Raw genomic sequence first — 138,859 nt, 5'->3', positions numbered from 1 at the left:
AGGTGGTGAGGGGGTAGTTACATCTCTCAAGGCAGGCAGCCTGGACTCAGAGCTGCTCCGCCACCGACCTGGCACTCAGCCTCGGGTGACCCGCCAGATGTCCCCAGACTTTCTCGCCCATCAGATGACCTTGGGTGCCTGTGCAGAGCACCTGGCAGGGTCCTCGGCTCACGGTGGACAGCCGTGTTCATGTCCCCTCTGGTTCCTAAATACTGGGCTCTGAAGCCCTCAGTGGGGCTGCTCATTTCAGCACCATGTGAGACCCAGTGACCAGAGCAGGACGGGGACCTTCTGGAAGCCAGCACCATGTCCCATGTCCTCTCCCCCGCTCAGGGCAGGGCTCTGTTGACCTGATGGAGCCCTCAGGCCTGCCTAGGCCCTTCCCCCTCCCCCTGCCCCCCATAGTCTCCCCACAGCTCTTTCAGGAAACAAATACCACTGTGGAGTCACAAATACTTTCAATTACATCCTCCTGTAAGCCATGGGCAGGCACAGCTTCCATCCCCAGTTGGAGGAAGATGAGACGCAGAGAGGGGAAGCAATCTGCCCGACATGAAAGGTGGGGGTGGCCGAGCTGAGGTCCGGCCCAGGCTGTGACTCCAGGATCCACCTCTGTGCCCCCTCTATTCACGGGGCAATCCTCTGTAATTGGTGTTAAAGACGTGTGTGTAGGTGCTCATCCACCAGGGCCACATGTCTCAGGGTCAGTGGCATAGAGCCAGGCCAATGACCTCATTCCCAGAGACACCCCATCCACTCAGCGCCCCGCTAATAACACCCTGTGTCAGGCCACTACTGCTTCCTCCTCACTAAGGCCTGTCTCAGCGGCTCGGGCTGCCATAACAGAACAGCACAGATGGGGCCACTTAAACAGAAAGCATGTATAGCTTACGGTTCTGGGGGCTGGAAGTCCAAGATCAGGCTGCCATCGGGGTTGGGTTCTAATGAAAACTTCCCTCTTAGTTCACAGACGGTGCCCCAGGCTGTGTCCTCACATGGCAGAGACAGATCTTTCATGTGTCTTCTTATAAAGGCACTGATCCCACTTGTGGGCTCTCCACCCTCATGACCTAATCACCCCAATGCCTGCTGCCACTCTTGACACCATCCCACTGGAGATAAGGGTTTCCATGCATTAATTTTGGGGGCACAAACATTCAGCCCATAGCAGAGCCTTCCAGCCCTGCTGTGCAAAGCTCAAGCCTGTTCTGCCTCTTTCAGGAAGCCTTCCATGACTACCTCCATCTCCCTCCCTCTAATGCATGAGCACCAATCACCATTATGTGATAAAATGCATCATTTAATCTCTGAACTGCAGCGATCACCAAGCACAGTTCCCTGTCTTAAAAAAACAGGGGAGTTAAGACTCTTTAGCTTCTCAAAGTCTGTAATAACTTTCCTAGATTATGTCATGTGTATGCGTCTTGTCCAAATATTAATCTCCTTCAGGCCACACTTTTTCCTTTATCTCATACAAACACTGGCATAGCTCTGGGAAAACACAGGGCTTATGCTTTTGGGTCTGAGCCATCAGAGTTCTCTGCTCCTGGCCTGGGGTCCCACCAGCCCCCTCAGCTACTGGTAAGCAAGCAGCAAGCTCTGCACCAGGACTTGAGCCTCACACAACCTCAATTAATCCCCTAATGGAACACCAGCATCTCAGGACCACAGTGCCACATGCGGGGGAGGGCGGGGGAATGGTGATGTCTGCCCCCCATCTCTGTCACTCACCAGCCATAGATTCAGGGCGCATTTTAATGACAAAACAGAAGCTATCTTTTGAAATGTCTCAGGAGGCAAATCTCACTTTTCCAGGCACACTGGGAACAGGTGGGGAACAGGCGAATTATTACTAACTGACCTGATTGGTGAGGTGAGGTCACTGGACAAGATCATGTGCAGGCAGGTGTGTGGGGAAAGGTAGGAAGAGATGAGCTGAGGGCTGAGGAGGAGAGGGTGGGTTACGAACACCCCCCAGGGGTTGTGAGCAGGTAGGTCAGCCGCCTGTGCATCTGGGACTGTCCTGTGTTAACACTGAACACTCAGAAAAACTGGGGTGGCCTGTCACCCTGGTTCAGGTGACTCGTAAATGGTGGGGAGGGCTCAGCTGGTCTTTATTATCTGTATCATGGGTTGAAAATTCCCTGGACAATCAATGAGAAAAATTAAGAAAATAAAACCCAAAGTCCCACATCTTCCTATATGGTTATACATATCCACACATGAACCTTCATGTGTGTCTGTGTCCACCTATTGCAATGACACCAGGGAGGGTGTTTTAGGGCATCTCTAAGAGACAGGTTCAATCCCTGGGTTGAGAAGATCCCTTGGAGGAGGGCATGGCAGCCCACTCCAGTATCCTTGCCTGGAGAATCCCATGGACAGAGGAGGCTGGCAGGCTACATACAGTCCACAGGGTCACAAAGAGTCAGACATGACTGAAGTGACTTCACACACATGCTCTGTTCCCGCTCGACTCAGTCAGAACCTTCCAGGGCCTCCTAGACCCACCAGGAGCCACAGGACCATGACATGGCATCTGACAGGAGCTGAGCCTGAAGCTGAGGGTGGGGAAGGGTGGCAGAGAGGCTCTGGCTCTCTGATATCACAAGGCAGGTCTGGCACCCAAGGACACACTTGTCTTAAAGACAGATGTGGTGGCAATGGCTTTGGGAGCCCAGCCTAAGGCACTCGGTGCTCTGCCTGGTTCTGAAGGGGCCGCACCAGCTAGGGCCTCCTACCCATCTGTGGAGGCTGGCTCTGCTGAACCAGGACATGGTAGAGCCCAGCAGGGAGCATGTGGTGGGACAGTTTAATATGCAGCCGGTCTTGTGTGCTGAGCTTGGTAATTAGCACTTCTGGAAAATCAGTGCACTCTAAAACGTTAGCAAAATGAAATTGTTAATTAATAAAGCAAAATTTCAATGTCCTTAGAATTTCAGGAGACATTTAAGCTGCAAACTCTCACTTGGAATTATGGAAATGTGACTTGGAGAAGACTTAAAGGAACCATCGTCAGACGGGTCCTCCTTGAGGGTGCTCCACACTTGCTTTCCTTTAATGGGAACCAGGGCACCATCATAACCACAAGGGGACCAGGGGACCGCTGTGCAGACAGCCCCTGACTCATGATGCTGTGACTGTAGTAGAAGCTGTACTTGGAAGTTTGAAATCTGCTCTTTTCTGGGCAGTGCTGTGTGGTCCGATTCTCGTGATGCTGGGCAGGGCAACTCCCAGTCAGCCTCATGACTACAGGGGAAACCACAATACACTGACAACCACTCTGGACCCAGACGGCCGTTCTGCTTTTTACCTTCAATACACTGTCCAGTAAATTACATGAGATATCCAACACTTGATTATAAAATAGGCTTTGTGCTAGAGGATTTTTCCCAAACCACCAAAGGCAGTTCCAAAGGAGGAAGGGAAGCAGTGGTCATCCCCTAACCTGGACCACAACAGGAGCTGTCATTTAGTGCCTGCTGCACGGGGGAGCCTGGTGGGCTGCCGTCTATGGGATCACACAGAGTCGGACATGACTGAAGTGACGCAGCAGCAGCAGCAGCACACTCTATGTGGATTTTACTACTATGTGATTTGAGTATCTAGATTAACCCAGGTTCTCCCAATAAACATGCAAACTTGGCATCTTAACCACCCTCATTTTATGGATGAGGAAACTGACTCAGAAGGCTCAAAGTCAAAAAAGCTAATAGGGTCGCCTGGCTCAAAAGTCTACATTTTTCCATTTTGTAATTTTCTCATCATTTGGGCAAAAATTATTTCTTTGGGTCAGATTCAAGATATTATTAGGTTTCTCCTTCCACATCAGTGGCCAAGAAAGGGAACTAACATTGGCCATATCAAAGAAGGCTGCTCATGAGTTGTTCCAATAAACTTCACGGCATGCCTGAAGGTCTTTCTACCCTGTTTACAGATGAGGAAACTGAGGTTCTGAGGAGTCTTTAAAGTCATACAGTCCTATGAGTGGCAGGGCTGGGTTTCAATCCAGCTCAGCTGTTGTTGTTATTGAGTTGCTAAGTCGTGTCTGACTTTTTTTGCGACTCCATGGACTGCAGCATGCCAGGCTTCCCTGTCCTTCACTGTCTCCTGGAGTTTGCCCAAGTTCATGTTAATCCAGTTCGGGCTGCTTCTAAACTCTATTCTTTCCACCAGGGGAGTGCTTCCCAAAGTTTGGTTCACCATCAACCGCCTCCGTGATGTTTTTGGATTTTGATTTGACTAGTACTTAGTACTATTATTTGGGGCTTCCCAGGTGGCTCAGTGGTAAAGAATCGGCCTGCCAACCAGGAGATGTGGATTTGATCCCTGGGTCAGGAAGATTCCCCTGGAGGAGGAAACAGCAACCCACTCTAGTATTCTTGCCTGGAGAATTCCTTGGACAGAGAAGCCTGATGGGCTACAGTCCATGGGGTCACAAAGATTCAGACATGACTGAGCAACTCTGCACAGTACTATTATTTACTAGTTATTTTTCAATCATTTCCCTTTCAATGTAAGCAAGTTTCATTTAAAAGGGATATTTTGCCTCACTAGCGTGAAGGGAACACCAGTATTCTCAGTAGTGAAGAGGTGGTAGGCATAAACAAACACTAACAAAACCAAACATTATTTCTAATTCTGTCCAGGTCTACCTAAAGACCTGTTTAAGATCTACTTAAAGGTCTCTTGGTTAAAAAACAGTGTTAGCAGGCATCAGGGCCTGTCAAAGACTTTCTCCTGATCTATATGCCAAAGTCTGGAAGAGAACTGAAAATGGAATAATTTCCTTGCTATGTACTGCCACCTTCCTTAGCTCTCCACATTGTACCTACAGTTCTCGCCTCTTTATTCCATAACATTAAGGAACTCCACCTAGGAGTGTGGAGGAAAACAACCTTCAGAAAATATCTGGGTTGCATCAAAACACTTTAAAGCTGCTTCTCATGGGTTGTTTCCACCTAAGATGGTGTATTAGGAAGCAGAACTCAGAAAGATGCTCCTGGCTTTACCAGCCTTGTGTAAATAAATACCGGCCTATTTGTTTCATATGAACAGGATGGTGGAGCCATCAGGGAACACATAGCAGCTGGTGGTCCTTAAGGCTGGGGGATTCCTGGCAAATGGAAGGCGATCAAACACGGTTGAAAGAACAGGGCTTACAACCATTATCATGAGAGAAAAGAGGTCAGAGAAAATGAAACCAGGGTTTTTTTTTTCCTGTCCTCGACATTTTCACTTATTGTAGATCAGGTAAACATGAGAATACAGGCAGCTGTAAGGGGGAGTCACCAAGTGGGCTGTCTGTAAGGGAAGTGCTGGAGCTGTTGGGGAAAAACCAGCCCCTTCTAGTGCCTTGGGATGGGGGACGGGCCCGGCAGAAGTAACTGGTCCTGGTGGACTGGACCATTTCTCCTCTCCCCTTAGGCTAACATGGATGCATGTGGAAAGAGCACAGCAGATCCATGGACACAGTTCACTTTTCTTTGCTATTCACAATGGAGAAGCTACTGAAAGTCAGTGTGAAAGCTGTGGTGTCTACATGTCAGGTCTTGGAGGAGGCCCCACCCAGGGTATGAAGATTTATCTACAACACTGCTCACTGTTCAGGGAAGTTTTACTGCTGTGTTGATCTGTACTCTTTCCAGCCAGAACACAATGTAGGGAGGGTGGTCCCTTCTGGACGGAGTGGCAATAACCTAATAGTCTGAGCTCACAGATGCTTTTAAAAGACTTCTAAGCTTCACATGTTCATTTTTGGCTTCACAGGTGCTGCAGTGGTAAAGAATCTGCCTGCCAATGTAGAAGGTGCAAGAGATGTGGGTTCGATCCCTGGGTGAGGAAGAGTCCCTGGAGTAGGAAGTGGAAACCCACTCCAGTATTCCTGTGTGGAAAATTCCATGGACAGCAGAGCCTGGTGGGCTACAGTTCATGGGGTCACAAAGAGCTGGACACAACCAAGCACACAAACACATGACATGTTCTTTTTGATGGGAATCTCAGTAATATTTTTAATATAAATTTATTTATTTTCATTGGAGGCTAATTACTTTACAATATTGTATTGGTTTTGCCATACATTGACATGAATGTACATGTGTTCCCCATCCTGAACCCCTCCCCACCTCCCTCCCCATCCCATCCCATCCCTCTGGGTCATCCCAGTGCACCAGCCCCGAGCACCCTGTCTCATGCATCGAACCTAGACTGGCGATTCATTTCACATATGATAATATACATGTTGCAATGCCATTCTCCCAAATCATCCCACCCTCGCCCTCTCCCACAGAGTCCAAAGACTGTTCTATACATCTGTGTCTCCTTTGCTGTCTCCCATACAGGGTTATCATTACCGTCTTTCTAAATTCCATATATGTTAGTATACTGTATTGGTGGTTTTCTTCTGGCTTACTTCACTCTGTATAGTGGGCTCCAGTTTCATCCACCTCATTAGAACTGATTCAAATGTATTCTTTTTAATGGTGGAGTAATATTCCACTGTGTATATGTACCACTGTTTCTTATCCATTCATTTGTTGATGGACATCTAGGTTACTTCCATGTCCTGGCTATTATAAACAGTGCTGCAATCAACATTTGGGTATACATGTCTCTTTCAATTCTGGTTTCCTTGGTGTGTATGCCCAGCAGTGGGATTGCTGGGTCATATGGCAGTTCTGTTTCCAGTTTTTTAAGGAATCTCCACACTGTTCTCCATAGTGGCTGTACCAGTTTGCATTCCCACCAACAGTGTAAGAGGGTTCCCTTTTCTCCACATCCTCTCCAGCATTTATTGCTTGTAGACTTTTGGATAGCAGCCATTCTGACTGGCATGAAATGGTACCTCATTGTGGTTTTGATTTGCATTTCTCTGATAATGAGTGATGTTGAGCATCTTTTCATGTATTTGTTAGCCATCTGTATGTCTTCTTTGGAGAAATGTCTGTTTAGTTCTTTGGTCCACTTTTTGATTGGGTCGTTTATTTTTCTGGAATTGAGCTGCAGGAGTTCCTTGTATATTTTTGAGATTAATTTTTTGTCAGATGCTTCATTTGCTATTATTTCCTCCCATTCTGAAGGCTATCTTTCCACCATGCTTATACTTTCCTTTGTTGTGCAAAAGCTTTTAATTTTAATTAGGTCCCATTTGTTTTTGTTTTGTTTTATTTTTTGCTTTTATTTCCAATATTCAGGGAGGTGGGTCATAGAGGATCCTGCCGTGGTTTATGTCAGAGAGTGTTTTGCTTATGTTTTCCTCAAAGAGTTTAAAAGTTCCTGGTCTTAACGTTTAGATCTTTAATCCATTTTGAGTTTATTTTTGTGTAAGGTGTTAGAAAGTGTTCTAGTTTCATTCTTTTACAAATGGTTGACCAGTTTTCCCAGCACCACCTGTTAAAGAGATTGTCTTTTCTCCATTGTATATTCTTGCCTTCTTTGTCAAAGATAAGGTGTCCATTGCTGCTAAGTCACTTCAGTTGTGTCCAGCTCTGTGCGATCCCATAGATGGCAGCCCACCAGACTCCTGTCCCTGGGATTCTCAGGCAAGAACACTGGAATGGGTTGCCATTTCCTTCTCCAATGCATGAAAGTGAAAAGTGAAAGTGAGGTTGCTCAGTCGTGTTCGACTCTTCGTGACCCCATGGACTGCAGCCCACCAGGCTCCTCCATCCTTGGGACTTTCTAGGCAAGAGTACTAGAGTGGGTTGCCATTGCCTTTTCCAAAGGTGTCCGTAGGTGTGTGGATTTATCTCTGGGCTTTCTATTTTGTTCCATTGATCTATATTTCTGTCTTTGTGCCAGTACCATACTGTATTGATGACTGTGGCTTTGTAATAGAGCCTGAAGTCAGATAGGTTGATTCCTCCAGTTCCATTCTTCTTTCTCAAGATTTCATTGGCTATTTGAGGTTTTTTGTATTTCCATACAAATTGTGAAATTATTTGTTCTAGTTATGTGAAAAATACCGTTGGTAGTTTGATAGGGATTGAATTGAATCTATAGATTGCTTTGGGTAGTATCCTCATTTTCACTATATTGTTTCTTCTGATCCATGAACACGGTATATTTATCCATCTATTTGTGTCCTCTTTGATTTCTTTCACCAGTGTTTTATACTTTTCTATAGAAAACTACAAAGGACTATAAGTCTTTTGTTTCTTTAGGTAGATATATCCCTAAGTATTTTATTCTTTTCATTGCAATGGTGAATGAAATTGTTTCCTAGTTTTGGAAAGTTGTACTTTTTTCAACTAAGCAGAAAACTAACAAGGAAACACAAACTTTCAATGATACAACAGACCAGTTAGACCTAATTGATATCTACAGGACATTTCACCCCAAAACAATGAATTTCACCTTTTTCTCAAGCACACACGGAACCTTCTCCAGGATAGATCACATCCTGAGCCATAAATCTAGGCTTGGTAAATTCAAAAAAACTGAAATCATTCCAAGCATCTTTTCTGACCACAATGCAGTAAGATTAGATGTCAATTACAGGAGAAAAACTATTAAAAATCCCAACATATGGAGGCTGAACAACACGCTGCTGAATAACCAGCAAATCACAGAGGAAATCAAAAAAGAAATCAAAATATGCATAGAAACGAATGAAAATGAAAACACAACAACCCAAAGCCTATGGGACACTGTAGGAGCAGTACTAACAGGAAGGTTCATAGCAATACAGGCTTACCTAAAGAAACAAGAAAAAAGTCAAATAAATAACCAAGCTCTACACCTAAAGCAACTTGAAAAGGAATAAATTATGAACCCCAGGGTTAGTAGAAGGAAGTAAGTCTTTAAAATTAGGGCAGAAATAAATGCAAAAGAAACCATAGCAAAAATAAACAAAACCAAAAGCTGGTTATTTGAGAAGATAGATAAAATTGAGAAACCAAAGCCAGACTCATCAAGAAACAAAGGGAGAAGAATAAAAACAACAAAATTAGAAATGAAAATGGAGAGATCACAACACAGAAATACAAAGGATCATAAGAGACTATTATCAGCAACTATATGCAAATAAAATGGACAACGTGGAAGAAATGGACAAATTCTTAGAAAAGTACAACTTTCCAAACTGAACCAGGAAGAAATAGAAAATCTTAATAGACCCATCACAAGCACAGAAATCGAAAATGTAATCACAAATCTTCCAGCAAACAAAAGCCCAGGTCCAGACAGCTCTGCAGCTGAATTCTACCAAAAGTTTAGAGAAGAACTAACACCTATCCTATTCAAACTCTTCCAGAAAATTGCAGAGGAAGGTAAACTTCCAAACTCATTCTATGAGGCCACCATCACCCTAATACCAAAACCTCACAAAGATGCCACAAAAAAAGAAAACTACAGGCCAATATCACTGATGAACATAGATGCAAAAATCCTTAACAAAATTCTAGCAAACAGAATCCAGCAACATATTAAAAAGATCATACATCATGACCAAGTGGGCTTTATCCCAGGGATGCAAGGATTTTTCAATATCCACAAATCAATCAATATAATACACCAGATTAACAAATTGAAAAATAAAAACCATATGATTATCTCAATAGATGCAGAGAAAGCCTTTGACAAAATTCAACATCCATTTATGATAAAAACCCTCCAGAAAGCAAGAATAGAAGGAACATACCTCAACATAATAAAAGCTATATATGACAAACCCACAGCAAACATTATCCTCAATGGTGAAAAATTGAAATCATTTCCCCTAAAGTCAGGAACAATACAAGGGTGCCCACTCTCAACACTACTATTCAACATAGTTTTGGAAGTTTTGGCCACAGCAATCAGAGAAGAAAAAGAAATAAAAGGAATCCAGATTGGAAAAGAAGAAGGAAAACTCTCACTGTTTGCAGATGACATGATCCTCTACATAAGGAACCCTAAAGACTCCACCAGAAAATTACTAGAACTAATCAATGAATATAGTAAAGTTGCAGAATATTAAAATGACACATAGAAATCACTTGCATTCTTCTACACTTATAATGAGAAAACAGAAAGAGAAATTAAGGAAACAATTCCATTCACCATTGCAATGAAAACAATAAAAGAGTTAGGAATAAATCTACCTAAAGAAACAAAAGACCTATATATAGAAAACCATAAAACACTGATGAAAGTAATCAAAGAGGACACAAATAGATGGAGAAAGATACCATGTTCACGGATCAGAAGAGACAATAGAGTGAAAATGATATAGTACCAAAAGCAATCTATAGATTCAATGTAATCCCTATAAAGCTACCAAAGGTATTTTTCAGAGAACTAGAACAAATAATTTCACAATTTGTATGGAAATACAAAAAACCTCAAATAGCCAAAGGCATCTTGAGAAAGAAAAATGGAACTGGAGGAATCAACCTGCCTGACTTCAGACTATACTACAAAGCCACAGTCATCAAGACAGTATGGTACTGGCACAAAGACAGAAATATAGATCAATGGAACAAAATAGAAAGCCCATAGATAAACCCACACACATATGGACACCTTATCTTTGACAAAGGAAGCAAGAATACACAATGGAGAAAAGACAATCTCTTTAACAAGTGGTGCTGGGAAACCTGTCAACCACTTACAAAAGAATGAAACTAGAACACTTTCTAACACTATACACAAAAATTAACTCAAAATGGATTAAAGATCTAAACATAAGACCAGAAACTATAAAACTCCTAGAGGAAGACAGGCAAAACACTGTCTGAAATAAATCACAGCATCCTCTATGACCCACTCCCAAGAGCAATGGAAATGAAAGCAAAAATAAACAAATGGGACCTAAATAAACTTAAAGGCTTTTGCACAACGAAGGAAACTATAAGCAAGGTGAAAAGACAGCCTTCAGAATGGGAAAAATAATAGCAAACAAAGCAACTGACAAAGAATTAATCTCAAAAATATACAAACAGCTCATGCAGCTCAATCCCAGAAGAATAAGTGACCCAATAAAAAATGGGCCAAAGAACTAAACATTTTTCCAAAGAAGATATAGAGATGGCTAGCAAACACATGAAAAGATGCTCAACATCACTCATTATCAGAGAAATACAAATCAAAACCACAATGAGGTACCATCTCATGCCAGTCAGAATGGCTGCTATCAAAAAAGCTTCAGACAGTAAATGCTGTAGAAGGTGCAGAGAAAAGGGAACCCTCCTACACTGTTGGTGGGAATACAAACTAATACAGCCACTATGTAGAATGGTGTGGAGATTCCTTAAAAAACTGGAAATAGAACTACCATATGACCCAGCAATCCCACTGCTGGGCATACACATTTGAGGAAACCAGAATTGAAGGAGACATGTGTACCCCAATGTTCATCGCAGCACTGTTTATAATAGCTAGGACATGCAAGCAACCTGGATATCAGTAGGCAGATGAATGGATAAGAAAGCTGTGGTACATATACACAATGGAATATGACTCAGCTATTAAAATGAATACATTTGAATCAGTTTGAATGAGGTGGATGAAGCTGGAGCCTATTATACAGAGTGAAGTAAGCCAGAAAGAAAAACACCAATACAGTCTATTAATGCATATACATGGAATTTATAAAGATGGGAATGATGACCCTATATGTGAGACAGCAAAAGAGACCCAGAGATAAAGAACAGACTTTTGGACTCTGTGGGAGAAGGCGAGGGTGGAATGATTTGAGAGAATAGCATTGAAACATGTATATTACCACATGTGAAATAGATCACCAGTCCAGGTTCGATGCATGAGACAGGGCACTCAGGGCCAGTGCACTGGGATGACCCTGAAAGATGGGATGGGGAGGGAAGTGGGAGGGGGATTCAGGATTGGGGACATATGTACACCCCTGGCTGATTCATGTCAATGTATGGCAAAAGGCACTACAATGTTGTAAAGTAATTAGCCTCCAATTAAAATAAATTTTAAAAAAAAGAAAAGCAAGAAAAAAATTTTGCCAATTTAGATGAAATTAAGAAATTCCTTGAATGACACAAATTCTCAAAACTAATTCAAGAAGAAAGTGAAAACCTTAAATATCCCTAAATCTATCAAAGATATGGAATAAATCTATCAAAGATATGGAATAAATCTATCAAAGATATGGAACAGAAAACTCCAGGCCCATGTGACTTAACTAGTGAATGTTATGAAATATGTAAAGGAGAAATATCACGAATCCCATACAAATTCTTTCAGAAAGTAGAGGACGGGAAACACTTCTCAAATTATTTTATGAGGTCAGCTTTACAAAATACCAAAACCAGATGAAGACACTGCAAGAAAAGAAAACCAAAGACCAATATTCTTCATTAAGTTAAGCACAAAAAATGAAATGTTAGAAAATTTAATCCAGCAATATATAAAGCATTATGGCCAAATGAGATCTATTTCAAGAATGAAAGATTGGTTATGCATTAAAAGATCATCAACCAGTGTTATTCATCATATTAAGAAAACACAGGAGAAAAACTATATGATCATGTCCATAGGTGCCATAAAAGCATTTGACAATATTCAACAACCACTATGATAAAAACTGTCAGAAAACTAGGACTACAAACAGACTTTCTTAATCTGATCAAGGTAAACTAAAAAACTCCTGCAGCTAACATGATAATGGAGGAAAATATAATCCCTCCACTGGGGGTCAGGGAAGGCTGCTGGCCTTGGATTCAGAGGGCTGTGGAGAGGCCTATCCAGCCAGAGGGTGGGGATCAAGCAGCCTGATTGAAGTACCTGTCCCCTCCTCGGGCAGTGGCCCTGATCCAGTCACTTCCTGTGGAACCAGTGGTTCCACCTCCCATGCAGTGTTGCCCCAGCCCCGTCATCAACCCTGGCTGTACTGTGTGGCTTGATTTGACCCCCTTCCAGACCAGAAGTAGACCAGCACCCAGGAGGCCAGCAGACACAGGATCACCTCCCAGTTGAGGGCCCCGGCACCTCCAGCCCTCTGGAGAGCCACAAGACTTTGATCCTGGAGAGGGAAAGCCCATGAGTTTCATGCCAGAAGAGGCCAAGGGACTGGGAGTGTGATGGGGGACATTGCCTTTCCAGCAGCCCTTGAGTGCAGCTGGTCCAGCCTGTGCTTCTGGGGGGCCTGTTCTAAGTTCCCAGCCTGGAGTCCCTGTAGTCTGTGTGCCTGGAGCCCCAGGTGGCCCTGTCCCATGCCGTCCCCAGTGAGTTCAACAGCAGCCCCAGCTTTCCTCCCCAGGCAGGCAAGCACAACACACTCCATATTCCTATTCTCTAGACTCCAGGACTGGGTCCCCATGCACCAGCATGCAAAGGCCACGCACATGAACACAAGCACACACAGATGCCAACATCCATGTGCATGCACCTGACCACATGCTCTCTCTCACACACACACATGTGAATGCCCATTTGCAAGCACCTCCACAAACACACATGCACACACCTATGTGCATGCACCTCTGAACACCCATTTTCTCACACACACATACACGCACATGGACTAGCACCTGTGCACAGGCACTCTCTCTCTCGGGCACACACAGACACAGACATGACATCAGATGCCCATGTGCATGCACCTGCCCACACGCACATGGACACACGTGCACACACATGCACACACACGTGAGCTATGTGTGGGACACCAGAAGGGCAGACGACGTCTGACCCAGGGATGCCCAACTCCCCTCCAGAAGTTGATGACAAGGACCTGCGCTCAGCAGGATGCTCACCTGTGAGTGTGGCCAGGTTGGCAGCAGTGCAGTCTTGGAGGTGCACAGCGACTGGGGCTCACTTGGGGTTTGCAAGCTTGGACTGGAAACAGGCACGTGCCCTGAGGAGAGGGGTAGAGTCTGTTTGAGCAAGCGCACTGAGGAGCTGCAGACACACTAAAGGGTGGAGCGCTACCCAGAGGCCTCCTGGCTAAGCCATTTACCAGGTTTCCGGGGCTGAGGCAGGGCTGACTTAGAGGGACCAGACCACGTGTGTGTGTCTGTGCAGGCTCATTGCAGCGACACACCGTGCGAACGGGTAAAGCTTCTGCAGAGAGCGCCTATTGCCCAAGAGCCTGCAGCCACTGTGGGAGCCAATGGTTGGTGGGAACCAATCGTGAGGCAGGACCAGGGTGTGTTTGTGCAGGCGCTCTGCCGATGCTGAGTTGCAGGTCGCACTACAGGGCTGGGTTCTATAGGGAGGGTTCAGTCTTTCCCAATGCACAGGGAGGGGGAGAGGGGCACACGGTGGAGGAGCCACGAGGGCAGCTGATGAAGATGCAGGTGCCTTAGCATATGTCAGCCAAAGTGTGCCCAGTGGTGATGGTGGTGGTGATGGCCCTAGCAACCCAGCTGGCCCTGGTGACACCATCAGTCCTACAGTCCCTGGCAGCCCCGGCAACCTGGGTGATCCCAGAGGCCCCAGTGCTGCAGGAAAGTCATGAGGCACAGCTGGTGACATTCTGCAGATCCTGGGGTCACTCCACGCACCAGGGTGTGGAAGAGACACTGCACCTGGAGCCGGAGTTCTGAGTGACTGACCCCTTCAGTTGTGTCCTATTCCAGGAGCCTCAGTCACAAGGGTCCGGGTGTGGGCTAGGGGTGGTTTGGGGGATTGCAGGTGGCAGGGCCTAAAGTGTAGGAGGAGGATACTCTGAGGGGCTGGAGGGTATGGGTCAGGGTTGGTCTGGCTGCCAGGGGATGGTGGTGAAGAAAAGCAACCTGAAGGGATCCAGAGGGTCGGGACGGTGCTATCCAAGGTGTCCAGCAGCAGCCTTGTGGGAGATGGTGGGTCACCATGAGCAGGGAGCCTGATGGACAGGCAAAATTAGAAATGTGGATGGTGCCTTAACCATATCTCCACCAGCAGGCTCACCGTACCATTCACATCGCTCACTCAGACAAAAATCGCCCGCAACTTACTGTCTCAAAGTACTCAACTGTGAGCGCCAGTTCAGAAGGAGCTCAATGTTAATGGCCGCCTGTTGGTTCTGTCAGTTCTAAAGGGGGCTGGGGCCGGGCTGGGGCCGGGCTGGGGAGAGGGTGCTGGGCAGTGGCCAGGGCCAGTCTCGGCCCAGGAGGAACCATAATGGAGGGTTAAGCCTAAAGGAGAAGTGTGGTGCCCTGGGCTTGTCAGTGTGTGGGGACGGAGGAAGGACATGCTCCGCTTCCTCCTTCTCATCAGGAGCCTGAATTTCATTTTCCCTCCCTTTTAGCCAATTGAGTGCTGAAGACCATGTCATGCTCCAGACGTCCATTGCCCTCTGTCTGCAGAAGATTTCCCTGGTGATGCGTACCTTGCAGCACTATGTGCCCCCCCTTTTTTTACTAAGCCTCTGCATGAAAGTCGGGGTTAAATCTAGTATATGTGCCCTAGCCTCAAGTGTCCTTCCCGAGGGCATTGATTTCTGCAGTAGATGGATCGGGCTTCATCTTGTGCCTGTGCTTCTGCTTGAGAGGCTCAAGGTCCACATAGTTCGTTTGGTGATTGTTAACTGCAGAAAATAAAACTGAGATACTGTGCTGTCTCTGACTTTAGTTTTAGCTTCTGCACTTCCTAATACTGTATTTGTCTTCTGGTTGGAGGGGAGGTTCTGAGATCCAGATATTCAAGCAGTAACATTAGTGAAGACAATGTAAGAAGTGGGAGAATAAGACAGTAGTGTACTGCCTTTCAGTATTAATTTTGGAGTATTTTCTCATTTTACTAAGTGAAGTGAAAGTCACTCAGTCGTGTCTGACTCTTTGCAACCCCATGGACTACACAGTCCATGGAATTGTCTAGGCCAGAATACTGGAGTGGGTGGCCTTTCCCTTCTCGAGAGGATCTTCCCAACCCAGGGATCGAAGTGAGGTCTCCCGCGTTGCAGGCAGATTCTTTACCAGCTGAGCCACAAAGGAGGCTTGGGCCATGGCAATACTGTATGAAAACTGACATGATGGACTAACACATGAAAGTGCCTGAACTAACGCATGAACCACAGGAAGTGCTGGAGACCACTATGGTCAAAGAGCACAGGTATGATGTGAAGTGGGCAGAGACGTGATGCTGGTGCATCGTGTGGCTTGGCCCCTTGCCCTCGACTCCTACCTTACTCCAGTGAGACCCTTCTGAGGCATACGGTGGAGAAATCAAAGTTGCATTGTGGAACTAGCTTTAGGCCTTGAGACTGGAAAGTCGGCATTTGTGTCTCAGTGGCGTCTCTGTGGACACTTGGCGAGGTCCATTCCACGCCATCTGAGCCAGCACTGGAGGGGCCCGTGTGCGCAGGCGCATAGAGGGGCACCTGAAAGGAACGTGGTGGCATTGTGAGGGAGCTGAGTCCCGCCAGCGTCACGGGGTCTCCATAGCAGCCCGTGGGTGGATGGGGTGTGTGCGCAGGCGCAACTTTTGCGTCCTTGCGCAGAAGGGGAGGGACTTCGTGAGGGGCCCAGTCTCTCCGCCCCTTATTTGCAGTCTGAGGGAGACGCGCAGCAGCCATGCAGGCGTCGGGTGGTGGTGCCGGTGGTGCAGAGGGCCGAGATGACCAGCAGAGCTCCAGAATACCTGCTTGCCAGAGTGGTTCAGGCAGCGCTGAAGGTGAGGCTGTTCGCCGAGCCCCACAAGGCCGGGGTGGGCCTGGCAGAGGAAGAGCGGTGATGGAAGCTGCTGTAGCTCGTCCCCAAGGTGAGCAGGCACCAGGTGGCGTAGGATCTGCTGGAGATGTAGCACCCTTGGCTGTAAGACCTAGACGTGGAGAGGTGGTGCTGTATCCTTTTCATGGAGCCTCCCTGGGCACGGTCAGTGGTATGGTGGCGGGAAACATGCCGGCAGCCTGAGGAAGGGATAGAAGGGAGCACGGGGGCTATCCGGGGCAGCAGGACTGGGCAGCCTGGAAGGAAAGGAGGTTGTCAAGGCCTGAGGAGCCTGGAGGGTGGGGAAGATGGACCCAAGGGTTACGGAGACACCTGAGGGTAGTCTCAGGTTGTCGTCGGGAGCCTGGCATCCTGGGGTAAAAACGGGCCTCTGAGGTGTGAGGAAGCCCGAGATACCAGCAAATTCTGTAATGGATGGTGCCTTAACCGTGTCTCTCCCAGCACACTCAGAGTGCCCTTCCAGTCACCCCTGGAGGCAGACATGGCTCGCAGATCTCTGCTCCCAGATGCCCAACGCCACCAAGGATTGATTCGGAAGGAATTTGCAGTGAATGGCAGTGACCTGCTTGTGTCAGTTCCAGACGAGTTTGCCTTGGGGAGTGGGGGGTGGCAGGTGCTGTGGTCTAGGCTCCCTCTTAAGCATGCTATGATGGAGACACTGAGGGGCTTGGTATAAGGAGGGGGGCTGGTACCCTGGGAAGAGCAATCTTCCCTTTGACCTGATTTTCTTTTCCCTGCTTTTAGTAGATGGACTGCTGACGACCTTGCTTTCATCCGACTTTCCATGAACCCGTTCCTCGATCAGCTTTCCCTGGTGATTCGGAACATTCGGAGCCTCGGGCTCCCACCTCGCCAAAGCCGAAGCTGAGGAAAGGGGCTGAGGCCTAACCTTGTGTCCCCTACTCGGCAGGGCATAGGGAATTCAACCTAAGAGTCATTGCCACTTTGTTATTTGAGTCTAAGTTTTGGCCTGTACTGGCCTTTGGTCTCTTGCGGTTCACTTGCTTTGTTTCCCTGCTGCTTGAGGAGTGGGATGCTTCAGTGCTTATTACAGCAGAAAATAAAACTAAGTCACTTTTTGTGCCCTAGTTTCCTTTCAGCTAATGCGCTTCTGGATTTTAAAAACACTTTTTATCTTTGTTCTCGTGTTAGAGGGAAGGTTCTGAAATTCAGATATTTGAATTCAGTTACAAGGGAATTGGAAATAATTTCGGACAATGAAAACCGAGCCCTATGTTCAGCACTAAATACTGTCAACATTTAAGAATATTTTCTGGTTGTACTTGCATATTAAACGTATAACAGCATGTGATGTAGAACTTATCTAGTTTAAATTTTTTCCTGAACTTTTTTCATTTAATATACTAGCTTTTCCACTTTCTAAAATCTCTTAAGAAATGTGTTATTGAATAGATATAAGATGCATTATAATGTAATTATTGGGACTTCCCAAGCAGTCCAGTGGATAAGACTTGCACTTCCAGTGTAAGGGCTGCAGGTTCAATCCCTGGCAGCAGAACTAAGATCCCACATGTCATGTGGTGTGACCAAAAAATTAAGATTGGGTCTTTAAATAAAAAAAAAAAACCAACAATAATGTAATTATGGAACATTTGTTTCCACTTTTTACATTACTATGGTTAATGATTTAGTGGAATTTATAAGTCTTTCCATTAATAGTTATTTCCTTAAAGTATTAATATATTCCAAGAATTAGAAATACTGACCTAAATGTTTACTTCTTTTGTTTAAATTAATTTATCTTTTAAATTGGAGGCTAATTACAATATCATAGTGGTTTTTGCCATACATTGACATGTCCAGGCTCCCCACTGGGGTCCTCTTGGCCACAGAGCAGGGCACAGACACAGGCAGTAGACCAGGTCTTTGCACACCCTAAAACTGACTGGGAGCCAGAATCAACAGAAACTGGGAAGGTAGGAAGGTGGGACAGGGATGCCCCACACACAGGAAATGGTCAGCCACTGCTGGTGCCTCTTCCCCTCCAGTGGGGGTAGGGGTGGGGGAAGGCTGCTGGCCTTGGATTTGGAGGGCTGAGAGGACTCTCCGGCCAGGGGGTGGGGCTCAGGGGCCGGATTGAAGTACAATCCCTGATGCAGTCACCTCCCGTGGCACCAGTGGTCTGGCAGATGCATCCCACACCCAGGCAGTGCTGCCCCAGCCCCGTGGTCTCCCCCGGCTGTATCTTGCCTGTTGACTTGACTCCCCTTGTAGACAGAAGTAGACCAGCAGGCTATCAGATACAGGGTCACCTCCCAGTTGAGGTCCCCCGGTACCTCCACCCCTCCAGACAACCTCAAGACACTGTTCCTGGGAAGGGAAAGGCCATGAGAGTTGTGCCAGCAGAGAGCAGGAGACTGCAGGTGTCCAGGGCAACATGGCCCTTCCCTCTGCCCTTGAGTCTAGCTGGTTCATCCAGTGCTTCTGAGGAGCCTGGGGCATGCCCACAGCCTGGAGTCCCTGCATTCTGTGTGCCTGGACCCCCAGGCAGCCCTACCCCATGCCTTCCACAGTGGGCCCAACAGTAGTCCCTGCTTCCCTCCCCAGGTGGGCAGGAACAGCCTGGTCTCGCACCCCCATGTGCATGCACCTGCATATGCCCACATGCACAGACAAGGATGCACATGCCCACACGCACAGACAAGGACGCAGACTTGAGCTATGTGTGGAAGACCAATGGGATCCCCCGGGCCTGGCCCTGGTGCTCGACTCTCTTCCAGAGGCTGAAGTCAGCAGGAGGGTCACATGTGAACATGGCAGCAGAGGTCTAAGGGGAAGGAGCTCACTTGATGTTTCCACGTTTGGCGGGAAACACTGACGTGCTCATAACCACCTAAGGGGGACATCCTGGGACTGGCATCAGGGCCTGAGTGTGCAGGCGTTCTCGGCGCCCATAGTGACGTTACCCGCCCAGGGGCGTGGTTTCCTTTGGGTGCCTCAGCCCCTCAGACAGTCCGGCTGGCCTTGGTGGGCTGACCTGCAGCGTGAGTGGTTCTGGAGGCCGCAGACCAGGTGCCAGCGGAGGTGGCGTGGCAGGAGATGCTGAAGGCCAGGGAGGTGTGGAAGAACCTGGTGACCCAAATGGCCTTGAAGGGCACCAGGGCCTGGGAGGCATGGGAGAGGCAGGTGCAGGCATGGCTGGAGCCCCAGAGCCGGCGCATGTACCTCACACTCCAGGACCTGGCGGAGACGCCTTGCCAGGCTTGGGCAGACAGGCCTTGGCAGGGCCTGGTGGACATGCTGTGCCTTGGCCAGGTGGACTAGCCATGCCAGGGCTGGGTGGCAACACTGTCCCAGGACCAGGTGGACATGTGGCGCCAGGGCCTGGTGGTACGCCACCCCGGGGCCAGGAGGACACGTCAGGCCATGACCTGGTGGACATGCTGCATTGGGACTTGGTGGCCATGTGCCGCCCGTGGCCAGAAGACCAAGAAGTCACCTTTTCAATTTGTATCCTATTTGAAGAAAGGCAAGGGATTGGACCAGGGAGGAATGGGCCTACTGTAGACATTGGAATGGAGAGAAAGCAGTCAGCCTGGGGATAGGAAAGGCTGTGGGGAGGGAGACCAAGAAGACGGCTGGGGGGTCTGGCCTCAGGGCTATGAGTCAGTGGCAGCAGGGAGAGATGGAAGGGGCAGATGGCCTGAGGGACTGGAAGGGCAGGGAGCAGACTTGGGGTGGGGATGGAGACAAGTGAGAACGGCCAGAAGGAAACAGGCCTCTAAGTGAAGAGTAGGCCTGAGGCACAGGCAAGGTTGGTGTGAGATGGTCCCTTAACCTCGCCGCCACCAGCTCCATCATAGTGCTCTTCCCGTCACCCATGGAAGCAGAGATGGCCCACCAGTCCCTGAGCCCACATGTCCAGCCCTACCGCAGGGCAGTAGGGAAGGAGCTCACAGTGAAGGGCAGCATCCTAGCAATGTTAGTTTGCAAAGGGGCCTGGGTGGGTGGCAGATGTCTGGGGTCATTCTAACAGTCAATTGGAGACCCCCACAAAGGTGAAGTCTGAGGATGTAGATATATGCAGTGAGCCTGTCACCAGCTGAGGGGGCAGAGAGAATTAGAGGAACAGTTCCCACATTTAATTTGATTTTCTTTTTCCCTCCCTTTTAGCTGGCTGACTGCTAAAAACGGTGGCCACCTCCGAATTTCTATCATCTCCTGTCTCAAGCAGCTTTTCCTGTTGGTTGGGATCAACCGACCGATTACAGGGTACTTTGTGACCCTGGTTATCCCTAATCCTAGGCCAAGAAAGAGCGTCTAAGATTACCCTAGGCAGTGCATCCTTCCCCAGGACATTGATTCCTACACTGGTTGCTGATTTATTATGGGGGCCTAACTATTTGCTTATATTGGCCTTTGGGCACTCTTGGCCCTGTTGTTTTCCTCTGGCTGGAGGAGGAGGGTGTTTCAATATTTCTTGTAGCATAAAATAAAGCTGAACTATCATTCTGTGTCCAAATATATTTGCAAATACTGCGCCTCCACAGTTTCTTGCCTTTGTCCTTGGTTTCAAGGGAAGGTTCTGGGCTTCAGATAGTCTAGTAGTACAGTGTAATTGAAGACAATTTAAGAAATTGAAAAAAAATAAAATGTATTATGTCTTGTTATTCAGCATTAACTGCTGCCCATATTTTGGAATATTTTCTTAGTTTTATAGTGGCATTTATATGGCTCAGCTGGTAAAGAATCTGCTTGCAATGTGGGAGACCTGTGTTCGATCCCTGGGTTGGGAAGATCCCCTGATTAGGGAAAGGCTATGCACTCCAGGATTCTGGACTGGAGAATTCTATGGATTGTATAGTTCATGGGGTCACAGTGTCAGACACAACTGAGAGACTGTCACTTCATATATAACAATAATGTAATTGTTGCATGTTCAGGATTAATTTTTCCTCAAATTATTTTTATTTAACATATAAGCATTTTTTTCCTTCTAAAATTTCTTCAAAAACATGTACTTGGATGCATAAAAGAAGTACTATAATGTAAGTGTTAAGCATTTAATATGTTTCCATTTTTCCCTATTAATGATTCAGCAGAAATCGTCTGTATAAGTCTTTGCCTGACTGGTAATTTCCTCAAGATAGATTCCAAAGGGTAGAAGTATGGACTTAAAAATTCACATTTCTACTTATTTTTAAGGTTATTGGTCTACAGTAGGTGGCTGCTACTCAAAAGTGTGCCCTCCCACCAGAATTCTAGTTTGCCCAACACCTGTTATCAGTAGGTCTGATTCGTCCCAAAGTAAAAAGCTTAGCTTGCAGAAGATCAAACAACTCAGAAACACTAGATCTGTAACTTTATGGCCTACTGACCTTGTTTTAGAGCAATGTAGAAAAGCTTAGGGACAATTAGTTAGGTCTTTGAGGAAGGAGTTAGCGCCCTAAAATGTCTAGTGTTTTCCTGCAACCTCACCAGATTTGCTGATAGTTTCAGTAGTTCTGTGAATTACACTGTATTTTATACATGTATTGTATGATCAGGTTATCTGCAGATAAGGTGTGCTCAGTCACTCAGTTGTGTTCGACTCTCTGTAACCCCATGGATTATAGCCTGCCAGGCTCCTCTGTCCATGGAATTTTCCAGGTAAGAATACTTGAGTGGGTTGCCATTTCTTCCTCCAAGGGATCTTTCTGACCTAGGGATCAAGCCCACGTCCCCTGGATTCTTTACCACTGGCACGGTGTTAAAATCGAAAGAAAGTAAATGCACATCTTCCGGAGAAGGCAATGGCAAGCCACTCCAGTACTCTTGCCTAGAAAATCCCATGGATGGAGGAGCCTGGTAGGCTGCAGTCCATGGGGTCGCTACGAGTCGGACACGACTGAGTGACTTCACTTTCACTTTTCACTTTCACACAATGGAGAAGGCAATGGCGGCCCACTCCAGTGTTCTTGCCTGGAGAATCCCAGGGACGGCAGAGCCTGGTGGGCTGCCGTCTATGGGGTTGCACAGAGTTGGACACAACTGAAGCGACTTAGCAGCAAATGCACATCTTCACTGAGTAAAGATTCAGTAAACCAGAGTAAGCCCATCCCTTGGTGGCTCAGTGGTAAAGAACCCACATGTCAATGCAGGAGACTCGGATTCCATCCGTGATTCAGGAAGATCCCCTAGAGTAGGAAAGCACAACCCATCCAGTATTCTTGCCTGGGAAATCCCACGGACAGAGGATCCTGGTGGGCTACAATCCATAGTGTTGCAGAGTAGAACACAACCGAGTGACTAAACAACAAAACAATAAGAAGTCAGAAGAAGTTGAGAATCTGTGTAAGGACGTGATACATTCCTGTTCTTAACAGTATGCTCCCACCATGTGACTTTGGGTATTACTTGTGACACTTTTTTAATTTGTGTGGGTCTCATTTGCAGCATGTAAGCTTTTATTTAATAATTGCAGTGTGTGGGATCTAGTTAGCTCACCGGGAATTGAACCTCACCCCCCTGCATTGGGAGTGTGGCGTCTTAGCCACTGGGCCACCAGGGAAGTCCCTGACATAAGTATTTTCTTTACTGGGAAAAACACTACTTTTCTCTATTAGATTAATGGGCTTCCCAGGTGGCAAAGTGGTAAAGAATCTGCCTGCTAATGCAGGAGATGCAAGAGATGCACTTTCAATCCCTGGGTCCAGAAGATCCCTTGGAGAACAAAATGGCAACTGACTCCAGTATTCATTCCTGGAAAATTCCATGGAGAGAGGAGCCTGGTGGTCTATAGTCTATGGGGTCGAAAAGAGTCGAACATGACTGAGCGACTGAGGATGCACGTTCTATTAGATAAAGAAATAATCTTTCTCAGTCTTTTTCCTTTAAAACACTGGAAAATAATTTCAAAGTTGATGAAAAGTCTATACCACTGTCGAGGACATGTATGGGTTTTGTAACCCAGTATCCATTTTCCTTCTCTTGGTACTGGTATGCTGTCACTCTGGAAAATTGCCCCTTTCCTTTTCTCTAGGCCAGTATGATTGGGATAGAGTTGACTTTAACTCTGATTCCAGGGATGGACTTGTCTGCCATTGGAGCACTTCTTTCTTCCAGCCGTGGAGATATCATCCAACCAATGACAGTGTGCTGGCTGTAGGGGATGCAGACTGGCAAATGACAGAGGGGGAGTTGGAGCAAGAAGGTAAATCTCAGGGAACAAAATTCTGGATCCAGCCATGCCTGAAAACAGAAACTACCTCTGTATCTTGTACTTACACAGACCTAGAAGTTCTCCCTTTGGCTTAAAAACTAATGTAGATATTTTTGGTTGTTTTTTTTTCCACTTGTTTTTCACTTGCAATAGCAAAGTCTTGAGTATTACTGAATTGAAGAATCATAATTTTCTTTCTTAACTAATGTGGTCTGAGGACTTGGCCCTTCTTTATTACTTCAAGGGAGAAATAGGCCTATTTTCTTATTAAGGGATTAGCTCCTTGCTGATCAACTCACATTATGGTTGAAAAGGAGACAAATGAGTCAAAGGAGGGGAGGGACACTGCAAGGGGCAGCTAGAAGAAGGGGACAAGGAGGAAGACCATTCCTTTCCAGACAGGGCACCCAGAATTGACCCCAAAGTGGGCCATATAGTGGATATGGTAAAGCCTGTGCCATCCACAGTACTTTTAAGAGCCATTTAATATTCCCCAGTCTGGAGGAAGCACAAGCTGGAATCAAGATTGCCAGGAGAAATATCAATAACCTCAGATATGCAGATGACACCACCCTCATGGCAGAAAGCGGAGAAGAACTAAAGAGCCTCTTGATGAAAGTGAAAGAGGAGAGTGGAAAAGTTGGCTTAAAGCTCAACATTCAGAAAACTAAGATGATGGCATCTGGTCCCATCACTTCATGGGAAATAGATGGGGAAACAAGGGAAACAGTGGCTGACTTTATTTTGGGGGGCTCCAAAATCACTGAAGATGGTAATTGCAGCCATGAAATTAAAAGACGCTTACTCCTTGGAAGGAAAGTTATGACCAACCTAGACAGCATATTATAAAGCAGAGACATTACTTTGTCAACAAAGTCCGTCTAGTCAAGGCTATGGTTTTTCCAGTAGTCATGTATGGATGTGAGAGTTGGACTATAAAGAAAGCTAAGTGCTGGAGAATTGATGCTTTTGAACTGTGGTGTTTGAGAAGACTACTGAGAATCCCTTGGACTGCCAGGAGATCCAACCAGTCCATCCTAAAGGAGATCAGTCCTGGGTGTTCGTTGGAAGGACTAATGTTGAAGCTGAAACTCCAATACTTTGGCCACCTGATGCAAAGAGCTGACTCATTTGAAAAGACCCTGATGCTGGGAAAGATTGCGGGCAGGAGGAGAAGGGGACAACAGAGGATGAGATGCTTGGATGGCATCACCGACTCAATGGACATGGGTTTGGGTAGACTCTGGCAGTTGGTGATGGACAGGGAAGCCTGGCGTGCTGCAATTCATGGGGTCACAAAGAGTCAGACATGACTGAGCGACTGAACTGAACTGAACTGAACTTTGCGACCCATGTACTGTAGCCCACAAGGCTCCTCTCTCCACGGAATTTTCCAGGCAAGAATACTGGAGTGGCTTCCCATTTCCATCTCCAGGGGACCTTCCCCACCCAGGGATTGAACCTGTGTTTGTTGCGTCTCTTGCTTTGGCAGGCGGATTCTTTACCACTAGCGCCACCTGTCTTTCAAAAGCCCAAAAGAAAGTGTGTGGCTTTATAAAGTGGACCACCTGAATCATTTCCTCTACAAGGAGTTCACTGACACCATCCACTCACACCTGTTGCCTGTCCTTTCCCACTCCTTTCAAACAGGTGCAGCTTAGCCTCTGCAGCCTTTACACATTCCTGTTGACATGTTTTTCAAGCTAAATATCAGCTTTATTACTGATGAATCTGATTGAGAAGAATGTAGCTTGGGCAGCTTTTGTTGTTGTTCAGTCACCCAGTCCTGTGTGACTCTTTGCGACCCCATGGATTGCAGCACGTCAGGCCTCTCCCTGTCCCTCACCATCTCCTGGAGTTTGCCCAAGTTCATGTTCATTGTATCCCTGATGCCATCCAGCCATCTCATCCTCTGATGCCTTCTTCTCCTTCTGCCCTCAAACTTTCCCAGTATCAGGGATTTTCCAGTGAGTCAACTGTTCCCATAGATGACCAAAATATTGGAGCTTCAGGTTCAGCATCCGTCCTTCCAGTGAATATTCAGGGTTGATTTCCCTTAAGATGGACTGGTTTGATCTTCTTGCTGTCCAAGGGACTTTCAGGAGTCCTCTCCAGCACCATAGTTCAAAGGCACAGATTCTTTGGTGCTCTGACTTCTTTACGGTCCAGCTCTCACAACCGTATGTGATCAATTGGAAGACCATAGCCTTGACTCTATGAACATTTGTCACAGAGTGATGTCTCTGCTTTTCAACACCCTGTCTTGTTTTGTCATAACTTCCCTGCCAAGAAGCAATCGTCTCGTAATTTCATGGGTGCAGTCACCATCCATGGTGAGTTTGAAGTCCAAGAAGAGGAAAATCTGTCACTACTTCCACCTTTTCCCCTTCTATTTGCCATGCAGTAATGGGGCCAGATGCCATGGTCTTAGTTTTTTAAATATTTAGTCTTAAGCCAGCTCTTTCACTCTCCTCCTTCACCCTCATCAAGAGGCTCTTTAGTTCCTCTTTGCTTTCTGCCATAGAGTGGTATAATCTGTGTATCTGAGGTTGTTGATGTTTCTCCCACCTATCTTGATCCTGGCAAGTAACTCATTCAGCCTGGAATTTATCATGATGTGCTCAGCATATAGATTAAACAAATAGGGTGACAGAAGACAGCCCTGTCATCCTCCTTTCTCGATCTTGGCCAATCAGTTTTTCCATACAGGGTTCTGTTTCTTTTTGACCCGCACACAGGATTCTCAGGAGACAAGTAGGATGGTCTACTATTTCCATCTCTCTAAGAGCTTTCCACAGTTTGTCATGATCCACACAGTCAAAGGCTCTAGCTTAGTCAAGGAAACAGTGTGAGATGATTTTCTGAAATTCCCCTGATTTCTATATAAGCCAGTGCCGGGAGCCAGTGTGAGGAACTCCGCCCGTGGCAAAGGTCATGAGGAAGGAGGCTCGGCATACGCAAAGGTGGGATCGAGCCTCAGGAGTCCCCTGGAAATTCTCGAGCATCTACCCCCAAAACCAGAGTCTGCCTACTTTACTGCTTTGTGCTCTCACCTACACCTCTTACTTTACAGGGGGCTGTCCCCCACCACCTCTCTCAGAGAAGGAGTTAACTTAGAGCTCCAGTTAATAAAGTTCCTGGGTGTGACAAGAGTGTTTTAGTTCACAAACTCCTTTGGAATTTCTCTAGCCTGCCTGAACTCTTCCAGCCACATGTGATTGTTCACAGCCTCCCAACCATGAGAGGCACGAGATGTTCTAAACTTTCTAAATACAGATTCCTTTGAGCAGTTAGAAGATTATTAGTATAGTATAGTGGGTTGATTAGAAATTATATTGGTGAAAGGTTTTCATTTATTGGGCCAATGTTTGCTGCTAAGTTTCCATATCCCTTACCTACTGTGTCCCTGAGAGTGTAGTGATTAATATAGTTGGTGTATAGGAATGTAAGTAGTAGCTTTAATGTTTGTAACCTTGGACCCTTGAGTTAATTCTTTTGCCCTATAGGAATGCAACTTTATCTAATGCTTTCGGAGGGTGGCACCTGACTTTAGAATAATCACCTTTAGAGAAAAATAAGTTTTCTGAAGAAAGGGTCATAAAATGTTAACAGGTCTCCTGGCCAGAAGATGATGTAAATCACCTAAATTTTTGCATATGATAAGTTTGCAGGAAGAAAGCCTGGCTTCGATAAGGATCAAGGACTGCTGACATTGCTTGACTCTACCCCTTCCCCCATTATCCTCTATGCACAACTTAAGGTATAAAAACTACTTTGGAAAATAAAGTGCTGGCCTTGCTCACCGAAGCTTGGTCTCCCCATGTCGTTCTTTCTCTCACCTTCTGGCTGAATTCCCATCTGGAGCATGGAGGCTCGCCAAGCCTACTAATTTTGCCTGGGCTTCTAAGATCTGACCAGGGAGGCCTTAGTGTCTCCTCTCCTTCAGGAGAATGGGAGGATGCCTGCGGCCTACATAGGTGGCGCAAATTCCTTGTCTTGGAATTTTATTGGTTTTCCACGTAAACCAAGTTATTCAGCCTCTTTTCTTCACTGAATTTCTTCGCTGAGCTATCCCTATTTAACCACTCTTTATATCTTTAATTAACACTTAATTAAGCTATCCTATCCTGTTCGCCGACGCCGTACCCCCTTCGAATTCCCTGGATCCACCGGGGCTGGACCCCGGCAAGCCAGTGAATGTTGGTTGGCAATTTGATGTCTAGTTCCTCTCCCTTTTCTAAACCCAGCTTGGACATCTGGGAGTTCTTGGTTTGCACAATGCTTCTGAAGCCTAGCATGCAAGATTTTAAGCATGACCTTACTAGCATGGGAGATGAGTGCAATTGTCTGATGGTTAGCACATTCTTTGGTACTACCCTTCTTAGCAATTGGGATGAGGATTGACCTTTTCCAGTCCTGTAGTCTTCCAGATTTTCTGACATAGTGAATTCAAATCCTTGATGGCATCCTCCTTTATGGATTTGCAAAGTTCTGCTTGAATTTCATCACATCCACTAGCTTTTCTAACAGCAGTGCTTCTCAGGCAGCAGAGCAAAGTCAATTTGCTGACCTCCCCCAGATGGATACCTGGGCATGGCCGCCTGTGGGGAAACATGGGCTCTGAGGACTGACCCATTTGCCCAGGCTGCTGCCTCCCACTGTCAGGTTCATTCCCTGTCACACTCTGATATGTGTGACAGACCCATTTTCTTTCACCGATATTGTCTCTCACATTTACTTTCTCATACTGAGTTAGAGTACCATCACACACTCTTTTTCTTTAATAGTCCTGTGTCACTCTATAATTCTTTTTCCGTCACACTTATTCTCTCTCACATCCTATCTCTCTTAGAATGTCTCTCTGACACTCGGACACACACTCCCTCTGTCTTGGTTTCTGCATCTTAGTCTCTTCCCATGACATTCTGTCCCTTTAAATTCCTGTGCCAATCACACATTCACTCTGTCACACTCACTTAAAAGCATTCACCTGTCAGAGTGGTAAACTCTCTGGAAACTCATTCTATCATATACTCTCTTTCCTTCATAGTTCTGTCACTGTCTGTGTCACATACATTATTCGTCATTGTCATTATCATTATCCTTTACAGATCTCACCATTCAGACCCAACTTAAGTCCAGTGCCTGATGGAGCACTACGGTCATCATAGTTTTGAGAAATGCAGAAACCAAAATGCACAAGACTTTGAGCCACTGGTGTTGCTGAATGAGTGGGTGTGTGTGATTTGTTTGGAGGAGATCTGCATCATGGGAGACAAGACACCAACATGGCCATACTGTCTGAAAACTGACATGATGGACGAACACACGGAAAGCAGCTGAAACAGCACATGGATCGTAGGAAGGGCTAGCTATCACTATGGTCAAAGAGCACAGGTATAGATGTGGAGTGGGCAGAGAGGGGATGCTGGTGGATCGTGTGGCTTGGCCCCTTGCCCTGCGGCATATGTTGGAGAAATCAAAGTTGCATTGTGGAACTAGCTTTAGGCCTTGAGACGGAAAGCTGTCATTTGTATCTCAGTGGCGTATCTGAGGACGCTTGGCAGGGTCCATTCCACATGGGCTGGGCCAGCAATGGAGGGGCCCGTGTGCGCAGGTGCATCAGGGCTACCTGAAAGAAGTGTGGCTTTGTGAGGTAGCTGAGTCCCTCCAGCCCCACGGGGTCTCCATAGAGGCCTGTGTGTGGCCAGGCAGGCTGGGTGGTAACCAATCCGGTATGAAGAGCACCCTGAGGCGTGTCTGCGCAGAGGCACTTTTGGCGTCCTTGCGCAGAGCGGGAGGGACTTGGTGAGTGGCTCAGTCTCTCCACCCTTCATGTTGGCTTCAGAGGGAGACGGGCGGTAGCCATGTGAACCTCGGCTGTTAGTGCCAGCTATGCAAGGGGCCGAGATGACCAGCAGAGCTCCAGAACACATCCTTGGCAGCATGGTTCAGGCAGTGCTGACGGTGAGGATGGTCACCGAGCCCAGAAGGTTGGGGTGGGCCTGGCAGAAGAAGAGCGATGATGGAATCTGCTAGAGTTCGTCTCCGGGGTAAGCGGGAACCACATGCCCCAGGACCTGGCGGAGATGTAGCACCCATGGCTGTAAGGCATAGACATGGAAAAGTGGTGCTGTATCCTTTTCATGGAGCCTCCCTGGGCATGGTCAGTGGTGTGGTGGTGGGAAACATGCCCGCAGCCTGAGGAAGGGATAGAAGGGAGCACGTGGGCAATCTGGGGCAGCAGGACTGGGCAACCTGGCCGGAAAGGGGGTTGTCAAGGCCTGAGGAGCCTGGAGGGTCGGGAAGAGGGACCGTAGGGTTAGGGAAGAAGCTCAGGGTGGCCTCAGGTTGTAGTCAGGAACATGGGTATCCTGGGGTAAAAATAGGCCTCTTAGGTGTGAGGAAGCCCGAGATACCAGCAAATTCAGTAATGGATGGGCCTTAACCGTGTCTCTCCCAGCACACTCAGAGTGCCTTTCCAGTCACCACTGGAAGCATCCTTGTCTCTCAGGGGTATGGTCCCAGATGCCCAACGCCTCCAAGGAATGATTCAGAAGGAATATGCAGTGAATGGCTGTGACCTGATTGTGTCAGTTCTAGAAGAGTTTGCTTTGGGGAGTGGCGGGTGGCAGGTGCTGTGGTCTGAGCTCCCTCTTAAGAGTGTTATGATGGAGATACTGAGGGGTTTGGTGTAAAGAGAGGGGCTGGTATCCTGGACCTACAGGAATGATTTCCCCTTTAACCTGATTTTCCTTTCCCCCTGCTTTTAGTAGATGGATTGCTGAAGATCTTGCTTTCATCCGAATTTCCATCAACCCATTCCTCCTTGAGCTTTCCCTGGTGATTCAGAACATTCGGAGCCTTGGGATCCCACCGTTCCTAAGATGAGGAAAGGGGCTGAGGCCTAACCTTGTGTCCCCTACTCGGCAAGGCATAAGGAATTCAAACTAAGAGTAATTGCCACTTTGTTATTTGAGTCTTAAGTTTTTGCTTGTACTGGTCTTTGGTCTCTCTTGGTTTACTTGCTTTGTTTCCCTGCTGCTTGAGTGGGATGCTTCAGCGTTTATTACAGCAGAAAATAAAACTAAGTCACTTTTTGTGCCTCAGTTTCTTTTCAGCTAATGTGCTTCTGGATTTGAAAAAAACTTTAGATGCCATAAAAGCATTTGACAATATTCAACAACGACTATGATAAAAACTGTCAGAAAACTAGGACTACAAACAGACTTTCTTAATCTGATCAAGGTAAACTAAAAAACTCCTGCAGCTAACATAATGGAGGAAAATATAATCCCTCCACTGGGGGTGGGGAAGGCTGCTGGCCTTGGATTTGGAGGGCCGTGGAGAGGCCTATCCAGCCAGGGGGTGGGAATCAAGCAGCCTGATGGAAGTACCTGTCCCCTCCTCGGGCAGTGGCCCTGATCCAGTCACCTCCTGTGGCACCAGTGGTTCCACCTCCCATGCAGTGGTGCCCCAGCCCTGTCATCAACCCTGGCTGTACTGTGTGGGCTGATCTGACCCCCTTCCAGACCAGAAGTAGACCAGCACCCAGCAGGCCAGCAGACACAGGGTCACCTCCCAGTTGAGGGCCCCCGGCACCTCCAGCCCTCCGGAGAGCTGCAAGACTTTGTTCCTATAGAGGGAAAGCCCGTGCGTTTTGTGCCAGCAGAGGCCAAGAGACTTGGGGTGGCCGGGGGGGGGGGGCATTGCCCTTCTGGCAGCCCTTGAGTGCATCTGTTCTAACCGGTGCTTCTGGGGGGGGCTGTTGTAAGTTCCCAGCCTGGGGTCTCTGCAGTCTGTGTGCCCGGAGCCCCAGGTGGCCCTTCCCCATGCCATCCCCAGTTAATTCAACAGCAGTCCCCACTTCCATCCCCAGGTGGGCAAGCACAGCCTGCTCTGCATTCCTAGTCTTAGGACTCCAGGACCAGGTCCCCATGCACCGCCATGTGAAGGCACCTGCACATGAACACAAGTACACACAGATGCCAATGTGCATGCCTCTGACCTATGCTCTCTTTCCCCCACACACACACATGCCCATGTGCATGCACCTGACCACACACTCTCTCTCACACACAGATGCACATGGGAACACTCATTTGCAAGCACCTCCACAAACACACATGCACACACCTATGTGCATGCACCCCTGCACACGCACTCACACACATAAACGGACATGGGCTAGCACCTGTGCACAGCCACTACTCCCTCTCTCTCTCTCAGGCACACACACACACACACACACACACACACACAGACATGCACGTCAGATGCCCATGTGCATGCACTTGCCCACATGCACATGGACACACATGCACACACGCACACACACGTGAGCTACGTGTGGGACACCAGAGGGACAGACCAGGCCTGACCCAGAGGTGCCTGACTCCCTTCTGGAAGTCAATGACAATGACCTGCGCTCAGCAGGATGCTCACCTGTGAGTGTGGCCAAGTTGGCAGCAGTGCAGTCTTGGCGGTGCACAGGGACCGGGGCTCACTTAGGGTTTGCAGGCTTGGACTGGAAACAGGCACGTGCCCTGATGAGTGGGGCAGGGTCTGTTTGAGCATGCGCACTGAGGAGCTGTTGCCATACTAAAGGATGGAGCGCCACCCAAAGGCCTCCTTGCTAAGCCGTTTACCAGGTTTCTGGGCCTGAGGCAGGGCTGACTGAGAGGACGCAGACCACCTGGATGTGTGTCTGTGCAGGCTCATTGGGGTGACACAGCACGCGAACACGTGAAGCTTCAGCAGTGAACGCCCATTGCCCGAGAGCCTGCAGCCACTGTGGAAGCCAATGGTCGGTGGGAACCAATCGTGAGGCAAGACCAGGGTGTGTGTGTGCAGGCGCTCTGCTGATGCTTGATTGAAAGTCGCACTACAGGGCTGGGTTCTGGAGGGAGGGTTCAGTCTTTCCCAACGTGGAGGGAAAGGGAGAGGGGTTCAAGATGGAGTTCAAGGCACATAGTTGAGGAACCACGAGGACAGCAGATGAAGATGCAGGAGCCATGGCCTTTGTAGTGGCACAGCACAAAGCGGCCAAGGTGTGCCAGGTGGTGCTGGTGGCCGCAATGACCCTGGCGACCCAACTGGCCCTGGTGACACCATCAGTCGTGGAGTTCCTGGCGGCCCCAGCGACTTGGCTGATCCAAGAGGCCCCAGCACTGCAAGAGAGTCAGGTGGTGCAGCTGGTGCCATTCCACAGATCCCGGGGGCACCCCAAGCACCAGGGCCTGGTGGAGATGCTGCACCCGGAGTCAAAGTTCTGAGTAACCAAGCCCTCTAGTTGTATCCTATTCCAGGAGCCCTGGTGGGCTGGGCGACCGTGAGGGTTGGGGTGTGGGCTAGGGGTGGTTTGGGGGGTTTCAGGCAGAGGGGCCTAAAGTGTAGGAGGAGGGTACTCTCGGGGGATGGAGGGTGTGGGTCAGGGGTGGTCTGGCTGCCAGGGGAAGATAGTGAGGAAAAGCAACCTGAAGGGAACCAGAGGGGTCCAGTGGTGATATCCAGGGTGTCCTTAGGTTATAGGCTGGGAGGTCCGGACAGCCTAGGCGGCAGCCTCGTGAAAGAAGGCGGGTCTCTGTGAGCAGGGAGCCTAACGTACAGGCAAAATGAGTGTGGATGGTGCCTTAACCATATCTCCACCAGTAGCCTCACCGTGCCTTTCTCTTCCTGTCTCGATGTACTGCACTGCGACGGTCAATTCGGAAGATGCTCGATGTTAATGGCCACCTGTTGGTTCTGTCAGTTCTAAAGGGGGCTGAGGTGGGGGAGGGGTGGTGGGTGGTGACCAGTCTCAGCCCAGGAGGAGCCATAATGGAGGGTTAAGCCTAGAGGAGAAGTGTGGTGCCCTGGGCTTGTCAGTGTGCGGGGACAGAGGGAGGACATGCTCCTCTTCCTCCTCATCTGGAGCCTGAATTTCATTTTCCCTCCCTTTTAGCCAGTTGAGTGCTGAAGACCATGCCATGCTCCAGACGTCCATCACCCTCTGTCTGCAGAAGATTTCCCTGGTATGTGGACCTTGCAGCACTATGTGCCCCCCCATTTTACTAAGCCTCTGTGTGAAAGTCAGGGATAAATCTAGCCTATGTGCCCTAGCCTCATGTGTCCTTTCCCAGGGCATTGATTTCTGCAGTAGGTGGATTGGGCTTCATCTTGTGCATGTGCTGCTGCCTGGGGGCTCAGGTTCCACATAGTTTGGTGATTGTTAACTGCAGAAAATAAAACTGAGATACTGTGCTATCTCTGACTATTTTTAGCTTCTACACGTCTTAATACTGTATTTGTCTTCTGGTTGGAGAGGAGGTTCTGAGATCCAGATAGTCAAGGAGTACAACATAACTGAAGACAATTTAAGAAGCAGGAGAATAAGATAGTAGTGTACTGCCATTCAGTATTAATTTTGGAATATTTTCTCATTTTATGAAGTGTAGTGAAGTGAAAGTCTCTCAGTTGTGTCCAGCTCTTTGTGACCCCATGGACTATACAGTCTGTGGAAATCTCTAGGCCAGAATACTGGAGTGGGTAGCCTTTCCCTTCTCCAGGGGATCTTCCCAACCCAGGAATTGAACCAGAGTCTCCTGCATTGCAGGCAAATTCTTTACCAACTGAGCTATCAAGAAAGCCCTAGTTATATTTATATATTAAGATATAATACCAGAATGTTGTTGTTCTTCAGTCTCTTAAGTTGTGTCTAGTCGTCTCTTTCGGACCCCATGAACTATAGCACATCAGGCTCTCTCTCCCCACTGTCTCCTGGAGTTTGCTCAAATTCATGTCTACTGAGTGAGTTATGCTATCAAACCATTTCAACCTCCATTGTCCTCTTGTTCTTTTGACTTCAATCTTTCCCAGAATCAGGGTCTTTTCCAGTGAGTCAGCTTTTCACATCTTCTGGCCAAAGTTTTGAAGCTTCAGCTTCAGCATCAGTCCTTCCAATGAATATTCAGGAATGATTTCCTTTAGAATTGACTGGTTTGATCTCCTTGCAGTCCAAGGCACTCTCAAGAGTATCCTTGTATCCTGAAACCTTGCTTAACTAATTAATTGTAATAGCTCTTGTAGATCCCGTTGAACTTCCTGCTTAGACAATCATTTTGACTGTAAATAAATATGCATTTATTTCTTCCTTTCCAATTGATGCATTTTAACTGAAATCTCCAACACTTTGGCCAGCTGGTACAAAGAGCCAACTCATTGGCAAAGACCCCGATGCTGGGAAAGATTGAAGGCATGCGGAGAAGGGAACGATAGAGGATGAGATGGTTGGATGGCATCTCGACTCAATGGACATAAGTTTGAGCAAGTTATGGGAGATGGTAAAGGATGGGGAAGCCTAGCATGCTGCAGTCCATGGGGTCAAAAAAAGTTAGATGCTACTGAACAACAACAACACACTGATTTCTGTCATAATGGGTTGGATTTTCCTGCTTCTTTGCCTCCTGGTAATTTTAGATTGGATGCCAAGCATTATCAAATTTCCCTTGCATGCTTGACTTTTTTCTATTCCTAAACTTACTCTTGAGCTTTATTATGGAATCCTGTTAAATTACTTGGAAAAAAAACAGTTTGATCCTTTTGGGTCTTACTTTTTAAGACTGACTCTGTAGGACCAGAGCAGATCTTAGTGTAGGATGAGCTTAATTAACTGAAATCTTCAATGTCCGAGAAGCCTATAGCTGGAAACAAGGACTCTTAAAACCTGTGGCGGATTCATGTTGATATATGGCAAAACCAATACAATATTGTAGAGTAATTAACCTCCAATTAAAATAAATAAATTTATATTAAAAAAACTTTTATTTACCAAAATTATTTGTTAGTTTTTGGCTGTGCTGAATCTTGTTAACTGTGTGCAGGTTTTCTGCACTTGCAGCCAGCAGGGGCTACTCTAATTGCTGTGCTCAGGCTTCTCATTGTGGAGGCTTCCTTGTGGAGGAGCACAGACTCTGATTTTGGGGAGCTCAGTAGTGGTGGCACACGGGTTTAGTTGTCCTGGGCATGTGGGATCTTCCTGGCCCAGGGATCGAACCCATGTGCCCTGCATTGGCAGTCAGATTCTTAACCACTGGACCACCAGGGAAGCAAAAACAAGGACCCTTATACAGCTGGGCAGCTGTAGTTGTTCAGTTTCCCATTTGTGTCCGAATTTCTGCAACCCTATGGACTGCAGCACACCAGGCCTCCCAGTCCCTCACCGTCTCCTGGAGTTTCAAGTTCATGTTCATTGCATCCAGGATGCTGTCCAGCCATCTCATCCTCTGACACCCTCTTCTCCTTCTACCCTTGATCTTTCCCTGCATCAGGGACTTTGCCAATGAGTCATCTGTTCGAATCAGACGACCAAAATACCGGAGCTTCACCTTCAGCATCTGTCCTTCCAGTGAATATTCAGGGTTGATCTCCCTTAAGATTGAATGGTTTGATCTTCTTACTGTCCAATGGACTTTCAGGAGTCTTCTCCAGCACCACAGTTCAAAGGCATCAATTCTCTGGTGCTATGACTTCTTTACAGTCCAGCTCTCACAACCATATGTGATCCTGTGAAGACCATAGCCTTCACTATATGAACCTTTGTCGGCAGAGTGATGTCTCTGCTTTTCAACACTCTGTTTAGGTTTGTCATCCCTGACCTGCCAAGAAGCAATCATCTTCTGATTTCATGTCTGCAGTCACCATCTACAGTGATTTTGGAGCCCAAGAAGAGGAAATCTGTCACTTCTTCCACATTTTCCCTTTCTATTTGCCATGCAGTAATGGGGCCAGATGCCATGATCTTAGTTTTTTGAATGTTGAGTTTTAAGCCAGCTTTCTCATTCTCCTTCTTCACACTCATCAAGAGGCTCTTTAGTTCCTCTTTGCTTTCTGCTCAGATATGCAGATGACACCACCCTTATGGCAGAAAGTGAAGAGGAACTAAAAAGCCTCTTGATGAAAGTGAAAGTGGAGAGTGAAAAAGTGGGCTTAAAGCTCAACATTCAGAAAATGAAGATCATGGCATCCGGTCCCATCACTTTATGGGAAATAGATGGGGAAACAGTGTCAGACTTTATTTTTCTGGGCTCCAAAATCACTGCAAGATGGTGACTGCAGCCATGAAATTAAAAGACGCTTACTCCTTGGAAGGAAAGTTATGACCAACCTAGATAGCATATTGAAAAGCAGAGACATTACTTTGCCAACAAAGGTCCATCTAGTCAAGGCTATGGTTTTTCCTGTGGTCATGTATGGATGTGAGAGTTGGACTGTGAAGAAGGCTGAGCGCTGAAGAATTGATGCTTTTGAACTGTGATGTTGGAGAAGACTCTTGAGAGTCCCTTGGACTGCAAGAGATCCAACCAGTCCATTCTGAAGGAGATCAGCCCTGGGATTTCTTTGGAAGGACTGATGCTAAAGCTGAAACTCCAGTACTTTGTCCACCTCATGCGAAGAGTTGACTCATTGGAAAAGACTCTGATGCTGGGAGGGATTGGGGGCAAGAGGAGAAGAGGACGACAGAGGATGAGATGGCTGGATGGCATCACTGACTCAAAGGACATGAGTCTCAGTGAACTCCAGGAGTTGGTGATGGACAGGGAGGCCTGGCGTGCTGCGATACATGGGGTCGCAAAGAGTCGGACACGACTGAGCGACTGATCTGATCTGATCTGATCTGCATATCTGAGGTAGTTGATGTTTCTCCTGCCTATCTTGATTCCGGCTTGTAAATCATCCAGCCTGGCATTTCTCATGATGTGCTCAGCATATAGATTAAACAAACAGGGTGACAGCAGATAGCCCTGTCATACTCCTTTCTCGATCTTGACCAATCAGTTGTTTCATACTAGGTTCTAACTATTGGTTATTGACCTGCATACAGGATACTCAGGAGACAGGTATAATGGTCTGGTATTCCCATCTCTCTAAGGGCTTTCCACAGTTTGTCATGATCCACACAGTCAAAGGTTTTAGGGTAGTCAAGGAAACAGAGGTAGATGTTTTTCTGAAACTCCCTTGCTTTCTCCATAGTCCAGTGAATGTTGGCAATTTGATCTCTAGTTCCTCTTCCTTTTCTAAACTCAGCTTGGACATCTGGAAGTTCTTGGTTCGCATAATGCTGAAGCTTAGCATGCAAGATTTTAAGCATCACCTTACTAGCATGGGAGATGAGTGCAGTTGTCCAATGGTTAGCCCGTTCTTACTTCCCTTCTTGGGAACTGGGATGAGGATTGATCTTTTCCAGTCCTGTGGTCTTCCAGACTTGTTGACATAATGAATACAAAACCTTGGTGGCATCCTCCTTTAGGGATTTGACTATTTCTTCTGGAATTACATTTCATCCACTAGCTTTATTAACAGCAATGTTTCTTGGACAACTGAACCAAGTCAATTTGCTGACTTCCTCCAGACCGGCAGAGACCTGGGCATGACCGCCCTGGGGGAAACATGGGCTCCAAGGACTGACCCACTTGCCCAGGCTGCTGCCTCCCACTGTCAGGTTCATTCCCTGTCACACTCTGATATGTGTGACAGACCCATTTTCTTTCACCGATATATTGTCTCTCACATTTACTTTCTCATACTGAGTTAGAGTACCATCACACACTCTTTTTCTTTAATAGTCCTGTGTCACTCTATAATTCTTTTTCCATCACACTTATTCTCTCTCACATCCTATCTCTCTTAGAATGTCTCTCTGACACTCGGACACACACTCCCTCTGTCTTGGTTTCTGCATCTTAGTCTCTTCCCATGACATTCTGTCCCTTTAAATTCCTGTCCCAATCACACATTCACTCTGTCACACTCACTCAAAAGCATTCACCTATCAGAGTGGTAAATTCTCTGGAAACTCATTCTATCGTACACTCTCTTTCCTTCATAGTTCTGTCACTGTCTGTGTCACACACATTATTTGTCATTGTTATTATCACTATCCTTTGTAGATCTCACCATTCAGACCTAACCTGAGTCCGGTGCCTGATGGAGCACTGCAGTCATCATAATTTTCAGAAAGGCAATAACAAAAATGCCCAAGACTTTGAGTTGCTGGTGTTGGAGAGAGGGTGGGTGTGTGTGATTAGTTTGCAGGAGAGCTGCATCATGGGAGACAGGAGACTCACATGACAATGTGAAGTAAAGTAAAGTGGCTCAGGGGTATCCAACTCTTTGCGACCCCATGGGCTATACAGTCCATGGAATTTTCCAGGCCAGAGTACTGGAGTGGGTGGCCTTTCCCTTCTCCAGGGGATCTTCCCAATCCAGAGATCAAACCCAGGTCTCCCGCACTGCAGGCGGATTCTTTACCAGCTGAGCCACAAAGGAAGCCTGCGCTATGGCAACACTGTCTGAAAACTGACGTGATGGACTAACACATGAAAGCACCTGAAATAACGCATAGACCATAGGAAGTGCTAGCGATCACTATGGTCAAAGAGCACAGGTATGATGTGGAGTGGGCAGAGACGTGATGCTGGTGCATCGTGTGGCTTGGCCCCTTGCCCTCGACTCCCACCTTACTCCAGTGAGACCCTTCTGCAGTATACGTTGGAGAAATCAAAGTTGCATTGTGGAACTAGCTTTAGGCCTTGAGACTGGAAAGTCGGCATTTGTGTCTCAGTGGCGTCTCTGTGGACACTTGGCGAGGTCCATTCCACGCCATCTGAGCCAGCACTGGAGGGGCCCGTGTGCGCAGGCGCATAGAGGGGCACCTGAAAGGAACGTGGTGGCATTGTGAGGGAGCTGAGTCCCGCCAGCGTCACGGGGTCTCCATAGCAGCCCGTGGGTGGATGGGGTGTGTGCGCAGGCGCAACTTTTGCGTCCTTGCGCAGAAGGGGAGGGACTTCGTGAGGGGCCCAGTCTCTCCGCCCCTTATTTGCAGTCTGAGGGAGACGCACAGCAGCCATGCAGGCGTCGGGTGGTGGTGCCGGTGGTGCAGAGGGCCGAGATGACCAGCAGAGCTCCAGAATACCTGCTTGCCAGAGTGGTTCAGGCAGCGCTGAAGGTGAGGCTGTTCGCCGAGCCCCACAAGGCCGGGGTGGGCCTGGCAGAGGAAGAGCGGTGATGGAAGCTGCTGTAGCTCGTCCCCAAGGTGAGCAGGCACCAGGTGGCGTAGGATCTGCTGGAGATGTAGCACCCTTGGCTGTAAGACCTAGACGTGGAGAGGTGGTGCTGTATCCTTTTCATGGAGCCTCCCTGGGCACGGTCAGTGGTATGGTGGCGGGAAACATGCCGGCAGCCTGAGGAAGGGATAGAAGGGAGCACGGGGGCTATCCGGGGCAGCAGGACTGGGCAGCCTGGAAGGAAAGGAGGTTGTCAAGGCCTGAGGAGCCTGGAGGGTGGGGAAGATGGACCCAAGGGTTACGGAGACACCTGAGGGTAGTCTCAGGTTGTCGTCGGGAGCCTGGCATCCTGGGGTAAAACGGGCCTCTGAGGTGTGAGGAAGCCCGAGATACCAGCAAATTCTGTAATGGATGGTGCCTTAACCGTGTCTCTCCCAGCACACTCAGAGTGCCCTTCCAGTCACCCCTGGAGGCAGACATGGCTCGCAGATCTCTGCTCCCAGATGCCCAACGCCACCAAGGATTGATTCGGAAGGAATTTGCAGTGAATGGCAGTGACCTGCTTGTGTCAGTTCCAGACGAGTTTGCCTTGGGGAGTGGGGGGTGGCAGGAGCTGTGGTCTAGGCTCCCTCTTAAGCATGCTATGATGGAGACACTGAGGGGCTTGGTATAAGGAGGGGGGCTGGTACCCTGGGAAGAGCAATCTTCCCTTTGACCTGATTTTCTTTTCCCTGCTTTTAGTAGATGGACTGCTGACGACCTTGCTTTCATCCGACTTTCCATGAACCCGTTCCTCGATCAGCTTTCCCTGGTGATTCGGAACATTCGGAGCCTCGGGCTCCCACCTCGCCAAAGCCGAAGCTGAGGAAAGGGGCTGAGGCCTAACCTTGTGTCCCCTACTCGGCAGGGCATAGGGAATTCAACCTAAGAGTCATTGCCACTTTGTTATTTGAGTCTAAGTTTTGGCCTGTACTGGCCTTTGGTCTCTTGCGGTTCACTTGCTTTGTTTCCCTGCTGCTTGAGGAGTGGGATGCTTCAGTGCTTATTACAGCAGAAAATAAAACTAAGTCACTTTTTGTGCCCTAGTTTCCTTTCAGCTAATGCGCTTCTGGATTTTAAAAACACTTTTTATCTTTGTTCTCGTGTTAGAGGGAAGGTTCTGAAATTCAGATATTTGAATTCAGTTACAAGGGAATTGGAAATAATTTCGGACAATGAAAACCGAGCCCTATGTTCAGCACTAAATACTGTCAACATTTAAGAATATTTTCTGGTTGTACTTGCATATTAAACGTATAACAGCATGTGATGTAGAACTTACCAAGTTTAATTTTTTTCCTGAACTTTTTTCATTTAATATACTAGCTTTTCCACTTCCTAAAATCTCTTAAGAAATGTGTTATTGTCCAAGATGGCGGCGCCGGGGGCGCTGCCTCCTCGGCCGCCGCCGCCGCCGCTCTGAGGGGTCTGCGGGCCGCCCACCCGCCAGCCGCGCCGGCGCCATGAAGAGGCATAGCGAGTGAGACTCCAGCCCGAACGGGCGCGGCTCCTCATCGTCGGCCAAACGGCCGCGGGAGCGCGAACAGGAGGCGGAGGCGGGCGGGCGGGCGGGCGGCGCACAAGGCCTCGGGCGGCGCCAAGCACCCCGTTCCAACGCGGGCTCGCGACAAACCTCGCGGTAGCGGGGGCAGCGGCGGTGGGCATCGCGACAGCCGAGGCGCCGGGGACGCGAATCACCGTGCGAGCAGCGGCCGCTCCTCGGGCTCGGGCGCCGGCGGCGGGGAGCGCGGCGGCAAGGCCTCAGGGGACCCAGGCGCTTCGGGCGCGCCGTCCTGCGCATCTCCACTACCGCCACCTCCGCCGCCGCCCGCGGCTGAGCCCACGGGTCCCGGCTCCTCAGCGGCTGCACCCGAGTACAAGACGCTGCTCATCAGCAGCCTGAGCCCCGCGCTGCCTGCCGAGCACCTCGAAGATCGGCTCTTCCACCAGTTCAAGAGCTTCGGCGAGATCAGCCTGCGCCTGTCGCACACGCCTGAGCTGGGCCGCGAGGCCTACGTGAACTTCCGGCACCCGCAGTACGCGCGTGAGGCCCGCCAGCACGCCCTGGCCCGCCAGCTACTGCTCTACGACCGTCCGCTCAAGGTGGAGCCCGTGTACGTGCGAGGCGGCGGCGGGAGCAGTAGGCGAAGCAGCAGCAGCAGCGCCGCCGCCTCCACTCCGCCCCCGGGCCCGCCCGTGCCCGCCGACCCGCTCGGCTACCTCCCGCTGCACGGCGGCTACCAGTACAAGCAGGGTTTGCTGTCCCCGGTTGCCGCCCCTCCGCTGCGGGAGCCCCGCCCCCGCCACGCTGCTGCAGCCTTTGCTCTAGATGCGGCCGCGGCCGCCGCCGCTGTAGGCCTGTCCCGGGAGCGGGGCATGGACTACTACGGGTTGTACGACGACCGCGGGCGACCCTACGGCTACCCGGCCGTGTGCGAAGAGGACCTGATGCCCGAGGACGACCAGCGGGCCACGCACAACCTCTTCATTGGGAATTTGGACCACAGCGTGTCAGAGGTGGAGCTGCGACGGGCTTTCGAGAAGTACGGCATCATTGAGGAGGTGGTCATCAAGAGACCCGCCCGTGGGCAGGGCGGTGTGTATGCCTTCCTCAAGTTCCAGAACCTAGACATGGCCCACCGGGCCAAGGTGGGCATGTCGGGTCGTGTGATAGGCCGCAATCCCATTAAGACAGGGTACGACAAGGCCAACCCCACTACACGTCTCTGGGTGGGTGGCTTGGGACCTAACACCTCACTGGCGGCTCTGGCCCGGGAGTTTGACCGTTTTGGGAGCATTCAGACCATTGATCATGTCAAGGGAGATAGCTTTGCCTACATCCAGTACGAGAGCTTGGACGCAGCCCAGGCCGCCTGTGCTAAAATGAGGGGCTGTCCCTTGGGGGGGTCCGGACCGCAGGCTGTGCGTGGATTTTGCCAAAGCAGAGGAGACTCGGTATCCCCAGCAGTACCAGCCCTACCCCCTCCCTGTGCACTATGAGCTACTCCCCGACGGGTATACCCGGCACCAGAACCTGGATGCCGACCTGCGGGTGCGGGACAGGACCCCTCCACACCTCCGCCGAAACAGCCTCGAGGGCTACAGCCACTCAGTGCGCAGCCGGAGTGGTGAGCGCTGGGGAGGAGATGGGGACCGGTGCCTGCCCAAGGCCTGGGAGGACAGGCGGAAGCGCCGGAGCCTCTCCAGTGATCGCGGAAGGGCCAGCCACTCCCCTTACGAGGAACGGAGCAGGACCAAGGGTGGTGGGCAGCCTGCGGACCGAGGCTCCGACCGCACCCTGGAGCGTAGCCGCAAGGAAAACCATTCCAGTGAAGGGACCACGGAATCCGGCAGCAACTCCCTCAGCAACAGCCGACACGGGGCGGAGGAGTGGAGCCACCACCACCACCACGAGGCTCCCGACTCTTCCCACGGGAAGAAGACCCGAGAGAGCGAGCGCAATCATCGGACCACTGAGGCCGAGCCCAAGCCTCTTGAAGAGCCAAAACACGAGACCAAAAAGCTCAAGAATCTTTCAGAGTATGCCCAGACGCTGCAGCTGGGTTGGAACGGGCTTCTAATGTTGAAAAACAGCTGCTTCCCGACATCTTTGCACATCCTAGAGGGGGACCAGGGGGTGATCAGCAGTCTCCTCAAAGACCATACTTCTGGGAGTAAGCTGACCCAGCTGAAGATTGCCCAGCGCCTTCGCCTGGACCAACCCAAGCTCGATGAGGTCACACGACACATCAAGCAGGGGAGCCCCAATGGCTACGCAGGGCTCCTGGCCACCCAGGCGACCCCCAGTGGGCCTGGCTCTGAGGGGATGCCTACGGTGGAGCCTGGCCTACAGAGGGCATCTCAGGAACCTGGTCTCCTACTTGAAACAGAAGCAGGCTGCAGGGGTGATCAGCCTGCCAGTGGGTGGATCCAAGGGCAGAGACAGCACAGGCATGCTCTATGCCTTCCCGCCCTGTGACTTCTCACAGCAGTACCTCCAGTCAGCGCTGAGGACATTGGGCAAGCTAGAGGAGGAGCACATGGTGATAGTTATAGTAAGAGACATAGCGTAGCCCAAGCCTGGCTTTTCCAGCCTGTTTGTCACTAAAGCAGTTATTTTTAAATCTGACCACTGCTGCCCTGCACCCCCGGCCCATCCTACACCCTTGATTTGAATTCTCTGCTGGGTTACTCCATTTCATTTGGCAGGGGACCAAAGTCCTATCTCCCCACCAAAAACTAAGTTCTTGGGTTTGGGGGTTTTTGGTTTTTTTTTTTTTTTTTACCATGATGAGAAGGGATTCCTGTCATGTCGGCTTCTAGTGTATGAAATACTGTCTGTTGTGTTCTGTATTTTTTTATTTTTTGACTAACTGTATGGAAAATTGTCAGTAAAGCCTTTGTCAGAGGATGGATTTAAAAAAAAAATAAAAGAAATGTGTTATTGAATAGATATAAGATGCATCCTAATGTAATTATTGGGACTTCCCAGGCAGCCCAGTGGACTTGCACTTCCAGTGTAAGGGCTGCAGGTTCAATCCCTGGCAGCAGAACTAAGATCCCACGTCATGTGGTGTGGCCAAAAAATTAAGATTGGGTCTTTAAATAAGAAAAAAAAAAATAATAATTATGGAACATTTAAGTTGTTTCCACATTTTACAATACTATGGTTAATGATTTAGTGGAATTTATAAATCTTTCCATTAATAGTTATTTCCTTAAAGTATTAATATATTCCAAGAATTAGAAATACTGACCTAAATGTTTACTTCTTTTGTTTAAATTAATTTATCTTTTAAATTGGAGGCTAATTACAATATCATAGTGGTTTTTGCCATACACTGACATGTCCAGGCTCCCCACTGGGGTCCTCTTGGCCACAGAGCAGGGCACAGACACAGGCAGTAGACCAGGTCTTTGCACACCCTAAAACTGACTGGGAGCCAGAATTAACAGAAACTGGGAAGGTAGGAAGGTGGGACAGGGATGCCCCACACACAGGAAATGGTCAGCCACTGCTGGTGCCTCTTCCCCTCCAGTGGGGGTAGGGGTGGGGGAAGGCTGCTGGCCTTGGATTTGGAGGGCTGAGAGGACTCTCCGGCCAGGGGGTGGGGCTCAGGGGCCGGATTGAAGTACAATCCCTGATGCAGTCACCTCCCGTGGCACCAGTGGTCTGGCAGATGCATCCCACACCCAGGCAGTGCTGCCCCAGCCCCGTGGTCTCCCCCGGCTGTATCTTGCCTGTTGACTTGACTCCCCTTGTAGACAGAAGTAGACCAGCAGGCTATCAGATACAGGGTCACCTCCCAGTTGAGGTCCCCCGGTACCTCCACCCCTCCAGACAGCCTCAAGACACTGTTCCTGGGAAGGGAAAGGCCATAAGAGTTGTGCCAGCAGAGAGCAGGAGACTGCAGGTGTCCAGGGCAACATGGCCCTTCCCTCTGCCCTTGAGTCTAGCTGGTTCATCCAGTGCTTCTGAGGAGCCTGGGGCATGCCCACAGCCTGGAGTCCCTGCATTCTGTGTGCCTGGACCCCCAGGCAGCCCTACCCCATGCCTTCCACAGTGGGCCCAACAGTAGTCCCTGCTTCCCTCCCCAGGTGGGCAGGAACAGCCTGGTCTCGCGCCCCCATGTGCATGCACCTGCATATGCCCACATGCACAGACAAGGATGCACATGCCCACACGCACAGACAAGGACGCAGACTTGAGCTATGTGTGGAAGACCAATGGGATCCCCCGGGCCTGGCCCTGGTGCTCGACTCTCTTCCAGAGGCTGAAGTCAGCAGGAGGGTCACATGTGAACATGGCAGCAGAGGTCTAAGGGGAAGGGGCTCACTTGGTGTTTCCACGTTTGGCGGGAAACACTGACGTGCTCATAACCACCTAAGAGGGACATCCTGGGACTGGCATCAGGGCCTGAGTGCACAGGCGTTCTCGGCACCCATAGTGACATCACCCGCCCAGGGGCGTGGTTTCCTTTGGGTGCCTCGGACTCTCAGACGCTCCAGGTGGCTGTGGTGGGCTGACCTGCAGCGTGAGTGGTCATGGAGGCTGCAGACCCAGGTGCTGGCAGAGGTGGAGTGGTGGGAGATGCTGAAGACCAGAGAGGTCTGGATGGAGCTGGTGACTCAAATGGCCGTGAAGGGCACGAGGGCCTCGGAGGCGCGGGAGAGGCAGGTGCAGCCGCGGCTGGAGCCCCAGAGCTGGTGCAGGCACCTCACGCTCCGGGACCTGGCAGAGATGCCATGCCAGGGCCGGGTGGCCACCCCGCTCCAGGACCAGGTGGACATGCAGCGCCAGGGCCTGGTGTCCACAGTGCCCTGGGGCCAGGACACGTCAGGCCATGGCCTCTTGGACATGCTGCATCAGGAGTTGGTGGGTGTGTGCCACCCATGGCCAGAGGACCAAGAAGCCAACTTCTCAATTTGTATCCTATTTGAAGAGAGGCCAGGGGCGGGGGCTGGAGCAGGGAGGAATGGGCCTCCTGTAGACAGTGGAATGGAGAGAAAGCAGTCAGCCTGGGGATAGGAAGGGCTGTGGGGAGGGAGACCAAGAAGATGGCTAGAGGGTCTGGCCTTGGGGCATGGGTCAGGGGTGGCAGGGAGAGATGGAGGGGGCAGATGGCCTGAAGGGCTGGGAGCAGACTTGGGGTGGGGATGGAGACAAGTGAGAATGGCCAGAAGGAAACAGGCCTCCAAATGAAGAGTAGGCCTGAGGCACAGGCAAGGTTGGTGGAGATAGTCCCTTAACCTCGCCGCCACCAGCTCCATCGTAGTGCTCTTCCCGTCACCCATGGAGGCAGAGATGGCCCGCCAGTCCCTGAGCCCACACATCCAGCCCTATCGCAGGGCAGTAGGGAAGGAGCTCACAGTGAAGGGCAGCATCCTAGCAATGTTAGTTTGCAAAGGGGCCTGGGTGGGTGGCAGATGTCTGGGGTCATTCTAATAGTGAACTGGAGACCACCAAAAGACGAAGTCTAAGGATGTAGACATGTTCAGTGTGCCTGACACCAGCTGAGGGGGCAGAATTAGGAGAACAGTTCCCACATTTAATTTTATTTTCTTTTTCCCTCCCTTTTAGCCGGCTGATTGCTGAAGATGGTGGCCAGCTCCAAATTTCCATCATGTTCTGTCTCAAGCAGCTTTTCCTGTTGGTTGGGATCAACCAACCAATTACAGGGTACTTTGTGCCCCTAGTTATCCCTAAGCCTAGGCCAAGAAAGAGCACCTAATATTAACCTAGGCAGTGCATCCTTCCCCAGGGCATTGATTCCTACACTGGTTTCCTACACAGTTCACTTCAGTTGCTCAGTCATGTCCGACTCTTTGCAACCCCATGGACTGTAGCATGCCAGGCCTCCCTGTCCATCACCAACTCCCAGAGTTTACTCAAACTCATGTCCATTGAGTCAGTGATGCCCTCTAACCATCTCATCCTCTGTCATCCCCTTCTCCTCCCACCTTCAATCTTTGCCAGCATCAGGGTCTTTTCAAATGAGTCAGCTTTTTGCATCAGGTGGCCAAAGTATGGAGTTTCAGCTTCAGCCTCAGTCCTTCCAATGAATATTCAGGACTGATCTCCTTTAGGATGAACTGATTGGATCTCTTTGCAGTCCAAGGGACTCTCAAGAGTCTTCTTCCAACACCACAGTTCAAAAGCATCCATTCTTCGGCACTCAGCTTTCTGTATAGTCCAACTCTCACATCCATACATGACTAGTGGAAAGACCATAGCCTTGACTAGATGGACCTTTGTTGACAAGGTAATGTCTCTGCTTTTTAATATCCTGTCTTGGTTGGTCATAACTTTTCTTCCAAGGAGTAAGTGTGTTTTAATTTCATGGCTGAAGTCACTATCTGCACTGATTTTGGAGCCCCCCAAAATAAAGCCTGTCACTGTTTGGACTGTTGCCCCATCTGTTGGCCATGAATTGAAGGGACCAGATGCCATGATCTTTGTTTTCTGAATGTTGAGCTTTAAGCCAACGTTTTCACTCTCCTCTTTCAGTTTCATCAAGAGATTCTTTAGTTCTTTGCTTTCTGCCATAAGTGTGGTGTCATTTGTGTATCTGAGATTATTGATATTTTCCCCAGAAGTCTTGATTCCAGCTTGTACTTCATCCAGCTCAGCATTTCACAGGATGTATTCTGCTGCTGCTGCTGCTGCTGCTGCTGCTGCTGCTAAGTCACGTCAGTCGTATCTGACTCTGTGTGACCCCATAGACGGCAGCCCACCAGGCTCCTCTGTCCATGGGATTTCCCAGGCAAGAATACTTGAGTGCATTGCCATTTCTTTCTCCACATAATGTATTACACAAAAACAAATGTACCAGGATATCCATTTCAGGTTTGTTTATAATACTGACAAATTTCAAACAGCCTAAAGACCTATATACAAGAGATTGGTTAAAATAACTATGGATTACACATTCTGAGGAATATTATACAGCTCTTAAAGTACTGTGGATGGCACAGGCTTCGCCGTATCCACTATATGGCCCAATTTTGGGTCGATTCTGGGTGCCCTATCTGGCAAGGGATGGTCACCCTCCTTGTCCCCTTCCTCCAGCTGCCCCTTGCAGTGTCCCTCCCCTCCTTTGACTCACTGGGCTCCTTTTCTACCATGATATGGGTTGATCAGCAAGGAACTAATCCCTTAGTAACAAAATAGGCCTATTTCTCCCTTGAAGTATTAAAGAAGGACCAAGTCTTCAGACCACATTGCTATGCTATGCTAAGTCACTTCAGTCGTGTCTGACTCTGTGTGACCCCATAGACGGCAGCCCACCAGGCTCTGCCGTCCCTGGGATTCTCCAGGCAAGAACACTGGAGTGGGTTACCATTTCCTTCTCCAATGCAAGAAAATGAAAAGTGAAAGTGAAGTTGCTCAGTCGTGTCCAACTCTTAGCGACCCCATGGACTGCAGCCTACCAGGCTCCTCTGCCAATGGGATTTTCCAGGCAAGAGTACTGGAGTGGGGTGCCATTGCCTTCTCCATCAGACCACATTGGTTAAGTAAAAAAGAAAATTATGATTCTTCAATTCACTGATAGTCAAGACTTTGCTATTGCAAGTGAAAAACAAGTGGAACAAAAACAACCAAGAATATCCACAGTGGTTTTTCAGCCAAAGGGAGAGTTTCTGGGTCTGTGTAACTACAAGGTACAGAAGTAGTTTGTCTTTAGGCATGGCTAGATCCAGCATTTTGTTCCCTGAGATTTGCCTTCTTGCTCCAACTCTCCCTCTGTCCTTTGACATCCTTTCTCCCCTAGAGACCCAAAGTGTCACTGGTTGGATGATATCACCACAGCTGCAGGAAAGCAGTGCTTCAAGTTGGCAGGCCTGGGCCACATGCCAACCCCTGGAATCAGAGGTGAAGTCAACTCTATCACAGTCACAGTGGCTGAGAGAAAAGGAAAGGGGCAATTTTCCCAGGTGACAGCATATCAGTACCAAGAAAAGGAAAATAGATGCTGGGTTATGAAACTCATACATGTCCTCGACAGTGGTATACACTTTTCATCAAATTCAAAATCAAGTTCCAATGTTTTAAAGGAACAAGACTGGGAAAGATTATTTCTTAATCTAATAGAGCATGCATGCTCAGTCCGACTGTCACATTCAACTCTTTGCAACCCCATAGACAGTAGACTGCCAGTCTCCTCTGTCCCTGGAATTTTCCAGGCAAGAATACTGGAGTGGGTTGCCATTTCCTCTCCAAGGGATCTTCTCAACCCAGGGTTTGAAACTGCATCTCTTGCATCTCCTGCATTAGCAGGTGGATTCTTTACCACTGTGCCACCTGGGAAGCCCATTAATCTACTAGAGCAGACAATTATTTTCCCAAATAAAGAAAATACTGATGTCAGGGACTTCCCTGGTGGTCCAGTGGCTAGGACTCCACAATTCCAATGCAGGTTGCCCAGGTTCAATTCCTTGTGAGCTGACTAGATCCCACATCGCTGCAATTATTAAATAAGAGCTCGCATGCTGCATTGAAGATCCTGCATGCTGCAACTGAGACCCACACAAATTAAAAAAAGGTCAAAAGTAATACCCACAGTCACATAGTGGGAGCATACTATTAAAACAGGAACATATCATCTCCTCACACAGATTCTCAACTTCTTCGGATTTCTTTCTTATTGTTTTGTTGTTTAGTTGCTCAATTGTATTCTACTCCACAACCCTATGGATTGCAGCCCACCAGGATCCTCTGTCCATGGGATTTCCCAGGCAAGAACACCTGATGGGTTGTCCTTTTCTACTCCAGGGGATCTTCCTGAATCAGATGAAATCCGAGTCTCTTGCATTGGCAGGTGGGTTCTTTACCACTGAGCCACCAAGGGATGGGCTTATTCTGATTTACTTAATCTTTATTCAGTGAAGATGCACATTTACTTTCTTTCAATGTTAACACTGTGCCACTTCCCAGGAGGCACAATGGTAAAGAATCTGCCTGCCACTGCAGGGGATGTGGGCTCGATCCCTAGGTCAGAAAGATCCCCTGGAGGAAGAAATGGCAACCCACTTGAGTATTCTTACCTGGAAAATTCCATGGACAGAGGAGCCTGGCAGGCTATAATCCATGGGGTTGCAAAGAGTTGAACACAACTGAGTGACTGAGTACACCTTATCTGCAGATAACCTGATCATACATGTAGAAAATATGGTGTTATTCACAGAACTACTAAAACTATCAGGAAATTTCATGAGGTTGCAGCAAATACTAAACATTGGAGGGAGCTAACTCCTCCCCCAAAGACTTAACTAATTGTCCCCAAACTTTTCTACATTGATCAGAAACAAGGTCAGTAGGCCATAAAGTTACAGTTCTATAGTTTCTGAGTTGTTTGATCTTCTGCAAGCTAAGGTTTTTACTTTGGGAGGAATCAGACCTACTGGTAAAGGTGGTCGGCAAACTAGAATTCTGGGGCGGAGGCACACTTTTGAGTAGCAACCACCTACTGTAGGCCAATAGCCTTAAAAAATCAATAGAAAAGTAAAATTTTATCTCAGTATTTCTACCCTTTGGAACCTATCTTGAGGACATAACCAATCAGGCAAAGACTTATACAGAAGAATTCCACTGAATCATTATTAGGGACAAATAGAAACATATTAAATGTTTAACAAGAGATAGGAATACTGGACCACCTGAACTTCCTCTTGAGAAGTCTGTATGCATGTCAGGAAGCAACAGTTAGAAATGGACATGGAACAACAGACTGGTTCCAATAGGGAAAGGAGTACATCAAGGCTGTATATTGTCACCCTGCTTATTTAACTTATATGCAGAGTACATCATGAGAAACACTGGGCTGGATGAAGCACAAGCTGGAATCAAGATTGCTGGGAGAAATATCAATAACCTCAGATATGCAGATGACAGCACCCTTATGGCAGAAAGTGAAGAGGAACTAAAGAATCTGTTGATGAAAGTGAAAGAGGAGAGTTAAAAAGTTGGCTTAAAGCTCAACATTCATAAAACTAAGATCATGGCATCTGGTCCCATCACTTCATGGGAAATAGATGGGGAAACAGTGGAAACAGTGTCAGACTTTATTTTGGGGGGCTCCAAAATCACACTGCAGATGGTGATTGCAGCCATGAAATTAAAAGACACTTACTCCTAGGAAGGAAAGTTATGACCAACCTAGACAGCAAAGGCAATGCCAAAGAATGCTCAAACTACTGCACAATTGCACTCATCTCACAGGCTAGTAATGCTCAAAGTTCTGTAAGCCAGGCTTCAGCAGTACATGAACCATGAACTTCCAGATGTTCAAGCTGGTTTTAGAAAAGGCAGAGGAACCAGAGATCAAATTGCCAACATCCGCTGGATCATCAAAAAAGCAAGAGAGTTCCAGAAAAACATCTATTTCTGCTTTATTGACTATGCCAAAGCCTTTGACTGTGTGGATCACAATAAACTGTGGAAAATTCTGAAAGAAATGGGAATACCAGACCACCTGACCTGCCTCTTGAGAAACCTATATGAGGTCAGGAAGCAACAGTTAGAAATGGACATGGAACAACAGACTGGTTCCAAATTGGAAAAGGAGTACGTCAAGGCTGTATGCTGTCACCCTGCTTATTTAACTTATATGCCGAGTACATTATGAGAAATGCTGGGCTGGAAGAAGCACGAGCTGGAATCAAGAGTTCTGGGAGAAATATCAATAACCTCAGATATGCAGATGACACCACCCTTATGGCAGAAAGTGAAGAGGAACTAAAGAGCCTTTTGATGAAAGTGAAAGAGGAGAGTTAAAAAGTTGGCTTAAAGCCCAACATTCAGAAAACAAAGATCATGGCATCTGGTCCCATCACTTCATGGGAAATAGATGGGGAAACAGTGGAAACAGTGTCAGACTTTATTTTTGGGGGCTCCAAAATCACACTGCAGATGGTGATTGCAGCCATGAAATTAAAAGATGCTTATTCCTTGGAAGGAAAGTTATGACCAACCTAGATAGCATATTCAAAAGCAGAGACATTACTTTGCCAACAAAGGTCCATCTAGTCAAGGCTATGGTTTTTCCAGTAGTCATGTATGGATGTGAGAGTTGGACTGTGAAGAAAGCTGAGCGCTGAAGAATTGATGCTTTTGAACTGTGGTGTTGGAGAAGACTCTTGAGAGTCCCTTGGACTGCAAGGAAATCCAAGCAGTCCATTCTAAAGGAGATCAGCCCTGGGTGTTCTTTGGAAGGACTGATGCTAAAGCTGAAACTCCAGTACTTTGTCCACCTCATGCGAAGAGTTGACTCATTGGAAAAGACTCTGATGCTGGGAGGGATTGGGGGCAGAAGGAAAAGGGGACGACAGAGGATGAGATGGCTGCATGGCATCAGGGACTCGATGGACGTGAGATTGAGTGAACTCTGGGAGTTGGTGATGGACAGGGAGGCCTGGCGTGCTGCAATTCATTGGGTCACAAAGAGTTGGACACGACTGAGCGATTGAACTGAACTGAACTGAGACAGCACATTAAAAAGCAGAGACATTGCTTTCCCAACAAAGGTCCATCTAGTCAAGGCCATGGTTTTTCCACTAGTCATGTATGGATGTGAGAGTTGGAATATAAAATAAAGCTGAGTGCTGAAAAATTGATGCTTTTGAACTGTAGTGTTGGAGAAGACTCTTGAGAGTCCCTTGGACTATAAGGAGATCCAACCAGTCCATCCTAAAGGAGATCAGTCCTGAATATTCATTGGAAGGACTGATGTTGAAGCTGAAACTCCAGTACTTTGGCCACCTGATGCGAAGAACTGACTCATTTGAAAAGACCCTGATACTGGGAAAGATTGAAGGTGGCAGAAGAGGATGACAGAAGTTGAGATGTTTGAATGGCATCACGGACTCAGTGGATATGTTTAGGTAAACTCTGGGAGTAGGTGATGGACAGGGATGCCTGGCGTGCTGCAGTCCATGGGGTTGCAAAGAATTGGACATGACTGAGAGACTGAACTGAACTGACTGAACACTTACATTATGCTACTTCTTATATGCATCCAAGTACATGTTTTTGAATAAATTTTTGAAAGACAAAATGCTTATATGTTAAATAAAAACAATTCCAGGAAAAAATTAATACTGAATATGCAAAAATTAATTATTGTTATAGATGACGTGACAATCAGTTGTGTCCAACACTTTGACCCCATGGACTATACAATCCATGGAATTCTCCAGGTCAGAATGCTGGAATGCATAGCCTTTCCCTTCTCAGGAGATCTTCCCAACCCAGGGCTCAAACCCAGGTCTCCCTCATTAAAGGCGTATTCTTTACCAGCTGAACCATATAAATGCCAATATAAAACTAAGAAAATATTCCAAAGTACCGACCACAGTTAATGCTGAATGAGAAGCCATAATAGATTTTAATTTTCTTCCATTTCCTAAATTGTCTTCAATTATACTGTACTACTAGACTATCTGAAGCCCAGAACCTTCCCTTGAAACCAAGGAGAAAGGCAAGAAACTGTGGAGGCCCAGTATTTGAAAATATATTCAGACACAGAATGATAGTTCAGCTTTATTTTATGCTACAAGAAATACTGAAACACCCTCCTCCTCCAGCCAGTGGAAAACAACAGGGCCAAGAGTGCCTAAGGCCAATATAAGCAAACAATTAGGCCCTCATAATAAATCCCTCTTCTCCTCCTGGTCACCTCTATCTCCCTCCTCCCTCTTCTCTTCTCCATGTAACTCTGTGAACCTCTTTGGGTGCCACTCACTGTGGAGAATCTTTTCACCATTAACCTAGATGTTTTATCATCTGTGCTATATGGATGGAGAATTCTTGAGGCTACTGTAAGAATAAGACTGAAAGCCAGAGGCAGGAGGCTTAAATCCAAAACTTGAGAACACCAGAAAACTCCTAACTCCAGGGAACATGAATTGACAAGAGCTCATCCAAAAGCCTCCATACCTACACTTAAACCAAGCTCCACCCAAGAGCCAACAAATTCCAGAGCAAGACATACCATGCTGATTCTCCAGCAACACAGGAACACAGCCCTGAGCATTAAAATACAGGCTGCCCAATGTCATGCCAAAGCCACAGACACCCCAAAAATCACACTGGACACTTCATTGCACTCCAGAGAGAAGAGATCCAGCCCCACCCACCAGAACACAGATGCAAGCTTCCCTAACCAGGAAATCTTGACAAGCCACTCGTCCAACCCCACCCACACAGAGCAACCTCCAAAATAAAGAGGAACCACATACTTCCAGCCTACAGAAAGGCCACCCCAAACACAGCAATCTAAACAAATGACACTGGGAAGACCCAGAGGGAGGGGATGGGGAGGGAGGTGGGAGGGGGGTTCAGGATGGAGAACACATGTACACCCATGGCATATTCATGTCAATGTATGGCAAAACCAATACAATATTGTAAAGTAATTAGCCTTCAATTAAAATAAATAAATTTATATTTAAAAAGAAATAAACAAATGAAAAGGCAAAGAAATAGTCAGAGGTAAAGGAACATGATAAATGCTGACCAAACCAAACCAAAGAGGAGGAGATAGGGAGTCTACCTGAAAAAGAATTCAGAATAATGATAGTAAAGAGGATCCAAAATCTTGAAAACGAAATGGAGTTACAGGTAAATAGACTAGAGACAAGGATTGAGAAGATTCAAGAAATGTTTATCAAGGACCGAGAAGAAATAAAAAAGAGTCAATCAATAATGAATAATGCAATAACTGAGATCAAAACCACTCTGGAGGGAACCAACAGTAGAATAACTGAGGCAAAGGATAAGATAAGTGAGGTGGAAGATAGAAAGGTGGAAATAAATGAAGGAGAGAGGAAAAAAGAATTAAAAGAAATGAGGACAGCCTCAGAGACCTCTGGAACAATGTTAAATTCCCCAACATTCAAATCATAGGAGTCCCAGAAGAAGAAGACAAAAAGAAAGGGCATGAGAAAACACTTGAGGAGATAACAGTTGAAAACTTCCCTAAAATGGGGAAGGAAATAGCCACCCAAGTCCAAGAAACCCAGCAAGGATCTCATTCAAATATGAAGGAGAAATCAAAAGCTTTACAGACTAGCAAAACCTGAGAGAATTCAGCACGACCAAACCAGCTCTTCAACAAATGCTAAAGCATTTATTTCATTTACTTAATTTATTTCTCAGGAAACAGAAAAAAGGTTTATAAACTTGAACCCAAAACAACAAAGTAAATGGCAATGGGGTCATACTTATCAATAATTACCTTAAATGTAAATGGGTTGAATGCCCCAAACAAAAGACAAAGACTGGCTGAATGGATACAAAAACAAGACCCCTATATATTCTGTCTACAAGAGACCCACCTTAAAACAAGGGACACATACAGACTGAAAGTGAAGGGCTGGAAAAAGATATTCCATGCAAATGGAGACCAAAAGAAAGCAAGAGTAGCAATACTCATATCAGATAAAATAGACTTTGAAATAAAGGCTGTGAAAAGAGACAAAGAAGGACACTACATAATGATCAAAGGATCGATCCAAGAAGAAGATGTAACTATTATATATATATATATATATAAAACAATTATTTTATATATATATAGGTGTGTGTGTGTATGTATATATATATATATATTTACATATATATATGCACCCAACATAGGAGCAGCACAATATGTAAAGGAAATGCTAACAAGTATGAAAGGGGAAATTAACAGTAACAAAATAATAGTGGGAGACTTTAATACCCCACTTACACCCATGGATAGATCAACTAAACAGAAAATTAACAAGGAAACACAAACTTTAAATGGACCAGTTAGACCTAATTGATATCTGTAGGACATTTCACCCCAAAACAATGAATTTCACCTTTTTCTCAAGTGCACATGGAACATTCTCCAGGATAGATCACATCCTGGGCAATAAATCTAGCCTTGGTAAATTCAAAAAACTGTGTAATCATTTCAAGCATCTTTTCTGATCACAATGCGGTTAAGATTAGATGTCAACTACAGGGGAAAAAAACTATTAAAAATACAAACATATGGAGGCTAAAGAACATGCTTCAGAATAACCAGCAAATCAGAAGAAATCAAAAAAGAAATCAAAATATGCATTGAAACAAATGAAAACGAAAACACAACCCAAAACCTATGGGATTTAGGGAAAGCAGTGCTAAGTGGAAGTTTCATAGCAATACAAGCTTACCTCAAGAAACAAGAGAAAAGTAGAATACATAACCTAACTTTACACCTAAAGCAACAAGAAAAAGAAGAAATGAAAAACTCCAGCGTTAGTAGAAGGAAAGAAATCATAAACATTAGGGCAGAAATAAATGAAAAAGAAACAAAGAAGACTATAGCAAAACTCAACAAAACTAAAAGCTGGTTCTTTGAGCAGATAAATAAAATAGACAAACCAGTAGCCAGACTCATCAAGAAAAAAAGGAAGAAGAATCAATTCAACAAAATTAGAAATAAAAATGGAGAAATCGCAACAGACAACACAGAAATACAAAGGATCATAAGAGACTACTATCAGCAACTATAGGCCAATAAAATGGACAACTTGGAAGAAATGGACAAATTCTTAGAAAAGTATAACTTTCCAAAACTGAACCAGGAAGAAATAGAAAATCTTAACAGACCCATCACAAGCACGGAAATCGAAACAGGAATCAAAAATCTTCCAACAAACAAAAGCCCGGGACCAGATGGCTTCACAGCTGAATTCTACCAAAAATTTAGAGAACTAACACCTATCCTACTCAAACTCTTCCAGAAAATTGCAGAGGAAGGAAAACTGCCAAACTCATTCTATGAGGCCTCCAACACCCTAATACCAAAACCAGACAAAGATGCCACAAAAAAAGAGAACAACAGGCCAATATCTCTGATGAACATAGATGCAAAAATCCTCAACAAAATTCTAGCAAACAGAATCCAACAACATATTAAAATGATCATACGTCATGACCAAGTGGGCTTTATCCTAGGGATGCATGGATTCCTCAATATCCACAAAGCAATCAATGTAATACACCACATTAACAAATTGAAAGATAAAAACCATATGATTATCTCAATAGATGCAGAGAAAGCTCTTGACAAAATTCAACATCCATTTATGATAAAAAAAAAAAAATCCCTCCAGAAAGCAGGTATGGAAGGAACATACCTCAACATAATAAAAGCCATATATGATAAACCCACAGCAAACATTATCCTCAATGGTGAAAAACTGAGAGTATTTCCCCTAAAGTCAGGAATAAGACAAGGGTTCCCACTCTCAGCACTACTATTTAACATAGTTTTGGAAGTTTTACTCACAGCAATCAGGTAAGAAAAAGAAATAAAAGGAATCCAGATTGGAAAAGAAGTAAAACTCTCACTGTTTGCAAATGAGATGATTCTCTGCATAGAAAACCCCAAAGACACCACCAGAAAATTACTAGAGGTAATCAATGAATATAGTAAAGTTGCAGGATATAAAATTAACACACAGAAATCCCTTGCATTCCTATACACTAACAATGAGAAAACAGAAAGAGAAATTAAGGAAACAATTCCATTCACCATTGCAACGAAAAGAATAAAATACTTAGGAATAAATCTACCTAAAGAAACAAAAGACCTACATATAGAAAACTATAAAACACTGATGAAAGAAATCAAAGATGACACAAATAGATGGGGAAATATACCATCTTCATGGATGGGAAGAATCAATATAGTGAAAATGAGTATACTACCCAAAGCAATCTATAGATTCAATGCAATCCTTATCAAGCTACCAACGATATTTTTCAGAGAACTAGAACAAATAATTTCACAATTTGTATGGAAATACAAAAAACCTCGAGTAGCCAAAGCAATCTTGAGAAAAAAGAATGGAACTGGAGGAATCAACCTGCCTGACTTCAGATTATACTATAAAGCTACAGTCATCAAGACAATATGGTACTGGCACAAAGACAGAAATATAGATCAATGGAACAAAATAGAAAGCCCAGAGATAAATCCATGCACATATGGACACCTTATCTTTGACAAAGGTGGCAAGAATATACAATGGAGAAAAGACAATCTCTTTAACAAGTGGTGCTGGGAAAACTTGGAAAAGCATGAAACTAGAACACTTTCTAACACCATACACAAAATTAAACTCAAAATTGGTTAAAGATCTAAATTTAAGACCAGAAACTATAAAAGTCCTAGAGGAAAACGTAGGCAAAACACTCTCCGACATAAATCACAGCAGGATTCTCTATCACCCACCTCCCAGAGTAATGGAAATAAAAGGAAAAATTAACAAATGGCATCTAATTAAACTGAAAAGCATTTGCACAACAAAGGAAACTATAAGTAAGATGAAAAGACAGCCTTCAGAATGGGAGAAAATAATAGCAAATGAAGCAACTGACAAAAAGTCAGTCTCAAGAATATACAAGCAGCTCATGCAGCTCAATTCCAGAAAAATAAACGACCCAATCAAACGTAAGACCAGAAACTATAAAACTCCTAGAGGAGAACATAGGCAAAACACTCTCCGACATACATCACAGCAGGATCCTCTATGACCCACCTCCCAGAATATTGGAAATAAAAACAAAAATAAACAAATGGGACCTAATTAACCTTAAAAGCTTCTGCACATCAAAGGAAACTATTAGCAAGGTGAAAAGACAGCCTTCAGAATGGGAGAAAATAATAGCAAATGAAGCAACCAACAAACAACTAATCTCAAAAATATACAAGCAACTCCTACAGCTCAACTCCAGAAAAATAAACGACCCAATCAAAAAATGGGCCAAAGAACTAAATAGACATTTCTCCAAAAAAGACATACAGATGGCTAACAAACACATGAAAAGATGCTCAACATCACTCATTATCAGAGAAATGCAAATCAAAACCACTATGAGGTACCATTTCACACCAGTCAGAATGGCTGCGATCCAAAAGTCTACAAATAATAAATGCTGGAGAGGGTGTGGAGAAAAGGGAACCCTCTTACACTGTTGGTGGGAATGCAAACTAGTACAGCCACTATGGAGAACAGTGTGGAGATTCCTTAAAAAACTGGAAATAGAACTGCCTTATGATCCAGCAACCCCACTGCTGGGCATACACACTGAGGAAACCAGAAGGGAAAGAGACACGTGTACCCCAATGTTCATCGCAGCACTGTTTATAATAGCCAAGACATGGAAGCAACCTAGATGTCCATCAGCAGATGAATGGATAAGAAAGCTGTGGTACATATACACAATGGAGTATTACTCAGCCATTAAAAAGAATACATTTGAATCGGTTCTAATGAGATGGATGAAACTGGAGCCTATTATACAGAGTGAAGTAAGCCAGAAGGAAAAACATAAATACAGTATTCTAACGCATATATATGGAATTTAGAAAGATGGTAACAATAACCCTGTGTACGAGACAGCAAAAGAGACACTGATGTATAGAACAGTCTTATGGACTCTGTGGGAGAGGGACAGGGTGGGAAGATTTGGGAGAATGACATTGTAACATGTAAAATATCATGTAAGAAACGAGTTGCCAGTCCAGGTTCGATGCACGATACTGGATGCTTGGGGCTAGTGCACTGGGACGACCCAGAGGGATGGTATGGGGAGGGGAGGAGGGAGGAGGGTTCAGGATGGGGAACACATGTATACCTGTGGTGGATTCATTTTGATATTTGGCAAAACTAATACAATTATGTAAAGTTTAAAAATAAAATAAAATTTAAAAAAAAAAAAAAAGTGGGCCAAAGAACTAAACAGACATTTCTCCAAAGAAGACATACAGATAGCTAACAAACACATGAAAAGATGCTCAACATCACTCATTATTAGAGAAATGCAAATCAAAACCACAATGAGATACCATCTCACGGCAGTCAGAATGGTTCCCATCTGAAAGTCTACAAACAATAAATGCTGGAGAGGGTGCAGAGAAAAGGGAACCCTCTTACACTGTTGGTGGGAATGCAAACCAGTACAGCCACTATGGAGAACAGTATGGAGATTCCTTAAAAAACTGAGAACAGAACTCCCATACGACCCAGCAATCCCACTGCTGGGCATACACACCAGGAAACAAGAATTGAAAGAGACACTTGTACCCCAATGTTCATTGCAGCACTGTTTACAATAGCTAGGACATGCAAGCAACCTAGATGTCCATCAGCAGATGAATGGATAAGAAAGCTGTGGTACATATACACAATGGAGTATTACTCAGCTATTAAAAAGAATACATTTGAATCAGTTCTAATGAGGTGGATGAAACTGGAGCCTATTATACAGAGTGAAGTAACTCAGAAAGAAAAACACCAATACAGTATATTAAGGCAGATATATGAAGTTTAGCAAGATGGTAACCATGACCCTATGTGGAAGACAGCAAAAGAGACACAGATATAAAGAACAGACTTTTGGACTCTGTGGGAGAAGGCGAGGGTGGGATGCTTTGAGAGAATATCCTTGAAACATGTATATTACCATATGTAAAACAGATCACCAGTCCAGGTTCAGTGCATGACACAGGGTGCTCAAGGCCGGCAAACTGGGATGACCCTGAGGGATGGGATCGGGAGGTAGGTGGGAGCGGGGTTCAGAATGGGGGATACATGTGCACCCATTGCTGATTCTTGTCAATGTATGGCAAAAACCACTACAATACTGCAAAGTAATTAGCCTCCAATTAAAACAAATAAATTAAAAAAAACTAAAAACAGAACTACCAAATGACCCAGTAATCCCACTACTGAGCATATACCCAGAAAAAAACATAATTCAAAAATGTATATGCACTCCAGTGTTCACAGCAGCACTTTTTATATCCAAGACAGGGAAGAAATCTAAATGTCCATCAATAGATAAATGGATTTTAAAAGACGTGGTACATATATACAATGAAATATCAGCCATAAAAGAGAAAAAAATCATGCCATTTGCAGCCATATGGATGGACATAAAGACTGTGATAGTGAAGTCAGTCAGACAGGGAAACACAAATATCATATGATATCGCTTATATGTGAAATCTAAAAAATGGTAGAAATGAACTTATTTACAAAACAGAAAGAGTCATAGATGTAGAAAACAAACTTATGTTAACAAGGGGGAAAGCATGGTGTGGGTGGGAACAAATTGGGAGATTGGGATTGACATATACACTCTACTATATATAAAATAGATAATAAGCACCTACTGTATAGCACAGGGAACACTATTCAGTACTCTGTAATGGCCTATATGGAAAAGAATCTAAAAAAAGAGTGGATATATGTATATATATAAGTGAATCAACATTCAGAAAATGAAGATCATGGCATCCGGTCCCATCACTTCATGAGAAACAGAAGGGGAAACAGTGTCAGGCTTTATTTTTGGGGGCTCCAAAATCACTGCAGATGGTGACTGCAGCCATGAAATTAAAAGACGCTTACTCCTTGGAAGAAAAGTTATGAGCAACCTAGATAGCATATTCAAAAGCATAGACATTACTTTGCCAACAAAGGTCCGTCTAGTCAAGGCTATGGTTTTTCCAGTGGTCATGTACGGATGTGAGAGTTGGTCTGTGAAGAAAGCTGAGTGCCGAAGAATTGATGCTTTTGAACTGTGGTGTTAGAGAAGACTCTTTGAGAGTCCCTTGGACTGCAAGGAGATCCAACCAGTCCATTCTGAAGGAGATCAGCCCTGGGATTTCTTTGGAGGGAATGATGCTGAAGCTGAAACTCCAGTACTTCGGCCACCTCATGCGAAGAGTTGACTCATTGGAAAAGACTCCGATGCTGGGAGGGATTGGGGGCAGAAGGAGAAGGGGACGACAGAGGATGAGATGGCTGTATGGCATCACTGACTCGATGGACGTGGGTCTGAGTGAACTCTGGGAGTTGGTGATGGACAGGGAGGCCTGACGTGCTGCAATTCATGGGGTCGCAGAGTCGGACACGACTGAGTGACTGAACTGAACTGATAAGTGAATCATTTTGTTGTACACCTGAAACTAACACAGAATTGTAAATCAACCATTGTTGTTCAGTCACTCAGTTGTGTTCGACACTTTGCGACCCCATAGACTTCAGCATGCCAGGTCTCTCTATCCCTCACCATCTCCTGGAGTTTGCCCAAGTTCATGTTCATCTCTGATGCTGTCCAGCCATCTCAACCTCTGACACCCTCTTCTCCTTCTACCCTCAATCTTTCCCAGCATCAGGGACTTTTCCAATGAGTCGTCTGTTCACATCAGGTGACCAAAATACTGGAGCTTTGGCTTCAACATCCGTCCTTCCAGTGAATATTCAGGGTTTTCCTTTAGGATTGACTGGTTTCATCTCCTTTCTGTCCAAGGCACTTTCAGGAGTCTTCTCTAGCACCACTGCTTGAAGGCATCAATTCTTTGGCACTCAGCTTTCTTAACTGTCTAGCTCTCACAACCATATGTGACCACTGAGAAGACCTTAGCCTTGAATATAGGGACCTTTGTCGGCAGAGTAATGTCTCTGATTTTAACAGCCTCTCTAGGTTTGCCATCCTTTTCTTGCCAAGAAGCAATCATCTTCTGATTTCATGGCTGCAGTCACCATCTGTGGTGATTTTGAAGCCCAAGAAGAGGAAATCTGTAACTACTTCCACCTTTTCCCCTTCTATTTGCCATGCAGTAATGAGGCTGGATGCCATGATCTTAGTTTTTTAAATATTTAGTCTTAAGCCAGCTTTTTCATTATCCTCCTTCACCCTCATCAAGAGGCTCTTTAGTTCCTCTTTGCTTTCTACCGTTAGACTGGTATCATCCGCGTATCTGAGTTTGTTGATGTTTCTCCTGCTTATCTTGATTTCAGCTTGTAACTCATCCAGCTTGGTATTTCATGATGTGCTCACCATATAGATCAAACAGACAGCATTTAGAGTAAGCAGACAGCCCTGTAGTTTTCCGTTCTCAATCTTGAACCAATCAGTTGTTCCATACAGGGTTCTAACTGTTGCTTTTTGACCCGCATACAGGTTTCTCAGGAGACAGGTACGATGGGCTGGTATTCCCATCTCTGTAAGAGCTTTCCACAGTTTGTCATGATCCACATAGTCAAAGACCTTACTTAGCACAGTCGAAGAAAGAGAGGTAGATGTTTTTCTGAAACTACCTTGCTTTCTCTATAATCCAGCGAATGTTGACAATTTGACCTCTAGTTCCTCTTCCTTTTCTAAAACGGACTTCCCTGGTGGCTCAGACAGTAAAGCATCTGCCTACAATGCAGGAGATCTGGGTTTGATCCCTGGGTCAAGAAGATCCTCTGGAGAAGGAAATGGAAACCCACTCTAGTACTCTTGCCTGGAAAATCCCATGGATGGAGGAGTGTGATAGGCTACAGTCCATGGAGTCACAAAGAGTTGGACATGACTGAGAGACTTCACTTTCACTTTCTTTCTTGTGGACATCTGGAAGCTCTTGGTTCGCATAATGCTGAAGCCTAGCATGCAAGATTTTAAGCATGACCTTACTAGCATGGGAGATGATTTGGCCCCTTTCATGCATCATAGCCTTGTTGTGGCGAAGGGGCTTGCATAACTCAGTGAAGCTATGAGCCATGACGTGCAGAGCCACCCAAGACAGATGGGCCGTAGCAGAAGAGTTCGGACAAAACGTGATCCACCAGAGGAGGGAATGGCAAACCACCCCAGTATACTTGCTGTGAGAACCTCATGAACTGTAAAAAAGGCCAAATCAATGATACTCCAACATAAATTTTAAAAAAACGTCATTTGCAAATATTTTCTCCCATTCAGTAGGTGGCCTTTTTGTTTTTATCAATAGTTTCATTCACTGTGGAAAATTTCCTGTTTGAATAGGTCCCATTTGTGTATTTCTGCTTGTATTTCTGTTCCCTGGGATGTCTCATGCAAACTGTCCTGTTCAGGGTGCCTTGTGGCATTGAGTGCTTGGTGGTTTAACTGTATACTGTTCACTGTCCAAAAAAAAAAAAAAAAAACTTTTTTTGTGAGGATTCTTTGTTGCCTCCTTTTGCTAGGCATTTAATGGTACTATTATGGGATGGATTGTGCCACAGACTGAATGTTTGTGTCCCCTCAAAATTCATGTGTTGAAATCCTGACCTGAAAAATTATGGACTTTGGAGGTGGGGCCTTTGGGAGATGATCTGGGTCATGAGAGTAGAGCCCTCATGAATGGAATTAGTGCCCTGATAAAAGAGACCCCAAAGAGCTCGCTCACCCGTTCTGCCATGTGAGGACACAAGAAGGTGGCTGCTTATGAAGCACAAGTAGGCCATCTCCAGACACGAGATCCGCTGGTACCATGACCTTGGACTTCCAGCCTGTCTATAGTAGACTGTGCTAGTCTGTGATAGCAGCCCAACCTGACAAGCCATAGTGTCCCCCAAAAAGATGTTTAAGACCTAAGCTCCACTGCCTGTAAATGTGACCGTATTTGGAAATGGGGTCTCTTTAGATGTAATCAAGTTAAGATGTAGTCATACAGGCTTGGGGTGGCCCTAATCCAATGACTGGTGCCCTTATAAGAAAAGAAAGTGAGACATAGAGACACACAGGGAGAAGGCCATATAAAAATGAGGCAGAGACTGAAGTGACACGTCTAAGAGTCAAAGAACACCAAGGACCACAGGCCACCAATGTGAGGCTGGGAGCAAGGTGTGGAACAGGATTGCCCTCAGAGTCTGAAGCATGAGGTGCCCCTGCTCCCAACTGGATTTCAGAAAGAGAATAAATTTTTGTTAAGCCATCCAGTTTGCGGTCATGTGTTACAACAGCCCTGAGAAAGTCACATGGGTGCTATCAGCCCAGGAACACTTGGAACCAAATTTAGGCCTTGAAGTCCCTAAAGCACCCCAGCTACTCAAACCCAAACAGCACAGAGCCAGGCCTACAACCCCAAATTCATGCTTTGGTATCCTGTGTCTGTGAGCACCTCATCAACACTCCCTGCAGCCCCAGCGCTGGGGTGAGTTGGGTTGACTTTCGGCCTCCCTTGTGTTCAGTTCCAGAACCTGCATCCTTGGGGCACAGTAGCCTCAGTGGCCTCCTTCTCAGACTCCCATTTCCTCTCAGCTTTCACTCTCGTTGGTTCTAAACTGCTTTAACAGATTTGAAGAATATTTCATCTGTCATTTGTAGTTATTTTCAACAGAAAATTTTGACTACTACTGCCCACGGTTAGAGAAGCCCAGGCTTGTTCTGTCACACTCCTGGATGCTGACTGAATCCTCATTCTGGTACTGCAGACATCTACGTGATTCTGAGAGATCAATCCCCACCTCAGCCCAGACCCACAACGCTCAGACGCAATGGAACCTGCAGAATTCACAGAACAGCTCCATCCCTGGGTCTCCCTGCTTCCAGACGCATCAGACCTACCACACGCCCTGTGCTCTGCTCCACCCAGGATGCGATAGTATCGGCTGTGCCTGCACCCCGCCCCTGACACGCACACCCCTCCCTATGGGGGGGTTCTCCTCTAAAGAAAGGACAGAGCAGGGGCACCTGCATCGAGAGACCAAGGCAGACAGTCCCCTGTTCTCTTCTGACCTGCGATGAGTGCACACGGGGCTTCTCAGCAAACTCATTGCCTATCCTCGCGCTGGTCCAGGGGTTCCACCCTATAGTGGACAGAGATGGAAAACAAACCAGAAAAGATTGGAGACTCCAACAGGGCAATGGATTTAGGATGGAGACTTTAGATGAAGGTAATGTTTCAACTGCAAGCTGAACAACAAAAAGAAACGAGCCATGCAAAGATTTGGGAAAGGGCATCCTCTGCTATGGCTGAGGGCTGGGGGGGAGGGGGGCAAAAGGGGCAAAAGCCTAAAGATACAGTCAAGGAAGGGGAAGAGGGTGACATTGACTCTTGGTAAGAACATGCCAGTCAACCTCTGGCACTCAGGAATGGCCAACTGTGGCTGACTTCTTTGCAGCCTAAGGTCAGGACCCTGGGCCAACCCAGCTCCCTTTTGAGTCCCCATCTGAGAAAACAGGGCTAGCAAGAGAATGTAATTTGTTCCAGCCAACATTTGACTGAGCACCCCCCCTTCCCCCTTTCTCCAAGTCTTTCCTAAGAAGGCTCCCCACATGTGAACCCCTGCTCTGTCCCTTTGAGATGTCCATGTACCTCCAACAACCCAGGAGAGGCTTTCTAGGGGACCTGAGAGTCATTCCTTTGAAATGGGATCCTCAGGAAGGACAGGGCCTGAGTCTACCCATCTCTGAGTAGGATGGAATCGTAACATCCAAGAACTGACCCCGGGGACGGACACTGCTGACCTCACCACATTGACCCTGACCAACCCACTGTGGGTTTTCACTGGAGACCCTGCTCACTGACCCCACCTCACTCTCCCTTCAAATCCCCAGCACTCCTGTGCCAATCAGAAGGGTGCCTGGCACCCTCGCCTGCTGACCAAACAAAACCAGTTCCTACCCCTTTACCTAAAGGCCAGTTGAGCTGCTCCACAACTGCATATCCTAATGCTGCTGACATGAAACAGATGAGGACCGGGCAGGTAGAGATATGGAGTTAGTATCTAATGGGGATAAGGTTTCCATTAGGGAAGACGAAAAGGTTCTGGGAATGGATGGTGGGGTGGTTGCCCAACCATGTGAATATGCTTCTTGCCACTAAACTGTGCACTTAAAATGGTTAAAATGGTAAATCTTATGTGTATTTTACTACAAGAAAAAACAAAAAAACAAAAACACCTGCATCATTAAAGTGTTTGGAGTCTGTAAGACTGTTCTAACTCTGTTGCAGAGGAAGAGGGTGGGAAGATTTGGGAGAATGGCATTGAAACATGTATAGTATCATGTATGAAACGAGTTGCCAGTCCAGGTTCTATGCACGATATTGGATGCTTGGGGCTGTTGCACTGAGACGGCCCAGAGGGAAGGTATGGGGAGGGAGGAGGGAGGAGGGTTCAGGATGGGGGAACACATGTATACCTGTAGCGGATTCATTTTGATATTTGGCAAAACTAATACAATTTGTGAAGTTTAAAAATAAAATAAAATTTTAAAAAAAGTGTTTGGAGAACACCTTTGAAAATAAACTTTTAACAATCAGCTTTTAAAAACATAATTTGCAGCTTGGAATTATGTGTTCTTAGGTTTAAAGAGTGAGTCACATTATCTTTGAAGTTGCAAGGATTAACAAGCAGTTAGTTAGTTAGCAGTCAGTGTGTGTGTGTGTTTTGTTTTGAGCACCCAATGCAGTCCCTGGGGATGTGCTCAGAGACGTGCAACTGTTAGGAAGTCAGTGCTCACCAATGACTGGGTAACACAAGCACAAAAGCCAGGGGTGGCCACCCCTGTGCTTAGCAGAGCAGTTAATGCAACCGAGAACATGGGCACCTCTGCCATAGAGCACTGTTTATGATGCCTGTGGCAGCCCCACAATGCCACTAGACTCACGAAATCACTTTTGCTTCTTGCTGTATGTTCAGTTGGTTGCACTTAACTGCTCTCAGAGTCAGCAGGGAAGGTCCCATCACAGGTCAGTGTGTGGTCAGCACATTTTCTCATGCCATTTCTGAGTATCCACACAACGGTAACCTCGATGGGGCTAAAGAAGTCTTTACAAAGAAATGAAGAAATGCAGCGAAGGCTTGTGATGGTTCGCCACAAGCGAAACAAATGCAGATAGACTGCAACTGAGTCCCATCAGCTACAGCAGGGCCACCTGGCCCACCTCATGGATGCAATGACAATGTGCTCCAAATTGTACCCACCTGGATTTGGGGGACCACCACCCCCCCACACACAGTGTAGTGTGCAGTTTGACCCTAAGTTGAAATGTCTGTTTTGGAGTCTTGTGGTTTCTATCTTGACTCCAGTTCCAGCCCTGGCCAAGGCTGTTCAAGCACCCCCCTTGCCACAGCTTTGCCACCACGAAGGAAGGAGACACTTGGCTATGTCAGGGCAGAGGTTGCAGAAACCATGAAGCAGCCACACTGCGCACCACCGGCCTGCAAAATGCGGCTGCTGCAGTCCTATTTCCCTTCCTCTGATTCTCCATCCACCCCAGCGGAACAGCATGCAAACAACAGCCTGCTCTCAGCAGTGACTGAAATGAAAGTCAAACCTTGGATGGTCCCATTTTATGGATGGGGAGCCTGAGACTCAGAAAGGTAAAATCACCAATGCAAGCCTCACACCACAGACAGGCCTAGGGAACACACTGCAGGGCTCCAGCTCCTCTCCAAGGAGCCACTGCTGCTCTCTGCACCTCGGCAAAGCCTGCCGAGGGATGTGTCAGGCCTGGCCCTTCCAATGATGTCCTTCTGTGGCCAAGGAACACACTCAGCCCTGCCCCCTTTCTGACCCATCAGCAGGCAGCGGACCATGGAAGGCCTCCAATTCACCACGGAGGTGGAGCAGCTGTTTTCTAACAGCAGACTCCTATATGCTGTCACCTAAATGCTCTCTTCAGCCTCCTATAAAACAGAGCTGGGGACTTCCCTGGTGGTCCAGTGGGTAAGAATCCACCTGCCAGTGCGGGGAACGTGGGTTCAAGCCCTGGGCCAGGAAGACCCCACATGCCAAGGAGCAACTACTGAGCCTGCACACCTAGAGCCCAGGCTCTGCAACAAGAGAAGACACTGCAGGGAGAAGCTGGTGCACCGCAACTAGAGAAAGCCCTCGGAACAACAAAGACCCAGCAGAGCCGAAAAGAAATAAGACACTTTTGGAAAAAACTGTTAGGCATCCCACATTATGGGTGGAAATGTGTCCCCTCCAAGAAGACACCGGGCAGCCCTCACCGCAGGCCCTGAGGATGCCACCCACTGCATGTGGACACTGGGTCTTCTCAGGGGTGATCGAGTTAAAGGGAGGTCACGAGGGTGGCCCTAATCCAATGGGACTGTGTCCTTATAAAAGGGGACACTTGGAGATGCAGACACGCACAGAGGAAAGATAACGTGAAGACACAGGGCGCAGACGGCCTCTCCCATCCCAGGAGAGAGGCCTGGAACACACCCTCTCTCACGGCCATCAGGAGAAACTGACCCTGCCCAGTCCTGGATCGTGGACTTCCGGCCTCCACGACTGGGAAACAATACGTTTCTGTTGTTTGCAGCAACCCCCCTCCAAAGTATACACACACAGCTCAGAAACAAGGAGTCTGCCCTCGTACCACCTGCTGCCAGCCACTCGCAGGCAAATCTCTTGGCTGCTCCCACCCCGGACCAAGTTCACAGTAACATACATTCTCTATCAAAGTAATACATGCAAATGATATGCATCCGGAAAATACATAAAACACATAAGGCAAACTTAATCACTGGTAATCCTACCACCACAGCCATCCAAACGGTAACAGGGCACACACAACAGTTCTCCTTTTATTGGGGTCACACTTCATATATCGCTATGTCTGTTGGCTTTTTCACACCCACGTGCTCCAGAGTGGGTTCCAGGTGATGAGGTAGCCACGGCTCCAGAAGTGCTGCCTCCTACTCCACGGCCTTTGGTGGCTACAGATGGCTGCTGCAGCCAGCACCCTGACAGTGCCGAAGTCGCAGATTTAAGGAGGCTGGGACACTCCCTATGTGCTTGTCCATCCCACCCGACCAGCCCCATGGCAGTGGGTCCCCACGCATTGTCAACAGGGCACTGGAAGTCAGCGTTTGTTGCCATTTTGACATCACTTTTTGTCTAGTTTGAGTCTATGTTGTTCTAGTCATTCATGAGGAAGAAATGCTTTTGTATTGTGCTTATTTGATTGCTCTTAACGTGCATTCTCTTAACCAGGTAATGGAGCAGGGTGTGTGGAAGCAATGGGCAATGCCAACATGGAGGTCCTATCTGTCCATCTCCACCACCCAAACCCACGGTCATGAGGGTCCAGGGGCCACCTGCTTCCCTCACAGGAGGAATCCACCCCCTTGTTTCAGAAGGGTGGTTGAAAACCTTCAGTCTCTCACATCCTGTGGGCCCCATGGGAGGTGGGTGCCCAGCCTGCAGGAAGAGAAGGTTCCAGACAGCAGTGGGTCCTGGCCGGCGCCCAGTCCCCAGCCAGCCCCAAAGCAGCTGCTTTGGGGCAGAGGTGGAACGTGTGTGAAGCTCCCACTACAGCCACTGTGCTGCCTAGGTGGGGGCCTCTGCCCGAGCCGCAGCAATGCTCCTGGGTTGTGGGGGGCAGTGAATGTCCACCTCGCACCACTCTGGGGTCTCCCCTTCCTTCAGCCCCCTTTCAGAGGAGGGAGCTGGTCAGAGAAGCACTCTGGTGTATATGTGTCATCATCTTAGAAGCACTAAACCAATCCCTACCCAGCCAGGAGCCACCACCCAGGATGCAAGTGGTCCAACAGAGCCACCCTTTCTTTTTCCTAGCCATGTGCGTCAGCCCCAGCAGCGGTGTCCAGCTGGAGATGAAGGGTCTGAGGCTCAACAGTCCCCGAGCCTGCAAGCACCTACCCCACTCCCAACTCCATTTTTCCTCACTACAGTTGTTACCTGCCTCTGCAGAGCACAGCAGTCACCATCACCCCAGGGAATAAGCCCTCCATCAGAGCTGCCAATCCCAGAGATGCCTGCCTTCAAACGCATCTGCCCTCATCTGTGGGCACCAGAAGATGACCCTGTGCTGGGCTGAACGGTGACCAACACAGATGCACACGTCCTGACCCCCAGAATGTGTGACTGTGATCTTACTTGGAAAAAGGGTCTTTGTAGATGCGATGAAAGCAAGCATCTGGAGACGAGGTCATCCTGGATGACTCAGGGCAGGGCGGGGGGGAGCTCCAAATCCAGTAAGTGTCCTTGAAAGAGAAGAAAAAGTGGAGGAGACCATGTAGAGACAGAGGCAGATGCTGGAGAGACACGTCCACCTGCCAAGGAACACTGAGGAAGACCACTGAGAGCTGGGAGAGAGGCCTCTAGAAGGAACAAAGCCTGCCCACACCTGGATTTCAGACTTAGGCCTCCTAAGTCACCTGCTCCAGGTCTAAGTCACCTGCTCCAGCAACAACAGGAAACTAATACACTCCCCCAAAATAGCAAGTGCTCTTGTAGAAAAGTTGCAGGATACAGTTTGAAAGAGCATCCATGAGCAGAGAACCTATCTGTGCCTTTAACACGTTCCTGAAGGACCATTTGCAACTGAACACTGGGCTTCAGGAAGTAGATCAGTCTACCCCTGCAGATGACAAGAAAGCCCCCAGCCCAGGCTTGTTTTCAGAACAGGATACTGGCTGGGCCTTCATCTAGCCAGACTGATATCCCAATCCTAGTCCGCCCTGGCACTGCCAGATAGCAGGGGTCCCGCACAAAACCCAGGGACAGGGATCTGTGTCATCCCATTTCCAACCAGGCAGCCCCTGGGGCACAGAGGGATGCTGGGCGCTGAGAAGGAAACCACAATTACAGGGTTGATGCCCACAGCGTTGACATCCTCGGAAATATCCAGATTCTTGCAAAACTGTAAGAGAGTTCTCTGGTGTTGGTACTCTGCCAGAGATGGTGAAGTGGCTTCTGTTGGCCAGGCTGGGGCATCTGGGGCTGGCATAGGGAACAGCATCACAGACTTTGGTGGCAGCGCTCCTGGGGAGGACCAGGGTGCATTGCAGCATCAGACAGCATGGGGCAAGTGTACCTGTGGCATGCACACCTCCTCAGACCAAGAGGTGGTGACAACACTAAATCCGAAGCTGTGCAGGATAAACAAAACAACAAGAGAACAGGCTCCAGTGCAAACACACTGGTACCAAGTCAGGAGGAAGAGATAACCATGGGTTACATCACACACGAAGAGTCCATCCCCCTAATGACCAAAGAGCTCTTGTAAGTCAAGGAATAAAAGACTAACTGCCCAGTAGAAAAATAGGTAAAAAAATCCAAGCAGGCCATTTATACCAGAACTGAAAAGGACCCTTCAAGCTCTGAAGAGATAAGTCAAGCTTACTCTTAACAGAGAGGAGCTCACCTTGTGGGATGGGCACAAGCCCCCCCGCCCCCGCCACTCTTGGACACCATCACCCGTGGCAGAGCTGTCGGGAGAGCAGGAAGCCACACCAGGGTAGGGGCCTCAGTGCTGTCTAGCCCTGGTGGATACTCAATGGTGCCACTTCGAAGGATCCAACCCAAGGTACGTATGAGAGATGCACAAAGATTTTGTACCACAGTGACAACCCCAATGTCCATTAGTAACAGACAGCATCAGTCCAATGTGCTGCAGCCGCCAAGGGAACAGCACCCAGCTTACAAGACCTGTGCCCTGGGCGCTGTGCCAGGTGGCTGGGAGGAAGGCTCTGCCCACCTCAGCCTGGGAAGCTGGTGTCCGGGAGCCCCAGCTGTGGCTCGTGACCTTCCCAGCACAGGTGGAAAAAGTGGGAACCCCAGAGCCAAGCAGCTCAGGCATACAGAACAAAACAAAAGAGCACAGTGGTGGGCCTCGCTGGGGCTCCGTGTTGCCCTAAGAGATGGGAACCCGTGGACGAGGGTGTGGAAGCATGGGGGCCTGCGGCTAGGTCTCGGGGTTCAGAGAGGGCACCCACTCTGTGTCAGCTGCCCCTAGTTCAGGCCCAGGCAGACAGGAGAGGAAAGCAGCAGAGAGCACTGTCCTGGGCTGCCTGGCGGCCTGCAGCCCTACTCGATGCACTCCATGACGTGTATCTGCAGGGTGTCTATGTCAGGAGCCTGATACTGACACTTGGGGCAGCAGAACTTGGGCGGCTCGTCAGGGGGGCTTCTCCTCTGGCTGGACGGGTTCAGGTGAAAGGAGTGATGAGCTGGGGAAAGAGATCAGGCACCAGTCGGGGTGGGCTTCATGTGTGTGTCCCCCTGCACAACTGTGGGGCAAGGCAAGGACCAACACCTGGGCTATAACCACCTGAGTCACCAAGGCTAGCATCTCCCTTTACGGCCCACCCCAGGGGTGGGGGTGTACTGATGGGGAGGAGGGGGCCACGTCCAGTTCCCTCTTCCCCATAGTACTGGGATCCATCGTGCCTCCTCCCACTGCTCGCTCACCTGGGCCAGGGGCTAAGGGGGGCTGGGAGACCTCAACGTGCCGCTTCCTCATGTCTTCAATCCTTTTGAGAAAAGAAAAGAAAGCGTCCAATCAACACATCTGGGTCACGTCTCCAGCATGCGCGAGGCTGGGGGAAGGATGGGGTGCAAGGTGGGGAGGGGGAGGCCAGCACCCCCTTGACCCGACAGGCCCAGGACCCAGTGCCACTGCCTGTGGGGCCTGTGCTCCGACACCCACCTGGCTGACTCCTGACAGCTGGTCTTGAGCCTGCTGTATTCCCTCTGCAGCTGCTCCAGCTGTTCTTGCAGGAATTCCTTCTTCTCAGCCAGCTTCTCCCGGGCCTGCCTCTCGGCCTGGAAGTCTGCCTTGTAGATATCCGCCTGGCAAAACCAAGAGAGGAGCAGCGCGTGCTGTCCACCAGCCGCTCCATGCCAGGCCCAGGGAACGGTGTGGGGGGGACGGCAGAGCCCCTGAGCCCCTCAGCATGAAGATGGTCCCTGCCAGGGCGTTGCAAGTTCGAGGAACGTCTCAAGGGGCTCGGAGGCTTTCTGAGAGGCCACTGCCAAATGACACCAGACACATGGCAGGTCCCAGCCCTTGCATCCCAGCCTGCACCCCCGCAGGCCGGCCACAGGGGTGAGCCCTCACCTGGGCTTTTAGCACTGGGACAGTCTCCATCACAATCTTGTGCTGTTCCGCCTCCTCCTTCAGCTTGTCGATCACTTCCTGTTTGGCCACCAGGGCCTCCTCAGCCTGCTGGAGCTGCTGCTTGAGATCCTCCAGCTGCAGTCCCTAGATGTGGGGGACAGGGAGCTGATGGAGCCCCATCTGGCCCAGCCATGGAGGCCGGGCCATCCCCAGGCCGGCCGCTGCTCCTGGGGAGGAGGACCAAAAGGAACCAAAGACGGGGCATTGTGCAAGGCACGGGAAAGGCAGAGGAGGCCAGAGAGGACCGCTGGGGTCACCTGGCACAACCGCGCCCAGGCTGACATTCCATCCTGAGCTGTACAGTCCTCATCCAACCCTCCAAGGGACAGGGGCCAACCACTCCACACAGACTAGTCTCATGCCCTAGTGCTCCACTATGTGCCCACTAAGCCGAGTCTCATAGGTTCCCCCGTGACACCACCTCACAGACGCCCCACAACCCCCTTTCCTGCCCCCACCCCCACCACACCCACAGAGACACACTCACACACACAGATGCACACACACAACACCCAGCCTTCCCTCTTGAGGTCAAAGGGCCACAGTTTTGTAACTAGCTCTTCATCATGTGACCCAGTTTCAGGTTTTACCCTTATAAGTCTCTTCCAAGTATGTTTCTGTTTAACTATATCCTTGAAATGTGATAACTAGAAACTACACTCAGGATAGGTCTGATGACGACCAATAAGCACAGGGCTCCCAGCCACCTTCAAGACTGATGTGGAAACATTCCCAGGGGACGCCTGGCAGGCGGGAGCAACCATGGAGACAAGTGTGACCCTACTTGGGGCAGAGCATCTGGAGGCCCCCCACTCCGTCCACCATGGGCAGCAAACAACACAGCCCAAGCATCTCCACCTCCCCCCACCATCTGGCCTGACCCATCACTCCAGGGCCCTGACCAAGCTCTAGGGTGAATTGAGTATCCCTCTCCAAAGCCAGCTCTGTGAGTCTATTAAGGTAGGGCCTTGACTTCCAATATCCCGGATCTATCGGGGGGGATCAGCTCCCGGACTGCAGGGAGAGGAGCCAGGGGCAGGTCAGTCCCCAACACCCGGAGGACGCCTCTCCCATACTCACTCGGTTCCGCTCACTGCTCACCATGCTGCTCTTCATGTGATTGTCATACTCTTGGAAGAGCTGGTGATAGGCCACCTGCAGCTGGGCCAGCTTCCGCCTGAGGAAAAGAAACCACCTTGTCCTGATCCAGCCACAGCGTTCAACTCCACCCCCTTCCTTCCCCTCAAGGCCAAAGGCCAGAATGTGGCTTCCGAGGTGCCTCTGGGCCGTGCAGGCCACCAGCTCCGAGGCAAGCTTTGCTACCTAGTTCATATCCTTTTCCTCAAATCACGCGTTTTCAAAACAGTATAGAAAGCAATGTGTATCACAAAGCAGAGCTTTGGTCCAACTACACATTTCTGTGAGATTAGCTTTTCTTCATGTACTTCAATCAAAACATATCACAACAAAAACTAAATAACTTCAATCAAAACATATCACATCAAAAAAGAAAGAAAAATAAAAAACCTGTCACAACAGACTGACCACAGCAGCAGCGGACAGGAGAGTCCAGCAATTTTTAGTGAACCAGAGACAATAATGAATGAGATTTATAAAAATGTAATACAAGGTCAGTCTCAAAGTATTTATTCTGGAAGACATAGTTCTTTTTCACAAGAATATGTATTTTTATGTGCAAAAAATAAAACTAAAAGACAGCTGTCCTGTCCCCTTCAAAAAAGTCAACTTCATGAAGAATCCAGAAAAGCAGGAGGACGGTTTGAGATGAAAGAAGACTCAAAAGACACCCCATCAAAGACAAAGCAGGATCCTCGACAGGACGCTGTGAACGTATGGGCCAGAGGGCGGAATTGGAATGTGGACGGGAGAGTGAAGGATGTCACCCTCTCCAGGACGCCTCGCTGGGGTGTAACGACAGTCAGGGGTAGTGTTGGGCTCCCCTCCACCGCATCCCACTCACTTCTCCTCCGAGGCGGCCTGCCGTTCCATGCGCAGGGCAGCTTCCATGCTCTCGTTCTGCAGAACAAGCTGGTCCACCTGCACGCTGTGCCGCTGTTCCAGTGCCTCCCGCTCGCTCTCCAGCTGCCGGGCCTTTTCGCTGGCCACCCGGGCCCTGTGAGGAAGTGGAGGTCACAGACAGGCCCGGGGGGAGGGGGCATCGGCCAGCCCAGCACCCCTGCCACATGGTGCAAGACGGACGCCATGGCGGGGGACCAGTCCTGGCACAGGGCGACGAAGGGGTAGGCCTCCAGGTGACCCTGGGGTGGGCGCTGGCTGGGGAGACAGGGACGACTGCAGGGCGTCTGGCTCAGGGCGGGTTTGGGCTGGGGACAGCCATCCAGGAAGGCTGTTCTGGGGGTAAAGGAGGTGGTCCCAGGGGAGAGGAGCCCCAGGAACTGCCCATGAGGTTATCACAGGCGGGTGCTGGGTGCGCTGGCCAGGGCCATCTAGTGGATGGGTCAGGAGGGACTGCAAGGAAAGGAAGCAGAGACAGCCAGCCTTGATAGAATTTCTAGAAGGTGGGGAGGGAGAAGTGAGAAATGGGGGGGGGGGCCCGGAAAGGGGCACTGCTCCAGAGGCCACGCAGGCTCCACACCTACCCAAAGAGCCTCCTACTTGCCTGCCTGTGGGTATACAGCACTGATGGCCCAGCACCCCCCACCACCCCGGGTCTCCTATGTCTAAACAGCGCCCTGCACTCTGGGTCCAGGCTTCGGCCAGGCCACCGGCTGGATCGAGGCTTCCTCAGCCCCACTGCAGGGTGATGGCGGGGGGCTGCTGGAGATCAGCTCTGGTCCCAGCATCTCTCCACGCCTGGGCCAGTCTATCAGATGCAGATCCTATCTGTAAGCTGACAAAACCCAGCCCTGTCACTGCCATCATCGGATGGGACTGCCACCTGCCAGGGGCCTGATGGGAGACGCCTCCTGCCCTGAGCTGTCTAGCTCAGCATGTACGTGCTCAGCCAAGGGGGTAGGAGTGGAGGTGGGGTGATAGGAAAGCAGGGTGCCCAAGAGCCTATAACTGCTGGAATAACGGCCCTCCAGGGTCGTTAGAGGACCAAAGGCAGTTACAGAACTGCACTGACAGTGTCCCAACTCCAGCAGCTTCTTTTAGGTGCACAGAAAAAAACATAGGCAGAGAAGATACCAGAGTATCCTAAAAATCACATGTGCCTTTTCGCAATACGGAGTGACAGAGGCATGTCTGGGGAGACGGCAGGATGCAACAATCCCAGAGCCTATAGGCTTAGCCTTGAGTGGCCTCCCCCCTCGCCGTCCATTTCCTAGAGGGCAGCACGCTCACACACGCTTACCTCCTGCCTGTTCCCCCAGCCTCCTTCAGGAAGGCATCCGGGACACCGCCCGGGGCACCCTGACCACCTCCAGTGCTGCAAGGGCTAGGGCCACCCTGTAGCCCGAACCCATCAGTCTGGGGCATCTGCAGTAGAGCAGCATGAGAACCCCAGAAACATCCGTGCCCTTTGACCCAAAAACCTCACTTGCAGGAACCTCCCTCTGCAGAAGAGAGTAGCCAGAGGACCTAAGGATGCTGACTTCAGAAGGGCTGGCATGCAAGGCTGGCCCAGGGATGGTGCCCAGGCAGTAGGCTGCTGCGAGTCCTTGACATTGATGAGACAGTTTCTCTACGATAAGTGTGGTCTCTGTGCCTCAGCTGTTGGCACCACAGGGTGGTTTACAGGGCACACCGGCTTTCCTCTGGGAGTCGGGAAGTTTGGCATGTGCCTGGAAGCCATCAGCCCTCAATAATACTCATGGCACTGAGTCTCGAGTGGGCTCCCTAGGTCTCCAGGGGGGGGCCTCTGTTGCTGCCTGTGAAGGAAGCATGCTGGGGGCCCCTCATGGGAGGGAGAGAGGGAACCATAGGCGTGGCGGTCTTCACCCCTGACCCATGTCTTCTGCCCTTGGGGGTCCTGGTGTGTGCCCATTCCTTGTCATCAATCTCAGCTGCGAGGGCTTCCCTGCAGCCCATGGGCTTGCCCTTCCAAGCCACCCCAGAAACACCCACTCAGTAAAGAAGCCAAACTCCGGCAGAAGGTCAGAGAGCCCACAGGTGCACTGGGACCCAGGTCCTGGATGCCCAGTACCCCCAGTCCTGTGTGTCCTGTCACAGAGGACATCTCTGGAGGCTCCCAAAGGGTCCTGTTCTCCTCAGGAGCCCTGGCAGTGGCCTCGGGCTGGGCTTGCCCTCCCTGCCACTTCACCTGCTCTCCAAAGCCTGGCGCTCCTTAGTGGCAGCCTCCAAGCGACTCTGGCTCTCTTGCAGCTCCCCCAGCAAGGACGTTACCTGGGCTTTCACTGAGGCCTTGTCCTCAGCCATCTGCTGCATGAAAAAAAAAGAGCCACTTTCTGTCAGCAGTGGTTTCTTGCCAGCTGCCTGCCCCTTGCACCCTCAAGTCCCCGGGGAAGCCTGGAAACACGGTGACAGGTCTCCTGAGGGCTGCCCTCAGCGGCCCCCCTCACCTAACCTCCACCTCTGGAAGCGTCTCCCCCTCATCCAGGCAACTGAAGCGGTGGAAAGAGATCCCGTCCCGTGAGCTCCCCATCCCAGGCCTTCCTCATCCCTGCAGATGGGGCAAAAGGAGAGGCAGGGACATGGGAGCTTCTCCACCTCTGAGACTCAGTGCCAAGGAAGGCAAGACTCAAACAGAGTGACAAAGATACACACTCCGCTCCACGGGCTCCAGGCCATTGGAAGGTGATGTGGACTGACACCGTTTCCAGAAGACTTGCACAAGCAACAAGATGCAAGAGTTGGCCCAACTCCCCTTTGCCCAGCTCCCTTCATCAAGCTGTCCAGACTCGTCCCGAGACCATGGCCTGCTCAAGCCCAGGGTCAAGCCCCAGTCCTCGGCTTTCCCTGCCCCTCAGTACCAACCACCACGCAGACCTCCCAGCCAGGCCTTGGGGCCTGCACACACGCACTCATGCACTCACACATGTGCACCCAGCCCCGCCCACCATTCCTTCTCAAGGGCAGTCTCAGGCCCGTGACCCTCTCCATGTATACACATGTGAAGATGACCTGCTCTGTCTCAAGGCCTTCAGTACCCTCCACAGGCTAAGACTTTCCAGAGTCCTACCTCCAGGACAGACTTGTCTCTTGCAACCCAACTTAGCTATCTGACTGCCTAACTTCTCCACCTCGAAGCCTATGGTCACACCCTATGGATTAATGCCCACACTGCAACCCACCACTGGGCCCAGCCCGCTGAGAGCCCCTTGCTGAGCAGGTACAGTAAGCTTGCCCAGGCTCCCAGTTCCACCCCTGTGGCTGTAGGAGTTCCCCAGGGCTGCCCAAAAGGACCACAAATTTGGCAGGTGGTTAGGATAACAGAAACAGATTGCTTTCTAGAGGCCAGGAGTCCAAGAGCAAGGTGTCAGCAGCGCTGGATCATTCTGAGGGCTTTGGGGGAGGATCAGCTCCAGGCCACTGCCTTGGCTTCTGGGGGTGGCCAGAGGTCCTTGGTATTCACCAGCTGTAGCTGCATCACTCCATCTCTGCCTCCATCATCACGTGACCATCTTCCCTGTATGTCTGTTTCTCTTCTAAGGACACCAGTCATTGGATTTAAACCCATCCTCAGCCACTGTGACCTCACCTTAACTTGGTTATATCTGCAAAGACCTCATGTTTAACTAAGGTACTAGGTTACTGAGGTACTAGGAGTCAGGATATGGACATTTTTGGGGGGTAACATAACAATCCATAATATCCCCCACACTTCAGAGGAATCCACATAGCACAGCCCCCTCCCCCAGTTCCTGTCACACTCAGGATCAAAGCCTGAATCCTTCCACTGGCTTACTAATCCCACATGACTAGTCCCCACCATGACTACCTCCTCAGCCCCTCTCCATTCTGCCCCAGCTATGCTTGCCTCTTTAGTCTTCCCTGAACATTACAGGTATGCTTCTGCCTCAGGACCTTTGCACATACTTTCCTCTCCTCTAAAACAGTCTTTCCCCAGAAATCCATATGGCTCATGTCCTCACTGTCTTCCAGGCTTACTCGGTGGCAACTCAGTGAGACCTTCCCCATCTAAGAGTGCGAATAGCCCATACCACCTGTCCTGTTAGATGAATATCTCCACTTGGATATCTAGTCATCCTCTCAAAACTAACCTCAGTAAAACTATACTCCTGATCATACCCAGAAGCCAGTTCCACTCACGGCCTTCCTTGTTACCAGTAGATGACTAACCCATGCTGTAGTTGGTAGGACAAAACCTTCAAGTCCTTCTTGAGTCCCATCTGCCTCTCACAACTCACATCAGATCCATCAGGAAATCCTGTCAAGATGTATCTTAGAATCTATTTGATGACACTTAGCAGGTAATGGTACTATTTTATGTGTGACAGTGCTGCTGTGGTTATGTTTCTTTCAAAGTCATTTCTTAGAGATCCACATGGAACTTTCTATGGAAAAAATCACAGTGTCTGGAATTTGGTTCTAAAAAATGGGTGAACTCCTAGGTATCTACCTGAAAGAAATGAAGACTCATGTTGGCACAGAAATGTTCATAGCAGCATTACTCCTAACAGCCAGAGTAGAAATGACCCAGATGTCCATCAAATGAAGACTGGATAAAAAAAAAAATGTAGTCTCTCTCTATACTGGAATATCATCCAGCCATAAAGTGAAATGAAGTATCTGGACAAACTACAGCATGGATGAACCTCAAAAACATGATGCTGAGAGAAAATAGCCAGACACAAGAGCCACACATTGCAGGATTCCACTCACAGGAGATGTGCAGGTACCTGGGGCTTGGGGGGATGGGACTGCGGAGTGACAGCTCATGGGGACACAATTTCTTCCTGGGGTTTCTTCTTGCGGTTTTGGAACTACATAAAGGAAAGAGGTGGTTGGCCAACTCTAAGACTATACTAAAAACAATTGAATTCTACACTTCCAAAGGGCGAATTTTATGGTATTTGTGTTTTAGTATGGTTTCTCCATGGTTAACATCTTACCCCTATCACCTGCTGTCCATGTGCAAGAGTTTCTCTTATGTATATACCTGGGGTACAACTGACAAGGTGAGAGTGACCTGAACTTTCAACTTGAAGAAAAAATGCCAGATGGTTTTTCAAAGCAGTGTCACCAATTGATGCTTCCAGCAGCAACATGAAGCCACGGCCTCTCCAATACCCACTACTGTCAGACTTGTCAGCTAGCAATAGGGCTTTGGCAGTGGCTCTGATCGCTGCTGTGAAGCCAGCATCCCATCCCGTGAGTACAGGGCAGGCGGATGCTCTGCAGGCATTCTGAGAACCGCAGCCTTCTCCTTCTCCCTTCTGCACTGGTTCAGGGTGGTAGTGGCTTTACTGGTGGCCCCAAAGTGGTATGGCCACGGCCTAACCCACAGTTAGGCCTAACCTGAGCACCGAAGAATTGATGCTTTTGAACTAGATGTTGAAGAAGACTCTTGAGAGTCCCTTGGACTGGAAGGAGATCCAACCAGTCCAGCTTAAAGGAAATCAGTCCTGAATGTTCACTGCAAGGACTGATGTTGAAGCTGAAACTCCAATCCTTTGGCCACCTGATACGAAGAGCTGACTCACTGGAAAAGACCCTGATGCTGGGAAAGATTGAAGACAGAAAGAGACGGGATGACAGAGGATGAGATGGTTGGATGGCATCACTGACTCAATGGACATGAGTTTTGAGTAAACTTCGGGAGTTGGTAATGGACGGGGAGGCCTGGCATACTGCAGTCCATGGGGTTGCATGCTGCTGCTAAGTCACTTCAGTCGTATCAGATTCTGTGCGACCCCACAGACGGCAGCCCACCAGGCTCCCCCGGTTGCATAGAGTCGGAAACAACTGAGTGACTGAACTAAACTGAACTAACCCGCAGTACGTGTCAATGGCATCTGACCTAGAGACACGGTCACTGCAGATGTGGTGGTGTGAAGATGAGGTCATACTGGAGGAGAGCGGGCCTCTGATCCAGTGACTCCTGAGAACTACAAAAGACTTGGACAATTGAGCAAGCTCTACTGTGACTTCTTGCAGCCAAAGGTCACAACCCTGGGCCGACTCAGCTCCCTTTTCAGTTCCCATCTGAGAAAACAAGGCTGGCAAAAGAATGTACAGTTTGTTTCAGCCAACATTTGACTGAGCATCCCCTTTCTCCAAGTCTTTCCTAAGAAGGCTCCCGACATGTGAACCCCTGCTGCTACTGCTAAGTCGCTTTAGTCATGTCCGACTCTGTGCGACCCCATAGACGGCAGCCCACCAGGCCCCACCATCCCTGGGATTCTCTAGGCAAGAACACTGGAGTGAGTTGCCATTTCCTCCTCCAATGCATGAAAGTGAAAAGTGAAAGTGAAGTTGCTCAGTCGTGTCTGACTCTTAGTGACCCCATGGACTGCAGCCTACCAGGCTCCTCCGTCCATGGGATTTTCCAGGCAAGAGTACTGGAGTGGGGTGCCATTGCCTTCTCTATCCCTTTGAGATGTCCGTGTACCTCCAACAACCCAGGAGAGACTTTCTAGGGGACCTGAGAGTCATTCCTTTGAAATGGGATCCTCAGGAAGGACAGGGCCTGAGTCTACCCATCTCTGAGTAGGATGGAATCGTAACATCCAAGAACTGACCCCGGGGACAGACGCTGCTGACCTCACCACGTTGACCCTGACCAACCCGCTGTGGGTTTTCACTGGAGACCCTGCTCGCTGAACCCACCTCACTCTCCCTTCAAATCACTGGCACCCCTGTGCCAATCAGAAGGGTGCCCGGCACTTTCGCCTGCTGACAGTGGTTACCAAACAAAACCGGTTCCCACCCCTTTACCTAAAGGCCAGTTTAACTGCTCTTTGACACTTGTGTCTTCATAAGATGAGGAAAGATGCCCAGACACCCAGGGAGAAGGCCACGTGACAGTATGTTTGCAAACCACGGAACACTGAGTCCTCCCTGAGGCTAGGAGACAGGCTTGGACCAGATCCTGCCCTCAGAAAGAACCGACCCTGTCCACGCCTAGATCATGGACTTCCGGCCTCCATGACTGGCAGACCACACGTTTCTGTGGCTTCCAACTACCCTGTTTGTGGTACTCTGTTACAGCAGCCCCGGGAACCTGAGACACTCCCCAAGGGCCCCGCCAGGCTGTCTACGCTGCCAGCAGCATGATTTCTGGCTGGACCCTGGGCCACATGTACCAGCTTGATCTCCGGGGCCCAGAAATCAAGTACCTAAGGGGAGCCGTACAGGCGCCCCAGGCCTCCAGGAATGACTCCCCCACAAGCCCCCAGAGGGCACACTGTCATGCATGGCTCCGTCTCTCCTGGACTTGCCCTCCATCCCTTTATCTTTACTGATTTTAACCCGTATCCCAGCCAACGGCTCACCCTAATGCCATAACTGGGAGGACAACAGCTTTCCCCAACTCCAGGAGCCCCCCACCCCGGCGTTCCCAGGCAGGCAGCCATGTCTTTACCTGCTGGCACGTCTTCAGGCGCTCCACCTCCTTCAGGGCCTGCTCCCTCTGCTGGCGCAGTTCACGCTTCTCCAGGCTCAGCCTCACCACCAAGTCCCGGGCCTCCTGGAACTTCTGCATGAGGAAGGCCTTCTCCTCCCTCTGGTTGCCCTGGAAACGCTGCAGCTCCTCACAGCGCTCACGCAGCATCTGGTTGCTCTGGCGGATGGCGTCTGCAGAGATGGCTGGGGCCAGATAAGCCCAGGGCCCACGGCCCCCCACCGCCCCGAGGACTCCCCAACTGGGACGGCTTCCCAATGCTCCCTCATTTCGCCAATCACTTTCAAGGTCAGCTGCACAAATGACAAGCCCCCAGTGTCCACGAGAGCTTCACTTAAAAATACGTGTCAGGGAGTCCCTAGTGGCCTTGTGGTTGGGACCCAGTGCTTTCACTGCCCTGGCCCGGGTTCAATTCCTGGTCAGGGAACTGAGGTCCCACAAGCCGCACAGTGTGGCAAAAAACAAAAAACATGTCAAATGTCAGTTTCTTTGTTCTTTGTAAGTGACTCTGGAACTCATCTGCCTTTTGCGTGGGTCAGAGCAGGCCCCTGGGTCACTGCCTTCGGGATCAGACTGGGGGCAAACTTCCCCGAGCTCTGCTGGCCCCAGACTGAGGGGGGTCTGGGGGGGCAGGGCCAGAAGTCTGGGAGCAAGCGAGTTCTCTGAGCCTCGCCATCCTCGTGTACACGTTCAATGGGGACAAGCATCCCCATCTCAGAGACAGGACGGGTAACATGGAAAAGCAGCCAAAGTGCCTGGTGCACGAGACAGCTTCAAGAACCACTTTGTCCTCCTCTTCCCGGGCAGTCAGCAAGGGCTGAGGAAAGGAGAGCCACCCACCCAGGACACCCCCAAGCAGCAGCCCACCACTGGTACTGACAAAACGGATCCATGGCCTGTAAAGGTGCTAGCCACCACAGAACTGGATTAGAGGGGGCCCCCTCTCTGTTCAGAACCCCCAACGAGCTAAATAGGCCTATTGATGGAACATTCTTTCGCTACAACCACAATGCCCCCTGAGCCTGGCTCCAGAGTCACCTTCTATGCACCACAGTCCCCGTAAGACTCCAGCCCTGCAAGGAACGACTGATCTGAGACAGGGCTTCCTGCCTCAAGCCCACGGTGCCCCCACCAGCCCCCACTGTCCTGGGGATGAGCTCAGACCACACATGTGGAGAGCGAGCTGTCGCCCTGCCCCAAACTTGGCTGCCAGCTCAACGTGGCCCCAACACAGAAACATATTTAACGACACCTGGGGGATATTGTTGGTTGTCATACCTGGAGGGGGGACGATTGAAAGGCTCATGCTCCACCCACAGTGGCCCGGACGTCCCTTCCCCAAAGCCGCCCACGGGCCCTTTCTAGGAAGCCCCTGCCTAGCCCAGAGCAGACCACACCCCTTTCTGGAGCAGGTCATGCCCCTTCCAGATAGCCACGCCCTTCCTCAGATAGCCACGCCCCTTTCCAGGATACTGTTTGAGGCTTCTGTCCATGGGGTTGCAGAGAGTCAGACACACGACTGAGTGACTGAATGACAACAATGGCTGATCAGTACGGAGACACAGGGGCCTGGCGGCATTGGCCCGACAGGGACAACCCAAAAAGGTCACCTCAGCTCCAGAGCTCCTTGGAGGGAGGGCAGCCCAGCTTCTCCCTCTGCCTGCCCCTTCTTCTTCACTGCCCTGCCCTGCCCTTCCCATCCCCTCCCTTCCCCGGTGTTGGTCCTAACTCTAAACATCCTGGATGGCACTCTGTAGCTGTGAGTCACTTCCAGAGAACCCCACAGGAAACGAAGGAAGGAGGCTGGCTGAGCCAGAGCCACCAACTGGCTCTCGAACGCCTGCCCACCCCAGTCCCAGAAAACACAGAGGCACTGGGTGAGTGGGGTCAATTCCCCCAGCAGGGCCTGCTCCCCAGACATTTGACTCTGCCCGCCCGCTGTCGCCCTCACCTCGGAGCTCTTGATTCTCCTCCAGACAGCGCTGGAAGGTCTCAGGGGTGCCCTGCTCTGAAGGCACGTGGAGCATGGCTGGCTTCCCCAGAGAAGACTCTTCACCCAGCATGTCCTGGTCCCCTGCCGGACTGCCACTCGGCTGCACCATCTCACACAGTGGACTCTTCCAGGGGGGCCTGCTCATCCAACACGTCAGGGCCTGAAAGAGAGTTAGCAGGGGGAGGATATGAAGAGACCTATGCAGAATTCTCCTACCCTGCAGGACGAGGAGTCCTGGCGTCACACTTCAAGCAGAATGATGAGCATGCTGGCAAGTGGAAAGAGATGTTAACATGGGCTTTCTGGTCTAAGAGGTAGCACATAGTCACATTCCTAAGGGAGGTACAGGCTCTTCTGTGGGGCTTGGAAAGGTCATGGTTCAGCACTGCTTGTAAACTCTAAATTGAAGTTAAGAACATCACCAGAGAGGAGAAATCACATAGAAAATTAGTTTTGGAAGGATGTGTCAGTGTGCTGGGAATCCTACCCCACACACACACACTTCCAAGCATGAGTGGAGGTGAGTGGCCCCTCACCTAGTATAGTGAGTTGAATGATGACCCCCAATAAGGTATGCCCATGTGACATGCCTTATGACACCCAGAACCTGTGACTGTTAACTGCGGAAAAGGTTCTTTGCAGATGCGATAAAATTAAGGATCTGGAGATAAGATAATCCTGGATGAGAAAGGCCCTAAATCCAACAAGTGTCCTTATGAGACACAAAAGAGGAGAGACACAGACACAGAGGAGACGCCATGTGAAAATAGAGGCAGAAACAGGAGGGATGTGGTCACAAGCCCAGGGACACCTGAAGCTCCCACAGGCTGGACGAAGCCCAAAGGACCCTGCCCTGGAGCCTCCGAAGGAAGCACAGCCTTACCAACACCTTGACCTCAGGCTCTTGGTCTCCAGAGCCAGGAAAGGATAAACTTCAGTTGTTTTAAACCCTCGCCCCCACTTGTGGCTATCTCTTACAGCAACCCTAGGAAATCCATACACCAAGTAAGAGGGTCTTCACAGAGATCACTCTGAGCCTGGTGAGTGTTCTTTGGAACTGAGGGGCTGAAGTGGATCATCCAGCGTTTGACGTGTACTGAGACATCTGAAAGCAGGGCCTGGGCTCACAGATGAAGGCAGGGAGACAGAGAAAGGCTGAGCCATTTGTGTTCTCTTGTTACCTGGAGTACAGAAAGGGAGTCTACACTAGACAGCATCAACCTGGAGCCCTTTTAAGTCCTGCCCAAGAAGACTGGCTACATGAAGAGGAAGCTAATCCCAAGAGAAGTTTCCAGGAGTAGGGCCTGAGCTGCATCAATAGACTTGAACACCCTACTAACCCATTAGCAGTATCTGATGGATCACTGATCCCTGATTCCAGAACAGCCCACTCTCCTGGTTTCCCGCCTACCTCACTGGCTGCTCCCTCTCAGGCTCTTTCACTGGCCCATCCTCATCAACCCAGCCCTTCATGTGGTCGTGCCCTAGGGCTCTGTCCTGGGACCTTTTCTCTAATTTCAGTCACTCTAGTACTAATTCCATCCAGACTCAAAACTGTAGCCCTCATCTTAATGCTAATGATGCCCCAAATCAGAACTCTTTCCTGAACTCCCAACTCACACATCAAATTCCAGATCTCCACTTGGATATCCAGTCATCCTTTCAAAACTAACTTCGGTAAAACTACACTCCTGATCATCCCCAGAGGCCAGTTCCATTCATGGCCTTCCTTGTTACCAGTAGATGGCTAACCCATGCTCTAGTTGGCAGGACAAAACCTTCAAGTCCTTCTTGAATCACATCTGTCTCACAGCTCACGTCACTGAGCTCATCTCACAGCTCATCTCACAGCTCATTCCTGCTCAGGATTCAGCAGGAAATCCTGTCAAGATGTATCTTAGAGTCCATTTGATGACACTTAGCAGGTAATGTACTATTTTACATGTGATAGTGCTGGTGTGGTTATGTTTCTTTCAAAGTCATTTCTTAGAGATGCACACGGAAATTTTTATGAAAGAAATCACACGGCGTCTGGGATTTGGTTCTAAATAATGGGTGAACTGCTAGGTATCTACCTGAAAGAAATGAAAACTCATGTCCGCACAGGAATGTTCGTAGCAGCATTACTCTGAACAGCCACAGTGAAAATGACCCAGATGTTTATCAACTGATGAATAGACAAAATCTAGTACATTCCCATGCTGCAACATTATGCTAATAAAAAGAAACAACTCACAAAAGACCACATATTATGATTCCATTTACATGAAATGTCCAGAATAGGTAAATACATAGAAACAGAAAGACTAGTGGATGCTTAGAGCAGGGGTAGATGGGGTGGTGAGAGTGATGGCTGAAGTTCATGGGGTTTCTTTTTGGAGCGATGAAAATGTTCTGGAATTAATGGTGATGGTTGTGCAAGTCTGTGAATGCACTGAAAAACCAGTGAACTGTATACTTTAAATGGGTGATTTGTGAGGTATGTGAATTAATTAAAAATATCCACGAGTTCATAACTGTTGAAGCTGGGAAGTGAGTACATTGAATTTACTAGACTATTATACTTTTCTACACCTTTGAAATTTTACACAATAAAATGATAAGAGCAACATCACTGTTCACATAATTATTGTAATAACCTCCTAAAAGCCACCCGGCTCCTACACATGCCACCCCATAGTCAGTTCTCCCCACCGCGCCAGACCAGTCAGCCTGAAAGGTGATTCTGATCACATCCCTCCTCTGCTGGGATTCCCTACAATGGTTCCTTGTTGCCGATAGCTTAAAACCCAAAGTCTCTACCACCATGTACAAGGCCGTGCGCTATCTGTTCTCCCATTAAAGTGAAAGTCGCTCAGCTGTGTCCAACTCTTTGCGACAGTCCATGGAATTCTCCAGGCCAGAATAATGGAGTGGGTAGCCTTTCCCTTCTCCAGGGGATCTTCCAAACCGAGGGATCGAACCCAGGTCTCCTACATTGCAGGCGGATTCTTTACCAGCTGAGCCACCAGGGAAGCCCAAGAATACTGGAGTGGGTAGCCTATCCCTCCTCCAGCGGATCTTCCCGACCCAGGAATCAAACCGGCTCCCACTCTAAGTATTCCTTCGCTCACTCTACTCCAGGTATAGCGGCCTCGTTACTGAGTTCCTCGAACATGTCAGGATGGCCCATTCATCCTCAAGTCAGAAATGATACGAGGTCCGGGAGACATTTATCGTTTTGCAAAGGAGCAAAATGATGCACATGAGGTAAGATACTTAGCTGGCAAGTCATATTTGACGCCTTTTTAAAGAACTTTAACCTGAAATGCACAGATGATGAATAGAAAATGTCTCCGACCTAGAAGAGTCATTCACAAACTAGGGGTGTGGTCAGACTCGGCGCTGGCGGAGAAAAGAGAGGCGGAAACAAACCCGCTCGCCGCCAAAGTAACCTGAGTCCTCAATCGGCCTGCCTCCGCCGGTGCTCTGGAAGTGCGCAGCAGAACCCGGCCGGACCGAATAGGAGGGGGAAGCCTGGTCATCCGGGGAGGGGATGTCGGTGGCGGCAGAACGCCCACCAATGGTACCCTGTCTTCGGAAGAGGGCCACACCTGTCAGCTGAGTCGGTCCGACGTGAGAAGGGCGGGAACGGCGGGCCCCGAGCGTTCCTCGGACCCCCGGCGCTCCGAGAAAGTCCGAGTTCCGCTGTAGCCCTTCCCTTCTCCCGCTGCCAACTTCTCACATCCGGCTTCCGGTGTCTAAGCTGTGGCATCCGGAAGTAAAACGCTCAGGTCCCGCCCCTGCCTGGCCGGCCGGCGGAAGCTAGAAGGGAGGCTGCCCAAGCCGGAAACCTGAACCCGCCAGCCTTGGTTGGCCCGCGGGGCATTCCCCAGTAATTAGCGTCGCGACCTGCATTCCCTCTTGTCTCTCCGGCAGGGCCGTCCCCCCTCCCGCTAGGGTTGGAACCACAACGAGGCTATTATCTAATAGGGCTGGTTTGACCTGCTCCGGCGACCGGTCCGGCGAGGGGACGGAGCTGCAGAAGACCCCACCCACCAACAGGGTCAAGGGGCAGGGTCAAGCAGCTGGCGGAAGTGGAGGCCTGCGCGAAAGCGCAGGACCTCCCCGGGGCCCTGCGCCGAAAGCCAGACTCTAGGGGCGGGGTCGGGCCAGGGATGGGGACGCGGGCGAGCTGCGGGGAGCTGCAGGCGGACTCGCGAGGTAGCGGGGACACGGCACAGCCGCAGCCGAGACAGCAGGCGGCCCGCGGCTCAGCGGCCGGCGCAGGTGCTCGAGGGGCAGGGCGGGCCAGGGCTGGGGCCTCCACGGGGGGGGGGTGGGGGGGGTGGTGCCCGGCCTGGCCGGGATGCGCGCGCACCTGCCCGCGCCCTCGACCTTCCCCGCCCCACGAGGGAGGGGCCCGAGGAGGCCACACCCCCGTATCTCGCCTGAGGCCGGTCAGCTCAGCCCAGGTTCCCGCCCCCGCCAGTTAAATGGGCCGGCGGGGCACAGCCCGGGGAAACGGCCGGGGACTCGGGGTCTGCGGGTGTGACGGGCGAGAGCAGCGAAGCACAGGTAACCGAGTGGGCGATCGCGGCGCTGCGAGGCACTTTGATTGCCCAGACTTGGGAACGAGGCAAAATCCAGAGGGCCTAACCGATCTGGTACCCTGAGTTGCCCTCATGGGACCCCCGAGGAGACGGAGACCCCGAGAGGGCCAGGGACTTGCTGGGGGTCTGCCCAGCGTGGCAGGAGGAGGGCTGGAGCGACACTCCCATCAGCTGCACTACCTCACATGCTCCAGCTCATTGTAGAGTTTCTGCCTGCATCCTGGGCGACATGGTCTTAGGCAGATCATACGCTGCTCCAGCGGAGTTTTACTCAGTCGCCCCAGAGCTGAGGCCCTAGTAAGAATCCAGTAATGCTTTGGGTCATTTTGTAATATACACCACAGAAGAAGGTTGCCCAGAGAGGATGGCTGGAGCCCAGGGCCAGCAGTTTCTAATTTCCCGAACATCTTGCTCCCCGGGTATTCACAGTCAGTGGTTTCAGTAATGAAACATAAGCTGGAGGAGAGCCCAAAGGACTCCTCCAGAAAGGGGCCAGCTTCTCAGTGCTCCTCTCAGCTCCTGCCTTGTCAACTGAGTTTTTCTTTCACTAGAGAGCGCCATGGCAGAGCAGGTGGCTCTGAGCCGGACCCAGGTGTGCGGGATCCTGCGAGAAGAGCTGTACCAGGGTGATGACTTCCATCAGGCCGATACGCACATCTTTATCATCATGGGTGCATCGGTGAGTCTCCCCTACCAAACCCCACAGCTTAAACGCAGCAGAAGGGACCTCAGGGTGCCGGTGCTTTCCCAACTGCTTGCAGCTGGGCCCTTCGGGCTCTTGCCCCTGCTCAGGGGCCACTGTCAACCCGTTACCACCCAGTGTATACACACCGTGAGGCATTTCTGAAGTCTGTGTGTAGCCATTGAGTGTAGACCTCTGTCCTGGAGCTGGGAGGCCCTTCGGGACTGTCTGGTTGGACTTCCTCCTCCACAGGGGAGACAGAGAGGTAAACAGGGGAAGCAGTCCATTCCAGAAGGGTGTTTTCCAAACATGTTTCTGACTTGACAGATGTCACACAGTCATTGCCAGAGGTAGGATCCAGGGCCCGATCTGTACCTTGTCTGTCTACCCTCAAGGTCGCCAAAGACACACACTTGACCCTTCTTGAAACCCCATCTGTTTGCCCCAACTTCCAAGGCCTCTCAAGGAGCTGAGACCAGCCCCATTGTCCAGCCAGTGGAACTGCCACTTTTCTGTGATCAGAAAGGCCAGATACTAGAAGCAAAGGCAGAAACAGCGTGCTGACCATACATGTCGGGGGTGGTGGAACATGAGAGGATGGGTGGGTCCTCAGAGAGCCATGACCGGTCCCCCTGACTAAAAGCACTCTCTCCATGTGCCACATGGAAATAAGATTGACCCGGTGGCAAGACATGAGAAAGGGCTGGAACACTGTCGACATTTCATCTCAAAGGGAAACTTTTCACCCTGGACGGGACCAAGAATCCGCTCCCCGGGATTACGAGCATCTCTGGTGGTGACTTACTGTATAAACCTGAAGCGAGAGTTCTACCAAGCTAGTGAGCTCTTGACAGGGCAGGCATGGTCTCTCTGTCCCTTCCACACCCCTGTCCCTTCAGCTCTGGAGGAATTCGATTCTTCATTCATGTATCATAACAGGTCACCGCCCTTTGCAGAATGTGCTTCCTGCCGGTTGTGTGATTCTGGTCAGAATTTGGAAAAAGAGCCAGAATGCAGGGCTTTGTGGGTGAGGAGGGCTGTGCCACTGGGAGGGAAGGGAAGGCCGCCCGAAACTCTCCCCTGACCATCTTATCACCCCAAGACTGTAGGATGCCCAGTAGGAGCGCACAGGGGGCGGCTTAGCCCCTACCCTGGCCCCAGCCTCGTCCCTCGAGGTGCCAGAAAGATTAACACCTGGGACTAGGTCCAAGAAATAGGTTGACAAAGAAAGTTACTCAGGATTATTTTTCCTCCTTCCCCCATCCCCATCCCAGCATGTCCCAAGACACTCCAGCAGAGGATCCCTGACTTCAGTAAATGGCCTATGACCCTAGACCCTCAACTCCGATTAAACACCTCACTGAGAGCAACCAAGTGTGTTCTGTGGCCTGGGCCAAGTGTCTCCTCCTCTCTCAACCCCACAGTCTCCACTTGGCAATGGAAGTCTTTGGAGTATCAAGGGGCCCTGGGGTTCTGTTGAGCTCATTCGGTGACTCCTCCCTGCCTTCATGTGTGGCGGCCTTGGCATTGGGCAACACTGTTTCTTTGCAATCCGAGCAGTTCCCCTTTGCTCTTCTCTGCTCTGAGAGCAATCAGCAGAGGCTTCTAGGGCAGAAAGGGGAAGTGCCTGCTGCAGCCGGCGGGACGGCGGAGGGGGGCGGGAGTAGAGCCTGTTTTTTTTTTGTTGTTTTGTTTCTCCCGTTACTGCTGGGATGTGTGGGAGGCAGGCAGGCAGCAGAAACCTGCTACTCTGGGAGACCAAGGAGTTCACAGCACAGTAGGCACCTGCCCTGAGGCCCCCCACGCCCCACTCCCCACCATGGGAGCCGTGCCTGGGGGCTGGGCCCCAAGGTGAGTGTGTGTGACAGCAAACACTGCCAGGCCTTCATGCCCCAGGCCTTGGGAGGCTCCAAGGCCTGCAGAGCCAGGGCCTTGGAGCGGAGCCTGCAAGTGCAAAAAGGATGAGCTGTCCTCCGCGCCTCTCCTCCCTGCCGGCTTTGCCCAACCCGCACCCAGGCGCCTAAGTTCCGCCCTGTCCGAAGGCCGGCTGAGGAGTTACCCGATGGCCTTGCAGCTGCAGCCGCTCCCTGCTCCCTCCTCCAGACTCCCACCCTCGGTAGGAGGGCAGTGGAGGTACTTACAGGACTGGTCCGGAGGCCTCTGGAACCCAAGAACCCCATTTCTCCTTCCAGACTGGTGTTGAGAGAGGAACCCTGGGCCTGCCAGGCTCGAGCCACTCTAATCCCCAGTGGAAACAGAGCAATTGAGATGAGAGAAAGAACAGGCTAAGGAGCCCCCTCGGGCAGAAGTGGCTCCCTGCAGGGTCTGCAGGGTGGTCTTTGCCTCTGGGCCTCAGTTTCCCCGTCTGGGCCATGGGCTCCATGAGTGCTCCAGGGCCCATCCCAGAGATGGGGTCCCGCAAGGGCTGAGCAGGAGGACCCGGGCCCTCTCTCCTCGGGGGGTGTTTCTGGGCTGCCTCCCCTCCTGGGGTGATAAGATTCCTGCTGTGTCACGGTGACTCTGGCGCTCCCCCAAAGGGCTTATGAGTCATGAGCCCCACGGCCTAGGAGGGAGGCCAGGCAGATCCTTGACTCGAGGGGATTGAGCCCACCCCGGTCTCCCAAGTTCTACTGCCGCGTGCTCTACCCTAACACCCTGGATACTTGAGATAAGATTGCGGTGCAGGCCAGATGCGGCAGCAGGCCGCATCCTGCTGCTAAGCCACCATGTGGCCCCAGACTCCTCCAGACCCCATGAGCACTGTGCTCTTGGCCCACGGTACTTCCGGCAGAGCAATCGAGCCCAGGCCACTGGGTAGGGGGCCCTCCTAGGCCTCTGCGCCCCCGCCGCAGTCTGGGTCCTACCTCACTCCTCCCTTGGGTGAGTGACTCAGAGCCCTGGGCCGCTGGTGGCAGGGCTGAGCTGAACAAGGCGAGCAGGTTCCACCCCTTGCTAATCCCAAAGGAACCTGTGAGGGCAGTCAGCTATGGGGCACTGTGACTCAGCAGACAGGACACTAACCCACTGGAATTTGATCAGAAGCAAACATTCCTCTGGGCCAGGAGGTGCTCACTGACGGGGGATTGATGGCTTCTCCTGCCAGATCCCCACAACAGGAGGTGGGTAGCGGAAAGTGGGCACTGCTGGGCACTGGGAGGAGAGGGGCCACAGGGGTTGCAGCTGGGCTCCAGGGAGACCCCAGCTGGGGGTCAGACACTGACCTTGAAGCGCTGTTATCTCCAGTCTTCCCAGGGAAGGTGGTCGGCAAGACAGGTCCCTGCTCCAGAGCCTTTGGCAATCAGTTCTGAGCGGCTGTCAGACAGGGTCAAGGGCTGCGACACAGAGCACCCTGGTTTGGGAACCACCCACTGGAGCACTCCAGGTTCCGCTAGAGCCCGGAGGTGGCAGAGAAATACTGGCCCATGTGGGCTGGGCACTAGCCAAGACCTGGGCCAGAGCAGACACATGGACTTGTCCACGTGTGGATGTTGGCTCGGCCCAGGAGATGCAGAGTGAACCCACAAATGGGAACTGAGCATGCAAGCCTCAAAAGTGGCCTGCCCTTGCCCCCAGCCAGAGGAGGACTTGCCCACCTAGTAGCTCCCCAACTACCTTCCTCATGGCCTGTCTAGGGGTGCAGATTGCAATCAGTTCTTGTCCTGCAGCTCCTCTCTGCAACAGTCCACCGATGTGACCACATCCAGTGCTGACATGACTCTTAAACGGTCATTTTGCCCTGAAGACTCAGGTCCTCACCCCTGGAGGTGGTTTTCCTGCGCAGTGCGAGACTAGCAGCTCTGCCCAGCAGCCCTTGCTGATTACAGGGCAGGGGGCATGAGAGGGCACCTGCTCTGCACCCACGCCATACCCAGGCTCACCACCTCTTCCACCCACAGTGGAGAATTCCTTTGTCAGGTCACCAAAAGCAAGCAGGTGGCCGTGGCTACAGCAGCTAAACCAGCCTGGAGAGAAGGGACTGGGTGACTTCGTGCGATGACAACATTGTTGCTCACAGTTGCTGTGTCTTCACACACTTGCCATTATCTTGGAAAGTTTCACATGGTCAACGGCAAGTGCGATACACAGCCAGGGACGCCCACTGTCTGCTCAGTTGTTCTTTTCAGTCTTTTCATTTGTAGGCAACATTCACACACATCGAAAGACATCTCTGTCCAATCGGTTCTGACCTTTATAACCAGAGACAACGTTTCCATCTCCCCAGCCAGTCCACCTCCTGCTCTGAACTCTCACTTATGTCACTGTGGCTGCTTTGCCTTTTCTAAAGCTTCCCTTAAATCAACTCAAGGTGTTCAGTCTTGTGTGTCCAGCATTCTGGTTCTGAGAATTGCTTGTGCTGAGTAGGTCACTGGCTTGTCCCTTTTTTCTTGGTTTGTAATCTTTGTTCTTGCCCCCTGCACAGCTTGCAGGATCTTCGTTCCCCTACCAGGGATCAAACCCGCAACCCCCTGTGGTGGAGTCCTAACCACTGGACCACCAGGGAATCCCCCTGGCTCATCCCTTGGTGTTGCTGAGTGGGTGTTCCACTGTGTGGATATCCAGCTTGTCCATCTCCTGTTGATGGCCTTTCACTGTGTCCCAGCTCAGGGCTATTGGGAATTATGGCTGCTGTGAACCTTGGTGCAAGTGTTTGCTCCACACCACCTCCAACACCAGATGGCATTAGTTTTTTCAGATTACAACCTTCTGGTGAAGGTCAAGCTGGATCTCACTGTGGTTTAATTTGTATTTTTCTGACAACTGGTCATCTTGAACACTTTCTTGTGTGTTAAGTAACCATTGATTTTTCTTGTTGTGAAGTATGTGGTCAAGCCTTTACTGATCTTGAATTCTTTTCTTGTTTTGTTGTACAGTGGGTTTTTTCCTTTTTAATTGACCTTTTTAACCACGTTCAAGGTACTAACCAGTGGCATTTAACACATTTCATGATATCGAGGGGAGTGGGTTATATATTCTAGATTCTACATCTGGTGAATCTTTTCTCCCAGTCTGTGGCTTGTCTATTCATCTTGTTTTTTTCCCAATTCATCCTCTTAATAGTGTCTTATGATGACCAGGAGTTTCTAATTTTGCTCAAGCCTTCATTCATCCATTTTTCCAGTTACTGCATTTTGTGTCCTAGCTAAGAAATCTGTTTCTACTCCCATCTATTAACTTTTTCAAACCTAAAATCTCATTAATTGTAATAATTTTCATAAATCTTGGTTTCAAGTGGTTTTCTTTTTTTAAATGGACAGGTGGTCAGCTAGAGACCAGGCCTGCGTGACACTTTCTTCCCCACCTTGTCATGTTTCTTGTTCTCTGCCTGCTGCTGGTGGGGCTTCTGGTGGGGTGTTGAGTAAAGAACTGAAGACAGGCCCTCTTTTCTTGCTTCTGGTTGTTGAAAGAGGATTATTTCAACGTTTCCCTACAGTATATGATGTTTGTGGAGTTTCAACAGGGGCTGCTTAGCAAGGTGAGAAAGTTCCCTTTTATGCCTAGTCTGGGAAGAGGTCCTATCATGCTAGGTATCGAAATTTTCTGGAACATTTAATCTCCATCTGGTGAGTTTTAACAAGGTTCCTAGATTAAAAACTCTAAAGGAGTAGACATATGGCTTAGAGCTTTTTTCCTCTAATCTGTTCATGTAGTGAATGTTAATGACTTTTTTTTTCTTTTCAATATCAAACCAAGCTTTCACTTGCAGGATGATCCCAACTTAGTTAGGACATACTCCATGTTTGACATTGCAGGGTTGGGTTTGCTGGTATCTCCTGCAGAATTGTTTGCACCTGTATCTGTGTTCATGGATGAGACAGGCTTGGGACCACCTGTGCGCATTTCTCAGACTCTCTGGCCACAGGGTCCTGGGGCCACCACACGGCTTGGCAAACACTCCCCAGTCAGGCTTTGCCTCTGAATGGCAGTCTCCGTGGCATTTTGTGAGACCTATTAGCAGAGCTGTCTCTGTAAGGGACAGTTGTCAGGGGCCAGGCTGGGCTTGCTGGGAAGGGTGTGAATGCCATTCTGTCTCCTTAATGACCATTGCCTCCCTAGGTCACTCATTTCATTGTGGTATGTTGGAATTTTCCAGAAAAGTGTCCATTTCATGTAACTTACCAGATGTGGGATAAGGTCGTTCACAGAACCCTCTGCGGTCTTTCCTGTCAGTAGTTTTGTCCCACTGCCCCCATGATTCTTGGTGCCTTTTTAAAAAGCAATCTTTCCCAGGGGACTGTTTGAATTAATTTAATTAGTCTTTTTCAAATACCAAGATGGGGCTTTGTTGAGCTATTCTTTTGGCTTGTTTTCCATTTTATTCATTTTTACTTTGCAGTGTTTCCTGCCTTGTGATTTGTTTGGCTTTTAAATTCTGCTGTCCTTTTTCTAGGGCTTCCCTGGTGGCTCAGTAGTAAAGAATCTGCCTGCAATGCAGGAGACTCGAGTTCAATCCCTGAGCCAGGAAGATCTCCTGGAGGAGGTAACGGCTACCCACTCCAGTGTTTTTGCCTGGAGCATTCCATGGACAGCAGAGCCTGACAGGCTGCAGTCCATGGGGTCGCAAAGAATCAGGCATGACCGAGCAACGATGGATGGTCCTTTTTCGAACTTTTTCAGTTGAACGCTGAGTTCATCAGCTTCGAGCCATTCTTTTTTTTGCTAACATAAGCATTTAAAGTCATGCCTCAGTTTTGTCGCATGCTACTTCCAATGCCATTCAATTCCAGTGAGTCTAGGGTTTTCTTTAGCCCATGAGCTCTTTAGAAGCAAGCTTCTTGTGTTGGCTTTGGTTTTGCCCATTCAACCATAAGACGAGTCTGTGGATCGTGGGACCAGCGGGTTAATGGGGTACCTCCTGGCCAGCGCGAGGTCTCTTTCCCTTAAGGTGCCCCCCAGCAATGTGCGGGCACTCCAGGCCAGGGTCAAGGGCTAGACTGGGCCCCAGTTCAAGCGGCTCAGACTATACACAGTGGGCAGGACAAGCATGCGCAGGTCTACCCCCATGGGGGTGATCTGGGGTATGTCCTCAGCTCCTAACCACGCCTGTTTCTCTGCCACAGGGGGACCTGGCCAAGAAGAAGATCTACCCCACCATCTGGTAAGCCTGTGTCCCCACTACCCTCTGTGGCCCCGCGCCCCCTCGCCCTTGCCACAGCCATGCTCTGCCCTCAGGTGGCTGTTCCGAGATGGCCTTTTGCCCGAAGACACCTACATCGTGGGCTATGCCCGCTCCCGCCTCACAGTGGCTGACATCCGCAAGCAGAGCGAGCCCTTCTTCAAAGTGAGTGGCTTCTGGGGTCTCGGCAGGTGGCACACACCACCACCCCCCGTCCCATCACAGAGGCCCTTCGTCCTGCCCCTCCTGTGCCAGGCCACCCCCTCCCTGGCACCTCCCAGCCCCCTGTGACTTGGGCTTACCACTTCCTTCCCACTGTACCCTGTGACCTCTCAAACATGGAGATACCTGCCTTCTCTCAACACATGGTACTTAGGTGGCATGACTTTGGAGAGACAGCTTTCTCCCAGGTCCCAGTTGGCTGGACTCTGGCTTCTGTCTTAGGGCATTGAGGCCCCCACCCCCACCCCCATGGGCGTGCTGGAGCTGTGAGTGACCCCAGTGCGAGGCTAGGATGGCTGACCTCTCAGGAAGCCCGCTCTGCCTATGGGCTCACAGGAGAGCAAGGGCAGGGAGCCAAGATGCTTGTGTCCGTGTTGCCCAGGCTACCCCGGAGGAGAAGTCCAAGCTGGAGGAGTTCTTTGCCCGCAACTCCTACGTGGCCGGCCAGTACGATGACACTGCCTCCTACAAGCGCCTCAACAGCCACATAAATGCCCTTCACCAGGGCACACAGACCAACCGCCTCTTCTACCTGGCCTTGCCCCCGACTGTCTATGAGGCTGTCACCAAAAACATCCATGAGACCTGCATGAGCCAGACGTAAGGCTGGTCTTTGTCCCTACCTTCCTGCCTCCAGGGTGTGCCCTACCCTGGTGTGACCTGCCCCAGCAAGCTAAGCAGAGCCCCCAGGGCCAACCGGTCTGCTGCTGCTGCTGTTAAGTCGCTTCAGTCATATCCGACTCTGTGCGACCCCATAGATGGCAGCCCAGCAGTCTCCTCTGTCCCTGGGATTCTCCAGGCAAGAACACTGGAGTGGGTTGCCATTTCCTTCTCCAATGCATGAAAGTGAAAGGTGAAAGTGAAGTCGTTCAGTCGTGCCCGACTCTTAGTGACCCCATGGACTGCAGCTTACCAGGCTCTTCCGTCCATGGGATTTTCCAGGCAAGGGCACTGGAGTAGGGTGCCATTGCCTTCTCCGGCCAACCGGTCTAGGGAGTCTGAAAAAGATAGATGCCCCTGGTTTGTTACTTCCATGAATTCAGTCTATGGAGAATGGGCATTTTCCGTTTTCTGGAAGTTTCCCAAAAATGCTCACACCCGTATTTACCATCCAGTTCAGTTCAGTTCAGTTCAGTCGCTCAGTCGTGTCCAACTCTTTGCGACCCCATGAATCGCAGCACGCCAGGCCTCCCTGTCCATCACAAACACCTGGAGTTCACACAGACTCATGTCCATCAAGTCAGTGATGCCATCCAGCCATCTCATCCTCTGTCGTCCCCTTCTCCTCCTGCCCCCAATCCCTCCCAGCATCAGAGTCTTTTCCAATCAGTCAGCTCTTCGCATGAGGTGGCCAAAGTACTGGAGTTTCAGCTTCAGCATCATTCCTTCCAAAGAAATCCAGGGCTGATCTCCTTCAGAATGGACTGGTTGGATGTCCTTGCAGTCCAAGGGACTCTCAAGAGTCTTCTCCAATACCACAGTTCAAAAGCATCAATTCTTCAGTGCTCAGCCTTCTTCACAGTCCAGCTCTCACATCCATACATGACCACAGGAAAAACCATAGCCTTGACTAGACGGACCTTTGTTAGCAAAGTAATGTCTCTGCTTTTGAATATTCTGTCTAGGTTGGTCATAACTTTCCTTCCAAGGAGTAAGCGTCTTTTAATTTCATGGCTGCAGTCACCATCTGCAGTGATTTTGGAGCCCCCAAAAATAAAGTCTGACACTGTTTCCACTGTTTCCCCATCTATTTCCCATGAAGTGATGGGACCGGATGCCATGATCTTAGTTTTCTGAATGTTGAGCTTTAAGCCAACTTTTTCACTCTCCTCTTTCACTTTCATCAAGAGGCTTTTTAGTTCCTCTTCACTTTCTGCCATAAGGGTGGTGTCATCTGCATATCTGAGCTTATTGATATTTCTCCCGGCAGTCTTGATTCCAGCTTGTGTTTCTTCCAGTCCAGCGTTTCTCATGATGTACTCTGCATGTAAGTTAAATAAGCAGGGTGACAATATACAACCTTGACGTACTCCTTTTCCTATTTGGAACCAGTCTGTTGTTCCATGTCCATTTCTAACTGTTGCTTCCTGACCTGTATACAGATTTCTCAAAAGGCAGGTCAGGTGGTCTGGTATTCCCATCTCTTGAAAAATTTTCCACAGTTGATTGTGATCCACACAGTCAAAGGACTTGGCATAGTCAATAAAGCAGAAATAGATGTTTTTCTGGAACGCTGTTGTTTTTTCCATGATCCAGCGGATGTTGGCAATTTGATCTCTGGTTCCTTTGCCTTTTCTAAAACCAACCTGAACATCAGGAAGTTCACGGTTCACGTATTTCTGAAGCCTGGCTTGGAGACCTTTGAGCGTTACTTTACTAGCATGTGAGATGAGTGCAGTTGTGCGGTAGTTTGAGCATTCCTTGGCATTGCCTTTCTTTGGGATTGGAATGAAAACTGACCTTTTCCAGTTCTGTGGCCACTGATGAGTTTTCCAAATTTGCTGGCATATTGAGTGCAGCACTTTCACAGCATCATCTTTCAGGATTTGAAATAGCTCAACTGGAATTCCATCACTTCCACTAGCTTTGTTCGTAGTGATGCCTTCTACGGCCCACTGGACTTCACATTCCAGGATGTCTGGCTCTAGGTGAGTGATCACACCATCGTGATTATCTGGGTCATGAAGATCTTTTTTGTACAGTTCTTCTGTGTATTCTTGCCACCTCTTTTTAATATCTTCTGCTTCTGTTAGGTCCATACCATTTCTGTCCTTTATTGAGCCCATCTTTGCATGAAATGTTCCCTTGGTATCTCTAATTTTCTTGAAGAGATTTCTAATCTTTCCCATTCTGTTGTTTTCCTCTATTTCTTTGCATTGATCACTGAGGAAGGCTTTCTTATCTCTTCTTGCTATTCTTTGGAACTCTGCATTCAGATGCTTATATCTTTCCTTTTCTCCTTTGCTTTTCGCTTCTCTTCTTTTCACAGCTATTTGTAAGGCCTCCCCAGACAGCCATTTTGCTTTTTTGCATTTCTTTTCCATGGGGATGGTCTTGATCCCTGTCTCCTGTACAATGTCACGAACCTCATGCTATAGTTCATCAGGCACTCTATCTATCAGATCTAGGCCCTTAAATCTATTTCTTCCACTGTATAATCATAAGGGATTTGATTTAGGTCATACCTGAATGGTCTAGTGGTTTTCCCTACTTTCTTCAATTTAAGTCTGAATTTGGTAATAAGGAGTTCATGATCTGAGCCACAGTCAGCTCCCAGTCTTGTTTTTGTTGACTGTATAGAGCTTCTCCATCTTTGGCTGCAAAGAACATAATTAGTCTGATTTCGGTGTTGACCATCTGGTGATGTCCATGTGTAGAGTCTTGTCTTGTGTTGTTGGAAGACGGTGTTTGCTATGACCAGTGCATTTTCTTGGCAAAACTCTATTAGTCTTTGCCCTGCTTCATTCTGTATTCTAAGGCCAAATTTGCCTGTTACTCCAGGTGTTTCTTGACTTCCTACTTTTGCATTCCAGTCCCCTATAATGAAAAGGACATCTTTTTTGGGTGTTAGTTCTAAAAGGTCTTGTAGGTCTTCATCAAACCGTTCAACTTCAGCTTCATCAGCGTTACTGGTTGGGGCATAGACTTGGATTACTGTGATATTGAATGGTTTGCCTTGGAAACGAACAGAGATCATTCTGTCGTTTTTGAGATTGCATCTAAGTATTGCATTTCGGACTCTTTTGTTGGCCATGATGGCTACTCCATTTCTTCTGAGGGATTCCTGCCCGCAGTAGTAGATATAATGGTCATCTGAGTTAAATTCACCCATTCCAGTCCATTTCAGTTCGCTGATTCCTAGAATGTCGACATTCACTCTTGCCATCTCTTGTTTGACCACTTCCAATTTGCCTTGATTCATGGACCTGACATTCAGGTTCCTATGCAATATTGCTCTTTACAGCATCGGACCTTGCTTCTATCACCAGTCACATCCACAGCTGGGTATTGTTTTTGCTTTGGCTCCATCGCTTTGTTCTTTCTGGAGTTATTTCTCCACTGATCTCCAGTAGCATATTGGGCACTTACTGACCTGGGGAGTTCCTTTTTCAGTATCCTATCATTTTGCCTTTTCATACTGTTCATGGGGTTCTCAAGGCAAGAATACTGAAGTGGTTTGCCATTCCCTTCTCCAGTGGACCACATTCTGTCAGATCTCTCCACCATGACCCGCCCGTCTTGGGTTGCCCCACGGGCATGGCTTAGTTTCATTGAGTTAGACAAGGCTGTGGTCCTAGTGTGATTAGATTGACTTGTTTTCTGAGTATGGTTTCAGTGTGTTTGCCCTCTGATGCCCTCTTGCAACACCTACCATCTTACTTGGGTTTCTCTTACCTTGGACCTTGGACGTGGGGTGTCTCTTCACGGTTGCTCCAGCAAAGTGCAGCCGCTGCTCCTTTGCTTGGACGAGGGGTATCTCCTCACAGCCGCCCTTCCTGACCTTCAACGTGGGATAGCGCCTCTAGGCCCTCCTGCGCCCACGCAGCCACCACTCCTTGGATATGGGGTTGGTCCTCCCGGCCGCCGCCCCTAGCCTTGGGCGTGGGGTAGCTCCTCCTGGCCACCGCCCCTGACCTCGGACTTGGGTAACTCTTCTCTGCCGTTCATGCGCCGTTGCAGCCTGGCACTCTCGGCCGCTGCCCCTGATCTCGGACGTGGGGTAACTCCTCTTGGCCGCCACCCTTCGGGCATGGGGTCCTCCCGGCTTCTGCCCCTGACCTCGGACGTGGGGTAGCTCCTCTCGGCCATGCTCAGTGCGCCAGTCGCAGCCGCCGTCGCGCATCCAGATCCCTATATAGACCCTCAGAGTCAGCTCCCCAGAAATCCCACTGTCCCTGGCAGCAGTCCCGACTAACACTACAAGGTGGCAGTGTTGCTCCACGAAACTTTTTCACTGGTGCTGGCTTATTCTCAGGCCCTCAGCACTTCTCACGGTCCCGTCGACCACCACCAGGGGGCGGTGTTGCTCCATGGAACCCTGCTTCCTGTGACGCAGTAGCTCCTGCGTGCTTGCTTATGTCCCCCAAACCAGGACCATGTCTGTTCCACTTTGTCCAAGGTTTGGATGTGGAATGGCCACATTAACTCTCCGTTAGGATAAAGGGGGCTTCCCTTGTAGCTCAGTCGGTAAAGCATTTGCCTGCAGTGCAGGAGACCCAGGTTTGATCCCTGGGTGGGGAAGATCTCTTGGAGAAGGAAATGGAAACCCAGTCCAATATCCTTGCCTGTAAAATATGGACAGAGGAGCTTGGTGGGCTGCAGTCCATGGGGTCGCAAAGAGTCAGGCACAAGTGAGCGACTAACACTTATTTACTTCCCCACGTTTAAACCCTTGGGGGGAGCTATGCCTTTGTCATCCCCTCCCCTGCCAGGAGAGAGCAGAGAGGGCAGGAGGTGCTCCTCCCAGTCGCCAGCCAGTCAGGCTAGAAGGCTTCCGAGGAAGCTCTGAGCCTAGCCCCAAGGGCTGGGAATTAGAAGGGGTGTCCTCTGGGCAGAGGCCGGAAGAGACCCAGCCCTGCAGAACTTGGCTGGCCCAGCTGACTGTTGAGAGGAGGCGGGGAGTCTCTGCCTTCACTCTCTAGGGAAGGGAGGGTGGACGGGGATGGGATGCTGAGCCATGCCCCACCCCAGGGAGGGTGATGTAGTTCTGGGTTGTCACAGAGGCTGGAACCGCATCATCGTGGAGAAGCCGTTTGGGAGGGACCTGCAGAGCTCCAACCAGCTGTCCAACCACATCGCCTCCCTGTTCCACGAGGACCAGATCTACCGCATTGACCACTACCTGGGCAAAGAGATGGTCCAGAACCTCATGGTGCTGAGGTGCGCTGGGGCAGGGGTTGGGGGCCAGGGGTCCTGGGCCGCCCCCCTCCGATGCACAGTCAGCCTCCGTGTGCCCCTCCCCCAGGTTTGCCAACAGGATCTTCGGGCCCATTTGGAACCGGGACAACATCGCCTGCGTCATTCTCACCTTCAAAGAGCCCTTTGGCACTGAGGGTCGTGGGGGCTACTTTGATGAATTTGGGATCATCCGGTGAGAGCCTGACTCCCTTATCTGGGGAGGTGGGCACGGGCACCATCCCACTTCCCCTGCAGGTCCCCCCGCCCCGCTCTGGGCTCCTGGACCCTGATGTTCAAGTTGGGCAGCATGAGTGTCCGAGCAGTCAGTGGGGACTGTAAAGGGTGGGGTCACTGTCTTCTGTCTTTCCTCAAGGGGACCTGGCAGACACTGGGGATCAGGAAGGAAGCTCACTGCTTGTTGCTGGAAGGCCGACTTTGAGGCCCTGAATGCCGGGAAGGTGGCCGACGAGGGGCTAAGGGAGCTCATGCCTCACTCCTTCTTGCCCCTAGGGACGTGATGCAGAACCACCTCCTGCAGATGCTGTGTCTGGTGGCCATGGAGAAGCCCGCCTCCACTGACTCAGATGACGTGCGCGATGAGAAGGTGGGTGGGGCCACCCCCTCCCTGCCCAGCCCCCTTTCCTTAGCCACCCATCCTGAGCACCAGGTGCCCTGGGCCAGGAGGCAGGCAGCCTGTCAGAGAACTGGCAGGGCCATGCAACCGAGCTTCTCCTGGAGAAGAACCGAGGGTGGGGTGAGGTGGTCCCAGAGGGCCCTTGCGGGATGGAGCCTGAAGCCCGGCTCTGGCAGCAGGAGCAAAGCTGCACGCGGGACACCTACTGACTATCAGGGCCACTCGCCCATCCAGGAAGGCCACCCCTGGGCGTTAACATGGCTCCCTGGTGCCCGGTGTCCTCTTTACTCAAGGGGCCTGTCTTCCTGGCTCTCCTGCAGGTCAAGGTGCTGAAGTGTATCTCAGAGGTGCAGGCGAGCAACGTGGTCCTGGGCCAGTATGTGGGGAACCCCGACGGAGAGGGGGAGGCCACCAAAGGGTACCTGGATGACCCCACGGTGCCCCGCGGGTCCACCACAGCCACCTTTGCGGCCGCCGTCCTCTATGTGGAAAATGAGCGCTGGGACGGTAGGTGGCGCCGCCATCCCGTGGGGATGGGAGCCGGCCCCTGCAGCCAGCCAAGCGCTCCCCAAAGCCTGCTGTGTCCATCCCCCGTCTCCTCACAGGGGTGCCCTTCATCCTGCGCTGCGGCAAAGCCCTGAACGAGCGCAAGGCCGAGGTGCGCCTGCAGTTTCGTGACGTGGCCGGGGACATCTTCCGGCAGCAGTGCAAGCGCAACGAGCTGGTAATCCGCGTGCAGCCCAACGAGGCCGTGTACACCAAGATGATGACCAAGAAGCCTGGCATGTTCTTCAACCCCGAGGAGTCGGAGCTTGACCTGACCTATGGCAACCGATACAAGGTGGGCACTCGCCCGCCCCCTGGGCAGGGGCGGCAGCCCAGGGCTCCACAGGGCTCAGCACCTTGGTGACACCCTGTGGCCCGCCCACAGAACGTGAAGCTCCCTGACGCCTACGAGCGCCTCATCCTGGACGTCTTTTGCGGGAGCCAGATGCACTTCGTGCGCAGGTGAGGAGAGGCACCCCCCTCGCCCTCCCTCCTCCCCCGCCCCCTCTCCATCCCCCTCTTCGTCCCCCTCCCTCCGTGGTCACACTGGGCCTCCCATCCCCACCCCTGTCCCTTCAGTGATGAACTGCGGGAGGCCTGGCGGATCTTCACTCCACTGCTCCACCACATCGAACGCGAGAAGGCCCGGCCCATCCCCTACGTGTACGGCAGGTACGTCTATGCAGAAGGTGCGGCGGACAAGACGGGGTGTGGATCGGGGGGTGACGGGAGTGGAGGGGGGGCGAAGGGGGACCCTGTGGCTCAGGGCTCCCTCACCGCTCCCCACTGCCTGTCCCCCTGCCAGCCGGGGCCCTGTGGAGGCAGACGAGCTGATGAAGCGTGTGGGCTTCCAGTACGAGGGCACCTACAAGTGGGTGAACCCCCACAAGCTCTGAGCCGGCCCCCCTCCTGTGCGCCCTGGGCCTGCCCACCTCTCTCGCTCCACACCCCCTCCCACCAGACCCAGCTCCAGAGGACTCGGGACCACTGCCCCCAGCCCCACATTCCTGCCCTGGGCTGGGGCCACCCCCCACCCACTCCTCGGCCCAGTCGCATTCCTCGGCCAGCCAGCACTGTGACCCCACCCGCACCCGACCCCAGCCAGCCTGTATCCCCGGGACTGAGCCCCCCCCCACACCCCACCGCCTGGAGCAAGGAAGAGGAGGGCTATAGTTGGGGAAGACAGGAGCAAGGTCCTCAGAAGGCCGAGAATGGGCCCCCTGCACCCCCAGTCTCAGCGCCATTCCACATTCCTGGTCCCCACACGGAAGGGACGTTCACGCCACCCAGTGCCCTCCCTGCGCTGGGCCCTCCAAATGTCCGTGTGCCCCCCAGGCCCCCCATCACCATAACTCAGCACTCCACAACCACCCCGTCTCACTCCCACAGCACCCCCCACCCCCCGCCCCAAGGTGGCACCCTCACCACCAGAAAAGCAAAAGCAGCAAAGTGCCATTAAATCAGCAAACTAAGCCACCCGGCTCTGGGTCCTTTCTTGCCTCCTGCGACCGTGGAAGGGCACCCCTGTGGCTGCCTGCCCGCCTGCCCTGTCCCCACCATCGGCTTGCCCCAACACCCACTTCCCTTGACCACCAGATTGGGTGGGCACGTGGATTACCTCCACCCCAACCGAGCCGTGGGATCTTGTCAGAAGACCACTTGTGGCACAAGAACAGGTCATGTTCCTTTCATTCATTTCCCCCCGCCACGACAAAGTATTTAGGAAGGAGTGGCTAAGGGACTTGGGGACATAAACCAAGGGGGACAGGCGAGTCCAGGGCACACAACAGTCTGGCACCACGGAGTGGTACACAGCTGGCCTTCGCGCCTGAGACCAAGAGCAGGCGCCCTCCAGGGGATCTGCTGGCTTCCTTGAGCCTGGCTGCCTCTGGCTCCATCTTCACATAAGCTTCTCCCTTGACCAGGACACCAGTCATCCTGGACTGGAGGCCCAATCTCCCCCAGAATGACCTTAATCTCAACTAGCCAGATTATCTCTGCACATGCCTCATTGCTGAACAAGGGCACAAGGGGCCAGGTGAGCCTGCCCCCCAAAGGCAGCGCCCCCCCGGGCGTCTGTCCAGCCTTTTCCCTCGACCAAGCATCAGGAAGGGGGCTGCAGCCGCTCCTGTGGTCCCCGCCCTGGGCCTGAGTTCTGGGACGTGTGGCTAACCCAAAACAAACATACAGGATGCTCCTCGTTTGCCGGGATGTTTCATGGAGGGACCAAGCCAGCCACCCAACATGTGACCTGAGTAGGCAAGGTCCACTCCACAGGTCCCCGCGGCTGGCAGGGCTCAGGGGTCATGGAGCCAGGGAGGTCTGTGACCGCGGGGCCAGGCCCGTAGGCTGTTTGTTGGTAAGAGCTTGGCCACCATGGCTCCTCACTTGAGCTTGGGCTATGTAGGGAGACCACCAGGTTCACGTGGACCTAGATTGAGCAGAAAAGGACTTGCTGGGCTAGGGACAGCTGGAATCCAGACCCATGGTGCCTTCAGGTCCGCATGGAGCAGCTGAGAAAGCCCCTTGTGGACATTTGGGCTTCATTTGGGGTGGGGACGCTGGCCTTGGTTCTCTTCCCTGTGCCGGTGGCCTGGGGAAGGGGCAGTGAGTCCTTCGTTCTAATGCTCTGGCTCCTGCATAGCTACAAAGAGTCCTGTCCTGTCCTGGATGCTATGGGGCAGCTGTGTGCCCACAAAGGCCAGACGCTGTGCTTAGTCGTTCAGTCATGTCTGATTCTTTGCGACCCTGTGGACTGTAGTCCGCCAGGCTCCTCTGTCCATGGAATTCTCCAGGCCAGAACACTGGAGTGGGTTGCCATTCCCTTCTCCAGGGGCTCTTCCCCACCCAGGGATCCAACCACGGTCTCCGGCATTGCAGGCGGATTCTTTACCATCTGAGCCACCAGGGAAGCCCTCAGGAGAAAAAGCAAAGAAACAAAAGAGCCTTTCTTGACCCCGCTGGGGTCTTTGTGCTCAGGGCCCCCTCACACAGCTCCACAGACACCTACAGACTTTGGGGGACCCAGTAGAGCTGAGTTCTGGGGAGAGTCATCCCAAGCCCCTTGGAAAGCCTTCTGGCATGGCATCACTGAGTGGGACACTTAACAGCGTGGAGGATCCATGTAGGGCCAGGAACCGGAAATGGAGGAGAGACTAAGCTCTTCCTGGACTCCCAACATGTGATGACTACGTGGGAGCAGGGAGGGCAGGGTGGGGACCCCCAAGCTGATCCTCTCTGAGTGTCCCCACCATGACAGAGGGCCCAGGCTAGAGAAGTTAGTGGACAGCTCAGATCTTGGTGCTACCCTGTGGCAGAGATGAGAGGGCCCTGGTGAGGATGCTCAACTATCACCGGATGCCCAGTGCCAATGAAGGACAGACATGAAGGACCTGAGAAGGACAGTAGCTGTAATCTCAGCTCTAGGAGCTTGCAATGCAAAAGAGGCATGAGGTCCTGGTTGTTGTTCATTCACTCAGGCATGCCCAACTCCTTGAGAATGCATGGACTGCAGCACACCAGGCTTCCCTGTCCTTCACCATCTCCCGGAGTTTACTCAAACTCGTGTCCATTGAGTCGGTGATGCCATCCAACCATCTCATCCTCTGTCGTCCCCTTCTCCTGTCCTCAGTCTATCCTAGCATCAGGGTCTTTTCCAATGAGAAAAGGCTCTTTGCATCAGGTGGCCAAAGTATTGGAGCTTCAGCTTCAGCATGAGTCTTTCCAATGAGTATTCAGGGTTGATTTCCTTTAGGATGCACTGCTTTGATCTCCTTGCTGTCCAAGGGATTCTCAAGAGTGTTCTCCAGCACCACAGTTTGAAAGCATCAATTCTTTGGCACTCAGCCTTTGTTATTGTCCAAGTCTCACATCTGTACATGATTACTGCAAAAACCATAGCTTTGACTAGATAGAACTTAGTCAGCAAAGTGATGTCTCTGCTTTTTAATACTCTGTTTAGTTTTGTCATAGCTTTTCTTCCAAAGAGCAAGCGTCTTTTAACTTCATGGCTGCAGGCACCATCTGTAGTGATTGTGGAGCCCAAGAAAATTGTTGGTCCCTGTTTGCATTGTTTCCCCATCCATTTGCCATGAAGTGATGGGACCAGATACCATGATCTTAGTTTTTTGAATGTTGTTTTAAGCCAGCTTTTTCACTCTTCTCTTCCAGCCTCATCAAGAGGCTCTTTAGTTCCTCTTCTCTTCCTGCCATAAGAGTGGTGTCATCTGCATATCTGAGGTTATTGATATTTCTCCCAGCAGTCTTGATTCCAGCTTGTGATCCATCCAGCCTGGCATTTCTCATGATGTACTCTGCAAATAAGTTAAATAAGCAGGGTGGCAACATACTGCCTTGACATACTCCTTTTCCTATTTGGAACCAGTCCGTTGTTCCATGTCCAGTTCTAACTGTTGCTTCCTGACCTGCATACAGGTTTCTCAAGAGGCAGGTCAGGTGGTCTGGTATTCCCATCTCTTTAAGAATTTTCCAGTTTGTTGTGATCCATACAGTCAGAGGCTTTAGCATAGTCAATGAAGCAGAAGTAGATGTTTTTCTGAAATTGGCTTTTTCTATGATCCAAAAGATGTTGGCAATTTGATCTCTGGTTCCTCTGCCTCTTCTAAATCCAGCTTGTACATCTGGAAGTTCTAAGTTCACATACTATTGAAACCTAGCTTGAAGGATTTTGAACATTACTTTGCTAGCATATCAAATGAGAGCAATTGTGCGGTAGTTTGAGCATTCTTTGGCATTGCCTTTCTTTGTGATTGGAATGAAAACTGACCTTTTTCAGTCCTGTGGCCACTGCTGAGTTTTCCAAATTTACTGGCACATTGAGTGCAGCACTTTCACAGCATCATCTTTTAGGATTTGAAACAGCTCAACTGGGATTCCATCACCTCCACTCACTTTGTTCATTGTCATGCTTCCTAAGGCCCACTTGACTTCACACTCAAGGATGTCTGGCTCTAGGTGAGTGATCACACCATCGTGGTTATCTGGGTCACTAAGACCTTTTTGTATAGTTCTTCTGTGTATTCTTGCTACCTCTTCTTAATATCTTCTGCTTCTGTTAGGTCCATACCGCCTCTGTCTTTTATTGTGCCCATCTTTGCATGAAATGTTCCCTTGGTGTCTCTAATTTTTTGAAGAGATTTCTAGTCTTTCCCATTCTATTGTTTTTCTCTTTCTTTGCATTGTTCACTTAAGAAGCCTTTCTTACCTGTCCTTGCTATTCTTTGGAACTCTGCGTTCAATTGAGTATATCTTTCCCTTTCTCCTTTACTGGTTCCGGTTAAGAGCATTCAACTGTCACCTCCATTCCAGGTGCCTACAAGGAGGCACAAGATTGAAGGGGGGGACCCTGTAAGGACAGTCACTGGTCCCCTCATCTCTGAATAGTCCTTAGGGCCTCACTGAGTCACACCTTTGTACCTACTCTGGCAGTGGCAGAGGTGGCATTGGGTGAGGGCATTCAACTGTCACTGGCAACCCAGTTGCCTAATCTAGGGTCCAGGCAAGAGGTCCCATGTAAGAACAGGCACCTGTCACCTCAGCTCCGGGTGCCTACTTGGGAGTAGAGGCAGGAGATGCCAGCACAAGGGCATGAGCACAGAGGTCCCCGTGAGCCCTGTCACTTGACAACTCCGCATGCAGCGTCTGCACAGAGAAGGCAATGAGGGATTGGCTGAGAGCACGGGTTCTGGGTGCCCACAGTTGGCACGAGGAGCCAAGCAAACACCGGGAACTAGCACTGCGGCTGTGGGAGCTGCCCTGCGGATGAGCAGGAGGGCCCAGAGGAGACATTCTGCACTGGGGCGCGTGACTTGCGAGGGTCTCATCCTCTCTTAAGTCCCCGTCGAAAAATATTCCCAGAGAAACAAAGCCGCCCACTGAAGCACAGAAGACTGGGGAGGAGTCCTGGGCCTCTGGCCCTGCACCAGTGTGGTTTCCCTGGGGTTGATGAATGTGTCATTGGGCCCTCAGGAGGACTCATTAAACCAGCGTTTCCAAAATGTCTGCTCTGAGAAAGACGTAAACAGTGTCCTCTAAGCACTAGCAGTCTCCCTGCTGCCTGGTGCCTGGCTGGCAGCTCCAGGGAGGGACCAGCCACCAGCTTCATCTATTGGGCACCACAACACCCAGCATTGCAGGAAAGACCACTGAGGGAGGGCATGGTGCCCAGGGCTTGGTACTCACAGACAGGTGTTGTTGTCCAGTCAGTCATATCTGACTCTTTGCAACCCCATGGACTGCAGCATCCCAGGTTTCCCTGTCCTTCACCATCTCCCGGAGGTTGCTCAAACTCCATTGAGTCGGTGATGCCATCCAACCATCTCATCCTCTGTTGTCCCCTTATCCTCCTGCATTCAATGTCCCAACATCAGGGTCTTTTCCAGTGAGTCAGTTCTCCACATCAGGTGGCCAAAGTAGTGGAGCTTCAGCTTCAGCATCAGTCCTTCCAATGAATATTTAGGACTAATGTCCTTTAGGATTTTCTGGTTTGATCTCCCCGCAGTCCAAGGGACTCTCAAGAGTCTTCTCCAGCACCACAGTTCAAAAGCATCAATTCTTTGGTGCTCGGCTTTTTTTATAGTCCAACTCTAACATCCATACGTGACTACTGGAAAAACCATAACTTTGACTAGATGGACCTTTGCTGGCAAAGTGATGTCTCTGCTTTTTAATACTAGTCTAGGTTTGTGATAGCTTTTCTTCCAAGGAGCCAGCGTCTTTGAATTTCATAGCTGCAGTCAACATTTGCAGTGATTTTGGAGCCCAGGAAAATAAAGTCTATCGCCGTTTCCATTGTTTCCCCATCTATTTGCCATGAAGTGATGGGATCGGATGCCATGATCTTACAGATAGCAAATAGTCAGTACTATGTGATCCCAAATACTAATCGCTGACAGCTGCAGCAGGGGCCTGAAACATCACCTTGATCTTGTAGGGAGAAGGGGGGGGCGGGGAGTGTTGTGGATGCCATTGTAGAAGTTCCTGGATGCTAACCAGAGCTCTGTCACGGCCTAGCTCTATCAACTTTCTCTGGTATTTTTGGTTCTTTCCTTAGGGAATTTTCCCATAAGTGAGGTCATTGGGTCAAAGGGCATGGATGTTTCAGTGGTTCTCACGCCGCCGGGCTGCAGACGTCCCAGACCAATGGGTTCAGGCTACAGGGTGGCCCCAGCTCTCCCAGCCCCGGGGGCGGGGGGGCGGTGATGAGGGTGCCCCGGGCGGTGTCCGGGGTGCCTTCCTGAAGGAGGCTGGGGGAGCAGGCAGGAAGTAAGCGCGTGTGAGCGTGCCGCTCTCTGGAAAACAGACTGGTGAGCGGGGAGGCCGCTCAAGGCTGAGCCTGCTGGCTCCTGGATCATCGCATCCCGCTATTTCCCCGGACACGCCTCTGTTACTCCGTGTTACGAAAACGTACAGATTTAAACGTTGAAAGAATTTCTCATTACGCCCCGGGATCCCGCCGCCCGTTTGTAGGGTTCGGATCTGAGCGCCCGGCAGGAGCGTAGCCCCGCCCTCAAAGCCTGGGAAGGCGGGGCTCTCCCCGCTGAGCGAAGTCTCAAGAGGAGACGTCAGGGGCGGGACCGAGCGTGGCCCCTCCCCCCGGAGCCCGGCCCGGGGGCTCTGCCGGAGAGCGCGTCGGGGGCGGGGCAAATTCGGGCCCCTCCTACCCGGTAGCCCGCTGCCCAGAGCTAGCCGGTGACGGCGGTGGCAGCTGCGGCCGTGCTCTCGCCCCAAGTCGCCATTGCTGGGCCTCTCGAGCTGCCCCGCGCAGCTCCCTGGCCTCGCCAAGTAGAGCGAGGCGGGTGGCCTCACGACGCTGCCTTCGATCCGGCTCGCATCCCTCCCCGCAGCGTCAGGCAAGTCTCTGGCTGGCCCGGCCCGCGTCGCCGGCCTCCATGCCCGGAGAGGTGGGAGGGGGGGCCTCCCGCGGGAGGGACCCGCATCTGGGAGAACCACTTCCACTTCCCAGCCCCAGCGGCTCCCGGGTGCTCGATCGTGACCCGCCTGGTTCCCGCGTCCCCTCCAGTCCCAGCCGGGCTTCTCTCCACGTCCCCAAGGGGCCTGGCCAGGGACTTAGACCAGCAAATCGGCGCACCGATAACGCCCGCACCATAACTGGGGCCCACCAAGAGGTCGTCCCTGACCCCCACCCAAACCTGCTTGTTCTGCTTTGTTGCCCCCCTCCCCAGAGCGCAGGGTCCCCAAAGGCTGCACCTGCTGGCTGCCCCAGCCCAACGAGAGAAGTGGACATGAGGTTGGCAGGTGGGTGGCTTCCACCGTGAAAGGGAGAGTCTTGGAAAGCAGACTCGGCTGGAGGCCCAGCTGCCCAGAGGTCTGTCTGGAAGGGCGGGGAGGGCGGGAGTGGTGGGACCACTGGGTTTGTTGGGTTTTGCAGAAACACTCATTCTATGACCTTGAGCAAATCCTTTCACTTCTGAGGACTTCAGCTCCCAGCTCTTTCAGTCGTGAGAAGAGGGGTATGATAGTCTGTTTCTCCCAAACGGGGTGACTGGCCACTCTTTGGAAAAAGAGCTATGTGAGAGACGCCCCAAGGAGTGCAGCAGCTGGGTGGACAGGGAGATGTGGTGGTCTTAGACAAGAAGCTGATCAAAGTGGCCCTGGGCTCAGATGGGAACCCACTGCCAGTTCTGCTGTTGCCTGGACAGTTGAGACAAAGTGGGCTTGGGGTCCCATCAGTTTTGGGGTGGACTTCCTAGTGGAAAAGGTTGCAGCACTATGAATGTATCCCAGGGAAGCTGGCCCATGAGGAACTGGCTGGGAAGATGTGGCCTCAAGAGTGGTCAGGGCTGGGCTGGGAAAATAAGAGTCACTGCTCTGTGAATGTCAGTTCAAGGCTGGGAGCAGAGGAGGGCACTTATACAGACAGTTGAGGCAGGAGGGGAGAGTGAGAGAAGGGTATGGACACAGGATTTGGGGATTCCCCAGTGTCATTCTGCAGTGTTTTCACTTGCTGCACTGTATGAATGGAGGGATCATTTGCTGAAAGACAAAATACCAGAAGAATAGTTTGCTTATTTGGGGTAGAATAGAGAAGATGAGTTCTGTTTTAATATTTAGTTTGAGACACCTGTGAAATATCCAAATAGAAATAGTAAAGTAGCAGTTGGCTATATAGATATGGCTCAGAAGACAGGACAGAGCCAGAGATAAATGTTAAGGACAAGGAGAATGGTTGACATAATCTGGGAAGAGTCCATGGAAGGAGGTGAGAAGGCCATGTGGGACAGAAACCAGGACAAGCCCAGGTCTTCAGGGCAGAGTCTCAGAGGACAAGAAGGGTGAGGAGCATCCTATGGGCTTCCAGGGTGCCAGCCCAGAAGGGTTTCTGTGGGAGGGCTTCAGCCTGGAGACAACGAGGGCCCACAGGTAACCCCGGGGTGCTGACCCCAAGAAGGTCCCAGGCTGGGGGCCTTGGCGACAGGCTGTCCTACGGGGCTGATGGAGGCCCGGGCAGAGAGGAGGAGATCAGAAGACAGAGGGACCAGGAGGGAAGTCTATGCAAGGAGGGAAGAACCAGCATATGCGACTCTGGAGGGGCCTGAGAGGAGGGGAAGGGAGCAGATGGAGGCCAGCGGCCAGCTGGGGACGTGATCCCCAAGGACTGTCCTCCTGCGTCTTCAGAGGACAGGAGATGTTGACTATAGAAGACCAAGAGTGAGACAGAGTGAGCTATTCCAAGAACTCCAGCCAGGGTGGAAAGCTGGGCACCCAGCTCACAGCAGGGGAAGGGAGGCCTGCCTGGCCTTCTAAAGGGGTAAGAGCCTTCTCCTCCATCATTGCAGGAGAAGGGAGGGGCAGGGTGGCGGGGACTCAAATGCATGGGGACCTCAGGGGTTAGGTGGCTCCTCTGTCAGCATGGGAGGTGGGTAAAGCCCTCTCCAGCAGGGGCTCTGAAGGCCCCTCCACAACGCCAGGGAGAACCAAGCCAAGAGCCTTCCAGGTGCAGCGGCCTTTCCTCCTTCACCCACCAGGAGCTGATCCGCTTCTCGTGCCTGGTGGGCGGCCACAGGTACCCCCCACTCCTGTTCTCCCATCCCTTCCTCCCCAGCGGATGAGGAGATCCGCTCTTGAGAAGGCCTGGGGTCGTCCGGGAGCTCGCTGCCCTCAGAGGTGGCCTCTCTCATGTCTGTCCTGCCTCCAGGCCCCCTTCGCATCATGGCCCTGGTCATCACCGTGGCTGTCACCTGGATTGTAGTCAGCATCCTCCTCAGTGGCCTTGGCTTTCCTTGGATCCAGCAACTCTTCGCCAGTGAGTGTGGGACTTTCCCTCACCCTGCTACAAGGGTCGCTGGCGGCAGGCAACCGTACCTGCGGGCTGAGGCTCAGGACGGGTCTGGCAGCGGTCTGGTTTGTCTGTTTCCTCCTGGCAGGACACCGGGAGCTGTCCTCGCTGGTCTGCCTCTTGGTGTCCCCCACAGCCTGACCCTTACCACCCAGTTGCTTTGGCTGGACACACCAATCCCCACTCATTAGAATCCATTCAGTTCGGTTGGAGTCACTGGGGCCTGAGTGGGAGGGCAGGGGAGCTTCAGCTGAATCTTGGGGATGATGCCCTCGTTGGTCCCTGGAGGCTTTCCACTGGGTTCTGAGATGGGGAGGGAACTCGACCCCTTCTTGCTGGGGACACCTCATCTCTAAGGACTTTTCACAAGTCCCATCTACCCTTTCCTGAAACAGAGAGTTTTGCATGTGAATGTTTAGACGCCCAGGAATGTATGTGCCAGGGTCAGCCTGGCATAGCCCCTGGCCCCTGATCCTGGCTTGTCCTCCATGTTGACTTCCTGGTACAGGACCAGGCTGCCCTACTAACAGAAACAACTCTCTGTACCCACAGGCCAAGAGAACTCAGTGACTGCAGGTAAGGTTCCTCTCACCTCACGGCTCCTGCAGTGTACCTACCCCTCTGACCACCTTTGTGACAGCTGTGCTTGTACCCAGCCCACTAGGGTTTCTCTTCTCCATTTACCCCTCCCCATACTATAGCCCACTGGAACTGCTTGCATGCTGGGAGTCCAGAGAACAAGTTACCTCCTTCCAGAATACCTAGGGGGCCAGGCATAGGATGGATATTGCCATTCTGAAAGGGAGGAATTGTAAGGAATAAAGAGGTCATCAGTCTCAAGCAAGTCCAAATCCCAGCAGGGCAGATCCATTACATTTCAAAGCCTAAGAAGAATCCCTGGGCCTTTGAGGGGGTGAAGGTTGGTGGGGCTCTAGAATATAGGGGGCGATCTTACCCTCCCTTTGGGTCCAAGCCAACTGTGGCCTCTGCAACTATTGACCTGCCCTTGGAATTCTCCTTCCTCCCTTCCATCCTTTGTCTGTCTCTCTCAGTCCAGCCTGGAAATGTTCCTACTTGTATACAAGTCTCAAAAAACCTTGTTTATCTCCTTTGGAATTCATGAGGGTCTAAGCTATAGACAAGAGAGTCCTCCAGATCATTCCTGGATAACGTCATCTCTCTCTCCTGGCTTCTGCTGACACAGCTGAGTGGGTCTACAAGTCACCCGTCTAGCTCTTAACAAACAGTTGTCCAGCCACACCCTGGGTGTTGTCTCCTGAACCTGCCCCTCTCATTTTTTTTTTTTTTTTTGCAATATGGTTAGGCTGAGAATTTTCCAGACCTTCACATTCTGGTTCTTTCATGCTTAACTGGCCTGTCTTCCCTCCCATGTTATTGTGAGCGACAAGGAGAAATCCTCAACACTCTGCTTAGAAATCTCCAAGTTCAGCCTTCACGAGTTGTACCTTCCACAAAACACTAGAACACAATTTGGCCAAGTTCCTTGCCACCTGATGACAAGGGTGGCCTTTTGGCCAGTGTCCCAGAACACATTCCTCATTTCTGTCTGAGAGCTTACCAGAAGCACCTTTAGCATTCACATTTCTAGTGACATTCTGGGCACAGTGATGTGTGATTTCTCCATGAGGGTAGAAGCTTTCTCTACTGTTCTCTCTTCTTTCTGAGCCCTTAGCAGAATTACCTCCAATGGCTGTATGTCTACTAACAGTCTCTTCAAGGCAATCTAGACCTTTTCTAAGAAGTACCTCAGAATCCTACAGCCTCTACCCATTACCCGGTTGGAAAGCCATTTCCACATTTTGGGGGATTTATTACAGTAGCACCCCACTTCCTGGTCTCAAACTCTGTATCCATTTCCTGGGGTGGCCATACCAAAGTGGCAGAAACTGGGTGGCTTAAACAGTAGAAGGATATTCTTTCTGTTCCAGAAGCTCCAAGTCTGAGATCTAGGTACTGAAAGGCTACTCTCATCCCAGAGGCTCCAGGGGAGGCTCCTTCTGGCATCTTCCAGCTTCTGGTAGCCCCAGGTGGCCCCTGGCTTGTGATTTCATCCCTTCTGTCTCAGCGCCCATTTTCACATGGCCTTCTCCTCCACGTCTGTGTCTTCTGTCTTCTAAGACCACACATCATTAGATTTAAGGTGATTAGTGAAGTTGTTCAGTCGTGTCTAACTCTTCGTGACCCCATGGACTGTAGCCTGCCAGGCTCCTCTGTCCATGGGATTTTCCAGGCAAGAGTACTGTAGCGGGTGGCCATTTCCTTCTCCAGTCATTAGATTTAGGGCCCACCCTATTCCAGGGTGATCGCCTCTAAATGAATTATAATGTCAGTAACCCTGTTTCCACTGAAGGTCACGTTTTGAGGTCCTAGGGTTTCAGAGCCTCTTCTGTGGGAACACAATTCACCTCGTAACACACCATCCTCCTGGCGGCTCTCCTACTATCCTCTGTTCTCCCACCAGTGGCCAAAGAGCCTCCCTGAGGGTCCCTGACCTCAACCTGAGCCATGTCTCCTCTGCACGCCAGTCCCCTGGTCTGTGATCACTCATTCGTCCCTATGGGCTGGGCCTGACCACCCCCTCTCAGGTGTCCAGTGCCCCCAGGGCCAGGCCCAGGAGTCACGCTGGTTGTCCCCACAGAGCCGCGAGCCAGGAAGTACAAATGTGGTCTGCCCCAGCCGTGCCCCGAGGAGCATCTGGCCTTCCGTGTGGTCAGCGGTGCTGCCAACGTCATTGGACCCAAGATCTGCCTGGAAGACAGGATGTGAGCCTCTTGGGATGGGGGCAGGGAGGGAAGCAGGGGCTGCATGCCGTTGATGGGCCATTGGAAAGCTTTGACCCGCTTCCAGGCTCATGAGCAGTGTCAAGGACAACGTGGGCCGGGGACTGAACATTGCCCTGGTGAATGGTGAGTTCCCCATGGAGCAGAGATGCAAAGCCGATTGGCAGCCTGCCACCCTCTGTCCACATGCCCACTCCGGGAATTCCCGGGGGGCCTGGGGTGGTAGGGGGCAGCGTGTGGGAGCTGAAGGTTCCACAGAAGTGACCCGATGGACAAGAGCAGGGTAGCAGTGAAGATCTCGAACTTTCCAGGGATGGGAGGCTGCTGCCTGGGGAGCCCCTGGAGGGCTGCCAATGCCTGGCAGCTTTGGGTGTGTCCTGGCATGTGAACCAGCAGCACGGTGGTAGGCATTCACATGTTGGGGGTATTGGGGGGAGCTTCTGGAAGGGCTGCTGATCTGGGGGCTCCGGGTGGCATCACTCTGGCAGCTCCTGCAGCAGCGCCCAATTCTTCCCCCTACCCAGGGGTAAATGGAGACCTCATCGAGGCCCGTGCCTTCGACATGTGGGCAGGAGGTGAGTCAGGCTGCCACTACTACTTTCTGACTGTGGGTGGAATGACAGCTCCTTTGCCCTGAACGCTGTTCCCTCTAGGTTCTCCCGGGCAGCTCAAGTGCTCCCTCACCTTCAGAAAAGGTGGGGAGAAGGACCGGTGTACAATCAGAGCTTTGGCCCTGGCTTCTTGTTTTCTGGGATTCCCTGGTAGCTCAGATGGTAAAGCATCTGCCTGCAATGTGGGAGACCTGGGTTCAATCCCTAGGTCGGGAAGATCCCCTGGATAAGGGAAATGGCAATCCACTCCAGTACCCTTGCCTGGAGAAATCCCATGGACGGAGGAACCTGGTGGGCGACAGTCCATGGGGTCGCAAAGAGTCGGCCATGACTGAGCGACTTCCCTTTTTCTTTCTTTCCTTACTTGTTTCCTAAACTCTTCTATTTCTTCTTATTTGGTTCCTAAACTCATTTGGCGACTGGCTTGGCATGAATCCCTGGCCCACTCACTCCCTGCTTTAATTTCCTCGTTTGGAGAACGGGTTGGTGAGGGAGGGGTGCTCAGAGGTGGCCAGTGCTCCATGGGACCTGTCCCCCCAGATGTCAACGACCTGCTGAAGTTCATCCGGCCGCTTCACGAAGGCACCCTAGTGTTTGTGGCTTCCTACGACGACCCAGCCACCAAGTAAGTGATGGCCGAGGCCGGCCGAGGCCTCATCCATCTAGGGTCACAGCTCACCTCTTTTCCTTCTGTGCGGCAGGATGAATGAAGAGACTCGGAAGCTTTTCAGTGATCTGGGCAGCAAGAACGTCAAGGACCTGGCCTTCCGGGACAGCTGGGTGTTTGTGGGGGCCAAGGGTGTGCAGAATAAGAGCCCCTTTGAGCAGGTATGGACACAAAGCCTGGAACCCCCACTGCCTGGCCCAGGGCAGTCTGCCCGCCCCTCTGGCCTGCATCCTCCAAGGTCCCCTTCTGTTCATGCCACAGCCTTCCCTGAATTCTGCCCAGCACACCTGCCCCCCACCCCATGGTGGTCCTGGCTCTGCACGAGGAGGGCAGTAACTTTGATCTTCTCTCTCTTGTCTGGATTTCCCCCTAAAGAACCTTTGAATGGCAAAGCTTTCACATGAGCAAGAGTCACAGTTAAGACACCTCCCTGCTATACATCTTCAAGATGCTTGCCAGACATCTTGTCAGTCGTTTGGTTAAGATTCCATGCTTCCACTGCCAGGGGCAAGGGGCAAGGGGCATGGGTTCTATCCTTGGTCAGGGAACTGAGACCCCTCATGCCACGTGGTACAGCACCACCCCCACCCCCAAAAGATTCTCAGTGATGTCCCATCCCTGCCAAACCCAGGACCCCAGTTTAACCTGCTCCCCAGCTGCCCTCATTGGGAGGCCCCCTGCCCCCAAACCCTGCTCCCCGCAACAGGGCAAGGCAAACAGGCCATTCCAGTGGTTTCTGGAAGGCTCCAGCTGCCAAAAAAGCAGCTTGACTCCCAGACAAGAAATGTCCCTTTGGGCCTCACTCTTGGCACAGCTTTCATGGGCTCCCTGTGGGCGAGGTGGGGGCTGGGACACACCCCGTCCTTCCCTTCCCAGCATGGGCCAGGCCCACCAGAGTTCTGAGAACCTGACCCCCTCCAGCTGTAAGGGGACAGCTGCCACCATCTTTAGCTGAAAACACTGAGGCACTGGCAGACGGGGCTGGGTGCCCAGAGAATGCCCACTTGGTTGACCCCAGCCCAAGAGGATGGAGGGTCTGTCTGGCCCCGGTGGCTGAGGATGAGTCCATGCCTTCTTCTATCCCACAGCACATGAAGAATAGCAAGCACACCAATAAGTATGAAGGCTGGCCCGAGGCGCTGGAAATGGAGGGCTGCATTCCCAGGAGGCCCGCAGCCAGCTAGGGGCCAGGCTCGCAGATGAAACTGAGCAAGACTGCGTGTGCCCAGCCCCTGACGAGGCGCCAGCACAGGGCTGAGGCCCCGACCCCACGCCCAGCACGTCAGGGCTTTGAGGTGGTGACCAGCGACCAGACAGTGACCAGTAGTGGGGGCTGCCCAGCGGACCCATTGCACTTTGTGTCTGGGGGGAACCCCAAGGTACCTGTCTCCTTTTCCGAAAGCTGCTCCCCTAGTCAACCCCCAACCAGGCGAGTCCCAAGCACCTGCAGCCCCAGGTTTGGTAGTGGCTACCTAGAAGGTTTGGGCACCTTCCAGAACCTCTGCATCACAGAGTGCCTCGCAGCTCCATGGGCCAGGCCTGTTTCCAGCATGATTTGTCGTGCTGGGCCACCTGGCCACCTCCAGGGAGGGGCGGCCACCTTGGAGCCGGGCCAGCTGCGTGCTGAAGTTGCGGCCTGATGGAGTGGCAGGTGGTCGCCCCTGTGGTTTGTCAGAGGGCCTGCCTTCTCCATGACCTCTTAATAAACTGGTGGCCCCCAATAGGATGAAGTGTGTTCAGCGGGGTGAGTCAGGGGTGTTGGTGTCCTGGGGGAGGGACATGTCCCCGAGGCTCAACCGACTCGCCTCCACACCCTTTGTAGTGGCCTGTGTCTCCAGGGTGCATGTCATCCACAGGCCCCTCTGCCCAGTGGGCATCCCTGTAGCCTTGCCTGGAAAGCTGATTCTGGCTGCTGGAAACTGGCTGAATCCCTCGGACACAGGCCTGTAGGGATAGGAGTGGGGATTCAAATCAACCCAGGAGGCTTCCCCCTCCTGCCCCGGCTCCCTCAAGAGCTGGTACGTCTCCCCGCAGCACTCAGCTTTAGATCCCTTTGAAATCAGGGCACGAGAGATCAAGGTAGGGAGGCTATTTGGCACTTCTCAGAGATCACAGCTCTATTTCCCTGCATTGGGTGAGAACCAGCAAGAAACGATAAGGAGTTTTGCTGGAAAAGTATACAAAGTGGCACAGAAATGGCCTGGTGTCAGGAAAAGGAGGGAAGGCAGTTTGGACTTCCCAGGTAGAGGAATCAGTTGGGCACCAGCCAGGTCACGTTGAAGGTACCGTGGTGGAGGGCAGTGGACGTTTGAGTCCCCCTCGAGGGGTTAAGTGCTGCCAGAGTGTGAGTGCATCATCAGAAAATGAAGGTATTTAAGGAGGCACAGAAGAGAGAGAGTCCTGGGATGGCCCAGGAGGAGAGGCTGTGGCTGTGGGGCCACAATCACAGCCATAAAGGGTCAGGGAGTTGCAGACGTGAGGGCAGCCTGAATTTCTTGCCTGGGAGATGGTGATCACACGAGCTGAAGACCAGCCTGATCCCGTGCCAAGAACTTGAGATGTTTTCGTTTTTACATTGACTTTGTTTTTTAGAGTTTTAGGTTCCCAGCAAAGTTGAGCAGAAAGTCCAGAGTTCCCTTATACCCAGCCTCCACTGAAACATCATCACCACCCAAAACCCAGGGTGGACTTTGGGGTTCCCTCTTGGTGTCGTGCACTCTGTTTGACAAGTGTTCATAACAACAAGTGATGGTTGAGTCACTAAGTCATGTCTGACTCTTCTGACCCCATGGACTATAGCCTGCTAGGCTCCTCTGTCCATGGGATTCTCCAGGCAAGGATACTGGAGTGGGTTGCCATTTCCTTCTCCAGCGAATCTTTCTGACCCAGGAAATCAAACCCAGGTTTCCTGCATTGCAGGCAGATTCTTTACCAAGTGAGCTACAAGGGAAGATGCAATAACTGAGTACTTACCATTATAGTATCATCTATGTTATTCATCTTTTTTTAACCTTCTATTATGGACATTTCCAACATCCTCCAAAGTAGAGAGAATAGTCTGATGGATCTGGATGTATCCATTGGGGCTGCCACAAGGATCAACATGTGGCCAGTGATTCATCTGCATGTATTCCCTGCTCAGTCGTCACAGCAACCCCAGTGAGCAAGTGCTGCTGTGACCCCTGTTTAGAGAGGAAAAATGGTCCCTGGTATACTTAGGAAAGCTTCCCTGGGGCTGGGAGGTTAGAAGCCAGCTAAATAGGGCCCCACAAAGTTAGTGACTCGCCTGAAATGAAATGCACCTTAGTCAAGGGATGAACTGCAAGGCTGGGAGGTGCCTCTTATCAACCACTATGCCAGCTGACCTGCCCCAGACCTTCATTGCTTATGCTGGATTCACACAGATGGAAGCAGCAGGCCAGCTTTATCCCCCACATGGCCCTACACAGGCCAGGACGCTGACAGTGGGTGGTGTGCAGCCTGCCAGACTTCCCAAAGTAGAGGGCCGTCTTTTTACACCCAGTGGTCCTCCTCCACCAGGGTTTTGTCCCCCAGGCCTACCCTCAGGAGTTAAGACATCCTCAGTTACAGTTACAAGAGCCAGGGTCCCAACTCAACTGGCACATGTGAAAATAAAGCCACGATAGCAAAGGGAGGCTGAATTTTCCTGTAACAGACCCCCAATGCCTACGGGTGAGTCCAGCTCCAGTTATGTCCTCAGGGCTCTCATATGTCGGCTCCCCTTTCTTTTGTATTCATGTCTTTTTCAAATGTGCTGACTTCCCAGGCAGGGGGAGCAACCCCAGCAAGAAAGAAGTCCCATCTTCCCAGTCCCTAGGGAACTACCTCTCATTGGCCCAGATTGGATTATGGGTTTATCTTTGCCTCAATCTTTGTGGCTCTGATTGGCTACCTCTGTGTCATGCACCCTCAGAGGCCAGCATTGGGGTCCTCTACATGCAAACCTGTGTACCGAGAGTGGAAGAGAGATGGCCCTCTAAAGAAAACTCAGGCACCACAACCTGTAGCTGGGCTTGTAAAAACGCCAGTTGTCACATTTCCCAGTAAATACCAAATGCATCCCATATTCATGCTTGTATAGAATATGCCTTCCATGCCTGCTTATTTATCACAGCCTTCCTGGAGGCCACTGCGTGGAGAGCAGGAGGTAAGTCCACCTCTCAGGGTCATCACTGTGCCCTGTTAGTGAGATGGTGGTGGGTCTCCCATCTGAAGTGCCCTGATGTTCTTTTAGCTGTAACTATCATGTGTTCCATCTGTTTTCTTGGTCCAGATGACTTCTTTGGAACTAGATATCCTTGACTGACTCATAGAGACCTTCCTTCTTCTGGGGTAAATTATTAATCCTCAAAACTAACTACAAACATTCTTGTTTTTTTGTTGTTGTTGTTCAGTCACTAAGTCGTGTCCAACTATTTGTGACCCCATGATTTTAATTTAGCCACCCCTTTTTCCTGGAGGGAAGGCCTCCAAATTCCTTCAGATCAGACACCCCACCAGCCCCCTCTGGCTTTTCAGGGAAGGCTGGAGAGACTAACGATAACGGGGAGCAGCCTTCTAACTACATTTATTCTCCTTGACCCCTGACACCAATTCTCATCCAGTTGGGAATAGAAAAACGAAGGGTTCCTCAAGGGTGAACACATTGTTTAGGTTTTCCATCCCCAATGTTCAGCTGATCCATCCCCCTTCTCCCTCTGGCCACTTTTACCCCATCCTCAGACAATGACAGCACCACTGCTCCTTTGCAAACTTGCAGTCTTCAACCTAACATGTGCCCTCTCACCTGTGCCAGCCTGCTTCCATCAGGACCTCTCAACCCCATTTGAGAGGGACAGTACAGACTTTCTGGGATACTAAGTCCACACACACACAAAAGGCTTATGTCTTAACTGAGACTAAAGAACAGCCTAGAGCTACAGCTCTGAATGTTTCTTGATCACTGACATAAACCCTCTTGAGTGTGCACCCCCACCATGTGTGTCTATCTGCTTACACATCACATGAATGTACTAATCTGAACTTTATAACACACATACACAAATACAGTTCTCAATAAATAAGGCTAAATTAAAATTAATAGGTTTTTATTTAGATGATTACAGTTATTATTTATTGGGAAAATAAATAAAAATAGATATGCTACAGGTCTTTTTGGACATTCTCTACGATGTGTCTTAAAAACCTTCTTGGGGCAAGAACCTGCAACTTTGGGCACCACTGGCCTCCATCACAGCCCTGACAAGAAGTTCTTCCAGAACAGTGGGTAGCTATTGTCCCACTCCCTGACTGCGGTTGCCCAGCAACCTTTGGGACCATACAAAGCTCCTTTGATTCTACACTTGTTCACTGTCTTCTCACATCCACGTTCTACACCTTCACCACTTTTTTGCCGTTCCTTATGCCATGTGTTTGCACTCCTTCTCCGTGAAACCTTAGGACCTTGCTGGTGGCCCCAGTTTTGAAACCTCCGGACCCTGCTGGTGGCCCCAAATAGTTTTGAAACGTTCAAAAATCCACTGATCTTACACAGGGTGGAAATAGGCGCTCGGTCATTGCTTGAACGTAGGAAGGTGGAACATGGCCGAGACTAGGTCCCAGAGTCTGGATCCGTGAGAGTCGGCCCTCTGGCCACAGGGCTAGAGCCCAGAGAAGGCACGTGACAGAAACCCTGATTCCCGGGTCCCACCACTAAGCAGCAGCTCCCGGGCGTCCTAGCTTGGATAAGGGCTAAGCATGCGTCCCACTGCCCCTAGAGGTCGCAGCGTGGTTGGGAAGGACTGGGATGCCTACCGGTGCGGGTCGCCCCGGCAGCGACCACAGAAGACTGGTATACGCGTCTCACTAGCCACACGAGATAGCACCCAGCACCGACCCACCACGACCCGGAAGGCAGCCAGACCGGCGCGCGCGCGCGCGCAGACTCGTCGCTCCCATGTTACGTCACATCCGGTCTAGGCCCGCCCCGACGGTGAGAGGTAAGGGGGCCGCCGTGGGGTAGGCGGGGCGGAAGCGTGGGGCGGAGGCGGAGGCGGTGCTTTGTCGGGCTCGGGGCGGAGCCCCGGCTGGCAGTGCTCGTGGGCGTCCGCCGGCCCGGCAGGCGCTGGCTCCCGCGCCGAGTTTCCGGGCCGCCGAGGCAGGTGAGAGCCTCAGGCCAGAAGGGCGGGCGGAAGGCGGCTCTGGCTCCGGCCAGTTTCCTCCCTTGCTTGCTGTGGCGGCCGGGCGCCGCGGAGAAGGCTCGCCGCCGGGCGTTCGTGCAGCCGCGGGGACCGGGAGTGGCGTGAGGGATCCCGGGGCCGCCCGGGCGTATCGTCGGCCTGCCGGCTGCAGGGCGCTCCTCCCCCTCTCCCTCCCCAATTTCTGCCCGAGCTCTGATCTGCCCTGTCCGACTACTTCCGGACTCCCAGGTAGGGAGGAGCCCCGGGTCAACACTGCCAACTGCACCGACACCGAACACTCGGCCAGTGTGGGAAAAGCTGCTGACCCGGGGTTCCCTCCCTCGTCTTGGGGCGTATCTGCCCAAACTCTCCTGGCACCTCAAGAAGAAATGGTGGGATCTGGGCCAGATCCCCCACACAGTGACTCAAAGCCACCAGTGGTACTGGAACGACGGGGTGCATGGCCATTCACCTCCTCTGCCTTCTGAACTGGTTCACACCAGACCGGTGGCTTCAGTCCCAGGTGCCTTCGTTTCTTCCCTGTGAGTCCCCTCCACTGTACTTCTCCTGCTCCCTCTGGTTTTCCTGCCTCCCTCTTCAGCGGTGGGACCCAAGGCTGAATCAAGGCCTCCAGGGTAAGTAACCCAAATGCCAAGCCAGGAGAGGCTATGGCATCCCAGGGTGGTAGAGGATGACTTTCCCAGGGATGAGCCTTCTGCTGAACCAGCCCTCCACCACCTACTTCCACTGCTCTCCAGTCTCAAATGAGACTATCCCCGATAGGATCTAGAGACACAGGGGCCTCTTCCAAGACTCGGACAATGCCAGGCATGAGTCAGTCAACAGTAAGGATGAAGAATTACTGTGTCCTCATCTTGGTTGCCCCAGTTCCTGCAGGAGAGTAGGGTGTGGGCTGCCCAAATTGAGAAGTGGAAAGAGGCAAACGTCCTTCTTTCCCCTTGAGGCAGCCCATCCCTCTAGAAACACTCCTCAAGGGTAGTTCTAGGCTCTGGTAGGGGTCCACGTGGGCATGAGAGGAGTCCCTGAACTCTGAGCAGAGCCTCTCAGATGGCACAGTGGCTCTAGGAGCTCCAATTTTGGGCCTGCCAGGGGAGTGAGAGCTCTGACAGAAAGGGGAGAAACCTCTCAGTAGACACGTGGGCCTATCTGATCCCTTTCTGCTGCCCCTTCTGGCAACTTCCCTGGGGAGAGGGGGACCTGCTTCCTCCCAGAACCTACATCTTGCCCCTGTCAGCAGGTAGGTAGGCCAGATGGCCACACACAGCACCACCATTCACATAGCAGTGGTGAACACCAGCACATGGGGCCTTTGGCCCCGGGGTCACCCGCTGCCCACACCACTTTGCCGGCTGCTCTCTGCTGGTCAGATGACACTCAGATGCCGTGAGCTGGCTTGCTGTCATCGGGCCTGCTTCCTGGGCATCCCTGGGCTGTCCTGCAGAGATTTCCTCCTGGTTGTGGTACTGCCGCAACTGTGCCTCAAAGCAAGTGCGGCACAGGCTAGTGGTGACAAGATTGGGGCTGTCTCTCCCTGGTGGCTGATCATGGCTGATCCCCTGTTGTCAGGCCATCTCTGAATTGTGGAAATCAGCCCCAATCAGCAGGCTGAAGGCAAAGTCATACCTGTCGCTGGCCCTTCTGGGGAAGTTTGAGGCAGTTGTGACTGGGGAAGGGATACCCAAATGGCACTCAAGGGCCAGCACTAGGCATTCCCTTTCCATCCCCAGGCTTGCAAAAAGGGACCCTGCTGAGTCTCCCACCAGTGGGCTTCTCGGTCATGCTCCTGGGCTCACAGCTGCTCACCCTCAACAGCCACCACCATGTCCCTTCTCTTCTCAGAAAGAGCTCTACCATCAAGAAAGGCAGCCCAGCACCAGACCTCGCCCATGGACCCTTCTCAGGACCACCAAACAGCACCAGCAAGGCTGGTCTCCTAAGCCACAGAGGGCCTGTGCACCCCACCCTTGGGAAGGAGCCATGGTGTTTAGGAGTGGTGAAGGCCACTCCCTGCAGTGGCCTGGCCCAGAAGGGGGCACTGGTTGCATGGGCCCCCAAAGCATGCTCAGAGCCACCCTGCTGCTTGTCAGCCTGCTGTGGGGGGCCCGGGGAACAGCCAGTGCCAGTCTCAGCCCAGCTCTGGGCCATCCCATGCCTCTGACCAGGGGCCGCTACCTGAGCATTGGAGATGGCTCTGTGATGGAGTTTGAGTTCCCAGAAGAGAGCGAGGGCATCATTGTGATCACAAGCCAGTACCCAGGCCAGGGCAATGGGACGGGACCCAGCCCCATGCTGAGGGTCACCTCCCTGGACCCAGAGGTGCTGACCATCAAGAATGTGAGTTCTATAGCCTTGGGCAGCGGCGGCAGCTTCGTGGTAAGCATCCGCTCGGGCCTGCCTGGGATAGCCCCACTCCACATCCAGCTCACGGACCCCCGTGAGGCCCCGCCCAGGCTGATCGAGGAACGGAGAGATTTCTGCATCAAGGTCTCACCAGCTGAAGATACCCCCATCACCCTCGGCACTGACCTAGTCCACTTCTCAGAGAACCCAATCCTCTACTTGCTCCTGCCTCTTATCTTCGTCAATAAGTGTTCATTTGGGTGCAAAGTGGAGCTCGAGGTGCTGAAGGGGCTCTTGCAGAACCCCCAGCCCATGCTGCTCGGCCTTCTGGGCCAGTTTCTAGTCATGCCCTTCTATGCTTTTCTGATGGCTAAGGTCTTCATGCTGCCCAAGGCCCTGGCTCTGGGCCTCATCATCACTTGCTCGTCGCCCGGCGGCGGGGGGAGCTACCTCTTCAGCCTCCTCCTTGGAGGGGACGTCACTCTGGCCATCTCTATGACTTTCATCTCAACGGTGGCTGCCACTGGCTTCCTGCCGCTGTCCTCAGCCATCTACAGTCGCCTGCTCAGCATCCATGAAACACTCCATGTGCCCGTTTCCAAGATCCTGGGGACCCTGCTGTTCATTGCCATCCCCATTGCAGCAGGCGTGGTAATCAAGTCCAAGCTCCCCAAGTTCTCGCAGCTGCTGCTACATGTCATCAAGCCCTTCAGCTTTGTGCTGCTCCTGGGTGGCCTCTTCCTGGCCTACCGCATGGGGGTCTTCATCCTGGCAGGCGTCAGGCTGCCCATCGTGTTGGTGGGCTTCACGGTGCCCCTGGTCGGCCTCCTGGTGGGCTACGGCCTGGCCACGTGCCTGAAGCTGCCAGTGGCACAGCGGCGGACTGTCAGCATCGAGGTTGGGGTGCAGAACAGCCTGCTGGCCTTGGCCATGCTGCAGCTGTCCCTCCGCCGCCTCCAGGCTGACTACGCCTCCCAGGCCCCTTTCCTTGTGGCACTTAGCGGCACCTCGGAGATGCTGGCCTTAGTAATTGGCCACTTTATCTATAGCAGCGTGTGCGCCGTTCCCTGAGGCCCCCTGGGTCAAGCTTTCACCAGGCACCCCTAGCCCCCAACCTCCACCAACTGTCCCCACCATTCTTGTGTACCAAAGGCCTTTAGTTCTCATGCACTATGCACTCAGAAAAAAAAACCCAGGCTTATTTTTTTTACTCGTTTTTTATTCTCCAGCTTTCAGTGCCAAAGAGGCCATGCTGAATTCTGTAGACGGGCACTGCCCAGAAAATATATTTCAATAAAACAGAAGCAAGCTTGGGTCCCTTGCTGTCTTTGCCCTCTGAGGCCTGCGGGTCGGGGAAGGAAAGATGTGGTGTGGCTAGGTAGGCGTGGGCCAGGGTGGAGGGCTGGCTTGGGCGACAGAGTGACCTCTGGCCAGATTTAGCCCTCCTCGCCCCTGCATCACCTCAGAGCTGTGTATCTGTTCTAGAAGGAGCAGTGGGAAGGACAGAGGCCTGACTCCCCGGCCAGATCCCAAGCTCAGTTGCTTTTCCACAGGTGGACTAAAAAGGAGGCCGGCGGGTGGCGAAGCGGGCTCGGCAGAGCCGGGCCTTCTGCGGGCTCCTGAGAGGCAGGGGATGGAACGGGCATCAGCGTTGACCTGCTCTGCCCGCGGGCGGTGGCGCGCGAACTCCCGGCCCGCCGTCTCCCCGGGCCCAGCTCGTCCCTCCACCTTTTTCCCCTCTCCGCGGGCTTCCGAGTTCCGTCGCCCCGGGGTCCGCGGAGGACCGTCCAGGTTATGGGGGGAGGGGCCTGCGACGCCGCGGGGAGGGGCCGCGACGCCGGGCGCGCCCCTCGCGAGGCTTCCGGCGGCGGCGGGCGGTTCCGGCGCGCGCCCGGGGCGGCGGCGCGCGGCGGCGGGCCGTTGAGGTGCGCGCCGGCCCGAGTGGACGCCTCGGCGGCCGCCATGCAGCTGACGGTGAAGGCACTCCAGGGCCGCGAGTGCAGCCTTCAGGTAGCATCGCTGGGCTGGGTTGCGCGGTCAGCCCCGCCGGTGCGGGATCGAGCCGCGGGCGGGGACGGACCCGGCGGGCTGGCCACCTCGGGAGAGCCGCCCTCCGCGCGGGCCGCGGCCTCACCCCCCGCCCACCTTTCTCGGCCGGGACAGGTGTCGGAGGACGAGCTGGTGTCCACGCTGAAACATCTGGTCTCCGAGAAGCTGAACATCCCGGTCCGCCAGCAGCGGCTGCTGTTCAAGGGCAAGGCCCTGGCAGGTAACCAGGGAGAGGGGACTCCGGGGGAGACCCGCGGGAAGCCAGGGGACGGGGCGTCCAGCCCAGGCCCGGGCAGCAGTGTAGGTGGAGGGGGCTCTGGCTAGGTGACCCCCCACCCCCACCCCGGGAGGCCACCGCAGCGCTTCGCCTGGGCTCCCCGAGGCCTCGCAGCGCCGTGGGCAGTGCGACCGTGGGCCACAGCTCCATCAGTTTCTCTCTCTCTCTGACAGATGGGAAAAGACTCTCCGATTACAGCATCGGGCCGAATTCCAAGCTCAACCTAGTGGTCAAACCTCTGGAGAAGGTGTTGCTGGAAGAAAGCACCGCGCGGAAAACGGCCGAGGCCCCGGCCCCACAGCCCGCCGCCTGGACGCTCATTTCCAGAGTTCTGGCCCAGCACTTCAGCGCCGCCGATGCCAGCAGAGTCCTGGATCAACTCCAGAGGGTGAGAAGCGTGGCCCAGGACCTCTGCGTCCTGCCCACCTGCCTCTGTCCCAGCGGGCCCCCCGCCCCAAGCCGCACCCCTGAATCCTTCTGGTTTTCTCTCTTCAGGATTATGAGCGGTCCCTGAGCCGCCTGACGCTGGATGACATTGAACGCTTGGCTGGCCGCTTCCTGCACCCCGAAGCGACTGAAGCTATGGAGAAGGGGTTCTCCAAGTAGGATTCTCGGAGTGTGGGGAGGAGCCTGGCCAGGCCACAAGCTGCATGTAGCATTAAATGTCTTCTTGTATTGCAACTTGACTCATAATACTGCCTGGCGGGTACCCGGGTACCTGTATCTGGCTCATGTTAGGTGCCAGGCCCCACTCATTGGCTCCCACATGTTGCACAAAAGGTGAGACAGCCGAGGCTCCTAGCGGGCAAGGCAAGGAGCCAGATTCTGAGTCCAGCTAGCTTCCAGAAGTGCTTCAGGGTGAGAGGGAGAAAAGGGTCGTTCAAATGGGTTCTGAGGGGTGGCCATGGACATTCCAGGTTTAGCCCACTGAGGAGAAACCCTCGAGCAATACCTTTTCCAGGCCTGGAAGGGGAAGCAGCTAGCCCCTGATGCCCAATCCTGTCACCTCATCCTTGGCAGGTCCAGCATTGGCAAGAGGTCAGGTGACGGCCAGCCTTGGGCCCCCTTAGAAGCTGCAACCAGTATGCACTCAAAGGGAAGGTGGGCTGGGGAGTCTAGGATGTCACCCGGCTCTGAGGAGTGACCCTAGGCAAGTCCCTGTGCCTCGTTGGTCCCCAGCATTCGACTCTGCCCAGTGAGGGCTGCTCTTGAGACTCTCTCAGTTTCCTTTAGCTCCAAAACCTGGGTTCAGGAGTCTGTAGGCATCCTACCCCTGTGTCCCAGATACAAACTGAGGCCAAATGCTGAGTGAAGGCCAAGCGTGGCCCAAAGACGGAATGTCCTGGCCCTTAGTGTCACAGCTTTTCTCTGGGCACCCCCTTCTGCTTGTCTCCTCCAGACACAAGTGGTCCATGACCTTTAGAGATGACAGGTGACAGTCTTGAGGTGACTCGAGCAGGCCCCTGTACCCTTTGCCCATCCTCTGCCACATGTGGACAGGGCCTCCCACTGTGTACACCACTCACTGAGAGGGAACCTGGGTGGGGGCAGAAGCTGGTGGGTGGGCCGTAGAGATCATCTAGGCACCTGCTCCTTGGAGGAGGGCATCTGGGCCACCCTCTGGCCTGAGCCTCATGGGGTAAGTGCTGGGTCCCCAGGTCGGGAGGACGGACAGTGGCTTGAGGGCCAAAGGCTTTGAAGAGCAGGTGGAAGTCCATGGTTCCACCCAGGAGCTGGGCATGCACTGCCGCAGGGCCCATGTGATAGACTTCCCTACGCTCTCATTTCTTTGCAGTCAGGAAATTTTATATTGACCTTTTCAGTCACACTAGAGGTGCATGTGAGACTTTAACCTGAAAGGAACTCTATTAGCTGAACTGCTTTTGGTTTCCCCATCATTGATTTAACCATTACAGGATATTGGTTTAAGCAATAAAGGAAAGGTATTGGTTTGCGAATTGGAATTGGTTTGTAAAAGTCCAGGGGTATTGGCAGCAGATAAACGATTTCCCCAAATACCCAGTTTCTTCCTACCTCCCCTCTGCACTCTGCAGTGTCTGCTTCATCCCAGGCCTCTACCTCAGGATCAGAAGATGGCTGCCTGCAGCTTCCACCGAACCCCTCGGTCACAGCCAGCATGGAGCACCTTCCCGTCCTCTAGCATAGCTTCCTTCTCAGCTGCCCCAACAAATAAACGTTGTCCCTTTTGGATGCTCAGAACTGGGTGCCTCCATCATTTTGTCAGGGGCTTGGGTGGGCTGTGGAAGGGAGAGGGCAACTCTCAGGAAGGCCGGGTCCTCAGGGAGGGCTGATGTAGTCTTGTCAACAGACACAAGAGACAGCTGGTGAGTCTTATGTGCCTCCTGACTGGGCAGTGATGACCCTGTAGTGGCTAGGAGCCATCTGCTGGGTGCAGGAAGTCATTGAGGAACTCAGACTGCCCATGGAGACAGGAGTGGTGTCTCCTGGGTGTATAGCAGGTGCCTTGATGACAGGACCAACGGGCCGATTCCGCAGCCCTGTGCAGCTTTCCACGACATTCCGGAGGGCCTGCGGACACAATGTCCCAGACACTGCAAGGATGCATGAAATTACTTCCCAGAGAGCATGACTGAAGAAAGGGGAGAGCACTGGACCTGGGGGGGACTTCACCAACTGGAGAAACTACAGAGGCCAAGGCGCCTCCACAGATGCAAGGCCACAGGGAGAGCTTGGTGTCAGAGGCCAGGAAGGCCCCTCCAGCCAGGGTGCAGAGTGTCTAGTGCTGCCAAGAAGCAAAAGAGAGGGCAGCCTCCTCTCAAGCTAACAAGAAGGTCATTGGCGATGTTTTAGGGCAAGAAGCTGCTGCATGGTGGAGAGGAGGAAAGGTCTTGCCAGTGACTGGAGACCCCCGGTTCCAGAAGCTTGTCTGGGCAGGAGTGTGTAGCTACAGGGGTGGAGGGGGGAGACAGGGAAGAGGTGCTGGGATGAGAGATGGGAGGCCCAGGTGGGAAGGGGCCACGGAGGCTCTGGTCTAGGCCTTGTGCTATCGCTAGAGGATAGAATGGCCACGGGCTGTGCCCTGCCTTTTTCCTTAGTTTCTGGGAGGGGGTGTGGCCCCATGTACCCTGCAGGCTCCAAATGCTGCAATATCTTTCCACAGGGGCTGGAATGTTTATGGCCAGCACTGTGCCCCTTGAGCCAAGTGTCTGCCCCAGAGGTGGGCACTGACCCCTCGCATTACCCCCCATCCCCTGGCCTGAAACCACTCTCCTCCTCATGGAGGGTCCTTGAAACAGCCCCACTAGGAGATGGCAGGGCGAGTGAAACGCCCAGCTGAAGTGGCCACAGACAGCAACGGTCCAGCACCTGGAATAAGATGCCTGTGGTGCCACTTGCCATGGGCACACTGACAGAGGGGCAGGCTCAGAGGAAAGCAGTGTTTCCTTTGGGGTGGAGCTCACTGAGCTGGAAAACGCCCAGGCAAAGATCAGCTGTGTGCACAATTTGCTGGCACATTGCTTTCCACACAGGCCTGGAAAAAAGCCAGCCTTGCCAAGTCCAGTAGGTCTGACAAGTGCTGCTCAGGATGGGTCAGGCCCTGCCAGCAGGAGGTGCGAAGGCCATGGCAGCCTCTGTGCCCTGGGCCTTGGAAAGCCTGCTCACTCCTGTCCCCCTGTCCCCTTCCAGGGCCGAGCCAGAGCGGCCTCCTGGAGCTACTGGGGACCTGCCCCGGGCCACCTCTTCTGCCTGCCCTCTCCAACTTTTCCTTCTACTTCCCCTAGCTCTGGGCTTCCCTGATAGTTCAATTGGTAAAGGATCCGCCTGCAATGCAGGAGACCCCGGTTAAGTTCTTAGATCGGGAAGATCTGCTGGAGAAGGGACAGGCTACACACTCCAGTATTCTTGGGCTTCCCTGGTGGCTCAGCTGGGAAAGAATGTGCCCAAGGTGAAAGGCAACACCACTGGGTCAGGCTTTTGATGACAGGAAGTGGGAGGCCACCTTCGCCTCTCCTAACTCTCCCTTGTCCACGTGCCATCAGGCAGCAATGCTTTTGGAAGAGTCCAGGACACTGGCCTCATAGCAAGTCCCAGGATCTGGATTTGCCTCCCTCCTTGCTGGTTAGATTCAGCTTAGGCCTTCTGAGGAGAGCGGCCACCCAGGGCAGGCTGTGTCCCTCCCCACGCAGTGTGAGGGAGGCTCAGTGTGATCATTCAGTCTCTCCCTGGTAAAGCTGCCTTCTCCCTTCCTAACACACAAGTTATCTGGGTGATACCTTGAGACCCAGGGACTTTCTCTTTCCCAACAACCTTCATCTCATGGTCTTACCACCCAAGGATGCTCCCCATTTGGATCAGTTCAACTGGATGAATTGCACTGGTGGCTGCAAAATGTTGATTTTCTTGTGCTTTCTTGCTTTCTACAATTATTAATTGGCATTTCTCTACAAAGAGCTTTCCCTTGTCCCTGCTGTCTTTTCTTAGTTGTGATGGTGGACACTTTTTTTATTCAACAACTTAGAATCTAAGTTGTCTAAGTGTCATTTTGGGGACAGTTTTTACTGCATTGTAGCATGCATACAGTAATGGGCATAAATCATCAACATACAGCTCAACAGAATTTCAAAGTGAATACACCCATGTGTGCATCCCCTCCAGATTGAAATATATACATAATGTCTGCCTATATATTACCTTCCCTGGTGCCTCCTCTCCAAAAGGTTTAATAATCTTTTGGGTGCTGAAATTGTTCTAGCTTTGGTTCTTTCCAGTTGGCTCCCACGTCTCTTTAACATGCCCCATCCTTTTCCTTTTCAAACATATCCTTCCTTTCTGACACTACAAGGTGCTCCAGGCTCCTCTTGTATTTTTCCCTGACCCATACCTAGAATCTTCCATTTCTCCAAGGAGCTCTGGTTCCTTTTAGTGGAGACTGGTGTTGAGAACCAAGTTCTGGGTACAGGGAACATTCTTTGCTACTGGAGTGTCATTGCTTCTAGACTTTCACTGGACAAAACTAGGCAATCTTTTTTTTTTTTTTTTTAATAATTGGAGAAGCTCTATACAGTCAACAAAAACAAGACTGAGACCTGACTGTGGCTCAGATCATGAACTCCTTATTGCCAAATTCAGACTGAAATTGAAGAAAGTAGGGAAAACCACTAGACCATTCAGGTATGACCTAAACCAAATCCCTTATGATTATACAGTGGAAGTGAGAAATAGATTTAAGGGCCTAGATCTGATAGACAGAGTGCCTGATGAACTATGGAATGAGGTTCGTGACATTGTACAGGAGACAGGGATCAAGACCATCCTCATGGAAAAGAAATGCAAAAAAAGCAAAATGGCTGTCTGGGGAGGCCTTACAAATAGCTGTGAAAAGAAGAGAAGGGAAAAGCAAAGGAGAAAAGGAAAGATATAAGCATCTGAATGCAGAGTTCCAAAGAATAGCAAGAAGAGATAAGAAAGCCTTCTTCAGTGATCAATGCAAAGAAATAGAGGAAAACAACAGAATGGGAAAGACTAGAGATCTCTTCAAGAAAATTAGAGATACCAAGGGAACATTTCATGAAAAGATGGGCTCGATAAAGGACAGAAATGGTATGGACCTAACAGAAGCAGAAGATATTAAGAAGAGGTGACAAGAATACACAGAAGAACTGTACAAAACAGATCTTCACGACCAAGATAATCATGATGGTGTGATCACTCACCTAGAGCCAGATATCCTGGAATGTGAAGTCCAGTGGGCCTTAGAAAGCATCACTACGAACAAAGCTAGTGGAGGTGATGGAATTCCAGTTGAGCTATTTCAAATCCTGAAAGATGATGCTGTGAAAGTGCTGCACTCAATATGCCAGCAAATTTGGAAAACTCATCAGTGGCCACAGAACTGGAAAAGGTCGGTTTTCATTCCAATCCCAAAGAAAGGCAATGCTAAAGAATGCTCAAACACTCATCTCACACGCTAGTAAAGTAATGCTCAAAATTCTCCAAGCCAGGCTTCAGCAATATGTGAACCGTGAACTTCCAGATGTTCAAGCTGGTTTTAGAAAAGGCAGAGGAATCAGAGAGCAAATTGCCAACATCCGCTGGATCATCAAAAAAGCAAGAGAGTTCCAGAAAAACATCTATTTCTGCTTTATTGACTATGCCAAAGCCTTTGACTGTGTGGATCACAATAAACTGTGGAAAATTCTGAAAGAAATGGGAATACCAGATCACCTGGTCTGCCTCTTGAGAAATCTGTATACAGGTCAGGAAGCAACAGTTAGAAATGGACATGGAACAACAGACTTGTTCCAAATAAAAAAAGGAGCATGTTAAGGCTGTATATTGTCACCCTGCTTATTTAACTTATATGCAGAGTACATCATGAGAAATGCTGGACTGGAAGAAACACAAGCTGGAATCAAGATTGCCGGGAGAAATATGAATAAGCTCAGATATGCAGATGACACCACCCTTATGGCAGAACGTGAAGAGGAACTAAAAAGCCTCTTGATGAAGGTGAAAGAGGAGAGTGAAAAAGTTGGCTTAAAACTCAACATTCAGAAAACTAAGATCATGGCATCTGGTCCCATCACTTCATGGGAAATAGATGGGGAAACAGTGGAAACAGTGTCAGACTTTATTTTTCTGGGCTCCAAAATCACTGCAGATGGTGACTGCAGCCATGAAATTAAAATACGCTTACTCCTTGGAAGAAAAGTTATGACCAACCTAGATAGCATATTGAAAAGCAGAGACATTACTTTGCCAACAAAGGTCTGTCTAGTCAAGGCTATGGTTTTTCCAGTGGTCGTGTATGGATGTGAGAGTTGGACTGTAAAGAAAGCTGAGCACCGAAGAATTGATGCTTTTGAACTGTGGTGTTGGAGAAGACTCTTGAGAGTCCCTTGGACTGCAAGGAGATCCAACCAGTCCATTCTGAAGGAGATCAGCCCTGGGATTTCTTTGGAAGGAGTGATGCTGAAGCTGAAACTCCAGTACTTTGGCCACCTCATGCGAAGAGTTGACTCATTGGAAAAGACTCTGAAGCTGGGAGGGATTGGGGGCAGGAGGAGAAGGAGACAACAGAGGATGAGATAGCTGGATGGCATCACAGACTCGATGCACATGAGTTTGGGTGAACTCCGGGAGTTGGTGATGGCCAGGGAGGTCTGGCGTGCTGCGATTCATGGGGTCGCAAAGAGTCGGACACGACTGAGCATCTGAACTGAACTGAACTGAGGACTATTGTATGAATGAACCACAAGTGATTTCACCAACTCCATCCTGATGGACATATGTGTTTGGTCCAGTTGTTTTTTTCTTTTTTAAAATTTTGGGCTGTGCTGGGTCTTTGTTGCTCCATGTGGGCTTTCTCTAGTTGCAGTGCAAGGCTTTCTCATCACCGTGGCTTTTCTTGTTGTGGAGCATGGGTTCTAGGGTGTGTGGGCTTCAGTAGTTGTGGCACAGGGGCTCAGTAGTTGTGGAGGATGGGCTTAGTTGCCCCACAGCATGTGAAATCTTCTTATACCAGGCATTGAACCCATGTCCCCTGCATTGGCAGGTGGATTCTTAACCACTGGACCACCAGGGAACTCCAATGGACGTGGACACCAAGTCCATGTCCAATAGTTTTCTATTACTATTTATATTATGCTAAGTAACAAAGGATGAGGTGGTTGGATAGCATCACCAACCCAACGGACATGAATTTGAGTAAACTCTGAGAGTTGGTGATGGACAGGGAGGCCTGGCGTGCTGCAGTCCATGGGGTTGCAAAGAGTTGGACACGACTGAGCAACTGAACTGAACTGAAGTAATTTTGTGTACATGTTGTTTCATATCTGTGAATTAACTGGTACATGTGGCATTCCTAGGCCCAAGACACTGTCTGAGTTTTTGAGGGGATGAGGAGGGAGCGACAGAGGATAAGATGGTTGGATGACATCACCTACTCAATGGACATGAGTTTGAGCAAACTCCAGGAGATGGTGAAGGACATCTGGCGTGCTGCAGTCCATGGGGTCGCAGAGTCAGACACGACTGAGCATACAGAATGTTGTTTCATCCAACAAGAAACAAACCACCTAGTGCATACACTACACAGAAAAGTATCAGAGACAATACAATGACAGTATAGAAGTGAACAAACTTACAATTTCAGATTATTAGAAATGCAGCAACCTGAAATGGGCAAATGTGATGAAGGGCGCCTGGGGGTAGTATGTTAGATTGGTGATCCCAAAGGCCTCTCGGAGTTGACACCGGAGACTAGATCTTAATGACAAGAAGGAGTCAGCAACGGAAAGTCTGGATACAGTCTTCCAAAAAGAAAAAGTAAGTGCAAAGGGATGGGGGCAGGCCACCCTTGGTCAGGA

The 138,859-nt window shown here is 50.6% G+C and overlaps 8 protein-coding genes across 25 annotated transcripts; 7 read left to right on the top strand and 1 right to left on the bottom strand.

Moving 5' to 3' along the window:
- The first annotated feature begins 15,963 nt into the window (after positions 1 to 15,963).
- Positions 15,964 to 17,677, top strand: LOC133242837 (EKC/KEOPS complex subunit LAGE3-like). The gene is made up of 3 exons (XM_061409067.1): positions 15,964 to 16,711; positions 17,040 to 17,168; positions 17,343 to 17,677. Exons 1-3 carry the CDS (start codon positions 16,443 to 16,445, stop codon positions 17,464 to 17,466), a joined length of 522 nt encoding a protein of 173 aa, XP_061265051.1. The 5' UTR covers positions 15,964 to 16,442; the 3' UTR covers positions 17,467 to 17,677.
- A 16,482-nt stretch (positions 17,678 to 34,159) lies between these two features.
- IKBKG (inhibitor of nuclear factor kappa B kinase regulatory subunit gamma) lies at positions 34,160 to 94,236 on the bottom strand. Of its 9 annotated transcripts, XR_009734907.1 has the most exons (11): positions 88,992 to 89,144; positions 85,516 to 85,717; positions 83,526 to 83,737; positions 78,282 to 78,400; positions 76,017 to 76,169; positions 75,116 to 75,212; positions 73,976 to 74,119; positions 73,565 to 73,707; positions 73,327 to 73,388; positions 71,011 to 71,117; positions 34,160 to 40,037 (listed from the first exon to the last, which is right to left on the bottom strand). XR_009734907.1 is itself a non-coding variant. In XM_061409058.1 (10 exons), the coding sequence occupies exons 2-10, from the start codon at positions 85,700 to 85,702 to the stop codon at positions 72,943 to 72,945; spliced, it is 1,260 nt and encodes a 419-aa protein (XP_061265042.1). In that variant the 5' UTR covers positions 85,703 to 85,717; positions 94,053 to 94,236; the 3' UTR covers positions 61,143 to 72,942. The 9 variants fall into 9 exon arrangements, 8 of the variants coding, with proteins under 8 accessions (XP_061265042.1, XP_061265043.1, XP_061265038.1 ...); XM_061409058.1 differs by lacking the exons at positions 34,160 to 40,037; positions 88,992 to 89,144 and adding an exon at positions 94,053 to 94,236 and having other exon boundaries at positions 61,143 to 73,085; XM_061409059.1 differs by lacking the exons at positions 34,160 to 40,037; positions 88,992 to 89,144 and adding an exon at positions 89,542 to 89,615 and having other exon boundaries at positions 61,143 to 73,085.
- LOC133242836 (EKC/KEOPS complex subunit LAGE3-like) lies at positions 39,644 to 40,879 on the top strand. Its single transcript, XM_061409066.1, has 3 exons — positions 39,644 to 39,914; positions 40,242 to 40,370; positions 40,545 to 40,879. Exons 1-3 carry the CDS (start codon positions 39,646 to 39,648, stop codon positions 40,666 to 40,668), a joined length of 522 nt encoding a protein of 173 aa, XP_061265050.1. The 5' UTR covers positions 39,644 to 39,645; the 3' UTR covers positions 40,669 to 40,879.
- Positions 41,306 to 47,439, top strand: LOC133242828 (putative RNA-binding protein 15B). Its single transcript, XM_061409043.1, is given in 4 exon segments — positions 41,306 to 41,410; positions 41,412 to 42,743; positions 42,745 to 43,700; positions 43,702 to 47,439. Coding segments are annotated over 4 exon segments (2,607 nt in total). The 3' UTR covers positions 43,916 to 47,439.
- On the top strand, positions 89,715 to 106,717 carry G6PD (glucose-6-phosphate dehydrogenase). 4 transcript variants are annotated; one of them, XM_061409044.1, is made up of 14 exons: positions 89,715 to 89,826; positions 90,701 to 90,828; positions 97,220 to 97,309; positions 97,890 to 97,927; positions 98,002 to 98,110; positions 98,550 to 98,767; positions 103,889 to 104,047; positions 104,133 to 104,258; positions 104,576 to 104,669; positions 105,020 to 105,206; positions 105,305 to 105,540; positions 105,631 to 105,707; positions 105,825 to 105,917; positions 106,051 to 106,717. In XM_061409044.1, exons 1-14 carry the CDS (start codon positions 89,715 to 89,717, stop codon positions 106,139 to 106,141), a joined length of 1,758 nt encoding a protein of 585 aa, XP_061265028.1. In that variant the 3' UTR covers positions 106,142 to 106,717. The 4 variants fall into 4 exon arrangements, with proteins under 4 accessions (XP_061265028.1, XP_061265030.1, XP_061265031.1 ...); XM_061409045.1 differs by lacking the exon at positions 89,715 to 89,826 and adding an exon at positions 90,005 to 90,114; XM_061409046.1 differs by lacking the exon at positions 97,220 to 97,309.
- Positions 106,718 to 113,031: 6,314 nt separating this feature from the next.
- Positions 113,032 to 121,365, top strand: FAM3A (FAM3 metabolism regulating signaling molecule A). 2 transcript variants are annotated; one of them, XM_061409064.1, is made up of 10 exons: positions 113,032 to 113,116; positions 113,450 to 113,522; positions 115,423 to 115,530; positions 116,116 to 116,139; positions 118,223 to 118,346; positions 118,432 to 118,490; positions 118,889 to 118,939; positions 119,516 to 119,600; positions 119,677 to 119,803; positions 120,731 to 121,365. In XM_061409064.1, exons 2-10 carry the CDS (start codon positions 113,510 to 113,512, stop codon positions 120,824 to 120,826), a joined length of 687 nt encoding a protein of 228 aa, XP_061265048.1. In that variant the 5' UTR covers positions 113,032 to 113,116; positions 113,450 to 113,509; the 3' UTR covers positions 120,827 to 121,365. The 2 variants fall into 2 exon arrangements, with proteins under 2 accessions (XP_061265048.1, XP_061265049.1); XM_061409065.1 differs by lacking the exon at positions 113,032 to 113,116 and having other exon boundaries at positions 113,516 to 113,592.
- Positions 121,366 to 125,564: 4,199 nt separating this feature from the next.
- SLC10A3 (solute carrier family 10 member 3) lies at positions 125,565 to 129,495 on the top strand. 4 transcript variants are annotated; one of them, XM_061409051.1, is made up of 2 exons: positions 125,565 to 125,641; positions 127,682 to 129,495. In XM_061409051.1, exon 2 carries the CDS (start codon positions 127,820 to 127,822, stop codon positions 129,251 to 129,253), a length of 1,434 nt encoding a protein of 477 aa, XP_061265035.1. In that variant the 5' UTR covers positions 125,565 to 125,641; positions 127,682 to 127,819; the 3' UTR covers positions 129,254 to 129,495. The 4 variants fall into 4 exon arrangements, with proteins under 4 accessions (XP_061265035.1, XP_061265033.1, XP_061265032.1 ...); XM_061409049.1 differs by lacking the exon at positions 125,565 to 125,641 and adding an exon at positions 125,697 to 125,803; XM_061409048.1 differs by lacking the exon at positions 125,565 to 125,641 and adding an exon at positions 125,737 to 126,456.
- Positions 129,496 to 130,065: 570 nt separating this feature from the next.
- UBL4A (ubiquitin like 4A) lies at positions 130,066 to 132,728 on the top strand. Of its 3 annotated transcripts, none has more exons than XM_061409061.1 (5): positions 130,066 to 130,192; positions 130,346 to 130,451; positions 130,682 to 130,896; positions 131,004 to 131,110; positions 132,563 to 132,728. In XM_061409061.1, the coding sequence occupies exons 1-5, from the start codon at positions 130,145 to 130,147 to the stop codon at positions 132,672 to 132,674; spliced, it is 588 nt and encodes a 195-aa protein (XP_061265045.1). In that variant the 5' UTR covers positions 130,066 to 130,144; the 3' UTR covers positions 132,675 to 132,728. The 3 variants fall into 3 exon arrangements, 2 of the variants coding, with proteins under 2 accessions (XP_061265045.1, XP_061265046.1); XR_009734908.1 differs by having other exon boundaries at positions 130,072 to 130,192; positions 131,004 to 131,288; XM_061409062.1 differs by having other exon boundaries at positions 130,072 to 130,192; positions 131,004 to 132,728.
- Positions 132,729 to 138,859: the final 6,131 nt, after the last annotated feature.

This window comes from Bos javanicus, chromosome X, assembly GCF_032452875.1.
Source record: "Bos javanicus breed banteng chromosome X, ARS-OSU_banteng_1.0, whole genome shotgun sequence".
NCBI lineage: Eukaryota > Metazoa > Chordata > Mammalia > Artiodactyla > Bovidae > Bos > Bos javanicus.
This window is presented reverse-complemented; position numbering and strand designations above follow the sequence as displayed.

Excerpts from the sequence above, each read along its gene's own strand:
- FAM3A (XM_061409064.1), top strand. Across the intron at positions 118,347-118,431 it reads ATCTGCCTGGAAGACAGGAT|GCTCATGAGCAGTGTCAAGG; the intron begins GTGAGCCTCTTG and ends ACCCGCTTCCAG. Across the intron at positions 119,804-120,730 it reads ATAAGAGCCCCTTTGAGCAG|CACATGAAGAATAGCAAGCA; the intron begins GTATGGACACAA and ends TCTATCCCACAG.
- G6PD (XM_061409044.1), top strand. The coding sequence starts at position 89,715 with ATGGGGACGCGGGCGAGCTGCGGGGAGCTGCAGGCGGACTCGCGAGGT. Across the intron at positions 98,111-98,549 it reads AGAGCGAGCCCTTCTTCAAA|GCTACCCCGGAGGAGAAGTC; the intron begins GTGAGTGGCTTC and ends CGTGTTGCCCAG. Across the intron at positions 104,048-104,132 it reads CAGAACCTCATGGTGCTGAG|GTTTGCCAACAGGATCTTCG; the intron begins GTGCGCTGGGGC and ends CCCCTCCCCCAG.
- LOC133242837 (XM_061409067.1), top strand. The coding sequence starts at position 16,443 with ATGCAGGCGTCGGGTGGTGGTGCCGGTGGTGCAGAGGGCCGAGATGAC. Across the intron at positions 16,712-17,039 it reads AGACGTGGAGAGGTGGTGCT|CACACTCAGAGTGCCCTTCC; the intron begins GTATCCTTTTCA and ends TGTCTCTCCCAG. Across the intron at positions 17,169-17,342 it reads AATGGCAGTGACCTGCTTGT|TAGATGGACTGCTGACGACC; the intron begins GTCAGTTCCAGA and ends CCCTGCTTTTAG.
- UBL4A (XM_061409061.1), top strand. The coding sequence starts at position 130,145 with ATGCAGCTGACGGTGAAGGCACTCCAGGGCCGCGAGTGCAGCCTTCAG. Across the intron at positions 130,193-130,345 it reads GCCGCGAGTGCAGCCTTCAG|GTGTCGGAGGACGAGCTGGT; the intron begins GTAGCATCGCTG and ends CGGCCGGGACAG. Across the intron at positions 130,452-130,681 it reads CAAGGGCAAGGCCCTGGCAG|ATGGGAAAAGACTCTCCGAT; the intron begins GTAACCAGGGAG and ends TCTCTCTGACAG.
- SLC10A3 (XM_061409051.1), top strand. The coding sequence starts at position 127,820 with ATGGTGTTTAGGAGTGGTGAAGGCCACTCCCTGCAGTGGCCTGGCCCA.
- LOC133242836 (XM_061409066.1), top strand. The coding sequence starts at position 39,646 with ATGCAGGCGTCGGGTGGTGGTGCCGGTGGTGCAGAGGGCCGAGATGAC. Across the intron at positions 39,915-40,241 it reads AGACGTGGAGAGGTGGTGCT|CACACTCAGAGTGCCCTTCC; the intron begins GTATCCTTTTCA and ends TGTCTCTCCCAG. Across the intron at positions 40,371-40,544 it reads AATGGCAGTGACCTGCTTGT|TAGATGGACTGCTGACGACC; the intron begins GTCAGTTCCAGA and ends CCCTGCTTTTAG.
- IKBKG (XM_061409053.1), bottom strand. The coding sequence starts at position 89,081 with ATGACCAGGCTTCCCCCTCCTATTCGGTCCGGCCGGGTTCTGCTGCGC. Across the intron at positions 76,170-78,281 it reads CGCCAGGCTTTGGAGAGCAG|GGCCCGGGTGGCCAGCGAAA; the intron begins GTGAAGTGGCAG and ends ACTTCCTCACAG. Across the intron at positions 74,120-75,115 it reads TGAGCAGTGAGCGGAACCGA|GGACTGCAGCTGGAGGATCT; the intron begins GTGAGTATGGGA and ends CCCCACATCTAG.